The sequence below is a fragment of the Humulus lupulus genome, chromosome 9 (genome assembly GCF_963169125.1).
Source record: "Humulus lupulus chromosome 9, drHumLupu1.1, whole genome shotgun sequence".
Lineage (NCBI taxonomy): Eukaryota > Viridiplantae > Streptophyta > Magnoliopsida > Rosales > Cannabaceae > Humulus > Humulus lupulus.
The window spans coordinates 185,056,055-185,175,719 of NC_084801.1; the positions used below are offsets into that span (position 1 = coordinate 185,056,055).

General features: G+C 34.4%; 9 protein-coding genes, 1 long non-coding RNA gene and 1 pseudogene across 13 annotated transcripts; 6 read left to right on the plus strand and 5 right to left on the minus strand.

The window, feature by feature from the left end:
- The first annotated feature begins 3,919 nt into the window (after window positions 1–3,919).
- On the plus strand, window positions 3,920–9,135 carry LOC133800430 (uncharacterized). Its single transcript, XM_062238388.1, has 3 exons — window positions 3,920–4,115; window positions 4,191–4,352; window positions 9,115–9,135. The coding sequence occupies exons 1-3, from the start codon at window positions 3,939–3,941 to the stop codon at window positions 9,133–9,135; spliced, it is 360 nt and encodes a 119-aa protein (XP_062094372.1). The 5' UTR covers window positions 3,920–3,938.
- An 11,301-nt stretch (window positions 9,136–20,436) lies between these two features.
- On the plus strand, window positions 20,437–24,070 carry LOC133801630 (protein IQ-DOMAIN 9). Its single transcript, XM_062239876.1, has 6 exons — window positions 20,437–20,822; window positions 21,626–21,735; window positions 21,828–21,974; window positions 22,444–22,671; window positions 23,270–23,383; window positions 23,465–24,070. The coding sequence occupies exons 2-6, from the start codon at window positions 21,664–21,666 to the stop codon at window positions 23,801–23,803; spliced, it is 900 nt and encodes a 299-aa protein (XP_062095860.1). The 5' UTR covers window positions 20,437–20,822; window positions 21,626–21,663; the 3' UTR covers window positions 23,804–24,070.
- Window positions 24,071–25,086: 1,016 nt separating this feature from the next.
- On the minus strand, window positions 25,087–26,601 carry LOC133801629 (transcription factor TCP10-like). Its single transcript, XM_062239875.1, has 2 exons — window positions 25,410–26,601; window positions 25,087–25,310 (listed from the first exon to the last, which is right to left on the minus strand). Exons 1-2 carry the CDS (start codon window positions 26,323–26,325, stop codon window positions 25,279–25,281), a joined length of 948 nt encoding a protein of 315 aa, XP_062095859.1. The 5' UTR covers window positions 26,326–26,601; the 3' UTR covers window positions 25,087–25,278.
- A 4,322-nt stretch (window positions 26,602–30,923) lies between these two features.
- LOC133801632 (nudix hydrolase 15, mitochondrial-like) lies at window positions 30,924–32,527 on the plus strand. Its single transcript, XM_062239877.1, has 4 exons — window positions 30,924–31,451; window positions 31,557–31,699; window positions 31,992–32,111; window positions 32,200–32,527. Exons 1-4 carry the CDS (start codon window positions 31,049–31,051, stop codon window positions 32,425–32,427), a joined length of 894 nt encoding a protein of 297 aa, XP_062095861.1. The 5' UTR covers window positions 30,924–31,048; the 3' UTR covers window positions 32,428–32,527.
- A 10,254-nt stretch (window positions 32,528–42,781) lies between these two features.
- On the plus strand, window positions 42,782–44,458 carry LOC133801633 (nudix hydrolase 15, mitochondrial-like). 4 transcript variants are annotated; one of them, XM_062239879.1, is made up of 4 exons: window positions 42,782–43,062; window positions 43,165–43,307; window positions 43,431–43,585; window positions 44,159–44,458. In XM_062239879.1, exons 1-4 carry the CDS (start codon window positions 42,858–42,860, stop codon window positions 44,310–44,312), a joined length of 657 nt encoding a protein of 218 aa, XP_062095863.1. In that variant the 5' UTR covers window positions 42,782–42,857; the 3' UTR covers window positions 44,313–44,458. The 4 variants fall into 4 exon arrangements, with proteins under 4 accessions (XP_062095863.1, XP_062095862.1, XP_062095864.1 ...); XM_062239878.1 differs by having other exon boundaries at window positions 43,431–43,550; window positions 44,012–44,458; XM_062239880.1 differs by having other exon boundaries at window positions 42,783–43,062; window positions 43,991–44,458.
- A 1,097-nt stretch (window positions 44,459–45,555) lies between these two features.
- LOC133800432 (nudix hydrolase 15, mitochondrial-like) lies at window positions 45,556–48,140 on the plus strand (annotated as a pseudogene).
- Window positions 48,141–48,454: 314 nt separating this feature from the next.
- On the plus strand, window positions 48,455–51,857 carry LOC133801635 (nudix hydrolase 15, mitochondrial-like). Its single transcript, XM_062239884.1, has 4 exons — window positions 48,455–48,722; window positions 48,807–48,949; window positions 51,242–51,361; window positions 51,458–51,857. The coding sequence occupies exons 1-4, from the start codon at window positions 48,527–48,529 to the stop codon at window positions 51,677–51,679; spliced, it is 681 nt and encodes a 226-aa protein (XP_062095868.1). The 5' UTR covers window positions 48,455–48,526; the 3' UTR covers window positions 51,680–51,857.
- Window positions 51,858–52,297: 440 nt separating this feature from the next.
- Window positions 52,298–54,338, minus strand: LOC133801634 (magnesium-chelatase subunit ChlI, chloroplastic). The gene is made up of 3 exons (XM_062239883.1): window positions 54,098–54,338; window positions 53,815–53,930; window positions 52,298–53,553 (listed from the first exon to the last, which is right to left on the minus strand). The coding sequence occupies exons 1-3, from the start codon at window positions 54,198–54,200 to the stop codon at window positions 52,501–52,503; spliced, it is 1,272 nt and encodes a 423-aa protein (XP_062095867.1). The 5' UTR covers window positions 54,201–54,338; the 3' UTR covers window positions 52,298–52,500.
- A 4,759-nt stretch (window positions 54,339–59,097) lies between these two features.
- On the minus strand, window positions 59,098–61,290 carry LOC133801636 (taxadien-5-alpha-ol O-acetyltransferase). Its single transcript, XM_062239885.1, has 2 exons — window positions 60,354–61,290; window positions 59,098–59,702 (listed from the first exon to the last, which is right to left on the minus strand). The coding sequence occupies exons 1-2, from the start codon at window positions 61,157–61,159 to the stop codon at window positions 59,165–59,167; spliced, it is 1,344 nt and encodes a 447-aa protein (XP_062095869.1). The 5' UTR covers window positions 61,160–61,290; the 3' UTR covers window positions 59,098–59,164.
- A 24,066-nt stretch (window positions 61,291–85,356) lies between these two features.
- LOC133801637 (GDSL esterase/lipase At5g45920) lies at window positions 85,357–92,013 on the minus strand. Its single transcript, XM_062239886.1, has 5 exons — window positions 91,772–92,013; window positions 91,462–91,683; window positions 87,270–87,337; window positions 86,752–86,916; window positions 85,357–85,650 (listed from the first exon to the last, which is right to left on the minus strand). The coding sequence occupies exons 1-5, from the start codon at window positions 91,868–91,870 to the stop codon at window positions 85,491–85,493; spliced, it is 714 nt and encodes a 237-aa protein (XP_062095870.1). The 5' UTR covers window positions 91,871–92,013; the 3' UTR covers window positions 85,357–85,490.
- Window positions 92,014–107,039: 15,026 nt separating this feature from the next.
- LOC133802648 (uncharacterized) lies at window positions 107,040–109,138 on the minus strand. Its single transcript, XR_009877413.1, has 4 exons — window positions 108,731–109,138; window positions 108,574–108,649; window positions 108,042–108,103; window positions 107,040–107,375 (listed from the first exon to the last, which is right to left on the minus strand). It is a non-coding gene; the product is annotated as an uncharacterized LOC133802648 (long non-coding RNA).
- Between the last annotated feature and the right edge of the window lie 10,527 nt (window positions 109,139–119,665).

Sequence of the window (119,665 nt, forward strand, 5' to 3'; positions counted from 1 at the left end):
TCCACATATTGGCCAATTTTCGGCTACTAAAACCAACATTTATCCAAATTCTCGAACAAATCAGAATTATAACGACAAACTGCACAAGTTCACCAAACAGATTAAATAGAAACTTTCTCTTGAGAAAAACAACCAAATCAATCTGAAAATGTTATTGTTGACGCCGCTTTTCGCCAACAGATAAAAGAAGAGAGCACGCAAACAATTAAAGACAATGGCTAAAACAAACAAACGAATCAGACACGCGGTTTTTACGTGGTTCAGCAGTTAAATCTGCCTAGTCCACGAGTCTCTGTTATTAATCTCAAGATTATCTCTGAACAATCCTTTAGCATGAATTCTCCAGAGTTTTCTCTCAAGAATCAGAAATTCGATCCTTTACAATGGTGCATGCCTTCTCTATTTATAGAGAAGGATGCAGAATACTATCCCACATATTTTGGGTAGTTACTCTTTTGTGAATAAAATAAATGGCTTTAAATGCCTATAATCAGATATAAAAGGAAACGTCCCTGAAGACCAGGAAACGCATAACTGACCAAATAATATCCCACGATTCTTGGGGATTTACATTAATAAATGAGGATCATATCCCATATCTACAACACTTGTAGATATTCAAGGTAGTCATTGCGTATCTCCAAGGCTTCACGTCATTGTGCGAGCCGCTGACACTTCCCGAGCTTACATTTCTTTCGAGATGGCATATCGAGCTCGAGATCCCTGCTCCGAAGTTGCTTCTGAAGATGAGGGGCTCACAGAGCTATCCTTCGAGATCGAGATCATTTCGAGGTCACCATATTCGAGATTTGTACCATACTTTGCAGGCTCCGATTTACAATCGTAGAGCATACCCTTAACCCTCACGAGACCATTTAATGCGAACTCAGCTTTCGAGGTCATATTTGCTACGGCTCGAAATCTGGGTATAACATTTTGCCCCCTCAAAAGTATTTGTTCGAATCCTAAGAGAAGGAGACTTTTGAACTACTCTTTTCGGGAACCATACTGTCACTCTCTTAAAAACGGACACGTGCCAGATGGGTATTGCTCACTTTAGGTACTTGAGTACCTTGGGAACATGCCCACGATCGTTCGTCTGACAGCTTTTCGGCGCTATCTCATCATCGACTCCCCTCCATTCGATCTGATGAGGATTTCAATCAACGTTCCTGATTAATTCAGTTTTCCCACCTATTTATGCAAGACTCCCTCTTCGTCTTCTTCACATTTTCTCATCACAGACCAGAAAAAAGAAACACTCCCTAAACCTCTTACCACAGTTCATGCTCATTGCATGTTTTCCAGGCCGAAGAAACAAAAGAATCCTGGTTTGTACGACTCAGTGAGTTCTTTCCTGCAACCTCTTCTCCACTCGACGATTTCGCTGCACTCCCCATTACTGTGTAAGTACGCCATTTTTGTTGTTCCTTTTATATTGTGCTTGCTGTGTATGTTAGTTTACGTTATTAGCATGATGCGATAGGAGGGTTTGAACCGATAGGTTTTTAGGCTTTCTGGATTTTCACTCTGGAAGTTTGTCTCTGGTTTATATTCAGATTCAATCGTTTGAATGTGGTTTCAACTTTCTGGGTTTTGAAGATTTTAGGCTATGTTTCTTGTACACCAAGTTTTCGGGTAAAAACCCTTATTCTTGACAATTACACGAAACCCGAAAAAGCCCTTTCCTGGCTAACCGCCACCTTTCTTTCCCTTGAACTTCGGGATTTTCAAAAAATCATCCACGTTCTTTTTCTTCCCTGTGGAACACGCGCTCGGGTCTTAATATTTAGTTTCTTGCCCTTAGTTATCCGAGCTTATCTTATCGAGTTCGTGATCCTTGCATGCATGGCCCTCACCATTTTTTCTTTCTCGTTAGATGTCACAGAATCTGGAAAGACGGTGGGGGTCATTACGAGCAATCCCTTACGAGCCCAAATCTCTGAGCCCGGAATCGGTCTTTGTCCGGAACCAGCGTCGGATTAAAGAGTACGAAATCGCACGCGAGCAAGAAGACATCCGAGCCCACTATCGCCGCCAGATTGACGAGGTCATCGAAAAGAAGAGAAGGGTCCTTCGGGAAGCCATCTATCCGGAGCCGAACCCCGGACCTAGGCCAGTTCCCCTTGACCCCGCGTTAAAAGTCACGGTAGCATACTATCCGGGGGAACTTCAGTTTTCCTTAATGGCGGAGCCTTCATCTTCGCAGCCTAGGAGGGAGATGTTTGAAGCCGAGTTCTACCAGAGCTCGGTTACCACCTCCGACCAGATAACTGACATCCTGGCCCTTCGTGGCCTTAGCTCGTTGGACACACTGAACTGCCGAGCTCCGACAAGACATGAACGGAGCTGCTTCGCTCCTGGGGGCCGTGATTCCAGTGTGAAGTACGCGGCCTGGAGCCAGGAACACCTAAAGGCAGGAGCTTTGCTGCCCCTGAAGTCCTTTTTCAGAGATTGCACCGATTTCGTTGGGTTGGCTCCATTCCAACTCAACACCAACTCATACAGGGTGCTGTCTGCCCTGAGGTCCTTATTCCACGAGCTGGGGTGGATAGGACCTTCACCCCAAGAGATTTTATACCTCTTTTGTTTGAAGAGTAATCCCTCCCGAGCTCGGGGAGGAGATGGTTTTTACTACCTTTCGAGCTATCCCAAAGAGACAAAAATCTTTGAAGACCTTCCGAACCATCCCCCTGACTTCAAAAGGGCTTTTTTCTGGACAGACGGTCTGTTCCCGTCTCGACATCGTTCGTTTAGGCGAATTCGTAAGTATTCTCGTTACTTTCTATTTTTGAGCTCGAATCTTTAGTCCTTGTATCCATGTTTAGTTGAAGTGTATCTCGCCTTTCAGCTAACTTTCAGCGTCCCACCCCCGACGAGACAATGAAGGAGCACAGAGGGAGCCTGCTCCGACTCCCTTATGGCAGGAGGTCTCTTTCATTTCTGTTACATGAGGACAAACTTCGAGCTTGTGGCTTGTTGGGACAGGGCCAGTCAACCTCTGACTGGTCCAGTAAAAAATACGAACGCTGGGAGGAAGTGCCTCTGCCCACAGGCATCCTTCCTCCGAGGAGGGAAAGGAAAGCACCTCTCCCAATTCGCTCGAGAAGTCCGCGGTCAGGGAACGAGGCAAATGATGAAGCCTCGGGTTCGGACTCCGATGGAGGTAAAACCCTTCCTACTTCGCGAATGTGGTCTCCCACTTTATTAAAACACAGGCCCAATAGACTAGTCTCGTGCCCACAGGATAGATATCACTTCTATATATGGAGTTGGGTAGATGACTGTGTCCATAGGTTTGATAGTGGGCTCGGGAAATACGACACTATGTATACCACAGACGAGATGTGGAATGGGATAGTTGTGCAGTATGGGACCAATGACTATAGGGACCTTTCGAGGTTATCACCAACTTATAGGGAAGGCCCTCCCCCCGCCTCTTCTGAAGACGGGGGAATTTCATGGTCCCCAAGCTCGATCTCGGGGGAAAGTTCCAGTTAGGTTTTTTCTTTCACCACTCTATATAGTGTTGGAGTAACTTGTATTTCTTTCACTGACTCACTGTGATGACTTGTGCAGGCAACATGGACTCCGACCTCGACGCCCTCATCGACAATGCGGGTGCCAAGAGGAGCAAGCGCCCCAGGGCAAGGGGACTGACAACCAGTCAGCCTGGGAAAAGCTCCAATAGATCCAGGAAAACGCCTCCTCCTCCCCCGCCGGCTTCGAGCTCTGCTGCTGCGTCGACTGGCCAGACTAACGTCCCCACGACGATACCACCCTCGCAGGCCGTCGTCCCTGTGGTGGCGCCGGCCTCGCAGACTGATATCGCTGCCGTGGTTGAATCCCAACCTCCTGTGGCGGGTCAAATGCCTTCTACCCAGCTCGTCAAAAGACCTTCTGCTTCCTGAGCCCAGAAGCTAACTATTTCCACCCATATGGATTCGTATGTGGTGGATAATGCTGCCGGTCCTCACGGGTCTACGCTGATCTCGGATGTAATGTCCCGGATTGGCCAGAGCTACGGCAATTTTGAGGCTCCTCAGTGGCAGTGTCTAACTGGCACTCGGGACCGCACTGTCCTGTACGAGAAGAGTATCGAGCACACTGCCGCGGTAAGTATCCTATATATTCCCTTTGCTTACATTCATGCTGTCTCGAGGCTAATGATGGTTTCTTCCTTTTTTCAGGCTCTTGCTTTCACTGCCCAGCTTAATTACGAGCTGAACAACGAGGTCCATTCGAGCAGGACCCTCGCCCAAGAGGAGAGGGACCTCCACCTTAAAGCGAATGACGACCTGAAGGCAGTGAATACTAAGCTCGAGGCAGTGGTTAAGGAGCGTGAGGAAATGGCCAAGGAGCTCGGAAAGCTGAAAAACGAACTTGAGGAGCAGAAGAAAGACAACATCCAGCTTCGGGAGACCAATAAGAAGCTCGAGGAAGACAAGGCCGTCACCCTCGACCTCATGGAGGATATCAAAACCCGCCTTACTGCTGAGTTCAAAGAAAAGAAGGAAACGGCGGTCGATTCAGCCATGTACCGGATGTGGGCCTATAACGAAGAACTGGACACCAGTTTTTTGGGTCCCCTCGAGGCGTCCTTCCTCGAACGATGGAATGCCCGGCTCGAGAAGGAAGAGGCTGACCAGCTCGAGAAGGATAAAGCTACTCCGAGTACTGTTTCGGAGGGAGCTCAGGAGGATAGTCATGCTATTCGTCCTGAGGGGTCCGGTGCCACTGATGCTGAGAAGGCCAAGGAGACTCCTCTTCTTTGAATCTGACCTCGGGGAGATCAGTTTTCGGGGCTGCGTCCCATTATTTCTGTAATTATTTCAACTTGTGCCCACGGGGCTGATACAATTCCCTTTATTATTCTTTTATATACTTACATTTCTTGGTTCGAAATATTTTGCATATTTTTATAATTAATGGACCGGTTATGTTTATTTATGCATACAAACATAGTTTGGATTTAGGCTCGAAATTCGATGCATTCATGCATAGTTTATTCGATTTATCCGTTTCCAACCTCGTTATGTATCAAGGTCGGACATTACTGTAACCATGAACTGAAAAGTACTTATATGGCATGTAATATGAATGATTTGGTTAATCTTTTTAGTCACTTTTCCTCATCCTTAGTATCTTAGCTCCGAGGTTATGAGTTCGAAACTATTTTAAGATGTTCCAGCCTCGATCTCGACATATTTTGTGACGGGTTTAGGCTCCCATTCATCATTGATCGATAATTTGGCTGGTTTGTTCCAAACCTGTTATGCTTGCACATCTGGTTAATTCCAAACATTTTTGGTTTTTGGTAGCTCGGTAATGTCCGAACTATCTAAGCCCGCGTACTTGGTTATTTCCAAATACTTAATGTTTTTTATAATTCGGTTAAGTCCGAACTATCTAAGCTCGCTCGGTTAAGTCCGAACTATCTAAACTCGCGTATTTGGTTATATCCAAATACTTTTTTGTTTTTGATAACTCGGTTAAGTCCGAACTATCTTAGCTCGCGTATTTGGTTGTATCCAAATACTTTTTGTATTATATATATATTTTTTTTTTTTTAAAGCTAGAGGTATGTATACCAATGTTGCCCCCTTAATATCCTATGAGTGTGACCATAGGTTATTAAATTAAGAGAGATTGCAAAAATAAAAATAAGTTACATGTGAAACAAAGTAGACCCTTTATTTGAAATTCAAAAACAAACTAAGTACAGAAAATCATGGTTACGGGCGACACTTCCTACACTATTGATAATATGGTCTAAGGTGTTCGCCATTCCATGCTCGTGGTATGAGGTTCCCATCTAATCTCGCAAGTTTGTATACGCCAGGGCGGATGACTGATTCTATCTGGTATGGTCCTTCCCAGTTTGGCCCGAGTACTCCTGCTGCTGGATCTCGGGTTGCTAAGAATACTCGTCTCAAAATCAGGTCTCCTACTCCGAACTTTCGACTTCGGACCCTTTTATTGAAATATCTTGTTGTTCGTTGCTGGTAAGCAGCATTTCTCAGCTGAGCCTCCTCCCTTTTTTCTTCGATCAAGTCTAGGGTTTCTTCGAGCTGAGTATGATTGGAACTTTGGTCGTAAATCTGAGTTTGAATTGTCGGAATTTCGACCTCAATGGGCAACATTGCCTCGCAGCCGTATGCTAGAGAAAACGGGGTATGCCCAGTTGATGTCCGAGCTGTAGTTCTATATCCCCAAAGGACTTGGGGTAATTCCTCAGGCCATCGTCCCTTTGCTTCTTCCAACTTTTTCTTCAAGGAACTCTTGAGAGTTTTATTAACGGCTTCGACCTGACCGTTCGCCTGAGGGTGAGCCACTGACGAAAAGCTCTTTATTATACCGTTCTTGTTACAAAAGTTGGAAAATAAGTCGCAATCAAACTGGGTTCCGTTGTCAGACACAATCTTTCTTGGCACTCCATATCGGCATACGATGTTCTTTACCACGAAATCCAGGATCTTCTTCGAAGTTATGGTCGCCAATGGTTCAGCCTCCGTCCATTTTGTGAAGTAATCAACCGCGACCACAGCATACTTTACTCCTCCTTTGCCAGTTGGGAGTGAGCCTATGAGGTCGATGCCCCATACCGCAAAAGGCCATGGGGACGTCAACATGGTTAGTTCGGAAGGTGGAGCTCGGGGTATCGTGGCGAATCTCTGGCACTTGTCGCATTTTTTCACGAACTCGAAAGAATCCGTCTTAATGGTTGGCCAGAAATATCCTTGGCGTATAATTTTCTTGGATAGGCTGTGCCCCCCGGTATGATCTCCGCAAAACCCTTCATGAACTTCTCTAATAATCTTCTTTGCCTCGGGGGGAGTCACGCATCTGAGCAATGGCATGGAATACCCTCTTCTGTATAGCCTTCCATCCAGGATGGTGTAACGAGGAAGTTGATACATTAGTTTCCGAGCCTGACTTCGATCTTTGGGAAGAATTCCATTTTCGAGGTATTCAACGATCGGGCTCATCCAGGTCGGTTCTGTCTCGATCATGCACACATCTTCCTTGTCTGACTCAGTAATGCTGGGTGCTGACAGATGTTCTATGGGTACAACATTCAGCTCCTCATTTTCAGTGGAAGTGGCGAGCCGAGCTAAGGCATCTGCATTTGAGTTTTGTTCTCGGGGAACTTGTTCGATTGCATAAAACTCAAAAAACTCCAATGCGTACTTTGCCTTCTCCAGATAAGCTGCCATTTTTGTGCCACGAGCCTGATATTCTCCCAAGATTTGATTAACTACGAGCTGGGAGTCGCTGTAGCAATGTATAGCTCTGGCCTTGAGTTCCTTTGCTATTCGTAGTCCCGCCAGTAAAGCCTCGTACTCAGCTTCATTATTAGATGCTTTAAAGCCGAATCTTAATGCAGAGTGAAATTTGCTCCCTGCAGGGGTGATCAGAATAACTCCTGCCCCCGCTCCATTTTCATTTGACGACCCGTCGACGTAAAGTTTCCACAACTCGTGGGCCGTGGTTGTTACTTCGTCGTCGGCTGCACCGGTGCACTCTACTATAAAATCTGTCAACGCTTGTGCCTTAATGGTTGTTCTCGGATGGTAGGTGATCTCGAATTGTCCGAGCTCAACAGCCCACTTAAGGAGTCGACCAGATGCCTCTGGTTTGGACAAGACTTGCCTTAATGGTTGATCTGTCAGTACATGGATAGGATGTGCCTGAAAGTAAGGGCGGAGCTTTCGAGATGAGTGGATCAGACTGAGGGCGAGTTTCTCCATCAGTGGATACCTTGACTCTGCCCCCAGTAATCTTTTATTGATGTAGTAGACGGGTTTCTGTATTCTCTCTTCCTCTCGGACGAGCACCGCGCTTATCGCGTGTTCAGTTGTTGAGAGATATAAGAACAGTACTTCTCCCGTCTCAGGTTTCGATAGGATAGGTGGTTCGGCTAAGTGCCTTTTTAGCTCTTGAAAGGCTAGCTCGCACTCGTCTGTCCATTCGAACTTTTTACTTCCTTTCAATAAGTTGAAGAACGGGAGACCGCGGTCCGTTGACTTCGAAATGAACCTGCCCAAAGCTGCCATCCTGCCAGTCAAGCTTTGAACATCTTTATGCTTCCGAGGTGACGGCATATCAATCAGGGCCTTTATTTTATCGGGATTAGCCTCGATTCCACGAGAGTTGACAATGAAACCCAGAAATTTCCCTGAAGACACCCCAAAAGTGCACTTCTGAGGATTCAACTTCATGTTGTACTTTCTGAGCACGCCAAAGCACTCTTCGAGGTCATCAACATGGTTCTTGTTAAGTTGAGACTTTACGAGCATGTCGTCAACATAAACTTCCATGTTGTTCCCTATTTGCTCTGAGAACATCATGTTTACGAGCCGCTGGTACGTTGCTCCGGCATTCTTGAGTCCGAATGGCATGACATTGTAGCAGTAGAGCCCTTTATCCGTAATGAAGCTTGTATGCTCTTGGTCGGGGGCATGCATGGGAATCTGGTTATATCCAGAATAGGCATCCATGAATGACATCAGACCATGCCCCGCCGTGGCATCCACGAGCTGATCAATTCTCGGTAGGGGAAAACAGTCTTTCGGGCAGGCCTTGTTGAGGTCTGAGTAGTTAATGCACGTCCTCCATGTCCCATTGGGTTTCGGGACCAACACTGGATTGGCCACCCAATCAGGGTAAAAAGCGTCCCTTATAAAATTATTTGCTTTCAGCCTGTCCATCTCCTCCTTTAGTGCTTTCTTTCTGTCTTCATCCAGCTGCCTTCGCTTTTGCTGCTTCGGAGGAAAGCTTTTGTCTATATTCAATGCGTGGCTCGCTATATTAGGGCTTATTCCCACCATGTCAGAGTGGGACCACGCGAAGACATCCTGGTTTTTCTTCAGAAAGCAAATTAATTGCTATTTTGATTCGTCTAGGAGGTGTTTCCCGACCTTCACCTTTTTCGAGGGACTAGATTCATCGAGCTGAACCTCTTCGAGCTCCTCCAAAGGTTGGAGGTCAATCTTCTCTTCAATCCTTGGATCGATCTCCTCGTCAATTTTTAGAACTGTCCCGTCTTTATACTGTATGACAACAAGTGCTTGCGCGCTTGTTTGTTTCTTTCCCCTTAAGGAAATGCTGTAGCACTCCCTTCCTGCCAGTTGATCTCGTTTCAATGTTCCGACCCCGCTTGGAGTTGGGAACTTAAGGGCTAGATGCCTTACAGATGAAACTGCCCCCAGCCCGACCAGGGCGGGTCTCCCGAGCAATACATTGTAGGCAGATGGTAACTCTACTACCACGAACTCCATCATCTTGGTCACCGAGACTGGATAGTCTCCCAAGGTCACAGGGAGTTCAATGGACCCCATACAGGCGGTTCCTTCTCCAGAAAAGCCGTACAAAGTGGTTGCACAAGCCCTCAGGTCGCGAAGGGAGAGCCCCATTTTCTCTAGGGTTGCTTTATAAAGAATGTTAACTGAGCTCCCATTGTCTATGAGAACTCGGCGCACTCTTTTGTTGGCAAGATGTAGGGTGATGACGAGTGGATCATGATGAGGGAACTGGACATGAGAGGCATCCTCCTCGGTGAAGGTTATAGGCTGAGTCTCAACCCTTTGGCTTTTTGGTGCCCTTGGTTCGGGTTCATATGGAGACCCGTCCCCTGTTCTCAGCTCATTCACATATCGTTTTTGAGCATTTCTGCCCCCTCCTGCGAGATGAGGACCTCCCGAGATGGTTATTACGTCCTCTCCATCTATCGGTGGAGGCCTATCCTCATCCCGAGATCGGGAGTTATTATTCTGTGTCGCCGGAAGTGCGGCTACTCTCTGGCTGGCAGTAGTCTGTCCAGTATTCTGGTTTTTGACATACTGCCGGAAATAACCTCTCGAGATCAATCCTTCGATCTCGTCCTTCAGCTGTCGGCACTCATCAGTTGTGTGGCCGGTGTCCCTATGAAATCGACAATACTTGCTGGAGTCCCTCTTGGACTTTTGATTCCTCATAGGATCCGGTCGCCTGAAGGGGACCTGGTTTTCATTAGCCAGGTATATGTTTTCCCGGGACTCGTTGAGCTCGGTATGCACTTTATATACGGAGAAATATCTTTCTCCTTTTTTCTTCTTTCCTCCATCAGCCTCGGGATTATTTCCCTCGCTTTTTTTTTTCTCTTGGAAGGATTCTCCGAGGCAGGCTGTGTAACTAGAGGGTCAACCGAGGTTGAGGCGGAGTTAATGTTTATCGTTGTAGTTTCGGTCTGCGAGGTCGCTTTGAGTGTTGACCTCGCTTCCTCTACATTAACAAATTTCTGCGCCCGTCTGTTAAACTCGGTTATCGACCTCACCGGTTTCCCTTGTATGTCATCCCAAAGTGCACTCCCGGGTAAAACACCAGCTCGGATGGCCATCAAGTGCCTGCTGTCATCCACGTCACGAGCTCGGGCGACCTCTAGATTAAATCTTGTCAGGTAGCTCTTTAGTGTTTCGCCTGGTTGTTGTCGGACGTTAGTCAAAGTGGATGCTTCGGGTCTGACTCCCACCATAGCCCGGAACTGCTTCTTGAAGTCTCTAGACAATTGATCCCACGAAGTTATAGAATGTCTCTTGTACTTCTCGAACCAACTCTTGGCAGGCCCGGCCAATGATGTTGGAAACAACATACATCTGAGCTCGTAACCTACGTTACTAGCTCTCATAATAGTGTTGAATGTACTCAGATGGCTGCATGGGTCGGTTTTTCCCTCAAACGCTGGGACGTGAGGAATCCGGAACCCTTGGGGGAACTGAGTGCTAGAAATATTGGGAGCAAACGGCTCGAGCTCCTCATCAGAGTCCTCATATCAACCGTTTCCTCGCTCATTCTTCAAAAGCCTAAAGGCTTTTTCGAGCTGATCGATCCTTTCTTGTACTGGGTCCTTAGGCGGTGTTTGGAATTGATAGTCATTAATCGCGATCCCAGGCTCGCGTCTCCGTGAGGGATCTCTACGCCCATTCAGATGATTCCTAAGATCCGGGTTTGTCTGATCTCCCTTTCCCCTGCTCTGATTCAGGTGATTGCGCAGGTCGGGATGGCTCTTATGATTCCCAGTATTTTTACGACCCCGGTCGTGTTTACTGACAGACCTTGTTTCTCCGGACTCATCGCTAGTGAAACTCATCGATCGGTCATTTCGTGGTGGATCCTTTCTACGTCGCCTCGTCACTGCAGTACGAGATCGGGACGTTTGACTTCTCTCGGATGGCGCGCCTTTCCGCCCCTGGAACGTCTCCCCGTTTCCTTGTCTCTCCCCTGTACGCCCTTGATCCTGATCTCGACCAGGTTGAGCGTTCCTGCGGGGAGGTGAAGGATATCTTACGGGAGACGGAGGAAACCGTATAGGTGACGGTGGTTGCCGTCCTTGCCTCGGCCTGGAAGGTCCAGAATTTGCCCGAGATGGGCCGGTTGCGTTTGGTGCGCTACCAGGAACCTGAGTCCGAGCCTCGACAGGAGCTTGGTTGTTCTCAGTTCCTGTAGGCACTTCCACGGGTGGATTAGGCGGGACCCGAGCTCGGGTACTCCTCTGAGGCCTAGAAGGAGCAGATGGCTCTGTTGGTGCTGGAGGCTGAGCTGGCCTCCTTGTGTTAGCATTTTTTCGTGGACGTCCACGGGGCTTCCGGGGAGGAACGTGCACGTCCCTTGGAGGAGGGGCTCGGTCTTCGCGTGGAGGTGGGGGCTGAGCCACCTGCGCCTCCGCGGCTATCCTAGTCAACTCCTCGTTACGTTTGTTGGCATCTGCCAGCAGTTGTTTCAGCTGCCGATTCTCCAATTCTACAATAGGGACATAACGCTCAGGGTTATTGTAATATCCAACATTTTCATAATACATTTATTTATAATAAATCAGAGTTTTAATACATAAAATGTACAACTTTACAAATTTAAGAAATAGTAATGGAAAAATAGTGTTTAAAATATGATTTTATGTTGTTAATGAGATTAAAGAAAGAGAAACTTGAGTAGTCAAGTATTGGACCCAAATGTCATATAATTTTAATTGGGGATTTTTATAAAATTAAGAAAGTTTTGCTAAAGGACTTATTTGAAAAGAATTTTAGTATTTTGGGTCCAAGTGTAATTTTTAAAAATAAAAAAAAATTAAAAATTAAAAAAATTAAAAAAAAAAAAGAAAAGAAAAGGCTTCAGCCTTTCTTTTTACCCGAGCCCCTCTCTCTCTCTCTCTCTCCTCAGAAACTCTCTCTCTCTCCTCAGAAAACCTCTCTCTCTCTCTCTCTCTCTCCTCTACGTATTACTGTTGCCGACGACGCAGGAGTACTTTCCGGCCACCATTTTTAGCCACGCGCCGGACCGTTGGATTCAGAGGCCTCCGAACTATCGACCCACGCGGGAATCTAGAGCTCACTCGCCGATTAAACGCCTCAACCACTCGATTTAAGTTCGGCCACCCCGCGACTTCAAAGTTGCGATTCGGCCACCTCGGGCATCCGTTTGCCGATCCGTCACCACCATCGTGCTCCTCGTGTTGTGGGCTTCAAAACCCAATAACTTGTTCCTACATCTACCATAGTTGGATGGTGGGCCCACCACGAGCCACCGCGATCCACCGTAGATCGACGGTCGAAACTTAGTGTTCGAGGTTCCGGAGTACGTTTTGAGTCTCAGAAAATCATCGTTTGACTTATTGTGGAACCCGATCATTTTGGTATAATTTCTTTAACCTATATATTGTGATTTAATTGTGATTGATTAGAGTAATTGTTATTATGTGTATTTATAGTATATAATTATATATTATTGATATATGGAATATTTTCTGTAATTTACTGGCTGTCTGGGATTATATATATTTTTGATACAGGTTTTGATTTTGGAATTGTCCACTTTATAGCCGTTGTGCTGTCTAATTTTCTAGAAAATATTAGATATTAAATAAAGTATAAAAATACATATTTAATTGATTTTATATTAATATGGAAATTATTATGATTAAGTAATTTTAATTATTATTGTTATTATTTTGTTAAGTAAATCAAGAATACAGATTCATATATATATATATATGAAAAGTATAATTTATAGTAAACCTATTATCTAACTATTATTATTGTATATTAATATTTGAATATTAAAATAATATCAAATATTAGTTTCTTACAGTTATTGATATTTGTAAGACCAATGAAGTTTGGAGAAAGTATATTTATTATATCACTAGAATTGATATTATGACTAATTAATAATAATATAAATATTTATATTTATATTATTATCATTATATTGATTATTACAACTTTATGTTAAAAATATGATTTCTTTTATAAAATGACTATTTGAATATATACATCCATATACGTATTGCTATTGAAGTATTTTGTTATTAATATCGAAATAAGTTTAATTATAGACGATAATTATTATTTTTGTTGGGATTATTATTATTATTATCATAATGGTACATTATCTTATGAGCAAGGTTTAAAGCATGGTTTTATATGAAGAGTGATTTGCATTACGTTGATAATAATTATCATTATCATTAATATAGTTTCTGGTATTGTTAATATACACTATCAATAGTGTATATTTATGGATTTGATAGAATTTAATAAATTATGTGTCTTGAATAGGATTTGTATGGATTTAATTGATTGACTCTTGGTGAGCCGTTTTAAAATAAGCTAAGGACCTAAGGTAAGTAAATCTCACCTTTTGTGCTTAAGTGTAAGATGCATGACTACATTGATTGTGTACATCTGATGAGTTAAGTATGGTATGATGATGATGCATATGATAAGTATGTGAAAAATTGTTATATGAACACCATAAGGGTGTTGTGTGATATGTAATTGATGAATTCTGTGATATGTGAAAGATGTCTTACTTGGTTAAGAATGATATGAATTATGTGCAAGTATGTGTTTTTATGTTGATGGATATGTGGATTACTCTATGTTCATGATTTGTTATATGTTATGATATATGAAGCGTTTAAGTTTTTAGGCTGGAAACCTTAGACCTGAGCCATAGCTCTACGTTAAGGTATAACAACGCCACCAACCCAAAGCTTCATGTATTATGACTAAAGATGTTTTGAGTTATATGAGATGTGATACAATGCCTTGATTGAATACCATCAACATCAGTCATGAACACGAACATTGGCATTTCAGCATCAGCATGTATGCATGGCATGTACAGTTATGTGATACATTATTATGTGATATAAGACCATGCATATGAATATGAGAAAAGTTATGAAATGTCTTGAAAAGTCTTATGTAAAGTTAAACATTTTAATGACACAAGGCTTAAGCAAAGTGATAATAAGATGTTTAAAAAGGGTGCCACTGTTTTGATGAAGCAATCAAGTAAGTTCAGTAAAGAAGACGGAAGTCTATAAGACTTATAGTGGCTGCCCACTAGTGTGGGCTAGGTCAGAGTTGACCATTCAGATATGTTTGCCATGTTTCCGTCTTTCTCCTCCATATGTGTAATAAGTATGGCAGCTATGGCAACGATGAAATGAGTGTTATGATGAGCCTAGCTGAGATGATGGCTAGCCGGAGGAGAACCCATGGGATTCTATATGATATGTGTAACAAGCCCTGCAGGCATTGGCTGAATCAAACAGTGTGCACAAGTGATATTGGGCCCATAAAAATGTGAAACTAAAAGAAAGAGCATAAAAGTAAAGTTTGAAAGTGCATGAGCAATAAATGAAATGCATAAGTATATAAGTCAGCATATTAGTATGTGTGCACTACAAACTCACGACATTCATGTGTATGTGTATGCATGAGATTTGCTTACTGAGCGTTAGCTCATTATGTTATTTTCCAACATTTTTCCAGGTGTGGCTTTAGCTGTTGAGCAACTTGTGGAGCACGGACTCAGTAGCAATGCAATAATGGTTTAGAGTTTTCATATGGCTGCCTTAAATTTAAAGTATTCATACGTGTAATAATTTCTTCTAATAAGTTTATATAAAAGTTTTAAATTTTTCTGTATTTCTTCGTATCATTTTATTTAATTCTTTTGGTCAAGTGCCTTACATACTCGTAAACCCTAGAATTACGAGTATGTGGCAGACGTACCCTACCTTAGGGACGTTTCAGTTATAGTACATGTCCTCATCCCTTGGTTGTGGAGGTGGTCCCCGGGAATCAGAGGACCCACTCCTTTCATCAGCGTCCGGGTTCTCCATTGGCTGTTTTCCAGGACGCCTTGGGTAATTTTCTTCAGGAGTGTTCTGATTGTTTGTAGCCATGAATCTCTCAGGGATGGATGCTTGAGGCTCTCAACGAAAGCACCAAACTGTTGACGCCGCTTTTCGCCAACAGATAAAAGAAGAGAGCACGCAAACAATTAAAGACAATGGCTAAAACAAACAAACGAATCAGACACGCGGTTTTTACGTGGTTCAGCAGTTAAATCTGCCTAGTCCACGAGTCTCTGTTATTAATCTCAAGATTATCTCTGAACAATCCTTTAGCATGAATTCTCCAGAGTTTTCTCTCAAGAATCAGAAATTCGATCCTTTACAATGGTGCATGCCTTCTCTATTTATAGAGAAGGATGCAGAATACTATCCCACATATTTTGGGTAGTTACTCTTTTGTGAATAAAATAAATGGCTTTAAATGCCTATAATCAGATATAAAAGGAAACGTCCCTGAAGACCAGGAAACGCATAACTGACCAAATAATATCCCACGATTCTTGGGGATTTACATTAATAAATGAGGATCATATCCCATATCTACAACACTTGTAGATATTCAAGGTAGTCATTGCGTATCTCCAAGGCTTCACGTCATTGTGCGAGCCGCTGACACTTCCCAAGCTTACATTTCTTTCGAGATGGCATATCGAGCTCGAGATCCCTGCTCCGAAGTTGCTTCTGAAGATGAGGGGCTCACAGAGCTATCCTTCGAGATCGAGATCATTTCGAGGTCACCATATTCGAGATCTGTACCATACTTTGCAGGCTCCGATTTACAATCGTAGAGCATACCCTTAACCCTCACGAGACCATTTAATGCGAACTCAGCTTTCGAGGTCATATTTGCTACGGCTCGAAATCTGGGTATAACAGTTATCAATAAGCGTATATTTTGTACGCTTATCACTTTTGCCGGCGCATTACGGAAAAGCGCCGGGAAAAGTGACTTTTACCGACGCATTACGGAAAAGCGTCGACAAAATTGACTTTTACCAACGTAAAGAAACGCCGGCAATTACAACACTTTGCTTAAAATACAAATAAATATAGACAATATAGAAGAGAAGATGAATACAAACTCAAAGCAAAATTTACAAATAAAATAACAGGAAAAAGAATGAAAAATTCTCCCACTTACACTACCTTAAGTGTAGAGTATAGATCACTAGACTTGAGCAAAGTTCGAAACCTTTGTCCAAAAGCTTATTTCCCTCCATTCTCTTAGCACTAAGGGACTCTCAAGTATAAGAAATAGCTCTATGAAATTATCAAGTATTTTTTGTTTTCCAGCCAAGTACTAAAATGGATGAAAAACTCATATTCACAAGTGAGCAAAATGGTCTCTATTTTTAAAGTTTTGGTTCACCCTTTACATTTCAAACTCCACAACCAGCCTATTGGTTGTTACCAATTATTAATTGGGTATTTAAGGAATTAAAATGATGAATTGGGAGTTACAATAGGTGTTGAAAACGTACAAAACCTTCTAGAATGCCAAATTGGAATTTTCTAACCAAAGGCCTAGGCCGCAGCCTAGCACAATGTAGGTTGCAGCCTAGAGTGCTAAGCCAAAATCCAATTTGCATTTTTGTCACATAAAACAGCCCAAATTATTCTCATTTGATTTTGTAACTTCCATACGCTTAATGACAGTCAAAATCTCACCTCTAACAACTATCAAGTATAATATATAGATTATGAAATTCAAATTTAAAGATATGTAACTATCATTTACATATTTAGTTTGCCGAATCTTTCGGAACTTACAAGAGTTACAAATCTGTAACCATATTAGCACTCTCCAAATAAATGTTACATTATGATAAAGTATTATTTTGTCACACCTCTAATTATTACATAGTCATTTAATCAACTTATATAATAGATATGTTGTCAGTAGAAACACTAAAACCCTAAAAAAATCCCATAAAATTGTGTTGCATTTGCTGAACAGATTAATCAAGTAACTTGTTACCGATCCAGGATTTGAAAAAAGAAACGTACGATCTAAAAAAAGGAAAAAAATGTTTATAATAAATAAAAAATAATTTTAAACACAATTCATATTACAAAAAAAATTACAAAATAACCAAAGAAAAATTTAATATAAAAAAACAAATAAGCTAAAAAAATAATAATCAAATTACAAACATACATTTCCAAATCAATAATACTTGATTAAGAGTAAAATTATGGCATAAACTAACTTTTATACAAAAATATAGGAAAATAAACCCATAAAAGTGAAAATTCTTAAAAAAAAAAATGTCATAGATTAACTTTTTTTATTTTTAAAAATCATATTTTTGCACACTTCATTAAAAATCTCATATAAAATGTAATTTCCTCATCTATGTTTTATATACTAAAGTCTCACTTCTTCAAGTATGAGGGGGTATTGTCACTTGTTTCACAAGCAATATCATACTATAAATTTGTTAAAAGTATTAATAAAGAAAGCATTCTTATCATATATTGCTTAAGTATCAGCCCAACTATAAGAATCAAATATCAATAATCACAAAGAGGTTACTAAAGAAAATAAATATGTTGCTATATGACATGATATGTAAGTATTGAACATAAATAAATATAATATTATTTTCTGCTTTATTCAATAAATTGATTTATTTCACATTCTATAATTATCAAATAATTAAACTGATCAACATCTTCTAATTCAAACAAACTAATAATGTCACATACATAATCTAATGATATTACATTTTTTCTTCTTATAAGTTTAAAATTCCAACCCAAAATCTAAGAGAAAATCTTTAATTTCGTTTACTCTATCTATTATATTATTTATTTTTGTAGACTATTCTTATTATGGGTATGCATCCTTATCTATTGATATTGATAGTTTGAATCATACAATTCATTACTCACTATTGAGAGACTTTTTTTTTTTGTCTAGATCGATTTGTTCATAGATTAAACAAAAGATGGATGGGAACACAAGAGGGGTCCCTCACTCAATTAATTGTTGGGAAAATTCTCAAAATGTTATCCTAAAAAGAGATCCATTGGTGGGTCCCTTTCTGTTTACAGTACATTTAGAAATACTTCCCAAAAGATTTTAAGAAGTTATAACTCAATTTTTTTATATAGCGATGTACATTGTAGTTATAAATTACTTTTCAAAAGATTTTAATAAAATCTAAATAATTTACTATGTCAAAACAGGGTTTAAACAGTTTGTTGCAATGTTATGAAACAAGATATTAGAACTTCAATCAAGTGTAAAAAAAAATTAAAGTTTACTCTTAAAAAATATACAATCTAGTCTTAATTAACCATTTTATAGTTCTCGAAGATGATTGACTTCTTTCTCCCAAAGAATATTGGCAGTTCAAACAAATAATAAAAAACTCCATAATTATAGTTTTTCCCTTAAATTTAGTAGTTTTTAAATGACAAAAGGGTATAGGAACTAAATTGTAGCATTTAGTAGAAAATGAGACCTACATACTCAAAAATTTAAAAGGGGCATGGTGCAAAATGAAAGTAAGTAAATGTCTATGTTTTTAATTTTGTAGTAAAATAGCCCAATCATCTCATTAATATTACATATTACCAAATATGTCTTTTAACAAATTACTATTTTATTCTAAATATTTTAATATTATGATATATGTATATTAGTTTTTATTATAAAGTTATTTTGATTTTTTTTTTATGGGTTGTTGAATGATATACCATACCACAAAGTATATATACTGAGTTGAAAAATAATATAACATCAAAACATATAAAATTATTACTAAAAAATGTATATACTATGCTAACAAAGTCATATACTACCATTAAAATGTATATACTATGATACAAAATTATATACTACCACTATGTATAATAAAATAGAAACTAAATATCACAAAAAAAATATTATATACCATACGACAAAAAACATATACACTAATTGAAATATAATATACCGACAACCTATAAAAACCTTAAAAAATCAGTATAACTTTAAAATAAAAACTAATTAAACAAAACTAATATACATATACCACTACATTAAAGTCATACAGTCCTAAATAAATAAATAAATTATAAAAAATGACAATTTAGGTAATCAACAATGTAAAATGGTAATTTCTCTATAATTTTAAAAAAAAGGACATTAGCTTCTTGATGCCTTTATTTTAGGTCATTTACTATAATTTCTCAATTTAAAATGGGGACCAAATTGATATAAATTGAGTACCTCTTGTGTTATTTACCCAAATAACTATCTCATTTGTTTTATTGTTTTCAATACGGTGAATTATTTCAAATTTCTTAAAAATTTGCAGCATCTCTTAAATGACTATAATGTACAAAAAGTTGAATTAGAATTTAAATAGACTCATAAGGTTCAAACAGTTTAATTTTACACTCGCATACAAAAAAATAGACATGCGTGTAATAATATGTTCAAACTTTATTTTCGACACTGTAAACTATTCCAAATTTCTTAAAAATTTACAAATTTTTTTAAATAATTACAATGTACACCATAATAAAAAAAAATATTTAAGTACCCAAAAGAGCCACTTGGAATAAAAAAAAAGTGATTGCACCAAATATCTATATGTATATTTATATATGTTTTAAAGAAGGGTAGGTAACTATTTGGTACCATGTGTTTTTGCAAATGATCATTTTTGTACCTTTTGTTTTCAATAATGCTCATATGGTACCCTTTATTTTAAAATCGTACATATTTGGTGACCTAAACTCAAATTTAATTAATAAAATTTTACCAATTTAATCAAACTACTATCAATTATGTAAGTTCCAAATTTAAATTTAATTACTTAATTACATATAACTGATGACAGTTTGATCATATTGACAAAATTTTATTTATCAAATCTGAGTCTAGGGTATCAAATATGTATAATTTTAAAATACAGGGTACCATATAAGCATTATAGAAAATAAAAAATATCAAAATGATATTTTACAAAACCATAGTATATTAGACGAGTAAATTCCCTTTAAAGAATTGAAAAAGGCAGCACATTCCAATCAGACAGTGACATGGTTTGTTCTGGTGTCGCTATAGCAACCATCGTTGAAATCTCAAAACCCTACCAAACTAAACAACTAAGTACTGCACTTCCACAAACCCCACGTACAAGATATCCTATTACAACCTTCCTTCCTATGAGTTGTATCGTTGGGTGAGACTTTGATTGAGCAGAGAGAGAGAGAGAAACAAAAACATATATAATACAAATAATCAAATGTGTGACTTTTTTTTTGTTTTTAATTATATTTATTTATTATTATACACTGTTCCTCCTTGCTGTTGAATTGAATCAATGAATATTTGATATATTTTGTTTGAACATTTTTATTTTCATTTTTTGTTTTGTAGGAGGGAAGAAATGGCTGGTAATGGGCCATAGGCAATCCACATTTCACACCCACCTTTTATTCTCTCTCTCTCTTTTTCTCTTTCTCTCTCTCTTACCTTATGAGCCTTTGCTTCTTCTTTACTCCGATTTACTACATCAATTGCAATTGGGACCAACCCTTTTCATCCCAAAGTCTCTCAACTTCTATTTTGTGAAAAAGTTTGTCTCTGCTTTGACCCTCTTGGGAGATAGCCTCATCTTTGTTATGCCATTCTCTGGTATGTATTTCATTCTTGCCCAGATTCTGTTTTTCCTGTTTATGTGTATCTTTGTTTGATTTATTACTTGTCCAATGTTTTCTTATTTGGGAAGGAGAATCAAAGTGGGATCTTGTTGTTGATTTCTAATTATTTTTTTGATAAATTGGCTGGAAAAGAAAATGCAAAGGACTGTCTGACTCGTATACTTTTCATGTATTGTGTTTTTCTTGTCATTGAATAGGAAAAGTCTTTTGATTATGGAAGAAGAAATGGATTAAAATTTTGCTTGAGTGAATGATTTCTGATATATAGATTTAGGTCCTGGATTGTTGTAAAAGTTTGTGCTTTCTTCACCAGTGGATGTTCTGTGATTGTATACTGTGAAATATTTTTTAATTTGGTAGTGAATAGGCATTGTGACAAGGGTTTAATGGTGTCATTTGTAAAAGTAGCTTTTAAGAAACTAACTTTTCAAAAACAATAATTTGCATTGTTATAACCTCAAGGGTTCAAGGCTTGTTCTTGGCACCCGAAAATTACACTAAGCGACCCTAAAACGACCTCGGGTTCGCAGAAGCGGCCATAAATTTACACAATCGACTCGCTTAGTGTAAAATGAGTGAGATTATTTTGCAAATTTTACACTTTTGTGTTGTTAGTTTGGCAAATTAACTTCCTTTTTAACGAGTAAGTTGGTTTTGTTATCAGTTGGATTGGATTTTGCAGTAAGAAAGAAAATATATTTGAACTTACCAAAGTATAGCATGATTAAAGTTAAGTATTTGGCTTATCTTGATTTTATTTCCACTGCATTACTTCAGGATTATGCTAAGTTGGATAAAGGCATTTACAATCAGAAATGGGTTCTGGAAACTTGTTTAAAACAATTTTTAGATTAAAGAAGTCTAAAAATGGCTCTAAACCAGTGAAGGTAATAGAGCTTTTCTACTTTTTCCTTGGTTATTTTCTCTCTTAAAAAAATAAAAGTGGTACATGAATGAGATTTCTGATGTTTTAATACAGGAGTCCGTAGCTTGTGCCAAACCAAATGGCATAAAAGTGAAGAGTAAATCATATAAGGTGCTCGGTCGTTTCATGAATGGATCCCATAACATGCCAATCGAGGACGTAGCTGCAACTCGGATTCAAACTGCATTTCGTGCATACAAGGTAGGTTTAGGTGCATGTTGTGTTCAAATATGTCTACATTGCAAGATTAACTTTACCAATTGCTGATTATTATTAATTTTCAATATGTATATTTAAAGATACATGTCCTGTGAGGGAGGCTGCTAACATTTCTTATGGAATAGGATGCTTTTTAAATGAATATTATTCTGAGTAGTTGAAAATTACAGATTCTGTCACTCTTAGGGATTTGATTCTTACATTGTTTATGAGAAGTTAGCTGAGTTGGTTTCTCTTCAAGCTGTATGATATTTGATGACTTTTTACTTCCATTTCTAATGGTGAGGAAAGTATACATTTCTGTTCGTTACTTGATAGAGTTCGTAAACATAGATTCTTTATTCTGAAGTGCTTGTTCTAGCATGAAAATCGTTTTGCATTCAGCAGGGGCCTTTCATGTATTCATGTTTCTGCCTTCATGTAGTACAATTTATTGTTTTGTATGTTACAGGCTCGAAAAGCTTTATGCCGCTTAAAAGGGACAATAAGACTACAGACACTTGCCCAAGGTTATCCTATTAAAAAGCAATCCACTACCACTTTGAGTCTTATACATTCATGGTGCAATATACAAACCCAGATTAGAACTCGTCGACTCTGTATGGTAACAGAAGGGCGGGTAAAACAGAAGAAACTAATGAATCAACAAAAACTTGAGGCAAAGCTTCATGACATAGAGGTGAGATCACCTGTTTCCCTTTGTGGGAGCTTTGATACATCAAATATTTCTAGTAGTCAGTCACTTCAACTTGTTTCATTAACTTCTTATGCTCTCTTATATTATATCATCTTTATTTGTAGTTGCAGTAGATTAAAGATATTGTGTTTAGAAATCTATTTCAACTTTGTCATCTATGATTAGGCTTGTTATCATATCTCTTTTGTTTAATCGAAACCAATGTTTGTATAAATGAAAGATTATAAGCAATCAGTGGGAGAAAAAACCACACTAGACAAAGCAAAAGTAACAAACCAAAATCACATTCACATGAGACAATCCCAATCTAGATATCGAATTCTTTGGTGCTAAACAACCGAATAGCCACGTAACGCCTAATTTTGTCCCACAAAACCTGCATGACTACTTTTGTTCTTTCAAAGATTCTCTTGTTCCTTTCTAGCCAAATAGCAACTACTATATCCCACCGCATATCGTCTAGCTGGGTGGGATTGCCTTCTTAGCTTTTCCTGACAGTTTTACATGGCATGATGAGTGTCTTGAACCAATCAAGGGACACTATATTTTCCTCTCTTAAATATTAGTTTGTGGATGTCAGGTGGAATGGTGTGGTGGCTCTGAAACAATGGATGAAATTCTTGGAAGGATATATCACAGGGAAGAAGCAGCAGTTAAACGAGAGCGAGCTATGGCATACGCCTTTTCCCATCAAGTATGTTTATCTCAGTATTTTTCATTACATTACTTGGTCTTTGTATCCACAAGAAACTCAGTAAACAAGCTCTGTTTGCAGTGGAGAGCCAACTGCAGTCAAAGCCAAGGGTTGGGCAGTGATGAACTTGGCAAAGCTAACTGGGGTTGGAGTTGGAAGGAACGATGGATTGCTGCTCGCCCATGGGAAAGCCGGGTTGCACCTCAGTTCATTAGCCCAAAGAAAATTCAGAGCAAGCAGGCCAACAAGATTATCAAAACACCAAAAACTCCAATATCAGTTAAAACCCCTTCTCCAAATGTGAAGGTAAGCACAAAAGCTCGCAGGTTGTCTTTCCCATCTTCTGAGAAACTTGTTGGAAATGAAGAAAGCAATAAAGTGGAAGAGACAAATATAAAGAAAGAAGAGTTGGTATCCTAGCAAACCAAAAGATGGTTTTTATGTTTTATCCCTGATATTGCAGAAAGTGAGAAAATATCCATTTTTTTTTGTTTCCATTAATGTATTTCTATTTTTTGTACATGGAGTGGTGTGGCAGTCATATGCTTTGGCTTGATAAGAACAACATAAAGAAAAGACCTGGATTTGGGATTGACCTGGTCATTTTTCTATTTTCACTTTGTATACCTACAAAACCAATATATTATTTGTAATGTAAATAGAAAATTTATTTGTTGAGGGTGACAACTTGATTGTACTTTGTTTCACACTGTAATTTCTCTATTCCTTTCTTTGAACTATCTCATGTTTCACACTGTAAAATTGAGAATCACATTGTAACTTTCCTTGTACCAAAGAGAAATTCAATATAAAAATGCTCAAAAAAGGTAACATTAACATATGCTCATCATTACTAGTTTGAGTATATACTTTCACACATAGGTGTAGTTATATTTCTTCCCTAAATTACAATGCCCCTCAATTACTTAAGTTAGTATCTATGTTGCCACTGCTCTGACAACAGCATAACATTTTTCTTTAAGGGCCTTCTTTTTCTGGTTTGATGATAGCATAGGTGGTCTGAAATTGACAAAAAATTGTTGAACATCAGCTATCCCATCATTACCTTTGGATGTTTTAGTTAGGGGTGTGCACGGTGTGGTTTGGGCGGTTTGAACACTTTTTAATACACTACGCCACAAGTGCGGTGTAGTAGCTAGAACACACCTTACGGTGTGATTTCGTTGCACCAAACCGACTAAATCAAATCATTTTTTGCAGTGTGGTTTGGGTGGTTTTCTATGGTGTAAGTGTGTTAAAAAATGTGTGAGATAGAGATGGTGATAGGGAGGAGGCGCAAATGAGATGAGAGAGGAAGGAGTTGTTGTGTATGATGTGTTAGAGAATAAAGTTATACCTTAACTTAAGTGGGCTCCTAGTTTCATATTGGGTTACTAAAAAATGGTATACATGTAAAGTTTAATTTTTTTTTAACATATTTGTAAGTATACGGTGCGGTGTGGTGCAAACCAAAATTTCACACCGCCAAACCGTGCACCGCACCGCTCGGTTTAGCTAAGATACAAACCGAATCATTCCACTTTTGACACCGCAGTTTGCCGGTTTAGATGCTGACCCCTAGTTTTAGTACTACTAAAGAACAGAAGGTTTTAAGTGCTCTCCAACTGAATTACTATTTTAATCCTATAAGAGTAGACTTTTTTTTCTTCAATCAAGTGGGAAAGCAGTTCAATTATAAGGGATAAAAGCCAAACAGAAACAATCAAATACAATAGAAGAGTTGATAAAAACAAGGCTGATTTTCTATCCACTTAGAAGAAATTAATTGCAAGGTGATTTTCATCACCAAAATTAGAAAGAAAAAAACAACACTTGGATGGATTACATGTTCTCAGACAGCATTGTGCTTCTGCTCTTCATAATGGCACTTGAAGTTAAATCCCAACAAAACCACCAGAGGAAAGTCCTGCAGTGGAAAACAAGTGGGAATTTGGTGATTGAGTATGGGAGTGACCATTTACAGAAATTGGAGGATTAGCTGAAACATGAACTGAGAACAAATTACTGGACTGAAGGGGTCCCCGCTGAGCAGAAAACTGGTTTTCGCAGAGAAGTGGTTGCTGCTGCAGTATTGCAGGCAATGAGCTGAAGATAAACTCTTCTTCTCCATTGAATGAACAAGAATTCAAATCCATGACAATGGTACTCAAGTCTGATAAATTTGTAGGAGGATTGAGTTCTTCACCAAAATCAATGGGACTCAACTGGTGGAGATCAAAATCTGGGGCCTGTAATTGGCTTGAACATGATGTTGCACCAGCAGCCATTGAGAAAATGACTTCATTGCTCATGGTGATCTCATTCAGAGGCTGCTGAGCTTCCAAATTACAACCTTGGCAGTGCTGAAGCTGACTTATTTTCTTTTGACTCACTCCTTGCTCTGTCTGTGTTACAGAGTTATCAGGATCAGCCAATTCATAGTTTTGGCCAGGCAGGTCCTCAAGGGATGCAATGGCAGCTTTCGCCTTTTCAATAAGCCAATCAACAGCTTTACTTGGTCGATCATAACCAAGCCGATCTTGGACATCATAAAACTGTATAGCAGTGTAAGCTGACAGTCTAACTCGCCGATCTCTTGGACCTCTAGAGGTAGACACCTTGTTGTGGCGCTCCTTTCGCCCTATGAGCCGAGCAACATGGCCGCCATGAGCTTGCACACAAACTCCTGTGCTCTCTCGCCGCCTCTTCGTCTCTCCAACTTTCTTCTTTCCTCCTTTCTTCAATGCCAATCCCAGTGAGTGACAACAACTTTCCATACCAGATTCTGCTCGAACTGTATCATTATAACCATATGTTTTATCACAGAGTGGTACAATAACATGTTCCACCTGTTGATCTATAGTTTTCCCAACTCTTTTCACATACTTCAATTCCCTTTGGTGTAGCATTTGGTTAGGAACACTCTCTAGTAGATAGCTCATGAGGGGATCTAGCTTTTGGTCTTCCTATGGTATATCATGAACTGGTAAGGATCTCCATTTAACTTTCTCCTTAACATGAACATGAAAACTCAGTAAGAGGACAAAATCACAGACGATTTATAATCACCTTTGATGAGAGTTACGCTTCATTTTTCCTGTAAGAGTACAGTCAGTGCAGTTATTTTCCATGTTTCCAAACAGCTAGTGGCACTTGCTTGGATTTACACCTGTTGTGGTACTATTTGCTGTGTAGTTTGGGAGTAACCAAGTTGATATATTTCGAAGTATCAAAAAAAGAAATGGCGTGTTATCGATGTTTGATGTCAAAAGATTCCTCTTACGAAAGGGACTGCTTTCAATTATGTTGGTGAGTTACTTTGATTTTCTCGGAAAGAGGGTCCTGTCGCATGCTCATTATGTTGTCAGCCTCTTCTAAAGCCTCCTGACTTTTGATCAGAGGGATCCAATGTACCCAAAATATGTACTCAAATATTATACACAGTGACATGTAAAATAGTGGGTCTCAATTTTAATAAATATGATTGGCTAGGCTAAACTGACACATCACCGTGCGTAAGTTTGAGTGTATATTTTGGGTGCACATATCATTACTTTTTTTTTTTTTTTTGCCTTAGGCAATTATTTATTTTGAAAAAAAGACTATTGGTTTTGCTTATTTAGACTATGCTTGCTATGAATGATTGAGGTAGCAATGAGGGATAGCATTATACAATTTCGAATGAGAATTGTTGGTGCCCATCACCATAAGAAGGTGGCATATTACTATTAGTGTAATCTAATATCGAGCCCCACTCATTTCAGTTTAATAATATTATGGAGTGTTCCTATCCAATTATATGGTGTCACTTCATGTGGTGTTGGGTACCTTAAGGTGTCAAATAACAACATTCATTTCGAATATGTGTGTCACTATTAGATTTGGAATAAAAAATTAATTAAATGTTATATTTGATATAAGGGTTTATACATTTTTAGACCATGTGTTTTGTTTCATTACCTGTTTGGACCTTGTGTTTTGACAAATTATTTTTTGGTTCCTGTGTTTTGTAAAATTGTTCAAATAAGCTCATAAATCTGATTTTGATGAACACAAAATTGAATCAAAATTGAATATAACAACAAAGTTCTTAGGCAGAATGACTCTATTTTTGTTCTGAGTTGTTAGTTTGATAAATTATTTGTGATTTTAGTTCAAAAAACTTTGATCAAAATCAGGTTTAGGGGTCTATTTAAACTATTTTAGAAAATATATGGTCCAAAAAGTAATTTGTCAAAACTTAGGGTCCAAACAGGTAATGAGACAAAACACAAGGTCTAAAAAAGCATAAACCATTGATATAATGTACAATTAGTATTATTTTCAAATGCATATTCTTGTAATAAAAATCCCTTGGTGTATAGAAAATCAAAATTTCCATACATTAGAACATTTTCATTTCAAGAGCATTGTGCCGAGTGTATACCGATAGGAGTAATGATATGTGCACCCAAAATATACACTCAAACATTACACACAGTGACGTGTCACTGCTTTTTAAAACAGTGAGTCTCAATTTTAATAAATGTGATTGGCTAGACTAAACTACTACATTACTGTATATAATATTTGGGTATATATTTTGGGTGCACGTATCATTATTCTCGAAACTCTACTGATAGTTAGTGATTACTTTGAGGTGAGGCATGAGATAGAAGGATTGAAAAAGGAGAAGGCAGTACATGCTTCAGCAGTTCCCAACTTGGAAGATGGTGCATCATAGCATGTGGTGGGCTCCCACTCAAGCCTTATATTATTGCTCTAATGCAGCTACCACTATCATTTTCACCAACAGGGCTACAACTCTGTATATTTATTCACTGCTTTTTTTTGACCTTAAACTCTGTATATTCACTTCTTTTTATTCAAATTTCAAAAGGGTTGCCATTTTTTTTAATTAATTTCATTTTTAATGGTAAGAATTTGTTTAGAGATCTAAAAGAATCTAGCAGAACTGCTTTTTTTTTTTTTTTTTTTCTGGTAATGATTGGATCACAGCTCTTTTATTGTTAGGAGAATCTTATCAAAATTTGTATAAAATGTCTTTTTAAAAAGATATGATATCACTCGTTCTAGATTTAGTCTATGGTGCAAGAAAACATGATTAAAAAATAATTTGTTGTTTATTTTTCCACCAAAACAAAATATTAGGAAAAAAATTATTTTGATTTTGATTTTGATTTTTTATAATATTTGCCTAAAATATAACAAGAGAAGAAAAGGAGAACATTGGTTTGGATTCTTCCCTTGTCACTTTTATGTTCCGTTTTTATTTTTATTTTATTTTTTATAATATTTGCCTAAAATATAACAAGAGAAGAAAAGGAGAACATTGGTTTGGATTCTTCCCTTGTCACTTTTGTTAAACCATTTCTAAGGTACTAAAGTTTGTATTTTTACAGTGATAGTGAGACATTGATTTTAAGTACTCTACTATTTCTTTTAAAATACATTATTAAAATCTTAATTATTTTATTTTATATTAAAATTTTACATTACACCATATATTAGTTTTTCTATACTTTTCTTTACATCATTAAATTATTACATTTTTCATAAAAGAAAGATGTTTTCTAAATAAAAAAGAGAAAGAGGAAGAGTGGAAAATTATTAAAAAATGTTTAGAGAAGTGAATAGTATGTTATAAAAGTAGAGCACCAATAGTAGCTACTGTAAAAGATGATATATAATAGAGCAGTTAATGGAAGTTATTTTTAGACCAACATCAGCATTTGAATCACAGATCACACACTCGTGCAGCCATGGGTGTTTGGTATGAGGGTTGAGTGTAGTAAAATTAGGGTTAAATAAGTTTAGATTAAGAGAATATGAAATTAAAGTGTTTAAAGTGGTTAAAATTACTATCAAATCAAGCTAAGAAGTTGAACAACTTAGAAACACAAACCCCAAAACTATTGAAATTAAACTTACTAAACATGGGTTAGATATTGCGTTCTTATTCTCGCCAAATCTAACCCCTATGCTAATCACCCCGCCAGTCACTTGAGTTTGAATGGCATTTGAAAACTCATCTAGCTATAACATTTGGTTTTGGTCCAGAATGAAAATTTTAGGTCAAAGGAGAAAGTGTGATTGGGGCACAAGCTAGCATATTCTTATCACTTCTTTGACCATGAAACCAATAGAGAAAAATATGAGATATGGAGATTCAACTATAAAAATAAGTAGTTTTTTGGCAAAATGACCTATTTTTAAAAAAAAATTTGCACTCTAGCCTAGTTTTAATAATTATTTGCAAAATGACCTCTCATAATTTAGACAGCTAGTCGAAAATTTAGATAGTTGGTCGAAAAATTTAAACAGCTGGTCGAAAATTTTAGATAACTGGTCGAATTTTAGACAGAGGTCATTTTGCAAAAAATTATCAAAAGTAGGCGAGAGTGCAAAACCACTTAAAATAAGAAGCTATTTTCACCAATTTCTCTAAAAAATAAGATAGCAAGTAGTTGTATTTATGAGTGTATAATAACAATGAATAATGAAGGTAATAACATTGAGAAGTATATAAACATGTCTCACATACTTTTCATTCGTAGGCACTTATTTGCTCTTTATAATGGGGCACCACTCATTCAACAAGGCAATAAGTAGTCATGGTAAGTTTCATTGCTCTATTTATGAGCAAATTAAAACACATTGTAACAACAAACTCTTTCAATTTGCACTATTCATAAGGATATTTGGCTAAAAAATTCAAGAGAAAGAATAAATGTAAACAAATAATTTTGCTCAACAACATGGCCCGTCACCTTTGGGCGAGCTGGTGGGGGTTTTGGTCATCATAGATAAGGTTGAGGTTGAAAGCCAAAAATTGTATATTATATAAAAATAATACATTATCTCCTTTTATGATAGTGTTGCTGGACGTCTCCTTGCGAGCTGCTCGACACTCATTCCCCAATGTGATGCTGGAATATCTCTAACTCATCATAGTATTTTATAGAGGTGTTCATTGATCAGTTTGTTCGGGTTACAACATATTTTAATCAACCAACGTAAGAATCAGGTTAACTTGTCAAATCTAATCTTAAGTTTTTTTAAAAAAAATAATAATAATCAGATAATTAGATTCAACAAACTATATAGTATATATCTTCCAAACTGTGACATATTATTCTAAATTGAAACTTTAAAACATTATCCTAAGTTTATGGTTAAAAAAATAATATTTAATATTATATATAACATATGTAATAATATACGTAATATATATAGTAATATATGTACGTATAAATGAAAAAAAAAAATCATAATCAATTTATTCTTGGTATTTGAATTTTTGTAGCGTTTTTTAGTTGTATTTTTTTTTTTGGGATAGTTTTTTCGGTTTAGCTTGAATAATTTATTCGAGTTGAGTTGTTTGTAAAAGCTTTTACATAGGATTATATGTGATAATATATCTCAATTATCTCAACAAAAAAATGACATAGTAACATGGCATCATTTGAGAACGGAAGAAGAGACTGTTGTAAATTCAAACTTTTTGCAGGTCAACTTCAACCATATCCAGTCAAAACTCAAACACAAGTTTAATTTTTGTTCCTAACTTTTGTTTCGTTTGTTTAATATATTGATTGATCACATTCATTACTTTTCCTGTTTATACTTCATCAAAATTTAATCTAAATTTATATGGAATAATCAATGCGCCGAATGATTTCAATTCTTGGACGACGATTACCAATTATTTCATCATATTCATTACCATATATATCTATTCTAACTGCACAACCCGCCAAACCAATGGATTCAGTAGCCAACTCCTTCGGAGGTTCTCAGAGCCTCGTGGCCTTGGCCCAACAGCTCCGTCACTACAAGCCACCGCGGATGCCCTTTGATGACGATGCAGAGGAGGCCACCGTCGAAGAAAGTGCCGGAAAGGTCGTATCCCAAGTGGGTGTCGTGGAATCGGCGACCCCAATTAGCCGAGACCCAGAAAGATTCAGACCCAAGAGAGCTGCCGTCTTAATCTGTCTCTTTGAAGGAGAAGCTGGCGATCTGCGAGTGATTCTCACCAAGCGGTCCTCCACTCTGTCTACTCACTCGGGTTGGTGGTGTTTTTCTGATTCTATGTTTGGTTTCTGAGAAAATTGGGGACGAAATGGAATGGGTGTCTGGCCAATTGGGTTTAATGGGGTTTTTTCGTTTGCAGGTGAAATTGCTTTGCCAGGGGGAAAAGCAGAGGAGGGTGACATGGATGATGGTGAAACAGCTACGAGGGAGGCACATGAGGAGATTGGTTTGGATCCTTCTCTAGTCAATGTTGTGACTGTTCTTGAACCATTCCTTTCCAAGGTTTGTTTTTTCTTTTCTGTTTTCGTCTGAGATTATCATTCCCAGAGCAAATTTGAGGAACTGGGCAGTGACCAATGTTGAAGTTTTTTTGCTTGAAACCTTGTATTGAAGCAATGTATGAAGAAGTATACTCAGTGTGATTCTTTAAAGGGTTGATGATCAATCAGATCACACTACACTACTCTCTGAACATGACTCATTTAGGCTCTTTGAACATCAATCTGAGTTGTGATTATTGCTTCATTTTGAGTTGAATGTTAATAATCAATCAGCAATCTCATTCTACTTGCAGCATCTTTTTAGAGTTGTTCCAGTCATTGGCATACTTACAGAGAAGGAATCATTCAAGCCAGCTCCTAATCCTGGTGAAGTAGAAACTGTATTTGATGCCCCATTGGAAATGTTTATCAAGGTTCCCTTTCATTCTATATTTCATTTTGTTAAATCACTTGACTCAAATGGATCCTCAATAGGAACATTCATATTTGTTTTGGTCTCAGGATGAGAACAGAAGAGTAGAAGAAAGAGAGTGGATGGGAAACAAGTACCTTATTCATTTCTTTGATTATGAAACTGAGAATAATAAGAAGTTCATGATCTGGGGTTTGACTGCTGGGATCTTGATTAGGGCAGCATCAGTTGTATACCAAAGGCCACCACCTTTTCCAGAGCAAAATCCAGTTTTCAAAGTTCCTAAAGCTGCAGAAAAAGATACCATATTGCCCTAATTTTAAAAAGAAAAACAATTCATTTGGATTGTAATAATGTGACAATGTGTTACTTAACCTGCTTAGATCTGCAGTTTATATAAATGTTTTCAATTTTCAAGCTTTAACCCTCTCATATTATTATTATTAAGAGAATAAATGTGAAGGGTTTAGAGTTCTTCTATCAAAGGGACTCAAAATATGGGCTTCAGTTATAACATTAAAGATCCATATGTTTGCACCCAATTTTTTATTTTTTTTTTGAAGAATTACACCTAACACTATAAATTTAAAAATAAATTGAAAATTACAGAATTTTGTTAAAATTACAAAAATACAAATAACAGGATGTTACGGTTTTGAAATTGCATGTTACAATCTTCTATTTAATCTGCAAATGTTGTTTACAAAATTATAACATATGGATACATACTTATAAATTTTAATTACAAATTTGTAAACTTTGTTTAAAAAAAATTCTGTATTTACGATTATGCTACTCCGTATTTTTGTAATTTTTTATAGATTTTGTATTTTTAGTATTTTTTTTAAAACCTTAAGTATTTTTGTAAATTTCCCTTTTTATTTTTTTGGTATTCAATATGCTATCAAGTCTGCAATTAGTTTGGTATGTAGTCTTCAATTGGTGCCAACCCACAAATTTAAAACACATTATTAGTTCTTCTTAATTGTTGTTATAAAATTGTTAAAACATTAAAATTTTCACCAATAGTATATAAATGACAATTGACTATGGTGCCTACTTTAAAATGCATGAAAATTTAATGAATGAGCATATCCCTTGTCCTATTATTTTTGCCAAACCCATGAACAAGACAAATCTTCACATTGGTATATGATATTGTCCATTTTGGACCAATACCTTCATGACTTTGCTTTTCAACTCTACCCAAAAAAGGCCTTGTACCAATGGAAATGTGTTCATTATTAAATCTAATTTCTTCTCCACTTTTAAACCCCCTTGAAAAAGGACTACAATATCCTCTCATAATTTGAGCATTTTCCTTGAAGCAAATAGGACCATTCACCTTGCTCCATCAAGTCTACTCATCACCACTGCGTTGAAGCACAAGAGTACCTCAAGAGCTACTCTATTCAGGCCAACAACACTATTTTGTCCAATAGAGTTTAATCGCAAAACCCACAACATGATTATGCTAAGACTCCTTTGTCGGGCATCGAGTTTTTCACCCATATGGCCGAGATTACAACTTGGCTTTGATACCACTGTTAAAGAACCCATGGGCACCACAAATCTTTACATTGGTATGATATTGTTCAATTTAGGCTATGCCCCTCACGGCTTTGTTTTTGGACTTACCTAATAGGCAGGGTCGAGCCTGAGTAGTAGGGGGCCTATACAAAATTTATTATTTTTAAAAAAATTATATATAAAATGATATTTTTCAAAATTTTGGAGGCTTTTGTACATGTAAAAAAAATAGTATTTTCTAAAAAAAAAATGGGTCTCATTATGTGGGGACCCTTGGCACAGACCTAGCCCGCTTGTGCCCAGGCGAGCCTGCTAATAGACCTATATTAATGGAGAGCTTGCTATATATATAAATGAGATATTCACGGTAATAATACCAACACCAAATTTATGCTATAGTTGCACTTAATTACAAATTCTTTTATTCTCGGGATAGTAATACTAAATCTTTGTTAATAGTTGGACTTAAGTAGGATTTATTTAATTTGCATAAAAAAATGTTTTTGTATAGTTGCACTTAAGTACTAATATTTTTAAAATAATTTTTTTTGTTATAAATTAAAATTGATTTTATACATCTTTTCAAAACTATTTAAAGAATATTTGCCGCAATAATACTAAAAATTTGGTATTATTGATGTTAAAAAAACAAAAGAATTGGTACTTAGTGTAGCTATTAACAAAGATTTAGTATTATTGTTATAAAAATAAAAGAAGTAGTATTTTGTGCAAATATTAGCAAAAGTTTGGTATTTTTGCCTCTAATGTAGCTTTATTAATAAAAAATTGAAAAGATAAAAGAAAAGGCTAATTATTCCTATTTTTATATAGCTAAACCTCTGTAAATTAATTGTCACTACTAGGAGAATAGGCTTTTACTTCGGTTCTTTTTCCATATACACTTCGGTTCTCACACCAAATAAAAACCGCAGTGTATCCGAGCGAAGTTAAATGTCTGAAAAAAGTGAAGTAGTAAATTAACTTTTAACTTCGGTTCTTACGTAATAACCGAAGTGAAAAATAGACTTTCTACTTCGGTTTTTACGTAAAAACCGAAGTTAAAAGTATAAATAAATGTCGCGTAGTATTTTAAGAACATTTACTACTTCGGTTCTTTGTAAATAACCGAAGTAATATCTGTATAAACAAAAAAAAAAGATTTACATATAAATTACTACTTCGGTTCTTTGTAAATAACCGAAGTAATATCTGTATAAACAAAAAAAAAAGATTTACATATAAATTACTCAATCCAGATATATTTCTTTCATCCACATATAATTCTTTTAAAAAAAAATTACAATACGTTCAAGATCTCAAAACATTACAGATTTTTAAACATTGTTTTCTTATTGTGAATTAAATAATAATCTGTCTTTTTTTTTTCTAGCTCAAGCTTATAATTCATCCTTCAAAGTTCTTTCATGTCAACATGATCAAGAAAATAAAGTTATTATCATTAATGTGGCTGGCCCATAAAAAGATTACATAGAAAAGACAAAGAGAACCCATGAAGTTCTCGGAAAGACCCTCACTTTAATTCTACTAGAATACAACCAAATTTCTTCTAATATTCTCAATGAAAATTAATGAATGACTTCACAACTAAATGACTCTGTTAAGACCAACTTTTATTATCAAACTCTAACTAAAGACAAAAAAAAATAATTGAACAGATAAAAAGAAATCCTAAAAACAAAATAGTGGTCAAAGAAAGAAAATAGATCAATTTCTTCAAAAAGATAAGAAAACTGATTCAGCTAGAATCAAATAGCTCACATTCTGAGAAAACACTTTATTGCTTGAGTCCCCATCTTCTTTTCTATTTCTTTTTGGTCTGAAATTGTAACGGCAGCTCATGATAATGGTGTGGAAGAGACTCAGACGAGGGAAGCAGTAGGGATGCGACTCTCGTGACGGAGCTTGGCGTCGTGACTCTCCCGACGAAGGAACTTGGCAAGGAGGCGACGGGGATGCATCTTGCGTGATGGCAGCGGCGGCATGTGGCGGAGCTTGGATCTGTGACTAGAAGAGCAGAGAGATTTAGATGAGAAATTGAATTTTTTTTTTTTGATAAACTGGGTTTGCTGTAATAGTGGCGGCTGGGAACACATGAAGGACTACTGTAGGGTTTCTTAATTAATTTGATTATATATACAACTTGGGGAGATAAATAAACGGGCTGGGCCTTTTGCTCAATTAAATTTTCAGCAATTTCATTTTTACTTCGGTTTATATATAAAACCGAAGTAGAAGGGTTTCAAAAAAAGAAAGACTCTTGTTTGTTACTTAATGGTTTTTTACTGCGGTTTTTTCATAAAAACCGAAGTGGAAAACCTTTCGCGGTATACAGTTTTTTATTTCGGTTTTTTTATAAAAACCGAAGTGGAAAGTCTTTCGTGGTTTTTACTTCGTTTTTTTTATAAAAGCGAAGTAATAACTTATTTTTTTTTGAAACGTACTCATTCCCACAAGTGAAGTAAAATTTAGAAGCTTTTACTTCGTTTTTAATTATTGTTTGTGTAAAAAACGAAGTAGAAGCTTATATTTCTTGTAGTGTGTATTTAGAAAACTCTATATAAATTAATACCGAGAAAAAGCATTATTTAATAGTAAATAAATATTAATGAAGTTAAGAAAGCTTTTTTTTTTATGAAAAATTTGGCATAAGTGGGAAAAAGCTCAGGAAAGGAAAAAGAGTGTCAAGGAAATATCATTGATAACAGACATCAGCCTGAATAATAGTATCAATACAATGAGGATGACCAGACGTAGGAACGTTTCTGTTTTTTGCACCTAGAAAAATTATAATCCAATATATTATAATACTTTCTTCTACAAATCATTACACTTACATATAATATATTTTTTTTATTCTCTATTCATATATTTATAGTGTTATATTTTAATAATTTTTTATTGGTATGTATATTTTGTATATGAAATATAAATATTAAAATTTTTACTCTAGTCAAATAAATTTTTTTTGGGTCTGCCACTAAGTAAATATTCTTATTTTAACAAATATTATATAGGAATATTTACACATCAGGTTAGTTTTCAAATTTTATTTATAAAAATTATCTAGAAAATTTTATTTACAAATATATCCTACCACGTCATCAAAATATATTTAAATGCAAAATAATAATTTCTGAAACTGAAGAAGGGAAATTTTATTATCTTAACACAAAAAAAGAGACACCAATCTCCTTACCTAGATTTTTATGCTTTTTTCGGTTTTTAAAAATAATATTTTGGTTGCTTACGATATCGATAAGATACCAATTAGTCACTTTTTCATAAAAAGTTTCATCTTAAGATCATATTATTTCATATACATTTTGGTTACTTCCAAAACCTATTTGTAAAAAATTAGTTATCTTAAGATACCAATTAGTTGCCTTTAAAAACATGGCTTCATTTTTAAGTTATATTATTATGCCTTATTATTTAAGATACTTTTATATTATCAAATTAGTTATCTTTGTTAGAATGTGGAAAGTTGTATAGAAGTAGAATGATGTGAATTGTAAGAAGTATGTGGTTCCATCTCAAAACCAATTGGTGATGAGTGGAGTAACTCATACTCTTATAAATTGTTGAATATACTCACACACTTTCCATGTGAGATATTTTCTCTAACAATCTTAACATGTTGATTAGTTACCTTTAAAACCATGACTTCATTTTTATGTTATATTATGATGTCTTATTACTTAAAAGACCAAAATATGTATTGTTAATTATTTTTCGAAATTAACTTCTTAGTTTCTTTTTTGTTTGGCTAATAAAAAAAAAACTATTATTACTCACATGTAAATTACATAAGTGATCAAAAAGTGTATTAAACAGTTTCATTTAAAAGTTACCATATAGTATACTAAAGTAAATTTTGTTAATAAGTTATATGATAACCCATTTGTTTCTTATGTAAGCTTGAAGGTAACCGAAAAATATCTTAAATAATAAGACAACAAAATATAACCTAAAAATGACTAATTTGTACCTTAAGATAACAAATTTTCTATGAATAAGTTTTGGAGATAACCAAAATCTATATAAACTAATATAGTTTTAAAATGAAACTTTTTTTTACAAACTATAAGAAAAACGAAAAACGAAAAATCAAGAATTTTGTGATTTTTTTAATTTTAGGTATATAATTTTTAAAATTTTATATTTTTATATCATTTTTGCAAATAAAATTTGCTGAGGTATTTTTATTAGTTATTTTGAATTTTGCGTGTATATATATGAAAAAAAACCCAAATTATATATGTATATTTTTTATTAATAACCTTGGCCAATACAATGAATATTTTGTACAAAATTACTTTATATTCATATTTTGAAAAAGACATTGCGAAATAAAAATTGTCAACAAAAATAAAACTCTCTAACGTGTATATTATAAATTTATGTACTACTTTTATTATTAATTAATTAATTTCTTTTCGAATTAGTGAAGTTAATGATTTATTAATAATTTAGCCTCATCATATGTACAATAATGTCCAAAAAAAAAAAAACCCTTCAACACATATTGGATTGAAACCAAACCGTTAAAGTTTAACAGAAAGACATAACGAGATTTAGAAACTAACGCCTTTTATTAACAGATTTTGGTCAACGCCCACCCTTCCATTGCATGTGCAACTTTTGTTGTTTGTCAGCTTTTTGCCAAGTGGCACTACTAAATGAGTTGAATCGAAGACTTCGATGAGCAACGTTGCTAGCATTAGAGATGCTCTTGGAGCACTCACTTCTCTTCTTTATTCTTTAAAGGGTGGTAACTATTTTGTACTTTTACAAAGTATCATTTTAGTATTATCTGTTTTCAATAATATTTATATGTTATTCTGAATTTTAAAATTGTACATATTTGGTACCTTAAACTCAAATTTAATTAATAAAATTTTACCAATTTAATCAAACTGCTGTCAATTATGTAAGTTCCAAATTTAAATTTAATTACTTAATTACATATAACTAATGACAGTTTGATTATATTGACAAAATTTTATCTATCAAATCTGAGTCTAGGTTATCAAATATGTATAATTTTAAAATATAGGGTACCATATGAGCATTATTGAAAACAAAAGGTACCAAAATGATACTTTGCAAAAACATAGGGTACTAAATGAGTAAATTCCCTTCTTTAAACGGTTTATATATTTTTGGACCCTGTGTTTTGTCTCATTAACTGTTTGGATCCTATGTTTCGACAAATTACTTTTGGACCCTATGTTTTGTAAAGTGGTTAAAATATAACCCTGAACTCAATTTTGATAAAAAAAAAATTGAATATAACAACACATTTTTTAAGCAGAATAATTTTTTTTTTTTCTGAATTATTAGTTTGGTAAATTATTTGTGATTTTAGTTGAGAAAACATTGACCAAAATCAGGTTTAGGGTTCTATTTTAACTGTTGACTGTGTTTTTAGCCAACGACGTGAGAACGTCAAAAACGATGAACCTTCAAGAGAAGTTAAACGACACAGACAGTTTAATCCAGGAAAGTAAATTACACAAGAGATTTTATAGTGGTTCAACCCCGATCAGTCGATAATAGCCTAATCCACTTAGAGATTTTATTATTTTGTCCACACTCAAGATCAGATGAACCAGTGTCCACTAAGTTTCTTCAGTGTAAATAGGAATACAAAAAGGGTTTCTCTCTCAAGAAAAACGTACTTTCTCTCTCTAGAACTCAAACCAAATCTTAAATTACTAAAAAGTCATTTTCTGATCTCATTAACCCTCTATTTATAGGTTTGGGATCCTAAACTGATATCCCTCTAGAATCGGGATATTCTTTTATTTATATTATATTTAAATTACACAAAATATTCAAAATACAACAGATTCCTCAATTTGAGTGAAGAATGAGAGATTCCCGCGGTGCCCAGACCGATTCTTGCTGAAGTCGTTTCTGGGAATTTGACGTAGTCTGGTTCATTTGTTTGATGAATATCGTCTTCTGGTTGGACATATGCATGCTGGACACATGCATACGAACCATACTCCTTACTCTCCTCGGACCAAGATCCGAACACATGCATTGGGGCTCCTCGGACTAGGGTCCGAGCCACTCCTTCCTTGGCCCTCCTCGGACTAGGGTCCGAGCCAACCACCTGGCTTCTCCTCGGACTAGAGTCCGAGCCAACAATTTGGCCTATCCTCGGACCAAGGTCCGAGCCACACCTTGGCTCTCCTCGGACCAAGGTCCGAGCCACACTTGCATGAGACTTCTCCTCGGATCATGGTCCGACCCAATGACTTGTGGCCTCTCCTCGGACTAGGGACCGAGCCAATGACTTGGGCATCACCTCGGACTAGGGTCCGAGCCAATGACTTGGCTTCTCCTCGGACTAGAGTCCGAGCCAACTATTTGAGGCATCTTCTCGGACTAAGGTCCGAGCCAACCATATAGGGCATCACCTCGGACTAGGGTCCGAGCCAAGCACTTGGGATGCCATCCTTGGACCAGGGTCCGAGCCAAGCACTTGGGCTCCTCAAACTAGGGTCCGAGCCAAACACTTGGGCTCCTCGAACTAGGGTCCGAGCCAAACACTCGGGTGCATTTGGCTTGGTTATGACATCTCTCAAGCAGTCCAAACTCTCCACTGATGCATTGGGCTACTGCTAAGCCAGATCACCCAACTAATCCATGCCACATGTCAATTTTATTGCAACATCATCATTTTCAAATTTTAGGATAACATTAAAAATTTTACAAAACATAGGGTCCAAAGAGTAATTTGTCAAAATATAGGATCCAAACAGATAATGAGACAAAATATCAGGTCAAGAAATGTAAAAGCCCTTCTTTAAAATACATTTTCAAAATCCCACTTTTTCTATTTTACATCAATGTTTTACAAAACATCATACACCAATTTCTCTATTCATTTCTTTATATCATTTAAATATTTTATTTTATTTATTTCAACTATTTTCTCTAATATTCAATAATAGCACCAAATGATGGAGAAAAATTGGAACGAAAAGGAGGAAAAAGAAAAGAGAAAGAAATTATTAAAATATGTTTTGATGCATCTACAGTATTCTATAAATGTAGAGGAGTTACAGTACTTTCCTGTAAATGATACAGAGGATAGAGGAGATGTTGGAGCACTCTTTTACCATATATTTTTTATATTTTACAGATTTTGATAGTTTACAGCTACTGCTTTGACTGCTCTTAAAGACTATTCTCTACTTAGAGCATATGCAACCCAACTGCAATCTCTCCTCTATTTAGCCGTGGATGAACAGTGCCACGGCATATATGCCGTGCACTGTTCACACGGCATATTTTTTTTTATAAAGATAAATATATGAGTATTATTTGGATCTATATTTTATGTTGGGTTTTTTAAATTATAAATACACATATAATTTAATTTTTTAAATAAAATTTCAAATATTTCATAATTAATTTTTTATATAATTTATTTTAATTTGTGTGAAAATTCTTACTCTACACTATAAGAAAATAAAATTTAATTAATATTTCAAAGGTGTGTTATGTTTTAGAGTTAATTGAATGTATTTTATTTTAGTAGTGTAATATTTAAATAGGAAAATATAATGTGTTATTATAATTTTCAAGTTTTAATATTTATGAAATATGTTTCATGAAATTAATAATGATATTTTTACTTAATTGATTAATTAAATAAATAAACTATAAAATAATATAATAATAAAAAGAATATTCTATTTTATTAAAAAGTAATATAATAATAAATAATATATTTTTTGGTGTAACTTTTGGTGTTGTGGTTGGAATGGAAAAAAAATATGGTGCTAAGATTCTTTAATTTTGGTGTTGGTGCAACACCATAATAAGGTAATGGGTTGGAGATGCCCTTAGCTGTGGCTTTTTTTTTAATTTTGTAGAGACTTAAATATGTATGCATATAAATATATTAGACAATTTTATGGTAGGAGCACCTAGAGAAATTATAACTATTTTTTTATATGATAATATATATTGTAGTTATGGCAAGCATCTTATCAGTTTTTGAGAAATTCGAATAATTTACGGTGCCGAAAACAAAATTCAAAATAGTCAAATGCACGCATATTAGAAAAATAGACACGAGTGCAACAGACTACTTGAACCCTACAGATATGAGTGTTTTTATTTTTTTACTAGAAAAATTATAACTCAATTTTTTTATATAACGGTGTACATGATACTTATAGCATCTATCCTACCATTTTTCGAAAAAATTCAAATAATTTAGGGTGCCGAAATGAGGCTTTAAACAGTCTATTTTACACGCATATAAAAAAATATTAGGCACATGTGCAATTCACTATTTGAACCCTCATTTCGACACTATAAATTATTCCAATTTTTTTTAAAACTGGTGGAATATCTGCTATTACTACAATGTACATCATCATATTAAAAAAAAATTAAAGTTACAATTTCTTCATGTGTCAAAACAAAAAATCTCCCCCCCTACCAAAGAATTATCCTCTCTATATATTATGAGTAATGATATATGCACCAAAATATTACACCGACTGAAATAGCAATTTCTTTATATATATATATAGGGAGCGACTACAACGCATCCTCTTTTTTTGCAACACAGGTGCATCCTTTTTCTATTTCGGTACCTGAATAGTTATATAATCCCCAAATTTTTTATATGATGGTGTACATTATAGTTATCTAGAACATCCTGCAAATTTTCAAGAAATTCTGAATAAATTATGGTACCGAAACATGATCTAAACTGTCTGTTGCACGCATGCCTATTTTTTTGTGTAAGCGTGTAAAATTTGACCGTTTGAACTCTGTTTTCGGCTTGGTAAACTATTAAGAATTTCTTGAAAATTTGCAGGATATTCTAAATACCTACAATGTACACCGTCATATAAAAAAATTTGGGATTATTTCTATCCAGGTGCCAAAAATAGAAAAATAATGTACCGATATTGTAAAAAAAAATACATTATAGTCGTTCCTATATATATCCAATAATATATACACCAAAATATTACACTTAACTCACGTGTCAGTTTCATTTCATCAATCAAATTTATTTTAACCGGTACCACATCTCATTATTCATGTATTATTAGTATCTGACTTTCTTTCCATAGATTAACAAATAAAACAAAATAATTATAATTGAGGATCAAGTGGTTCCGTGCATATCTACAAACAAACCCATCAAAAACTTCTAATGGGCTCCAATGATGATGCAACATGGGCAGGCTCACGGCGGCTGAAGACATTGGCCAACCACTTCAGCAACCAAAAACAGCCACAGGCGGCGGCGGCTGGTTTTGCCAAAAGAGCTGCAGTTCTCGTATGCCTTTTCCCAGGTGACGATGGCAATCTCCGAGTTATTCTCACCAAGCGAGCCTCGACTCTCTCCTCTTACTCAGGTAGGTTTTGGTACCAACTCCCTAATCGGTTGTGATTGTCGTCTTCTTTCACTTATAATTGGTTTTTGAAAAATGCTAGCCTTATTTTTTTGGTTGTTTCAGGCGAAGTTTCTCTCCCCGGAGGGAAAATGGATGAAGGTGATGCTGATTGTGTCGACACAGCCTTGAGGGAGGCTAAGGAGGAAATTGGCTTGGACCCTTCTCAAGTTCTTGTAGTTACAACTTTAGACCCCTTTATAGCTAAGGTTAGTTTAGTTAGATCGGTTATGTACTATGATTCTCATTTGTCCTTAAAAAAAATGTATGAATAATCTGAAAAATACTCGAATGAAAGCTTTTGATCACAATTTCTTGGTCTGTATTTGCAGGGCGATGTGTTAGTGGTTCCTGTGATTGGCTTGCTGCGTGACAAGAGAGCATTCAATCCAATTCCAAATACGGCAGAAGTGGAAGCAGTATTTGATGCACCTTTAGACTTGTTTCTCAAGGTCATATATCCATATATCGGCCAATTCTTAAAAAGGTTAGGCACGGAAATCAATTTTAACCCTAATTTTTTTCTACGACGATATTCAATGTAGACAATAGCATGCCTTATGTAAAATTTCGAAAAAAAAATCAGATAATTTACTGTATCGGTTTAAATAATCAATTACACGCGTACTTTTTTTTATATGCGTAGAAAAATAAATTGTTTGAACTCTGTTTTCCTTACAGTGAATTATTGGTATTTTTTCGAAACTTTGCAGGAGGCATATTATGACTACAATGAACACCGTAATATAAAAAACTGAGATGAAAACTGATTTGCGTGTCTAAAACAAGACTATATTTTGCCGTTGTCTTACCTTAGAATTTTCATTTAAATATATAAAGCTAGTTTCACTTGTTATTATTTGTTTACTCGAGCCTTAAAGATACTTTGTAGTGCTCACCAATCAAATTACAGGACGAGAATAGAAGAGCAGAGGAGAAAGAGTGGAAAGGAGAAGAGTTCATATGCAATTTTTTCGACTATGAATGTCACAACAAGAAATATGTGATTTGGGCTTTAACTGCTGTGATTTTGATTACATCTGCTTCGCTTGTGTACCAGAGGCCACCAGACTTTTCTGAGCGAAGACCCAAAATTTGGAGCAGTGACGCTGTTAAGCTTAGCCAAACGGGGCCATAACTCATTATTCTTGAAGCCTTTAATTCGTATTACGCTGTTCATAAAACCGCCCATACTACATCACACCGCATCGTAATTTGTGATTTATAACCCTTCGCGGTGCGTTTGCAGTTTGTATTTTTATCAAACCGCGCGGTGCCGTTTGCGGTTTTAGGTTTTAAATTTTATAAATGCTGTTCAAATCACATTGCACCGCATCATTATATATATTAACTTTTTATATTTTTTTTTTTCAATTTTACTACATTTAAAGTTAATACATCAATATTTATATAGTATAATATAATATACACAATATCTAGAAGAAAAAAAATAATGTTTATGCTAACACATATTTTACTTCAATCTGAAGATATTCCTCCTTAATTAAAATAACATTTATTTTTATATTACATTTTTTATTTATTATTAGTTTGTTATATTTTTATTGTTTTGCTTAAAGTTTATTAGCTTGTTGTACATTTAATTATTTTGTTAAACACTATGGTTATGAGATTTATTATGAATCTTTCTTAATTATAATATTTACTTGTTAAATTATTTGGCAATAAGTATAAACCGTTCACACCGCACCGCACCACACCACATTTTTGCAGTACGGTTTATGCGGTTTAAGGTCCATGCGGTACAGATTGCGGTTTGAAAAATTATTCAAACCACATATGCGGTGCGATCCAAAAAATTAGAGAAAAACCGCATCACCCGCACCACGAACACCCCTACGTATTAGTGGCATATCTATATTAGTATGGAGTAATATTCTCTAGGCCTTGACATCTCAAAATAAGGTGTTGAGCTTAGCCAAACAGGGCCATAACCCATTGTTCTTGAAGCCTTTAATTCGCTAAATTTTTTTGGTTGTTAAAATAGACTTTGGCATTTGGGGTCTTGATTTTATTATCAAATTGCTTCAATTTTAAGCCAACTATAGGCTCTGTATTTAGATACCCTTTTATTTATTTAAATATTTATTTAATGTGAAAAATGATGTGAGATAAAGTAACAATTTTTTCTTGTTCTAAAATTGCTGTCTTAATGTGTAATGTGGAATTAAAGAAGGTTGGAGGTCTTTATATCTTAATGTGTAATTAAAGAAGCTTGAACTTTTTCTCTTGCTTGTAATTGGATTTTTGCTTATCAATTTAGTTGTTTTTATGTTTTCACCTCCACCTAATATTAGACCAATAAATTTTTCATGAAAAGAGAGAATTAGTTTTCAATTATTATTGGTTTAAATGCACAACGATCACTAACTTTGATATTGACTAACACAATACAAAACCCAAATTTAGACTCTCTTAACAAACTAAATACAAGAAATGGGTTCCAAATTTGATGCATGGGCAGGGTTAGAAAGGCTTCAAACCTTAGCTCAACATTTTCGTTCCAACACACCGTCTCAACTACCCCATTCCCCCAAGAAAGCGGCGGTTCTAGTATGTATTTTTCAAGGGGACGATGGCGATCTGCGAGTCATTTTGACCAAACGATCATCGAACCTCTCGACTCACTCAGGTACGTAAGGTAAGGTAACGTAGAAGAAGCATATCATCTTCTTCTTCAATTTGAGTTGTATCAATATTTTTATGGCTATGGATTTAGGGGACGTTGCGCTGCCCGGTGGGAAAGTCGACGAAGGGGATGCCGATGATGTGGAGACCGCCTTGCGTGAAGCTCGTGAGGAGATTGGCTTAGACCCTTCTCTTGTCAATGTCGTCACTGTTCTTGATCCCTTTTTCACTAAGGTAATTCTTTTTGTTGTATTTTTTGAATTTATGATCTTTTGTCTGAGACAAATTTAGTGAGAAAAGGAAAAAAAAAGACTAAACAAGCAATCAAAAAGAAAATTATTTGAATGGTTTTCTTAACCTATTTTATACCTAATATTATAATGAGAAGATTAAAAGTCTGATTGGTTCGCAATTGAAAAACTTCATTTTCAAAAACATGTTTCTGAAATAAAAATTTGAATTTATAGTCTAAAAGCATATTTTGAAAATGTGATTGGTTCATTATCTAAAAACTGAATATGTGATTGGTAAGAAATCTGAAAATTAAAAAAATGATATATTTGTAGGATTTAAGGATATAATAATTTGGAATAAGAGAAAACATGATCTTCTTGTTTTTGATTTTATAACATAAAATTAGAATACTGATTTGAATTTTATTTTTAAAATCATCTTACCATTTAGTTATTCTTGTAAGTCCCACTATTTTCAAGTTTTAAAAATAATAAAATAAGATTCAAATACTATACCAACCAGAGACTTAATGTCCATAGTGAATAGTGTTGGGATGTAAGTTTCTATTTCATACTAATTTTGCTAATGAGCTATAGGTAATTTTTAAAATTAAAATTCACCTATTCTATTTTACATACCAATTTTTACTTTATATCATACACAAATTACCTACTTTTTCCTTATATTTTTAAACAATAAATGTATTTATTTTAAATTTAAATTTATTTATTCTTCATATTATTTAAATATTATATATAGGAAAAAGTAACTATAAAGGAGTTCCTACATAGGCAATAATTAGTATACTAAAATGGAATCAAATAGCATTCTGCATGTGTTTACGTGCGTGAAACAAATTATTAGAATTATGTATAATATATTATTCAAAGTTTTTTTACGAAAACTAGTAGAAGATTTGATAAAACGACAATATGCAATGTCATATAAAAATTAAGATTATAACTTATTTGGAATGAATGGAGTAATTGCTCCTACCTAATCATTATCATCGCTAACTAAGTTCTTATAAACTCGAAAGAAATGCTTTTAATCTTAATTTTAAACTAAGTATGTCAGCTAAACACCAATACAATCTCAATTTTATATATTGTGAAAAAGTAGAATGGTTTGCCAGTAGTTCCTGTGATTGGAGTACTTTCAGACAAGAAAGCATTCACTCCAGCCCCAAATGCCGGAGAAGTAGAAGCAATATTTGATGCTCCCTTGGAAATGTTTCTCAAGGTTTCACTCCTATCCTATCTAGTTCATCTGTTCCAGTTCATCATATGATTAATTTTATCTAAAAAATTCCTTCTTCACAACTTGATTTTGTGAATCGGGATCGAACACAGGACGAAAATCGAAAAGCAGATGGAAGGGACACAAGTACTTGTTACATTACTTTGATTTTGAAGCAGAAAGCAACAAGTTTGCCATATGGGCTTTAACGGCTGGAATTTTGATTGAAACAGCCTCACTTGTGTACCAGAGGCCACCTGCATTTCTTGAGCAGAGGCCTAAATTCTGGAGTGGCTCCATGCCTTAGACTCAAACAACACCCTAATGTTAATCTTTCTCATGTAACCATATATTTAAACCCTTTCTTCATTCAAGTGTTTAATCTTAATTATTCAATGTATGGATGAATAATAAGTAATAAAAACTCAAGTCAAACCGTTATTAGTGTTTGATATACTTGTATGGTTCAAAGTACTCGCATGTCATAAACTCAAACTTTACTTAAAATATAAAGCTCCATATAGAGAAATTTCTCAATGACAAGTAAACCTGAGTCAATTGACCCCACCACTTCATTTGCATATAATTTATTATTCAAATAATGTTTTTCTCCCATGTAATAATCTCAAATTTGAAACAAACCATCTAGCTGACATACTTTTGAGCAATGCTTTCAACGACATTCAATAAAGTACAAGAAAACAAGACCTTTTAACAAACATGTATAGTGCAGAACCAAATATGACCTCTACCAAGTACTTCTACAGAATCATAGTTCATAATTCTAAGAGACAAGCTACAAACCTGTTCCACAGTGTTGATTTCAGTAGCAACATTGGTAACTGCCTCATGGAACTGAGACCTTCCCTTCTTTCCATGAATCCCAATTCCTCCATACAACCATTTCACATAGCTCTGCCCTGTAAAAGCCACAAATTCAAAGAAAAAAAACACCATATTTGAACAAAAACTCAAAACTAGTGAACCGTGTCTAGTAAAATACTCACCCAAACAAGAAATTAGACGAAACCCAGAAAATAAAAGGATTAAAGAATGAGGTCCATAGGTTGATTTGTTGAGAAATGTACCTGGGTTGAAGGAGAAAGAGGGAATGGAGGTCTTCGAGGAGGGAGAAGCCAAGATAGCTGACAATGAAGGACCACCTTTTATTAAAAAAAAATTAAATAAAAGACAAGGCTTTTAATTATTCTTTGTTTAAAAGCACAAAACGATCACTAACTTTGCTATTGACTAACACAACACAAAACCCAAATCACCTCCAAATTAAGACTCTCTCGACAAAGAAATGGGCTCCAAATTTGATGTATGGGCGGGATCAGAAAGGCTCCAAACCTTAGCAAAACATTTCCGTTCCGACACACCGTCTCAACTAGCCAATTCCCCCAAGAAAGCAGCGGTTCTGGTTTGTATTTTTGAAGGCGACGGCGGCGATCTGCGAGTCATTTTGACCAAACGATCATCGAACCTCTCGACTCACTCAGGTAAGTAAAGTAATGTAAGGCAAGCATCATCATCATCTTCTTCGATCCGAATCGTATCAATATTTTTATTGGCTATGGATTTAGGGGAAGTTGCGCTGCCCGGCGGGAAAGCCGACGAAGGGGATGCCGACGATGTGGAGACCGCCTTGCGTGAAGCTCGTGAGGAGATTGGGTTGGACCCTTCTCTTGTCAATGTCGTCACTGTTCTTGATCCCTTTTTCACTAAGGTAATTATTCTTTTTTTTTTTTTTTAATTTATGATATTTTTTTCTAAGACAAATTTAGAAAGAAAAAAAAAAGAAATAAAAAAACTTAACAAACAATTAAAAGAAAATTATTTAAATGGTTTTCTTAACCATGATTTAGTGTCTTACTTTATAATGATTTTTTTAACTTAAAATTGATTTATTTTTCATAATATTTAAATATTATATATAGGAATAGATTGTTTTATAATTTTTTTTTATATATTTTTTTTATGAAGGTATATATTATATCTATTTATTTTTTATTTTTTTATATTTTATTAATTATCTATTTTTAAATTAGATTTTTGAAAATAAAATTATAAAAAATAAAATAAGTCATTATCTAAAAATAAATCAGTAATTTAACTATTATAATCTTATAAATATTAAAATAATTGGACAAAAATATTAATAAAATCATTTAAGAATGACTCAAGACTATACTTAATGAGAAAAGAAGGAAGACAAAAAATTATAATAGAAATTTATATGTATAGTTAAGTATATATAAATAGGTTAGATGTGTTATAATAATACTATGTTATAATAATATTAATATATCAAAGGTTGAGAATTGAGAATTGAGACTTGATGATGTGTTGACTTAGAGAGAGAAAATCAGCAAAAGAAAAACAAGTTTCAAAAATAGAAAAGGGAATTTGACTATTGATGTATTAAATAGGGTACCATAACAAAAATATTCTATTCACTATATACATGTCCATTTAATCCTAGTATTTTTCTTAGTTCCAAAAATACCCTTGTCATTTGTTTCCCACTTTCTTTTTCTACTCTCTCGGACCCTCTTTATTCTCTCCCTCACTCTCTCGATCCCGCAACCAAAATCCCTAAAATCCTTCACTTTCCTTTCGCATTCACTGTCAAATATGTGGGCATTGTCTTCCATGACCACGACCGCATATTAGTAGCAAGAAATCTCAACCGAAGTAGGCAGATAGGCGAGAAAATCCAAGAGATCGACCAAACAACCCCAAAATAGAAAAATGTGAGGGATTTACTTGTTTATTCTACAATAAATTGTTTAGGTATGATTTATTTGTTAATTTTTTGTTCATAGGATAGATTGGGGTTGGGGAATGAAGAAATCTTGGTTTTTTTCGAGATTTTTATTCACCTTGATAGAAATTGATAGACATCGATAGTATATGTTAGATTATGGGCTTGATTGTGCCTCGATAGAATTAGGCATACTCTGATTTTTTGCATTTGCCTCGATGGAGTTAGATATATTCTGATTTTGCATTGCCTCGATAGCCCATGCAAAATCATAAAATACCTAATTCTATCGAGGTCTATCGAGGCAATGCAAAATCTGAATATATCTAACTCTATCGAGACCTATCGAGGCAGATGCAAAAAATCAAAGTATGACTAATTCTATCGAGGTCTGTCGAGGTTTATCGAAGCCTATCAAGGCACAATCAAACCTAGAACCTAACATATACTATCCATGACTATCGAGGCCTATCGATTTCTATCGATGTGAATAAAAATCCCAACAAAAAAAACTCAGATTTCTTCATTCCCTAGCCCCAATCTATCTTATGAACAAAAAATTAAAAAATAAACCAGGCCCAGACAATTTATTGTAGAATAAACAAGTAAATCCCTCACATTTTTCTATTTTTGGGTTGTTTCGTCGATTTCTTGGGTTTTCTCGCCTACCCGCCTACTCTGGTCGAGATTTCTTGCCACTGATGTGTGGTATTGGTTGTGGAAGATAATGCCAACAGATTCGACAATGAATGCGAAAAGAGAGTCGGAGATTTTTGGGATTTTTGTTTCGCGACCGAGAGAGTGAGGGAGACAATAAAGAGAGTCTGAGAGAGAAAGTGGAGATTTTTGGGATTTTTGTTTCGGGACCGAGAGAGTGAGGGAGAGAATAAAGAGAGTCCGAGAGAGAAAGTGGGAAACAAATGACAAGGGTATTTTTAGAACTAAGGAAAATACTAAGATCAAATGGACATGTATATAGTGGGTAGAGTATTTTTGTTATAGTACCCTATTTAATGTATCAATAGTCAAATTTCCCAAAAGAAATTAGGATAGTAAGAAAACGTCATTTATTCGTTTTTAGTTCTGTAGGCAAAAGTTAGAATTTGTATTTGAATTTTATTTTCAAAAATGACTTACCAATCATGAATTATTGTAGGTTCCACATTTTTTTAGTTTTGGAAAAACATAAAATTGTATTTAGATAGGATACCAATCAGACCCTTATGTTTTCATTTATTTATTGTGAAAAAATAGAATGGTTTGCCAGTAGTTCCTGTGATTGGAGTACTCTCAGACAAGAAAGCATTCACTCCAGCCCTAAATGCAGCAGAAGTAGAAGCAATATTTGATGCTCCCTTGGAAATGTTTCTTAAGGTTTCACTCCTATTCTATCCAGTTCATCATATGATTAATTTTATCTAAAAAACTCCTTCTTCACAACTTGATTTTGTGAATCTGGATCGAACACAGGACGAAAATCGAAAAGCAGAGGAGAAGGAATGGAAGGGACACAAGTACTTGTTACATTACTTTGATTTTGAAGCAGAAAGCAACAAGTTTGTCATATGGGCTTTAACTGCTGGAATTTTGATTGAAACAGCCTCACTTGTGTACCAGAGGCCACCTGCATTTCTTGAGCAGAGACCTAAATTCTGGAGTGGCTGTGCTGACAAACAAACTGCCATGCCTTAGACTCGAAAACGACCCTTTCTTCATTCAAGGGGCCGTTTCGTATAAAGAGTTCAAAATTATTTGATTTATGAGAATGTTAAGGAGGAGAATATGATTCTCTTGGAAACTAGTAAACTCTATTTGGTTGTGCATGAAAATATTTTGTTAGATTCCCCTAATTAAATTATCTTCTACATTATTTTTGAAAAACTAATTTAAAATTTTAATAAAAAGAAAAATAATATAATATATCATAATATATATTAAATTTAATTAAATATTTTAAATTAATTATATTTGTAACCCATTTGTATTATGATTAATGAGAATGTTTGAAATATGCCTTTTTGGAAGGATATAAGATTACCCTCTCCTAGAATAATCTCATTTCCATTGTCTTATAATTCTAGGGATTAAAAAAAGAAACACCTCATACCAAACACAGAATCTTGAAGAAATATACAAATAGCCCCCAAATGTTTAATTTTTATTAATCAAAGTAAGATGTCTTAAAATATAAAGTTCTATATAGAGAAATTTCATACAATAAATAGAAAATATAAATGAATTCATCTCTATCTGAGTAATATAGAAGATCTCACTAACCTTTGGCATTTAGATAGCTGATGGAGCAAGAGAGCCAGCAAATTGGTTGCTCAATTGATTTTCAAATTTCTCAGTTCTATAGACCATAAGAATTCAGAAATTACATAAAGATTCTGCGTATATGTCACACTCTTGAATTGTACTAAAAGCATAACGTTAATGTCCTAGAAAATGCAAGGTAAATGACAACTTCATTCTGTTCAAACAAAACCACAGGAGAAAGGCCTTGACCTTCCTCAGTTGAAAACCTCATAAAATTTCTCAATGACAAGTAAACCTGAGTCAATTGACTCCAAGGGGTCCTTCCGAAGACGATGTCTTAAGCAGTTAGGGATGACAGTAGCAATATCCTCTGTTGTCACTTTATCTCTTCCCTTCAAAGCAGCCAAAGCTTTTGCAGCCCTGTTTGTTACAATGTCTCCTCTCAATCCATCAACATTCAGCTCTGAACAAACCTTTGAAATCTTCACCTTGAGTTCATGGTCGATCTGAACCGAAGACAGAGTACTTCTAGCTGCAGTAATCTGCTCTTGCAGCTTTTCTTGCTCATCGTCATATGATTTGCGGAATTCGTTGGGATTTTTATCAAACCGGGATCTCTCCTCGACAATCTTCACTCTGAGCTCTGCATCCCTTACAGTACCCACTTGTGCATGCATTCCAAATCGATCCAACAGCTGTGGCCTGAGCTCCCCTTCTTCTGGATTGCCCGAGCCAATCAAAATAAACCGAGCAGGATGTGAAATTGAAATACCTTCTCTCTCCACAGTGTTCCAACCAGAAGCAGCAGAATCCAATAAAACATCAACCAAGTGATCATCCAAAAGATTAACTTCATCTACATATAGAATTCCTCTGTTGGCCTTTGCAAGAAGGCCAGGCTCAAAGGCTTTGATACCCTCAGTTAGAGCTTTCTCAATGTCAATTGTCCCACAGACCCTATCTTCTGTAGCACCCAAAGGTAAATCAACCATGTTGATTTTAGTCAAGACAACAGAAAGTTGGTCCCCTTTCAAGACACTCTCTCTGACTTCTACACCCATAGACTCTGGATCTTCAGGATCCGAGTTGTAAGGGTCCCCAGAAACTACCTTAATTTCGGGAAGTAAATCAACCAAAGACCTTACAGTTGTGGATTTTCCAGTTCCTCTATCACCCATGATCATGACACCCCCAATCTTGGGATCAATCACATTTAGGAGAAGACAAAGTTTCATCTCATCTTGTCCGACTATAGCTGCAAACGGGTAAACCGGCCTCTGACTATTCTTAGCATTAAGCTTCTGGTCCTGAAAAATCATCAATCAACTTCACGACTTTATTTGCATATAATTTATTATTCAAATAATGTTTTTCTCCCATGTAGCAATCTCAAATTTGAAACAAACCATCTAGCTGACATACTTTTGAGTAATGCTTTCAACGACATTCAATAAAGTACAAGAAAACAAGACCTTTTAACAAACATGTATAATGCAGAACCAAATTTCACCTCTACCAAGTACTTCTACAGAATCATAGTTCAAAATTCTAAGAGACAAGCTACAAACCTGTTCCACAGTGTTGATTTCAGTAGCAACATTGGTAACTGCCACATGGAACTGAGACCTTCCCTTCTTTCCATGAATCCCAATTCCTCCATACAATCGTTTCACATAGCTCTGCCCTGTAAAAGCCACAAATTCAAAGAAAAAAACACCATATTTGAACAAAAACTCAAAAATAGTGAACCGTGTCTGGTAAAATACTCACCCAAACAAGAAATTAGACGAAACCCAGAAAATAAAAGAATTAAAGAACGAGGTCCATAGGTTAATTTGTTGAGAAATGTACCTGGGTTGAAGGAGAAAGAGGGAATGGAGGTCCTCGGGGAGGGAGAAGATAGGAAGCGAGAAGCCAAGATTGCTGACGATGAAGTTCCAAGTACGGATGCCATTTTCAGAAGGTTTGATAGAGTGGAATGGAGTAGCTGTGGAGCCTGTGGGTTTCTTGACCTTCAACAGCTTGTTGACATTGATTTCTATTGGCTCTCGACGCTGCGATCCTAAGGATAAGAAGATAGATTACAGTAAGAGTATCGCTACTAGTATGCTTTGTCTTTTCTTTTCTCCCGTTCATTCTTTTTTTTTATTATTATTATTATTAATAAATTATAAAATATTTAAATTTAGAAATTAGTGAGAATGACTTTTTTTTTTCTTTTTTTTTTTTTTTTTTTAAGTAATTTTGCCCTTGGGTTATTATTTGATAATTATTTTTTGATCATTTATTTAAATTTTTTACTAACTATCTAAATTATCACAGACAATTTTGCAATGAATAATTAAAATTATCACAGACAATTCTACAATGAATAATTAAAATTAAGCTAGAGTACAAAATAACTTTAAAAAATAGATCATTTTGAACCCTATTTAAAAATAAGAAAAATATTTTTTTACTCCATTTTAATTTTTAATTTTTTTTTTTTTTGGCTTGGAAGTGTGATTTTATTTATTTTTAATGAAATTATTAACTTCATGAACTAGGAAATATTAGCGAATAACAATGGAAACAATTCAGAGGGAACATTGTCCTCTCTAATAATACGGTCCGAAAGATAACAACATGCTCTAGCAAGACAATAAAAAACTTTGTTGGCAGACTCTTTAACGAAATATAAAGAAATATCACTTAAGCTATATAACAATAGAATGATATGTGCACCCAAAATATACACTCAAACATTACACACGGTGATGTGGCAGTTTAGTCTAGCCAATCACATTTATTAAAATTGGGACTCATTGTTTTAAAATGCAGTAACACGCCACTGTGTGTAATGTTTGGGTGCATATTTGAGTGCACATATCATTACTCATAACAATAACTTGCAATTATTAATAACTAGCCGGAAGGAAGAAACCATCTATAGAGCACTTTGGATTGCCTTCACCACCACTAAGCAATCCATTTTCTACTGTGATAGATGACCAAGACTTGTCTTTAATCTAACTTAAGGCTCATTTTACACCAAGAGCGTTTGCAATTTCTGGTTTGGTCCATTCTTCCTTAGTGAAAGCTTTTGCAGCCAACAACTTGCCTTCACAATTTCGTGCATCCCAACATTAGCCAAACCTCTATTCACTGACAAAGGTGACAGCATCAACAATTATCTTAATCGTGTTCATCGTTGACTTGGTCCAATGCTCTAACCCATCCATAGGCGATTACATATCCCATAACAGTACCATACATTGCTTCTAAGCGCTAATCCATTGATTAAGACTAACTTTCTTAAAATGATCACATTATCGGTAGTAGAGACTCGTTGTTGCCATACAAGCTCATTGCACGCATGTTGGGAAAACTTATACAGGATCTTTATTTATTTTCATGTATATCTAATATTAAACAAATTAATACGAGATAGCCTAAAAACATGTTTCTAAAATTGAATTCAAGGAGAAACAATTAATAGAATACTTACAGTATACGCAACAGAATTAAAGAGTCATTCCTTCAGTTTCTCTAACTCTTGTATCCTCTATGTTGCAGAGTATTATCAAGAAACTGAATCGATCTTCTATTTTCTTCACAATCTTCCAATGTATCCTTAGAATCACCTAGACTAGTGTGGGCAATTCTTAACACATGAGACAGATATAGAGAGAATAAGAGAAAATAACAAAGAGGCTTAGAAAATGACTTGTGTTTAGAGAGAATCTAAAACTATCAGAAAACCATTGATTAAACTTGTGTTATGACTTCTCTCTAAGCACTCCTTTTATAGACTCAATTAGATCATTTAATTTAATTAAAAAATAAATAAAATAATAGTCATTTTAAAGCCCTAGGTCGAAATTATCATGGGTTTTAGGCTTGTGAAATTTCCATTTGATTATAAGCCCATTGAACTTAAAATCAAGGTCTGTATTATTTTCTATTGATATAATTAATTAAATCATTTATCAAATTAATTATTTATAATTTGAACCTTTGATTTAAATTTATTTATTAATTTAGATACCAATTTATCTTAATTAATAAATCTGCCATAATTTTCTTTTCTTCTCAAAATTACACAACTCTGTGAAACTATCCAAAATTGACCTAGTCAACTTAGATAATTCTAATTGATAATTAAATCAATTAATTGAGACTATCTAGATGGTTTTATCCAAGGTACAATGGGGACCATAGGCCTATGAAATCAAGCTCCAATAAGTTATCATAATTCTAACAAATAAATTTACAAACTTATTAATTCTGCGTGACTGCACTATAGACTCAGAATTGCACTCTTGAATTCATGGAACGCTCTATAACAAATATAGATACGCTATTAATTATCCATTGTTACAACCACAATTGTCACTCAATCCTCTATAGACGGTCTACAACAAGATAGGACTAAAATACAGTTTTTTCCTCATTGTATTTTATCCTTAAAATACTTAATTCCTTGTAAATGATACTTAATTCCTATTAATTATCCATTGTTACAACCACAATTGTCACTCAATCCTCTATAGACGGTCTACAACGAGATAGGACTAAAATACAGTTTTTTCCTCATTGTATTTTATCCTTAAAATACTTAATTCCTTGTAAATGATATTTCATTAAACTAATTTAATTACTGAAATGAGATCTCTATCATTTAACACACTGAACCAAACTAAAAGGAAACCATCATTTCACTTATTCATCAGAAGCTATAGATGTTCATATCTATGATTAACACTCTCACTCCATTATACTACCGAGTTCCCAAGATGTAAGTATGGGCTAGTCCGTAGGGTAAGCTGGTAACGAATAAGTCAAATAACTCAAATAATACAATCAGTTAGAATACTAACCACTCAGAATTGAGATTAAATTGACCTATGGTCAACTATATGATATGACTATAATAGATAATAACGGTATGTTTACTTATCTCATCAACTGTCAATATCGGTCCAGTCCGACGTAACAAATACATCCAATCTTATCTACTTTGCTAATGTTCTGGAAAGAACATAACACCATAATGTGTAAGTAGATCATATCGTAGACTGGCAAGTCAATGTTAATCCTGTGCACTAACTAATAGGACTAACTTATTTTGAACATATAATCATATTTATATTCCACTGTGATTACGTCGCTATAAATAAGATTAGTTATATGCTCGGGACTTAATAGAAGTTTATAGAAAACAAATAATCATGAAAATAAACACATGTGAGCAAAGTGATTGACCAAGTCAAAAAATAATTTCTATTCTTTTATTGATAATAAAATGAGATTACAAAGAATTTGGGTTTTAATTAGGGCATAAAACCCCAACAATGCCTTCCATAACGACCAACATACCATCCCTGCTTCTTCTAACACTCCTTTAGATCCCCTCCTAAATATCTCACTTAGCCAATCTCCAAATTCCATATTACTAGTTTGTATCACACTAATTTTAGCTCTTAGCCAATAACTTTTTACAAAATTACAAGTAACCAAACTATGGAGAATTGTCTCTGCATCTGCACTGCAAAAAGGACACTACACTTCAACATTCACATGCTTCATCCCTAACTGAGAACGAGTTGGAAGACACCCATCTTGAGATTCCACAATTTTCTCCAAAAGCTTGAGTTAGCATCTGAATTCCAACTTCCATTAAATTCTTGCAGCAGCAGGTAAGCACTCTTGACAAAGTAACAACCCAATCTCACTCTTCGTAGGTACTCAAATGAATGCTTAGGATAAGCTTACTGTCCCTGAAATCAAACACATTGGTTACCAGCTCAAAATCCCACTCCTTGAGTCTGATCTTTATGAGGTTACAAACATGAGCATTAGTAGGGCTCAGATGAATTATAACAACCATTGGATTTTGTTCATCAGGAAGCCATGGTTAATTTAACACCTTCACATCAGTACCCGAACCAATACTCCTCATACTACCAACTTTCACCAGACTTTGAGCTTCCAATAAACTCTGCCAAATAAAGCTAGGGTTATTTTCCAAACTAGTTATGAATAAGGACCCCTTCATATGGTACCTTGCTTTAAAAATCTTCCCCACCAAGTAGTCCTCCTTAACCAACAACCTCCACCCTTGCTTGCCCAACAACGCCATATTAAAATCCCTCAAGTTCCTGAACCCCATCCTGTCCCCCAACTTGTGAGATATGTATAAAAAAAATTAAGAGTAATGATATGTGCACACACTTTTTACACCAAAACATTACAAATACGCATATGACATGACATATTTTTCTAACTAATCACATTGATTTAAGATAGATTTAAGATAGGTCCTGCTAAATTAAAAAGCATTGGTACATAGATGTTTAGTGTTTTGGTGTAAAAAGTGGGTACATATCATACTATTTATTTTTCAAAATTTTCAAAATAATTTTTTTATTTTGCAAAACATATTAAAATTAGTCCTTTTAAGTCAATTTTGTTTTATAAGATCCTTTTGTTCTTGTTTTATATTAATTATTATATTATAGTTTTTGTTTAAGAAGAAGAAGAAGAAAATAGTTCAGATTTATTTGCTTTTGTTAATGATCCTTATATGAAAAATTACTTGGTATTGTTACAAGGGTTCTCTAACAAATTTTTAGAAAATTTCGAATAATTTAGGATGCCGAAATCAAAATTCAAATAGCTTATTATGCGCGCGTATAAACATTGAAACAAGCACGCGTGCAAAATCCTGTTTGAATCTTGATTTCAACATCCTAAATTATTCAAAATTTTGTGGGAGGTCCTCTGTAACTACATTATATATCATCATGTAAAAAGATTAGAGTTTTAACTTATTTATGTATCGAAAATACTTATAAAATGGTTTCTAGAAATAAAACCAAAAGAGCTTTCTTAATCAATCTTTATTTATCACAAGCATATTCTATATTCTTTGACATATTACTTACACAACCCGAATTCTCCATTTCGAAACTTGTCCATCTCAACCTTAAATGCAGGCATGGCAGTCTCTCTTAAAGCCACCGAAACCTTGAAACCATCCTTGTTTCCAACACTGGCCGAAGAGTAAGGCAAGAAATAGCAAGGCTCGAGACCCCCAAGAAGGTGCGTGGAGAGGGGCAACACAGTCACAGGACCACCCCAACCAAAATCGACAGTAGAGTGTCCCAAGTGTCTCCAGTCTGTGAACCCACTCACCTCTTTCCCAGCCGTAATGCCTTCACCACAATGCAAGCCTTGGAAATCGATGAAGGAGCGTACGTACTCGTCACTAGCGTTTCTTTTGCTCTTCTTGATCAACTCCGCCGTTTCCCAAATGGGCTTCTCCACTAAATCCTTGGCTCTCATCTTGGCGTACATTGGAGCACAACCATTGCCCCAATAGCCGACCGGTAATGGCGGCTTCACTAGCTTTCTTATGTTGAGTGAGTATGCATACTTTACTATCTCATTACTTGGGATCGCTGAAGCTTTGACTCTATTTTATGGATAATGGAAAATTGATAAGTCAGAAACAAAATTATTTTCTATACTTGTACAACATTTAAAATTTTACAAAGTGAAATAATAAAATCGTCTATTAAAATTAAAATTAATTTATAAAAGGATTGATATTGTTTTGAACTTTGTGGTTTGTTCAATTATTTGTATAGACCTTCTTGCATAAACCATCTGTTTTGATAAATTATTTTTTTGTCACTTTGTTTTGTAAAACGTTTGATCAAAATATTTTGATTTAAAATTACAAATAATTAATCAAATTAATAATTCAGAACAAAATTAAAATCATTGCTTAATAACACAACATTGTTGTTATATTCAAAAAAATATCTTATTAAAATCAAGTTTATGTGTCTATTTTAATCATTTTATAAAATACAGAATCTAAAACATAATTTATTAAAATACAAAATGAACGAGAGAACACACCTAGACAATAAAAAATCAAAACCCTTTATAAAATGGTTAGTTTATTTGTAAGTGTTAAATGTTTGTCTCAAAAGTTCTAACATTTCTCATTATTCAATGCATTACAAGTCAACTTGTAACTAAACAAAAATATTACTTTTAAGTTAAATTAAGCCTTTGAAGAAAAAATATAAATATTTGGATTAATTGATCGACTTACTTGGCTCGCCAAATGAAAGCTCCGAGAGCTTCGAACGTGGTAAAGTTCAACCCGGACCGGTTTAAGATCTCGCTCTTGAACCGATCCAGACACTCGTCTTTCACATCAAAGCATTCCCTCACAACCGGACCAATCGATTGCTCGTAAGCCGAGAACCCACTGTTCAAGCTCAAGAACTCCCGGATCGGAGCCTCGACACGTGGCGGATCGCGGGGACCCAGCAAACTTTCCCGGTCCCACACCGGCGTAATCGACGCCCGAGTTGCGCCCCGCGCGAACTCGGCCGCCACATTGAAGAACTGAGTTGCGCCGAGTCCGTCGGCGAGCGAGTGGTGAAGTGCTGTACCGAGAGTGAACCCGCCGCAATCAAACATCGTGATCTGGAGCATACACGGTTGGGCCAGTCCCTCGTCCGGACCTGGGTTGGGCACCAACTGTTCGACGAATTGCGTATCCGGGTCATCGAGGTAATTCACCGAATCAAGGGTGCAACCTACTTTGGCTAGAACAAGCGGGACGCCTTGACCTTTCGAACACAACAGCTCGAGCCGCCGGTCCGGGAGAGATCGGAGGGTGCCGGCGAGGGGGTAGTAGTGAAGCAGAGCGGAGGAGAGGGCCGAAGATATGACGTGGGATGGGTTTGAGGAGGGAGCAGATGGGTTGGTGCTAACGTAGGCCCGGAGGTAACGGAAGGTGACTCGGAGATTTGGGTCGTTGTCGATGTGGGACAGAGAGAGAACGTGGTCGTCGGAGAATGGTGGATTGGCTGGGACGATTAACGTTGTTTCGGAGATTTGAACTTGCATTTTGGGCGTGTGTTTTTGGTTTGGTACTGAGTAGTGTACAAGAGTGTGTTTAAAGGATCTAACTCAAATAGTAAATAATATCAGTTCAGTTCAGTTGTTGCCATTTGTGTTTTTTTTTTGTTCGATGGGGTTGGTGAGTGTGCATGAAATGGGTTTAGGACTTGGGATGTTATGACCAAATTACCCTTTGGAGGTCAAATTAGGAGTAGGTTTATGAGTAGTTGGTATTGGGGCATATGGGTCTATCTGCTCTTTTTTCGAATGAATGGTGTCTGTGGTCGTGGTTGTGGGATCGCCACGTCTGTTGTCGATGACTACATTTGTGTCCCATAGTGTTCCACAAGTATGTTATTATTATTAGAAAAAAATGGTGAAAATAGCCCATTTTTTCTTCAAAATAACCTAGGTAAAATTTGATCAGTTTTTAAAATTTTTTGATTAGTTGTTTAAAATTTTTTATTGGTTGTTTGAATTTTTCGATTACTTATCTAAATTTTTTATTAATTGTCTAAATTAAAAAATATCTTTTTACAAAAAAATTATTAAAACTAAATTAAAATGTAAAATAACTTTAAAAAATATATCATTTTGCCAAAAGAATCTTCTTCTTCTTCTTCTTCTTATTATTATTATTATTATTATTATTATTATTATTATTATTATTATTATTATTCCTCCTCTAAAGAATGCTATATAAGTTAGTCATGTTTAATTTTTCATCAACTAGGCAAAAGGCATGAACCTAGCATGATAACTACCTTCTCAATTTTTATTATCAAATTCTGATTGTAGTGGACAAAATCTGTATACTTGATAAATAATAGTCCAACAACCAGTCAGTCAGCCCAATAAGCTATCTAACTAGCCAATAAGGCCCAAGCCCATGTAAAATAGGCTCGCATATACAAAATACCCGAAACCATACCCGGACCCAAATTCGGATACACTCAGTCAGCCAGGGACCTTGAAACAGTCAAGGCTCCCATCACGTTCGCCAAGAATCTCGGAACGAAACCACTTGGAGCGAGTCAAACGAATCAGAAAGACGGAGGAGGACGGAACAAGAAGGAGGACAATAAATAAGACCATCAGAGGTTGAGAAAAGGCATAAAATAATCACTGAACTTTCTTTACTCTCTAATTGAAACGAAGGCTACTCTATTTCTGAGCAATCCAGTCAAGCAAGACTAATTAGTCAGTCTGATTGGACCTGACCTAGTCGCTTGACCCCTCCGTCATCGCCACCGTCACTCTGACCATTTTACGACTCCTCCATCCATCATTATTTCGATTTTTTATATCTTAATTTTATTGCTTTCTATTAGCTCTCATTACAACCCGGCTGACTTGAGTGTCGGAGTCCCTTTGGCTGACACCCCACCGGTGCTCCCAATTGAACTATCATCTCTCTTCTCTTTGTTCTTGACAGGTTACTGGTGCCCATCTAATCAATTGTAGGAAATCACCTCTACACTGATTATTTTAAATATAACTTCCATTAATTCAATATTTATACATATAACCTCCAATTATTAGAAAAAGAATAGAGATTATACAATTTTGGATCATGTGTTTTGTCTCATTACCTGTTTGGACTCTGTATTTTGATAAATTATTTTTTGGAGCTTGTGTTTTGTAAAGTGATTCAAATAGACCTCTAAATTCGATTTTGATTAAAGTTTTTTGAATTAAAATGAGATATTTGCGACAAAATTCCCTAATCTTTTCAAGTTGACTCATCTATGTATCTAGAAACAATATACGAACAATCAAACCATTGATTAGTTCTAAAATAACATTTAATTATCAAAGGTTGCTACAAACTATGAGAGATCGACCCGATCAAACCAGTTTAACTGCAAATAGTTAAGAAAACACTATTAGTAAGTTTGTAAGTTAATCTCAAAACAATCCGAAAGAAATCAAACCGTTGATTATGTTTTCCATACTCAAAACATATAAAACAATGCAAGTGAACAAAAAAAAAAGTCTGCAAGTTTTAAAAAAATCGATTATTTCAAACTAAAAAAGTTTTGCCGGCACAAAACATTACTTTTCCCGGCGAGGATCCGACATTTCTCGAGGGATGATGAAGACTTTTCCTGGTGATATACACAAACGCGCCCCCAAAAGTCTACTCAAATTCCAAAACGAATTCCACCAACCCTTTGCTGGCACATTTGGTGAACAGCGTCGATAAAACATTATTTTTGCCATCGACTAAACCCACTAGTATAAGTTGAGCTTTGCTGGCAGAAAAATGGAACTCGCCAGGAAAACTCACATTTCTTGTAGTGTATGTTTTAATCATATGATAATAATAAGGATAAATACCATTTTGGACCCTATGTTTTGTAAAAGTTACCGATCGACCACTGTGTTTTGTTAAATGACAATTCGGGCTCTGCTTTTTGCAAAATGGAACAAAGGAGTACCTTATGATGGACCCAAAACGGGTATGTTTAAAAATTTATATATCGCAAGCGCACGAATCGTCCATATAGAATAGTGATCGTAAGCAAGGATGTCGAACCCAAAAGAGTTGTCTAAAATCGAAAATGAAACTATTTTAAATCAAAAGTAATAAATTCTAACCTAGTTCCAAAGATTGATAAGTTTTAATATTATGAACATAAAATAAAAGATTGAAAAATAAAGCTATTTAAGATAATGAAAATAAACCAATAATGAGTTGAAAATAAGTGTTAAAAGAAAAGATTATTAAGATATTAGAATCCACAAAATGTAAGTTTAATAATATTTATTAGTATATTGATTCCCAAGTGTTAGTGATAGTTAAAATAATTTAAACTATCCTTTTTCAAAAAGATTTATAATTTTAAACACAAATTTCTTATAAAAAGATAGGATTTTTCTTCACTTTTCAAAATTATAATTTCAAAGCATTTAGTGTAAATCAATCTAATGAAATAACAAATAAATCAATGAACATTATTTATAAGGCAAAACATAATATTTTTGTTCTAAGCATGGATGTGTACAATTTAATGACACATCTTACACAAAGAATATTATGTTTAAGCACTAATGAAGAACAAAGTGTAAATATATTCTAACAATCTAAAATACAAGATATTTAAGATGAAAGAAATATATGTAGAAGAAAAATTCATAAACTTTGTTGTATTACAATGGAAATCAACATACAGCATAAATATTATCTAGTTACAAGTTGCTTCATCATGATCTTAATAATCTTATGAAAAAGATTAGAAGCACATAACTAGAGTAGAAATTACAAAATAAAAGACATACATACTTGCAAAATGCTCTTGAAAAACCCAAATGGAAGAGAGAATGGTAGAGAGAAAATGAGAGAAAAAGATGGTAACCAAAATATTAAGCACCCAAAAAATGGTCTTCAAAACCCTTATTTATAGCCAAAATGACATTATTAAAATAATCAATTTAAATTAAGTAAATTGATTAAAATAATAATAATATGGTAAATAGGGGTAAATTGTAGGAGTGATGATGATTTTGGGGTAAAAAATGGCATTTTGAGCCTAGGGGACAATTGGTACACTTAGGCATTTTTAGGCTAAAAAAAATGACAAAATGCAACATTTAGGCTGCAGGTGGCAGGCGGCCTTGTGGGCTGAGGACAAGCTGGGCTAGGCTGGTGGCAGGTGGCCCAAAAGCTTGTCCGTATGGCTTCTAGGTGACTTGCTGCTTGCTGCTTTGGAGGTAGATTGAAGGCAGGCGCTGGGAGGCTTGACAAGCGAGAGGAGCAAGAGCAGGGGACATTGGGCCAGCCATGCGGTTTGGAGGGAATGGGCCTGAATGGGGCAGAGGCCCGTGATGTTATATGTGGAGAAATGCTTGGAATGAAGGCTGGAGGGATGTGGCGTGGCAGGCGCTGAGTCTCGGCTGCAGGGAGTGCACAGTGACGTGGCTGGGCGTTAGTGTATATAAGCTGAAGGTGGAAGTGCACAGGAGGCTGGGCTGGGGACAGGCGGGCTGGGCCAAGATGGTGAGGCTGAGTAAATGGCCAGGCAAGGAGATGGAAGAGGCAGTGGGCCTGGCGGGCTGAATGGAGCAAATGGTCTTGTGCCAATTTTTCTAATTCCTTTTCACAAAAGCCACTCTTCTATCTTCCTTTTTCCCAAAACTATAATATAATTCCTACAAGATAAAAATAAATTAAATAACAATCAAATATTTTCAAATATAAATAAATCATATTAATTATTTTAAAAATATTGATTATAACTTAATTTAATATAGCATTTAAGTTCACAAGAATTACATTTTTACTTCTAACTTAACAATACAAATTTCAAATAATTAAATTACAACATATTATAATAAAATATCTATAAAAACATATAAAAATCTATAAAACTACACTAAGACTAATAAATTAAAAATTACATAAAAACTTAATAAGTTAATTAAAAACTCAAGAACTAAGCAACAATTAGCATATAAAATATGGTAAAATAACTCTATTTTGTAGAGTTATCACCTTATACCTAATTTTGGTAAAAAAAAATCAATTATAAAATCAATTATTGGGTCGTTAGTGATGCAATGGGTTCAAACAAGCAAGGAAAGTGGTCGAAGAGCTGAGAATGAACGATTATATTTGAAATTTTTTTGACCAAAATTGGGTATAAGGTAATATTTTGTAAAACATAGAGTCTGAATTGTCATTTAACAAAACAAAGGGTCCGATCGGTAACTTTTACAAAATACAGGGTCCAAAATAGTATTTACCCTAATAATAATAATGGTATATTTGTGTAGAGGATACTTCCTTTACATTGTCCAAAGTGGAGAGTCGTGTTAATAATTTCACTAATACTTTGTTTAAATTGGTATAAAGCTAAACTATAATATAGAGAGCCTAATTGTAATTGTACGCCCTAAATATCCACGGGCTATTAACGAGCTGAGAAATGACATAATTATATCAGCCACGTAGATGTCACGTACCCGGAGCTGCTGTCATCAGGTCCTACCTCTTTAGGTCGAGATAACCAAAGGCTTAATGAGGTAGCTAAGGAGTCGGGTCCGAAGTATGGACACCACGAGCTAAGAATACAACAAGCTCGAGGCACGAGCTTGAGTTGGCACCTCTAACCCCTTATAAAGTCAACCACGCAATGTAAACGTGCATATATCAGACATCACGTGTCTGGCATATCCCTAAATTCTCGGATACGCAGCATAAACGTGCGCGTTCAGGCACCCACGACTAGGTTGGGCAGTGCGACCCATTACCCCCCTTACCTATTGATTAGACCACACTTCATTTGTCAGGTTTTAGGAATTAATCATGAATGTCATAGAAGTGACATGATGGGTAAGAAGGTCACAGAATGACCCCCCTTGCCGACCCCCCTTGCCAACCCCCAGGTGCCCTCTCCCTATAAATATGGAGACCCTGGGAGTTGCAAAGAGTTGGATTCTATTGTGTAAAGAAATACCCTGTAAAGAATATCATAGAGATAGCAATAATATTGGCTGGTGGACTAGAAGGATTTTAACATTTGAACCACCTAAAAAAGTATTTGTGTCATCATTTTATTTTAAGATCATTCATCTATTACGGTTCATTACTTAGCACTGATCCCACTCTTTATTCTGTTAATTATTTGTTGGCGAAGAACCGCGTTAACAGTAATTATCCCTAATAATTAAGTTATTTTCTTTACAAATAAATACTTCATATTGTAATCACAAATGATGTTGTTATGATTTCCCTAAATATCGTCCATCCATTTTTTTTTTATATTTCATCTGGTTTAGTTATGTTTCATAATTCTAGTTTCCGAAAAACTCGGTAAACAATAATATATAAAAAAAGAAAGGATTTAAAATATGCAAGCAATATTTTTACGTGGTTGGGGTGTTAATGAGTCTTAGTCCATAAGTCAATTGTATTTGAGCTTAGAGAGCTTTTAGCAATGGAGTTTTCTGCAAGTTTAAGCAGAGTAATTGCTTACAAAAATTTGGGATCCCCCTTACCGTGCACAACTAGTCCTATATATAGGTTGTTGGATGCAATGGGCTTAGGTCGGACTAATCTGGGCCTAATAGGGATGTAATCACGGTTTGCTCGCTAATGGAGGCTTAATACAAAGGATTTCGCTAAACAATACACAGTAATCACGGCCCATTGGTCCGGTTTGGGCGTAACCAAGCTTTACAGCTGATAACAGTACGTAGTCTCAGACTGGTCTGCGTGGGCTTCTAAGGAGATCCTGGGGACAGAATCTATCAGAGTAGTGGCAGTACTGTTTCCCAATAACGGCATACATTCCGTATGTAACCTCTTCTGCAGGTTAGTTGAGGAGACCAAATTATGTGGTTCTTGAGAATGTGTCTGCGTCAGGGAAGGTCAATCTTGCCCTATCCAGACGTTTGGTCCGGGTTCCTTTACTAACGTCTCGGTCCATTCACTGGGACCCTGGTTCGTTTACCAGGGTTCGGGTTCATTCTTGATAAGGTTGTACTCCTAGACTGTCGAGCGTGCCACGTATACTCGCATCCCGGAGGATACAGATGGGTTGGGACCGGGAAGATGAGTTGGGCCCGCATCTTGGTCTCGGTTCCCTCGCTATGGTGGTGCCCATCGAACAATGATGGACTTATTGACGATTGGGCCGCTAGGACTTTCCTCTTCCCCGTTCATTGGGCTTAGGATGGGCCTTTGATCTCTTTGGGAGAGCTCACAGACCCATTGTGTCATGCCATGTGTCCGGGAAAACAGGGATAACAATTATTATAATGATATTTTGTAATATTTAAATTTATATTAATATAAGTACTAAATATCTAGTCTTGTATTAAATATTATTATAATAATATTTGAATTCATATTAATATAATTAGTAAAAAAATAGGACTATATATTATTATCATAATAATATTTTATAACATTTAAATTTTTATTAATATAATTATTAAAATTCTTATCTTGCATTATATATATATTTTTTAGAAATTGTATTATATATTATTATAATAATGATAATTTACCACATTTGAATTTAAATTATATTGATATAATTAATAAATATCTATTTTTAGTTAGTTTTAAAAATATATATTGTTAAATATTTAGAATATTCCGTTAAAATTAACAAAACAAACGGTTAAAACAAATAAAATTCTATTATCTACACATTTTTTATATATAAGAGATATAAATGTTATCCATTTTTCTATAGAATATATATATATATAAATATAATTATATATAAGGAGGCACATGTAGTGCTCTTATCAATGCAATGTTATTTTTAAAGTAATTTTAGCTAACGATATTATATAAATTACTCCAAAATATAAGAAACGACACCATTGTAAGGTCAACACTACATCGAAAATCTATATAAATATAGGACAACTCTTCTATAAGGATTTCATTTTAAGCTCTATCGGTAGGGTTATCAGTGTTCTCGACCTGTGAACAGTTTTCGGCTCGATTTTTTTATGACTGTATATACTGTAGCTATTTAGAGTATCCAACAAATTTTCAGAAAATTCTGAATAGTTTACAGTACCGAAAATTATGTTCAACCATGTTGCTTCCACGCACATAAAAAAATTAGTTACACGTGCAACAACATATTTGAACCCAGTTTTCGGTACTGTAAACTATTTGGAATTTTCTGAAAATTTGCAAGATGCTCTAAATAGCTACAATATACACTGTCATAAAAAAGAATCGTGCCGAAAACTGTTCACGGGTCGAGAACACTAAGAGCCCTACCAGTAAGGCTTAAAGTGAAGCGCCTATAAGAGAATTCCCCTATAAATATATATATAGGCGAATTCTTTAGTCCCTCACAGGACTGAGTCCTTCAGTTTGGGGCCTATTTTTTTGCCGAGTGTCAAATTTTTATAGGAGTTTGTCTCTTTTTCACATTTGTTTTTGACTTGCAATGACCGGTTGTGTGAACCGGTTGGAAAGTTGCTGGTGATGTGGGTATAAAAAGTAGGGGCAAAAAAATAATTCATTGTCAAAAAATATGTACAGTTGGGGACTTGTTCGTAAACTTAATATGAATTTGAGAGATATTTACGATTTTGGTAACGTATGCATTGTGCTTCCGCCAAGTGATTTATATGTTATGTTGAGTGAGACGCAACAATAACCACGTAAGTAAAACTGATATATATTTTGTAGTTGTTTTATAAGATTTTTTAAAGTTTTTTCCTGGAGATGTTTCATTTATTCCACAACAATCCTAACTCTCCCCCCATCAATCATAAATATATATGCATATATATATATATATATACATATATCATTTTCAACAATATATCGAAAAATTTAAACATCATTCATAAAAACAAATTATAAAAATGCACACAAAACCTTATTTTGAACTAACCCAAGGCCACCATCACATGCGAAGAGCTCTATTAGCCACTGTTAGCGAAGAACTCGACCCACTGTAATGGAGAAGTTGAGCCACCGTTTCTAGCCTCGTGTCTGTGCTCTACGCCTTGTCGCCGCCAACCCAGGAGAATGAAAGAGATGGAGATATTTTACAACTAGTAGAAATGACTGATTCATGGAGTATATCCAAAAGAAGAATCAACATATATCTAATGCCCAACCAAAAATACACAAACAAATAATAGATATAATAGGAAAGGGAGATTCGGAGTTAGAGTCGACTTGGCAATTGGGTGGAGTAGAAAATCGACTGGGTCCACTGAGTTAGAGTTGCATTCTTGAGGTTACAACAGCCATGCCGACAAGGATTGGGATGGGAAGACAAATATGGTCTTTTGAAGTGAGAAGGAAATGCATGCACAAATGATGGACGTGAGGGAAGAAGAGAGACGAAGGATTGTTTTTTTTTTTTTAAGCAATTGATTGATAAAGAGTAATAGACCCCACCGAAAAAAATTCTAACCAGTTACAGGTTTTTAAGGGTAGTGTGGTATTTTAACAAATTTTTACAAAATAAATTGATCTGATGGCTGACAATCTTTATAGTTAAATCTAATGGTTAAAAATCTATAATGGATTTAGTCTATCCAAAGCAAGTGAGGGACTAAAGAATTGCCCATATATATATATAAATATATATATTTATATTTCTAACACAATTTTGATGTTAGTTTTGAAGGCCATATAATATTAGAAATATAGTAGGAAAAATATGAAGGTTGACACTCCCATTAACATATCAAATAAGACAGAAATAGATGTTATAAAACTATTATTTAAATATTAATTTACAAGACACTTTAAAATATCCAACCCGAATTTAGAATCGGCCGACACAAACTTATTATAATTTAATAAATAATATTGGTCATCATACATAATAGGTTCATCATTGGTCCAATTTAAATTCAACCAAGTGTGCAGCATTGCTAAAATGTCTTATATAAAACACTATTATTAAGAAGGAAAGAAAGTTAAGTTATAAAACACTTTTTGTTTCACCGTCAAGTCTGCCATCATGATGTGAAATTTACTTATAATAATTTAGGTATTTTTGCTGTAGATATCTTTTAAATTTGATATTTTTGTCACAAATATCTCTTAAATTAGATACTTTCGCCGCAAATATCCATTTAGTTGAGCACTTTCGCCTACGTCTCACAATCGAACTTAACGGTAGGAATTGATAGTTGTACTAATAAATTGTACCAAAACATGGACGGAAGATACTTTCGCCACTAAAAAAATAACTTTGATACTTAAGTGCTACAAACATAATAAATTGACTATAAGTTTGAACATAATAAGTTTATCATGGTCCAATTTTACATTCAACCAAGTGTGCAGTGCTGCCAAAATGTCTTATAAAACACTGGTATTAAGAAGGAAAGAAAGTTAAGCTATAAAACAATGTTTGTTTCACCGTTAAGTCTGCTACCACGGCGTGAAATCTATTTATAATTTGGGCACTTTTGCTGTAGATATCTCTTAAATTTGATATTTTCGCCACAAATATATTTTAAATTGAGTACTTTCACTGCAAATATTCATTTAATTGAACACTTTCGCCTACGTGTCACAATCGAACTTAACGGTGAGAATTGACAGTTATATACTAAATTGCACCAAAACATGAACGGAATGTACTTTCGTCGCTAAAAAAATAACTTTGATACTTAAGTGCTAAAAACATAATAAATTGAGTACTTTCACCCACTACAAAAAATCTTAGTTTTAGTCACTTGTGACTAAAAAAAATCATCTTAATTATGTCATCACTAAAAAGTCCGCGGTTAAAAGTATTAGTCACAAAAATCACAATTTGTTGTCACTAAATGTATTTTTAGTCACAAAAATCTTTATCACTAAAAATAATAGGTTGTGACTAAAACTACATTAGTGACAACTTGTGATTAAGTATGACTTTTTAGTAACAAATAACTTTTTGTTGTTACTAAAAGTGACATTTAGTCGCACAAAATATCTATTGTGATTAAAAACTTGTCACTGAAAATTACCTTTTTTTTTTTTTTTTTTAAGTACTTCAAATATCCCTTTAATAAAAATATTTGTTCTTATACATAATAAGTTCATCATGGGTCCAATTTTAAATTCAACCAAGTGTGCAGTGTTGCTAAAAATGTCTTATAAAACACTGTTATTAAGAAGGAAAGAAAGGTAAGATATATGTTATTACCAATAATATAATTGATACACACAAAATGTATTCCTCACATTACACTCAATGATATACAATACATTATTTGTAAGGTATGAGAACCACAAACAATAGTTAAAAAGTATTAGCATATCACTTAGTGTAAGATCCAATATGACTTGGGTATAGCTAGTCAGTTGTTAAGAAAATGATGATGTGGGTCAGGTCCTCCGGGGCTCACTCTTGCCGGAAGTTTGCCGGAACCATCTCCAGCTTCGGCAGCCAATTGCTTGAACGCTTCGACCAATTGGCTCAAGTTTCTCCTCTCGACCATCAATGCTGCTGGTTTCAAAGACCTACCTTCGATAGTCGTCAATAAGAGAAAAATCATTAGGAAGATCATAGTTGAGCAAGCCATACGTACCAAGTTATTAGCCATATTAATCTTCGGTTGATGAGCTAGGTATTACAGTTATATTATATATCCACTACTACTCTGTCTGTGCAAGTTCGTATCAAGAGCTAGGGTTCTATTTATATACTTTCAGATTCACTTTATGCTTATCCAAAAAAATTTAAAAGAGATGCAATAATGACGATGGTCCATGTCAAATAAGCATAATCCATATGTATTTGTTAAATTACGTTCGGTTCTATCAATTAATTAATGTTACAAGGATCTTAATCAATTAGATGCTTAGTTCATAGATATTTTAAATTAAGGGTAGAGACTTATTCAGTATATTGTGTTTTATTGAAATGCAGACTTAGTATATTTCCTATATTTTTAATAAGAGTGTTGCTATTATTTGATACTTTGAGGTACCTAACATTACTTGAGGTGACACTCTATGGTTGGTTAGCGATACTCCATAATACTTATTAAATTCAAATGTGTGGGACCCGATATTAAGTTACATTAATAGCGGTATGTCACTTCTTTGTGATGTTGGGCACATCTGGTGCCCCTTAGCAATTCTCTTTTAATAATGTCTATTTGGTACATTGTAATTTGAAATGATACATATTTAGTACCTTATGTCCAAATTTTATCAATATTATCATCAGTTATATGTAATTAAATAATTAAATTTAAAATTTGAAAACCATATAAATAATTGAGAACAGTTTAGTCATATTGATCAAATTTGGGTCTAAGATATGATAGTCAGTATCCTGTGATCCGTAGTGGGAAAGACCGGGTAAAGCTGTGCAATCCCACACCGTCTGGGGAAGGTCAAGTGTGATGATTCTAAGACTTTGTAGGTATATGACTACACAGTTGAAAATGGCTTAAATGGATTGATGGGTACTACCTATGCCAACAAGATGCATCTTCTTTTCGGTAGCCCATCACTTGAAAACTCCAAAGTTAAGCGTGCTTGACCTAGAGCAATCTCAAAATGGGTGACCTCCTGGGAAGTTTTCCCAGGAAGCGTGCGAGTGAGGACAAAGTACGCTGGAAAGACTCGTGTTAATTTGTAGGGCCAGTCGTCATTTCAGGAAGCAGCCATAGTGACGTGGGGCGTTATATAAAATACTAAATATGTACGATTTAGCATTATTAAAACATAGTACCAAACAAGTGTTTACTCTTAAAATAATAACTATAAATAAACCTAGTCGAAAGTTTGAACTAATAAATTAGGCTAGGTTTGGACATAAAGGATGGGGTTGAATCTATAATAAGGATATTTAAAACTAAACAAAAATTAAAAAGTAAAGCTATAATAAAATATAAGAACCAACGTGGTTTGGGCATCTTATGATGATGTAAAAGGTCGGCACACTTTTGGTGACACCATAGCATATTTCAACATGATTATAAATGTAGAAATACGTGGATAATATACAAAGTGACGATTTTTCAAGTAGGATAACCACCAAAACTGACATTTGATACGACCTCATAATACGACCTTTGGTAGATAATATACAATAATGGAAAATTTGTATTCGTTTGCAAAACCATGCTTAGGTTAAAAAACACAAAAAATAGAGAGACTTTTTACTTTAATTAAAGTGTGTGATCATATATAGTGGATTACACCATGGATTTAGACGTCTTATATGGATAAGAGCCCTTCTAAGTTTCAAACGTCACCTTTGTTTTGCCATAATATTTAGCTTTGTGGATAAGGACAAGATTGCCACCTCCACACCAATAGATAAAAGCTCTAATAATCTTGTAGTATATATATGACAAAAAACAAGTACCAATGGAACTCTTTCTAGTTGTGTTGTGTGCATGTTCTTGTGCGTGATTTTAGGGCATACAAAATATAATGAAAATGACCCTTACTCGAACCAAAGGGATAGTCAGCTTCAACAAAGGGCATGGGTACTTTCAAAAAGAGTGCTCGATCGGCATGCATGATGAAATATTTATTTGGTATCTTGTGTTTTATCGAAATACAAATTTGGTGCTTTATGTTTTTAATAATGCTTATATGATATTGTATAATTTAAAATTGTACATATTTGGTACCCTAAACTTAAATTTGATTAATAATATTTGATCAATATGACCAGACTGCCCTTAATTTTATGAGTTTCAAATTCAAATTAATTACTAAATTATATATAACTGGGAAGAGTTTGGTTATATTGATCAAATTTGAGCTCATGGTACCAAATTTGTACCATTTCAAATTACAGGTACTAAAAAAACATTATTGATAACTCAGGGTACTAATTCTGTATTTCGATAAAATATAGAATACGAAATGAGTATTTACCCTTAATTAATTCAAGAGAATATTTTATGAGAACAATCAAAATTAAGGATGCAATAAAGGCTGATTGGTCAATGTGTATAAGTTTGAAAAACTCGAGGATCTTAATTTAAATATCTAGTTTTCTCATGTTGTGTATTTTGAATTTATGATGGTTGTAACATAGAAATATCCCTTTGATTATTGGATATTATGTCAAGCTCCATATGTGTATAAGTGGAGGTGGTGACATTGTAAAAGGGATGGGACAAACTTTGCATGCAAAAACACTTCAAATTTCGTATCACAATAAAAAAAAAACTCACCGAGATATAGGTTATCTCTTTTGGGCTGAGCAGCGTAAACATTCGTGTTCTTAAGCATTTGATACCTTAAGGCTTAAACGCAGATCATAATTGTTATAAAATTGTTGTTTACATTTTGGAGTGTCAATATTTTGACATTACAAAGACAGTATCAGACCATTCGAGTTTCCCAAAATTGAGTTTTTCCATTTGAAAAATAAAAAAATAAATACCACTACAAAAAAGGTTTTTTAAGGCACTCTTTGCAGCCATAAAAGCTACCGCACTTAAAGTTTTGGGGTTATTAGGGCAAGGGTGCTCATTGTGTGTCGAATATATTGGCGCATTGCAACCACCTTATTAGATAACACAATGAGTACCCTTAAAAATTATATTTTTGATTTTATTATAAAAAAAAATTCATATTTGTTTTTCATTGAATTGTGATTTATATAATATACCATATTTTTTGTATATATACAAATTCTTTTGTCGAAATAACAAGTTATAATGACTAGTTGTATTTCCTCCAAATTCTTGGTTTGACCTAGGCATTTGTCGTGCTTGAGCTTGACTTGGGTCCTGGTAACTTCTTGAGGGGAGCCCAAGCTCCATGCTCATCCCCTACGTGTATTCAATTAACATCTTTTTTTCTTTTGATGTTTTTTGGGTACAACAAATATATTATTTAGGTATGGAGAAACTAATGTATTGGCTCACTGTCTTGTAAAATATGCTTATCAACTTTCTCGAAAGAGGGTGTTTCCTTTGGTGTTTCTCCAACTCTCTTAGTTGAGATACCGATTTCTTTGTAAGGTGTCAGAGCTTGGTTTTTCTTTGTTTTCAATTTTTTCCTTAAAAAAAAATCAATGATAACGTTTCTTTTACAAATCCAATAAAATATCCCACTTTATTTTAGATCTTCTATTTTTTTTCCTAGAGTTTTTTTCGTCTCTATGTCCCTAACCAATCCAATTATAAAATTATTAGGAAACGATTATGTATCCTCATTATATCGCTAAAGCCATTACTTAAATAAAGCACACTATATCATAGCTTATTATAAACCATAATTAAATTATAACTTCAGTTGAGGTTGTTGATAATGACTCTAATTCCCACGTATTGTTCTGTTTTGCCACAAGAAAAGTTAAAAAAAGGTCAAATAGTTATTGGTCAACCAACTATGATTAAAGCCTTGGTCTATACTGTAACTTGGGTGTGGTTACTTTCTAGTCTCATTCTTTCTTTTGTTAGCCTTGGGGCTATATATTTTATTTGAATCTTTATTGCTCTGTCCACTTGAGATTACATTTGAGAGAGTGAGATATTGTAAGAGAGAAAAACAGAGAGAGCCAGAGAAAAACTTTCTCTCTAGTCACTATTACAAAAGCATTCTTTTAGAATAATTTGTTTAGGACACTCGTCTAGATGTAAACCTTAAAAATAACTCTTGAATTTTTTAGGGCTCGCAAGCCCTTAAAGAATTTTTTTTTAGGAAACTATGTGTGTCCTAAAAGTTTGAATTTTTTTTAACAAACATCTCATGGACTTTTTAAGACACTCATTGCGAGTTCTTAAATAATTTTTTTAGGATACGCAGTGCAAGTGATCGCCAAAAAGTAACACGCAAGTATACGCGGTCTAATCAAGTAATATATGATAAGTCAAGAGTCGATCCCACGAAGACTGATATTAATTACCAATAACTAACCTCTAGTTCTAATTGATTTGAATAATAATTTCAGATTGATAATTAAAATAATTATTACTAAAAATTAAGAAAACTACTAAACACTTAAAGAAATGCAGAAATGAAATTTGATTTAATTCGAATAGATGCAAAAGTTAGGGCTTTAGTTTCATCAACTTTCCACTTATGATTTCTAACCAATTCTCAAGATTTCTTAATTCTAATGTGGTAGCATATTACAATTATATATTATAGTATTGTTAGGATCTATAATTCTCTACAATATACTATTTCCTACATCTCTTTGGTAAATCAATATATTGCAGGCTTTAAGCACATAATCCCTAAACTACACAATTCATAAAAGTACTTTCGTCTAATATAAAATTGCGATTATTTACCTATAGCATAATTATCCTTCTCTTTTCAGAGTATAGGTTAAAATCATATAAACATGTAAATGATGATCAAACATTCACAAACATTAAGAATAAGATAAATAATCCACAGTAGATGAAAGAAATTCAGGAAAATTTCATTAAGAGATCAAAAGTTTCAAGAAGAATCCACTAAAACCCTAATAACAAGATTAGTTCAAAGCAGACATAATGAAATCAATCAAATTAAATATAAACATAAACATCAGTAGAGAGATTACAGAAGAAAATAAGAAATCAAACTCTAGGTCTTCAATGTTCTCCTCTGCTTCTAATGACTTCTCTCCTCTTCTAATAATGAATAGAATGTCCTAATTAACTCTCAAAATGTAATTAAAAAGATCCCTAAAATATCTAACAATTATGCCACTTCTGTAGGTCAAGTTCAGCCATACGCGCCGCGGCCCTAGCATCCAAGCGCCGCGGCGCGCCTCAATACTCCAGCGCATCCCCCTCTCTGACTTTAGTGAGCACCGCGGCCCTTCAAAATTCCAGAATTAAGGCCCTCTCTGTTTCTCCCTTGCGCCGCAGCTCTCCATTCAAGCGCCGCGTCCCCTCAAATTCTTCCAAAATCTTGATTCCAAACTCCGAATCTACCAATTATATCCACAAATGAGTCTTCAACTTTTAGCACAAATTTCCCAATTTCAGCTGATTTTTCAGTCATTTCCCAAACTTCACGTTTTCTTCTCCTATTTCCTGCAAACATACCAAAACAAGTATAATACCGCATAACACTCCACCAAACTTACTCAAACTTACCCTAAACACATGTTAAAACTATGCTAAAAACAAACTCATCAGCAAGTTCTAAAAACTTGTATGTGTCCTAAAAATTTAAATTTTAAAAATCACAAATTCCCTCCAATCCCTCAAATCACTCAATAATATAAAAAAAAAACACAAAAATCATTCAAATCTCTATCTCTCTCTCCTCGGTTCTCTCTCTCTCTCCCGAAGCTCTTTCTCTCTCTCTAGCTCGTCTCTGCCAAGGCCAAATGGCCGTCTTGCTGTCACTGCCCATTGCCACACACCACCCCACTCGATGCGTTGATCGCCAAAAAGTAACACGCAAGTATACACGGTCCAATCAAGTAATATATGATAAGTAAAGTGTCGATCCCACGAATACTGCTATTAATTACCAATAATTAACCTCTAATCCTAATTGATTTAAATAATAATTTCAGATTTATAAATAAGATAATTATTACTAAAAATTAAGAAAACTATTAAGCTCTTAAAGAAATGCAGAGATGAAATTTGATTTGATTCAATGGATGTAAAAGTTAGGGCTTTAGTTTCATCAACCATCCACTTACGATTTCTTATCAATTTTCCAATATTTCTTAATTCTATTGTGGTAGCAGATTACAATTATATTTTATAGTCTTGTTAGGATCTATAATTCTCTACAATATATTATTTCCTACGTTTCCGTGGTAAATCAATATATTGCAGGCTTTAAATACCTAATCCCTAAACTACACAATTCATAGAAGTACTTTTGTCTAATATAAAATTATGATTATTTACCTATAGCATAATTATCCTTCTCTTTTCAAAGTATATGTTAAAATCATATAAACATGTAAATGATGATCAAGCATTCACAAGCATTAAGCATAAGATAAATAATCCACAGCAGAAGAAAGAAATTCAGGTTAATTTCATTAAGAAATCAAAAGTTTCAAGAAGAATCCACTAATACCCTAATAACAAGATTAGTTCAAAGCCAACATGATGAAATCAATCAAATTAAATATAAACATAAACTCTAGAAAAGAGATTACAGAAGAAATTAAGAAATCAAACTCTAGGTCTTCAATGTTCTCCTCTGCCTCTAATAACTTCTACACACCTCTAATAATGAATAGAATACCCTAATTAACTCTTAAAACATATTTTAAAAAAAACCCTAAAATATCTAACAATTCTGCCCCTTCTGCAAGCCACGTACAGACACATGCGTCGCGGCCCTAGCATTCAAGCGTCGCGACGCGCCTCTTTGGATTTGCGCAACCTCCTCTCTGTTTTCAGCGAGCGCCGCGGCCCTTCCTACATCCGTCGCGGCCCTTCAAAATTCCAGAAAATGGCCCTCTCTGCTTTCTCCTTGCGTCACAGCTCTTCTTTCAAGCGCCGCAGCCCCTCTAATTTTTCCAAAAACTTATTCCCGAACTCCAAAACGAACAATTATCTCCGCAAATGAAGCTTCAACTTTCTTCTTGTCAACTTTTAGCATAAATTTCCCAAGTTAAGCTAATTTTCCAGTCATTTCCCAAACTTCACGTTTCCTTCTCCTATTTCCTGCAAACATACCAAAACAAGCATAATACTGCATAACACTCCACCAAAATGACTCAAACTTACCCTAAACAGATGTTAAAAACTATGCTAAAAACATACTCATCACACGTCGCCCCTCGAAACCCCCAACCCCCGGAGCTCAGCCCCTCACTAGCAGCCTAAGGCCCTCAAAGGGCTTGTCGAAGTTTCTGCGATTTTGGGTTTTCCCAAACTTTTCGGCCACCTCGAGCCACCACGAGATGAACCACCACCACCATCATATTCCTTACATCTTGGGCTTCAAAACCCACTAAAGAATCAAACTTAATGGCCACCGTGGAGTGGTGGCGCCGCCACTTACTCCAGCCTCTTTTAAGGCGCGCTTCAATTCTTTTAGGGCTCGAGCATTCGTTGCGATTCCTAAAAAATCTCAGTTTTTAACGCAAGTCCTAAAAACTTTCTTAGGGCTCGCTAAAAATCTTTTTTTGTAGTAATGTCTTACTGGGTGTACTTTCTTGTAAGCTTTTTTGTACAAATTATGTTGCTGCCTAGGAAGGTGATTAAAGAGATTGAAGCTATATGCCGAGCATACTTGTGGACAGGTAAACAAGTGATGGTTGGAGCAGGGCAAATACCTTGGGATAGCTTGTGCAAGCCTAAAGTAGCAGGAGGTATAGGTATCAAAAAAATCTCTGAATGGAACAAAGCTGCTATGTTTAAATATGTATGGGCAGTGGCAGCAAAAGAAGACAATTTGTGGGTTAGATGGGTGCATAGTGTGTACATAAAAGGTAGAGTATGGTGGGATTACATTGCACCAGCTAATAGCAGCTGGTATTGGAGGAAGGTTGTAGCTGTTAAAGAACAAATGAAGCCTCTTGTCGATACAGTTTTGTTTACTAACAGGAAGTATAAGATAGCAGAGGGATACAGACTTCTTAATCCAGTACATGATAGGGTTAATTGGAGCATGGAGGTTTGGGGGAGATTGAATACCCCAAAGCACAGTTTCATGTTATGGTTAGCTATCCAAGACAGATTGAAGACTAAAGCAAGATTACATAGTTTCAAAATTCTTTCGGAAGCTAAATGTCAGTTTTGCAAAATGGCAGATGAAACAACTACTCATCTTTTCTTTGACTGCCCATATTCTAGTGAGTGCCTTCAACAGGTTAAGAACTGGGTCTGCTGGAGCATAACTGGGAGCCAACTAACTGGTATTGTGAGGGTGATTGGCAGAATGAAGGCAACAAGGCTAAGGAAAATGGTCCTTTCAGCAATCATGGCTGCACTGGTGTACCATTTATGGAGGGCAAGAAATGAAAGTATTTGGTTATCCTCCCTTGATAATCCAACAAGTATTGTACAGAAGACTAAAGCAACTAGTAAGATTAGAATCCAAAGTGTATGGCCAAAGAAAGTATCTGCTAAAGATCTTGAATGGTATACTGTATTATAAATAGAATATAACCATTGTACAGCTAAAAGAAGTATGTTTGGGCCTTAATGGCTGCCATTTGTTTGTAAATTGGTTTTGAAAGTATTGAAATACACTGCTGAGTTACCAAAAAAAAAAAAAAAACTGTAACTGTAACTGTAAAAGAGGTTGAAGAAGAGACTTTCTGAGTGTCTCTTGTGGTTGTAATCATCTATTCAATAGTGGATTTGACTAAGGCCTGTGTTGCCTTGTCTTGGATGTAGGGTTAGCTAATTTTTGGCTAATTCTGAACCAAGTAATCTTATGTTTTTGTGGTTTTTGTTTTATTTCCTCTTAAAGATATGTTCATTGTTTTGGTCAGCTATTTTTTTTGTGTATTCCTAATTAGGTGATTAGTTCACAACATAAGTAAATTATAAAATCATTTCATAAATAATAACATGCTTTTTCAGACAAAATTACAATATATGAATTTGATTTGGCAAAAAAATAAACAATCCCTTGATTCTGAAGACCCAAATTTCCTTGTAGGAAATTAAAATATCACTTTTTAAATAATTATTTAATAAATAAATAATTCAAATTCTTAACAAGTAAAATTTGAATTCAACAAACTAGGTTGTCACATGTGTCGTGTGACTCGACGTGTGGTACACATGTGGCTCTCCAATTTTAGCTCATTTATTTATTTAATAAGACAAAATATTTATGAATTAAAATAATATAATATTGCATAAATATTCGTAAAATCAACTTTATCTTATAGTTTAAACAATATATTATCGTATAATAAAAAAATATTTTTCTCTCTCATTATTAATTAACCTATAGTTAATTAATATTTAATACAACTAATATATATAATTTTAAAATAAAACATATTATAATATTACTCATAATAATCACATATATTACATCTTAATTAATTCCTTGACAACTAAGTACTTTTCTCTTTTTAATTTGTCAATTATTTACATATCATTAATAGTGAGTATAGAGGTGACTTGATGACCATTGACCTATAATACTAAGATCCAATAAACTAGATTATTAATTAAACTCTTTAATTAAATAATCTTATTTATTAATATTATTATTACTCGACTATAAATATAGAATTGTACTCTAAGTAATTATAGAATTATATTTACAGAATTATCTCGATTTGTCCATTGATATAACCACTTCATGCAGGTCTGTTGATAACTCTACAAAATAGAGTTATTTTACCACTTTTTATGTGCTAATTGTTGCTTAATTCTTGAGTTTTTAATTAATTTATAAAGTTTTTAAATAATTTTGAATTTATTAGTCTTATCATGATTTTATATATTTTTGTGTGTTTTTATAGTTATTTTGTTGTAAAATGTTGTAAGTAATTATTTACATTATTGTTGTTTTGTTTGAGGTAAAAAAAATGTTGTGTTATTGAAATTAAATGTTAAATATAAATTAAGTTATAATTAATATTTTCAAAGAATTAAATTGATTTATTTTATAGTTGAAAATATTTTATTATGATTTATTTATATTTATTTTGTAGGGAATTTATGGCATCTTTGCTCTTGAAAAGAAAGAAAAATGAAGGAAATGCAGCATTTTCAAGGAAAGAAAGGAAAAAAAAATGGCATTTTTGAGATTGGAAAGAAGCAGCCAGGCCCAAGCCTCCCTGGCCCACTACGCGGCCCAACAGGCCCCTTCCCAGCTGCCTCCTTTGGCCCGCCAGCTTCCCTGCTGCACCCAGCACGCCAGCAATTCTCTCTAGCCGAAGTCAACCCAACGCCTGCCTCCGACTAAAACCTCTAGCCTTCAGCTACTCCACCAAACTCCTACACTCACCCAGTCGAGCAACAGCCATCAACCTTCAGCCGTGGGCCTCTCAGTGCCTGGCCCAGCCTCCCAAGCCCAATTCGCCCAGCAAGCCCACGCCCAAAAGCTCCACCCAACTGCCATTTCCCCTTGAGCCCAACAAAAACTCATTTGTCCCATTGTCCCCTATGTCTAAAAATGTCATTTTTTTACCCACTTTCTTACATTTTTCACCACAAAATCATCATTACACTCTATAATTTACCTCTATTTGTCATATTATTATTAATTTAATCAATTTAATTTACTTAAATCGATTATTTTAATACTTTCATTTTGGCTATAAATAGATAATTTTCAAGACCATTTGAGGTGCTTGATTTTGGGGGAGGTTACACTACACAAGTTTCTACACTTTCAAACTTCTCTATTCTCTTCATATTCTTCTTCTTTTTGGTTAATTTTCTATGTATTTTTAGAGGAACAATTTAAGGGTTTTCCTCCAAATTTTCCTAAGTTATGTTTGTAATTTTTTTGTTTGTATTTACTATTCTAGTTATGAGTTTCTAATCTTTTTAAGATTATTAAGGTGATGATGAAATAATATGTAACTAGATAGTATTTATGTTGTGTGTTGATTAGAGCTGTAAATACGGGTCGGGCTTTCTAGCACGGCACGAAACCGGAACGAGCCCGGGAGGCACGAGCACGATACGACACGAAAAAATATGGGCCTGGGCCAGGCACGACACGAATTGAAAATTGGCACGGCACGGCACGACAAGCCCGAAAGCACGAACAAACTAGCCCGAAAGCATGACACGATAAAAAGCCCGATATTTTGACATTAATAATCATAATAAATTTTTATTTGTCAATTATTAATAAATTAAAATGATAATAGAAGTCTTATTTTTCTCAATGTTTATATTTTTATTATTATATTGATTTATTTTAAGATTTGTGAGTTAATTTTTTTAGCATTTATTAGTAGGTATTAAAATTCTAATAATTATCTTTGATATAATTTTGTGTAAAATATTGTTAAAAAATATATAAAATTATCTAAAATTATAATTTAAACAAAAAAATATATTTGGTTTGGTGGTAAGTCCATTGATGGTTAAAGAGGAGGTGGAGGGTTCAATTTTCCATCCTCACATTTTTTGGCAATAATAAGGTGGGCCCAAATTTGGGACCGAATATAGAAAGTGGGCCGGCCCGAATAAGGAAAGTGGGTCGGCCTAACTTGGGCCCGACACGGCATGAGCACGAGCACGGCATGACATGGGCCGTGTTGGGCCTACTCTTTCAAAAATGGGCCGACCCGGCCCAACACGAATTGAATACGGGCCGGGCCCGAATTTATTGGAGGCACGAAAATGTGGGCCAGGCCGGGCCGGGCCGGCCCACATTTACAGCTCTAGTGTTGATTTCCCATTTTGTCCAATAAAGTTTATGGATTTTTTTCTTCAGATATCTTCTTTCATCTTAAATATCGTGTATTTTTTATTGTTAGCACATATTTACACTTTGTTCTTCATTAGTGCAAAACATAATATTCTTTGTGTAAGATGTGTCATTAAATTATACACATCCAATGTTTAGAACAAAAATATTATGTTTTGCCTTATAAATAATGTTCATTGATTTATTTGTTATTTCATTAGATTGATTTACATTAAATACTTTGAAATTATACTTTTTGAACAGTGAAGAAAAATCCTATCTTTTTAGAAGTAATTTGTACTCAAAATTATAAATATATTTTGAAAATGATAGTTTGATTTATTTTAACTATCACTAAAACTTGGAAATCAATGTACTTATAAATATTATTGAACTTATATTTTGTGGATTCCATTATCTTAATAATCTTTCTTTTACCATCTTGATTTCTATTATTAATTTATGTTATATATTGTCTTTAATATCTTTATTATTATCTTTTATTTTATTTTTATTGTTACAAATTCTCATCAATCTTTGGAGCTAGATTAAAATTTATTAGTTTTGGTTTTAAATAGTTTTCTTTTTTTTATTTTAGACAACTCATTTGGGTTCGACATCCTTGCTTACAGGATCACTATTCTATATGAACAATTCATGCGATTACAACATAAATATTTAAAACATACCCATTTTAGGTCAATCATCTGTCCTCCAATATATTGATTTACTAATTAGAGTTTGTCAAAATTACCATTTTACCCTTCTAATTACATTTTGTTCCTCAAGTACAATCAATTCAATAGTGAACAATTACTTTATGATCATATTATAAATTTGAGCTCAATAACCATTCACTTCTAGAATTAACCTTAAAATTAACCTTAAGATAACGAAATAAAAAATAATTGACAATTTCTTTTTCTTTAATGAAAAATACAAAAAGAACATTTTGTTCTCAAATTATTTTTTTTTTTAAAAATATTCTCTTCAAGCAATTCCAAACACCCCTAATTATTCTGTGAGATTGATGGATGCAGAACCTTTTCTTTAATGCAAATAATTTATCCACTTACATTCAATCTAATATTGCAAATTCATTATTCAAAATCTATCTATTCTAAAAATAGACTATGTGAAGAAATTTTTTTGCAAAAGACAACACAATATAAAGAAAATATACATTTAACTTTTTTTATTAAATAAGAGTCCTCGCAACAAGTTTGTTTGATAGCTTCTTTTTCTTCCCAAAACAAAACTTTATTAGTTAAATGTATATTAGTGACTTTTGGGTGGAGTGAATATATATAAAATGTGTTCTTTTAAATTAATAAAAGAGAAAAAGAAAATACAAAAAAAAAAAAAAAGGATGTCAGCAAAATTTAAGGCAAGGATAAAACAATTGAAGTAAATTAAACAGTTTCTGATTTAGAACACTAGATCAAAGTTTATAACCAAGATTTACTTGAAATGTAGAAAGTTGGCCAATTTATACCCATATGTAATTTTGTAACTATATATTTGTAATCAAAAAGCTAAATATTAACCCACAAAATGAGAAATCCATGCACCCATATATTGAATATGCATGTGGATACAATATATTTACTGCTGAAATGACTTGAGGGGGTCATTAGGGTCAATTTCAGATATAATTGGGAGATCAATTTTTAAGGTTTCTAGGCTGAGACCTTCCTCCATTAGCTTCCTCACCACTTCATCAAACACAATCCTGTTTCCACTGGGAGTCAGATGCAAACCATCTCTGCATTTAAATACAACTGATATTTCATCATTTCATTTCAAAATTATAATAATCTCACTCATGTATAATATAACTATGCATACACAATGGTTTTTTATTATTGTATTTACAAGAGAATATGTATATTTATAAGATATTTCTCCTATGGACTTCACTTTAAACCTTACCGGTAGAGTCCTCAGTGTTTTTGACCCGTGAACAGTTTTTAGCGCGATTTTTTTTTATGAGCGTGTATATTGTTACTATTTAAAGCATTTTGCAAATTTTCAGAAAATTTCGAATAATTTATAGTACCGAAAACTAAGTTCAAATATGTTGTTGTATGAGTAACTAATTTATTTTCTGGGTGTGGAAAGCAACATGATTGAACCTAGCTTTCAGTATTGTAAACTATTCGAAATTTTCTGAAAATTTGTAAGATGCTCTAAACAACTACAATATACACGGTCATAAAAAAAAATCGTGCCGAAAGCTGTTCACGGGTCGAGAACATTGAAGAGCTCCACCAGTAGAGCTTAAAGTGAAGTCTCTATATGAAAATTGTCCTATATTTATATGTATGTATAGATCTTTCTATTCTATGTAATAGTCATCAAGGCAACTTTAAATTGGCATACATGCATATGTTTCCTCAGTATTAGAAAGCTAACTAATGAGACTGAAGCTATTGTGTGCAGTCATAGTGAAGTTCAATAAACACAAATTTAGAATGAGATTCTTCATAGGGAATTAAGTTCATAGTTAGGGTGGTAGGGTGGTTTTTACTCTAGCTTTGTTTCATCACGGTGTTCATTATAGTTATAAGAAACCTTCTGCAAGTTTTCGAGAAATTCCAAATAATTTACAATATCGAAAATAGAGGTCAAACAACTGTTAAAAAAAAACAAACACGTATGCAATAAGCTGTTTGAACTCTGTTTTCGACAATATAAATCATTCAAAATTTCTTACAAAATTGCATAAAGTTCACCATAACTATAATAAATAACATCATATAAAAAGTGTATTGTATCGGTAGGTAGGGTTAAAATAACTACCCTACCGCAGACACTCCATACTTTATAACATAAAAAATAATAAGAAGAAGAAAGAAGAAGACACCTTAGACAAGATTTTTGCCAATGAGGAAAGTGCTGCATTGTAGTCCAGAGATCTATCACTGAGATCCCACACTCTCCAGCTGCAGCAACACATGCCTTGGCATACGCCCCAGCAGCTTCGTTTGTCCTTTCAGGCTCATTCGTCACATTTTCCACATAAGGATACCTGCATATTATTTCATTGGACCTTCAATATAATTTTTAAATTAAAATTATATACGTGGCACCGACGTGATACTGCCACATCAGATGTCCGTCAGCTACATAAAACAGAAAGTAACAGAAGTCCCACAACTCAGTAACAGAAATAATTTAAGAGAAATTTTTATCAACGTGAACAATTCAAAAGACACAATTGGTAATAATTTGAGGCCAAAATTTATATTTATTCATAAAAAAATATATAATACTATAGAAAATAGAAATATTATAATTGGCACTGTATATAACTTTGAATTATAAAAACTAGAAGAGTGATTATGGAGACCCATCGCTTTTGAAAAAATAAATAAAAAATACCTCAAACGCCCTTCTTCATCAATTGGAGGAGGAGTAATGAGTAGAATACGAGTTGTAGGCCAATGCTTCTGCAAATATTAATTAAAATATGCTATTATATATATATATATATATATAATAAAACTGAGCCCAAATACCAAACCTCTAATGTAACACTATATAAACTATGATTTCTGCTCTTTGACCAAAACTTTAGAGAGGTGATCAACTTTTCTTTCTTTGATTCTGTACCAAATCTTGCTTTTCATACATATAATATAATATCTATATATATATATATATATAACAATGTAAGTGAGAGTATCATTTGAAGTCAATTAGTCGTTCCTATTGTTGCCATGATCAAAAAGTTTCCTAGACAAATAGTTATGTCCACAAAATGACAATTTGATGTTCACTTCAATCAATTTCTTCATTAATTACATTACAAAATTGTTGTTAATTATAAAATTATTTTATTAATAACTTGATCAAACATTTCCCAAGAGTCCATCACAGTAACTGAGCCACCTTCTTATTAGCAAGTTCATGAATTCACACAACTCATTTAAAAGTTAATGAACAGTTCAGTGATCAATAATGACATGTTGAATATATTGATGCATATATTCGGATCTGTTTCATTTGAAACCTTTTTTTCAATTAAAAAAATTACCTTAACTTGTTATTTGAAAATTTTAAAGCTATTGTCACGGCCGACCAACACTATTATATGGTGTTGTAGTATCGTTATTGATGCAATTCATTATAAGGTGTCACTTAATGTAGTGTTTGACATCTTATAGTGCCTAACAACAATGCTCTAAAGGTGTATGTGGGAGTAAAAAAGGGTCCAAATCTCCATAGTAAAAAAAATAGATTGTCATTAATGGCAGATAATTGTAGAACAATTAAAAAAAGATAATAGTAAATTAAAGAGGCTTATAATTCATTATGATGATGAGATAATGCATGAGTGAGTGTGAGTTATTGTAAAAATCAGAAAAATGAAACCATGTGCATTGGCATTTATAGATCTTTAAAGAGTTGTAGAAAAATGATGAGAAATGAACAGAGCCATACATAAGCTCCATTGCAGGCTCAATTTATCTCAAGATAAACTACTAGAAACTCTTCTTATCAATACTCAGTTATATATGGCCAATTTTGTCTCACTCCTATAGTATATACTTGCTTCTAAAATCAAATCATGTCAGTCCAAAAATATGAATAATATAAATATATCCTATTCCACATATACTTCATCCATAGAGCATCTACAATAAGAGCAATACTAAAAATGACTTAAGATGTCCTATCATAATTTTTTTAATAAACTTAACCAATCATAAAAAAGAATATAAAATTAAAAAAACAAACATGAAAACAACGTTGTTACTGCTGAGCAACTTGCTAATTTCTTTTTAAAACAATCTCCTCCACCTCATCTACTTACCACTCCACTGACTAGCAATCCTCTAAGCAACTCTCATTGGAAGATGTAGAACAGAAAAAGCAATATCTCGACAGCAGAGCCACAAATCCCCACACAGGCCGCAGCCTTTGTTTCCATGCATGCATATTGCATTATATATATGAGAATTTTTGTGTAGCGATTTCCTTTAAACTCAACCGGTGTAACTCTCAGTGTTATCGACTTTTGAACAATTTTCGGAATAATTTTTTTCATGATTGTGTATATTGTAGTTATTTAAAACATCGACGCGGTTTTCAAAATTTTTTGAATAATTTACAATACTAAAAACTAAGTTTAAATGTGTTATTGCCCGCGTGACTAATTTTTTTTTATGTGAAAAACATGTTTGAACTTGATTTCTTGTAATGTAAACTATATGAATTTTTCTGAAAATTTACAAGATGCTATAAATAACTATAATATACATGGTAAAAAAAAAATCGTGCCAAAAAATATTTATGAATCGAGAACACTGAAAAACCCTGCCTGTAAGACTTAAAATAAAATTCCATATATATATATAAATATATATGAGTTCTAAAAATGATGAATAATAAAAGCTTTCGTAGCTTTTTTATGTAATAATAATAATTAAAAAATACATTGTGATGCAAAAATGTTAATATCTATTGAAAGTAAAAATTATATTATTGTCAAAAAGTCGCACCTAGAATAGGCATCAAAATCATTTTTGGACCACAACGTGCAAGGATAAAAATTTATAGAAGAACCCTAATCTTGTGGTCCATGCACTTTTAAAAATTCCCCAATCCCAATCATGGGAAAAATATATTTATTTATATGGAGATTTTTAGGTAAGGCATCATTATTGTCCCTACCGGTACGGACAAATTTAGTTTCGGTATGTAGAGAGTTTATAATCTAATATTTTGTAAATAACGATGTGCTTTATAATTATAGTATGCATTTTACCAGTTTTAAATATTTTTCTAATAATTTAAGACGTCGAAAACATAAAATAGTGAGTTGCAAGCATATAAAAAAACAAGCACATGTACAATTGATTGATTAAACTTTGTTTTCGATATTTTCCGAAAACTTAAAAAATGTATGTTATAACTACAATTTACACTGTCGTGTATAAAAAAAATTAGGTTATAATTTTTCTACAGCCCAAAAATAGATCTACTCCTAGATGGAAACAAAAATGATAACCCTCCTAAAAATTTCCCAATATTTATAGTACCAATGGCTTCTTTTATGATATGAAACTCACAAATATTTACACCAATACAACCGTGTGTTTGAATTTAAAGTCATATATACCATCATTTAAGAATTCTATGTTTATCCATTGATGATCAATACAACAGGATCGTGTGTATGGCACAGATTTTGCCTTATATTTTAGTGTACATACAATAATGATGTATGAATATGAACAATGATAGTTCTCAAAATACACATGCACATATGAAGTTGCCATCACCACCAAGTAGATATATAACATAACAAACAAGTAGAGCCAAACAAAAATCCTAATAGCCACAACTAATTGTGTGATCACAAACCAAAGATATACTCGAACACATTTTCATCATGGCCATTATTATTATTATGTATCAACTTCATGGGTCCCATGTTCCATTTTCAATCACAAATTATATGGAATAACAACAATATATCTTCATATGTGTTAGAAGGGAAAAAACACTATCATATATATAGTGCCCTCTTCCTATGTGTCAAAAAGAAAAGACCATAGAAAAAGACACGACGAGTTGGAGCACACCCCACGGTTTGATTAATTTAGAGCAATTAAAGAACCTATTCTTTTTTCTTCCCTAGTAACATTTATATTATCACAATTAACAAGAGTCGGTTGGATCCATTCATAAATAATAATAATAATAATAATAATAATAATAATAATATTAACAACAATAATAATAAACTAAACTTGTGTTTGGTAGGAACGAGAATAAAAGTGTCTGTTACTCCACTCATTATAGATTGCTTGCATTTTGAGATAGAACTCCATCCTTCTTACCGTATACTCTATTCTATCTTTTGAAATGAAAGAACTTATACTCTCCGTTCTAATTTATTTACGAGTAATGATACGTGCACCCATCCATTCTAATTTATTTGAGTAATAATGATATACATGCACCTTAATCATATACTCAAATATTAAGTAATTGATGTAAAATCACATTTATTTGAACTTCTAGACCAGTACTACATCAGTATGCATAATGTATAACGATGGGATGTATATTTTGAGAGTACATATCATTACTCGTTATTTATTTATTCCTAAAAACTCATGCAATAGTTTAACAAATAAATAGCAATTAATTATAAATCTCCTCTTTTACCAACTCTCCATCATCTCTATATTCCCACCACTCTACCAAACATATAGCAAGAGAGCATGACATTGACAACAACAACAATGGGGCCTATATAGCTAAGCTAAGCTAGCTCATTGTTTATCCTAGGCCCTATCATATTGTTTACCTACCACTCTCCTGACCCCACTCGGCTCAATCAACCCCCAAACATTTTGACTCATATTTCTTCACATTATTAACTCTTCAACCTCCACCACACCAAATGAAATATGAACCAAGTCAATACTCCTATTATTCAATCTCAGCAGTGCTTTTATTAAAAGTAAATAAACCCCTTTTTCTTTTTTGGTTTAAACTTTCATTTCTAATCAAAATAAGGATTGCTTCAATGGTTGATTTGGTTGTTGTTATTAGTTACCTTGAGGAAGAAGACAATGGAGTGAAGGTTTCGCTTGTACTCGTCAAGAGGCACGTGTTGAAAAGCAGAGCATCGGCCTGGAAGACATGCGTCGTTTGCGCCGAAGAACACAGTCACGGCCAGTGGAGCTTCGCCGTGATCAGCCGCCGGAAAAACCTTCTCTATAACCTTCAGAGCCCACCTCGTGTTGTACCCGCTGTACCCTCTTAGAACCACATCAACCTAATAATAAGATCGATCAACCACAACCAAAACCAAAATCCCAGGAAAATACAATGATCAATATATGTATATGTATGTGTATACGTACTGTGCGAGAGAAATGGTGAGCCAGAGAAGCACCCCAGCCACCATCGCCGAAGGACTCTTCCGTGATAGAATCACCGAACAGATAAATCTTTGGTCTCATGATGATCTTGGCAACCGTTGATATGTATGGATTATTCCTATATTATATTTATGAAGTGAATCACTACTCAAGCTTCACGTGGCATGAGAACAAGCACAGCCTGCAAGAACTTGAGAGTATAGTGAATTGTGATACTTCTTTCCCTTCTCTCCCTCTATATATATATATAATAATATCTATAAAGCTGTTACCCTTTTAAATGCACTCTCATCCTAATTAATTGCATCAAAAAAGGACTGGCTCTTTACTTTATTATTAAATGAAGACTAATTTAAAATTATTGCATATAAAATAAGAGAATTGGTAAGGGATCTGTCTTATCAAACTAATATTAGGGCTCTGCAACAAATTTTACAACCCGCTCAACTTGAAAAATCCGCCCAAACCAACCCAAAAAAATCGCCAAAAAACGCAACCCGAATAAATCGACCAAAATTTAAACCGCCCAATTATTACATTGGGCGGATTGAAAATATAATCCAACCCGCCCAATTAAGCATTTATTATCAATTTGTTATTTTTAATATATTCAAATAAATATATAAATTAATTAAGTTTTGTTTTAATTTTTTTACTATAATTTAAAATATTGTTTTAAGCTTAAAAAGACAAACTTCACACTATTAGTACTAGTATTTAAAAGAAAAAATTTTCAAAAATGTAAAAAAAAAAAATACCACTTTTGTTTGGGCGGGTTGACCCGCCCAACCCGCCAAAAAAAAATACAATTTCGGTTTGGGCGGGTTAACCCGACCAACCCGCCCAAATTATTGGACGGGTTAAAAAAAAAATTTCTTAATTGGGCAAGTTACGGGTCACTTTTGCTAACCCGATTATGACATTGGACGGGTAAAAATGTCTTGTAACCCGACCAACCCGCCCAATGCGCAGCCCTAACTAATATCGTATTTTTCGTATTTGAATTTAATAAATATAATAGGATATTGATAACTAATTATAAGATATTATTTTATTTAGTGTTGGACACCTTAAATTACCAAATAACAATACTCATAAAATAAAAGATAATTCTTTGGTAGGGGCTTATGGGCATTTTCTATTTCTGCATATAAGGAAAAATTATAACATATTTTTTTATGACAATGTATATTATAGTTAGAACAGACATCTCATCAATTTTTGAGAAATTTTAAATAATTTACTGTGCCCAAATCAGAGTTCAAACGGTCAATTTCACACATGACTAATTTTTTTAATATCCGTGGAAAACAGACTGTTTGAACTCTGATTTGGGCACGGTAAATTATTCAGAATTTCTCAAAAATTTGTGGGATGTCTACTATAACTATAATATACAACTTATAAAAAAATTATAATTTTTCCAAATACCAAAAATAGAAAATGATCCTACATTAGGGACAGAAATTATCCTAAAATAAAAAGAATAATAAATCAATTGTTTGCCTAGCTAGTAATTCTAATAAAAATATTGGGAAATTTTATAGTAGGAGTGTCAATTTAGCTCCTACCAGTAGTGACATATCTGTTTTTTCACACGTAGAGAAATTATAACTCAATTTTTTTATATGATGGTGTACATTGTAGTTATAACAAGCATCCTACCATTTTTTCAGAAAACTCCGAATAATTTACGATGCTCAAAATATGGTTTAAACAGTCAATTACACACGTGTTTTTTTTATATACGAGTACGTGCAACTAACTATTTTAAACTTTATAGTTTTCGGTATAATAAGGTATTTAGAATATTTTAAAAATCAGTGAAATGACTACTATGACTACAATATACACTTTCGTATAAAAATTTATATTATAATTTTTTGACTTACCAAAAACAAAAATACCCTTTTGAACTAAATTGACACTTCTATTATGGACTTTTCCAATACCAAAATGAGATGAGAGAATGGATCTAGGAGATTGGAGTGGGGATTTGGTTGGGGATGACACAACCTAGCTACTTGACTTTACATTAAATTCTTTGTATGTCTCAGCCTCCGTCACTCTGATCTATTGGGGCTCCGCCGCAGAGGGAAGCAAGGCCTTCATCATCGATTGAGGCGCCGCCCTTTTTTCTCATTTAATCATATCGTTCGAGAGAGCCTTTATAACACCACAGACCATTCAATTTTTGTGGGCCAGTGTTGTAATTTCTGCTCATTTATTTTTTATTTTCATTTGGGAAGAAAGAAAAAATAATCATCATCATTACACAAAAATAACATTTGTATTTGTACTGCTATTATCTTCTTCTTCTTTTTTTTCCTTTCACAAATAAGAAAAGAATAGACTAGTTGCATTTTTTTTTCACAACCTCATTTTGTCACAAGGATATATTTTGGTGATTTTTTGAGTCAAAATAAAATAAAAAATCGAGGAGAATTTATTGATTAGTGAATGTTATTGAAGTGTGAAAATGAGTTAAAATAAAATTAATTAATCATTAGTAGAATTATCCATGTTTTTGTAAATTGTTTAATATTTACTGTTATCCACATTTCCAGTCATGGGCCCGGGGCGATAGTCCAGGCCCATAGTTTGGGCATTCGGATATTGGCTCAGCCAGGCCCGCTTGGTACAGGAGTAATCAAGGGCTACGGCCAAAGAGTAGTTCCGGATCCGGATGGTATCCGGAAAGGTGATCCAGGATAATCGCCTAGGAGATGTATGGTCAGCTGGGATTACGGTCGGAGTGGATGCAAAGACGATCCCGTTGCCTGGTAAACGGTCCGGGTCCCTGGTAAACGAAGAGGGACCAAGGTAAACAAACCCGGGCTATGCCCTCCAGGTTGGCAGGAAAAGGGATCCGTGACCCTGAAGCCGCCCCATGACATGTGGGGGGTTGTCACTTTTCACCTACTGACAAGTCCGCCTCGGGGTCGTGCGCCGCCATTTCAGACCTGTGTTGTCACTACTCCGACTGATCTTGTCCTCTGGGTCTGCCTCGTAACTCGAAATGTGCAGACTGAAAGCCCCCAATTTTTCGAGTGATAGATATGCTTTGGATTGCCCCCGTGGGCTCTGGTTAATATTCGTCTTTTATGTTTTTACCCTTGGTATTGGGCTTCCTATAGAGAGGCCAATAATATTTGTATCTTTATTGGGCCTGGGTCAGCCCGGCCCAAGTCCAGTATTCCTGTGAGCCTATAAATACATGTGACAGAGCACTGGGGGGATCGGTGGCTTGTACATAATTTTGCTGCAAAAACTGGCAGAAAACTCCATTGTAAAAAGCTCTCTAAGCTCTAATACAACTGACTCATGGACTAAGGCTCATTAACGCCCCAACCACGTAAAAATCTTGTTTGCATTTTCAAAATCCTTTCTTTTTAAGCTTTCTTATATTTCATAATTATAGTTACCGAAAAATACGGTAAACATTTACATTTATTTGCAATTATCAAGTCTTGGGCTAATTAGGGTGTTCTAGCTAGGTTTTTTTTTATTTTTTTTCTTGTAAAGATGATTCGTGAAGATTCATATCTGTCTAAACAAACTGATACTTTATTCAAACAATTTTTACTATGAGAAAAAACACTTTTAGTAACGGCTAAAAAATATCACTGTAGAGTTTTGGCGTTGATTGCCCAATTGCCACCAAATCCGTCGACGCCTTAAAGAGTTTTGGTGGCAGCTAATAACCGACACCAAAAGGGTATAGATTTCAGCTATTAGTCGACATCATTCACACCCTTAAAGGTGTTAGTTTTTGGTCGAGGCCAATAAAAATATTTTTAGTGTTGCTTGGTGGCCAACGCCAAAATTCAAAACATGGAGATTTTAAAAAGTCATTTTTTCAATCGTAATCTAAAATTTTCATTATTTTTTAGTGACAGTCAACACATTTGACGAACACCAACAAGTGATGCAAAAAGCACTTTTTGTAGTAATATTTTTCCACTATGCATATTAATAAAGTTAAGTTGTTAATAAATACTTGGTAAATCTTAATAAAATGGAACTTTCAATTAAAATTAATGATTATAATACGATAAAACATCTCCACACGTGCCACAGACACGTACCTCGGCTAGTAAGTTATAACAATATGAAGGAAAAATGCACTTCTCTACAATGGCGGGACTTGCCTATGTGGACAGGAAGGCCAAGCAAAAGGATTTTAAATATTAAATTAGAAAGATAATTTTTAAATATTTTTTTTAATGTAAAGTTAAATATTTTTAAAAAAATTGGGGGATTATTACTTGTGCAATTGCATGCAAGCCCTTATGTTCTATGCACAATCCCAATTGGTTTAATGTTGAATTTCTTGATCAATAGCAACAAAAGGTTATTTGGTTGATGATTAGTGGATTTCTTAAGAATCTGGTCATCTTTATTATGATTATTTTTTACAATTAGTAGATTTTTTGGTGACAAAATAATCCAAAGTATTCTTTCCAAATTGCCTTTACTAGTTGGGAAAAAAAAAACCTATAAGATATCCAATAGTTTGATCGATGAATGTGGGGTTCAATTTCCTTTTTGTTTCTAAGAATATTATAAATCTAAAGTCTCTTTTTCGATTTCTTTCCAAATTTTTTTCATTGATGTATCCCAATATTGCATAAATGATCATTTTATGTGTTTTGCACGCCAATAGCGCCTTTTTTTAATTATTCTTTTCATTTAAAGATAGTGTGATTATATTTGTATCTCAAATTTGATTAAGATACCTTATTTATTAAAAATTAATATATAATATTTAGTTTTATCAACTTATGCTCATATTTTTCTATTTTTTTTCCTTTTCATATTCTAAACAATATATATTTTAAATATTTAAATAAAATAAAAATTTAAACAAACATATATAAAAAAAATTGTCAAAAAGTAAGTTTTTTCCTAAAAAAATCATAAAACAAGATTATTTTTTTTTTAAATTAACAAAAAAAAAATTTTAGAATTTCAAAAAAAAAATATTGAGAAAAATGTTGAAAATAATTTTAAAAAATTAAATGAGGTGTCTATATATTTTTTTGGGGTGCAATACATATTTTGTAAAAAAAAAACATTATATATATTCCCCATTTATCTATTTAATTAGGCATTTTCGCTTATGTGTCATAATCGAACTTAACGGTGAGAATTGACGGTTGTACTAAACTGTATCAAAATATGGACGGAAGGTATTTTCGCCGCTAAAATAATAATTTGAGTACTTAAGTACTACAAACGTAATAAATTAGATACTTCTGCAAATATTCCTAAAAAAACATCTAAAGAAAGTTGTTATGCATGTAGAGCGACAGTGTATATATATTGATCGTAAGCAAATAGAATATTTTTTCCTTTTGAAATTTATATATTGTCAATTGCCAGTGGCCCTATATATACTTAAACTTTTATCTTTAAAATATATTTTAACATTGCAACAAGATTTTGTGGATTTCGTTTTCAAGGCAATTTACAAGTTGGTAGTTACATGGAAGAAACCCCACTTGGTTTTAAATATGTAATATGATGAATGATTATTTATTAAAATCTTGAAAGCAACTTGCAAAGCAAATCTTCCCATCTATCTATAAAATTTAGTTTAATTGTATAGTTTTATTTATGTAGCTTTTGTATGGTCGAGATTTGCTCGAGAGGACCAATATTGATTTGGTAGAAAGTAGAGAAAGGGACCTATAAAAATATACTCCATACGCTTAATGCTTAATGAGTGTCTATTACCACTAAGTCTATAAAGAAATAAATAAATAATGCTAAAGTGGCACTAATATCATCTTAGACCATTTTGAATGGGATATGTAAATAGTGTATTATATTTGGCACAAAAAGTTAATATATTATATATTTAACATAATTTTTAGCATTATGTTCCAATGAACAATTGTAAAAATTGTTGTAAAATTTAATATTTCATTAATGTTAATTTGATATTTATTGAAAATATACAAAAAGTAATCATTTTTCTTTATATTTTATTATTGATGATATACGATAATAATAAAATAATAATGTAAAAATATAGCATTCAATGTAAATAGATAAAAATAATATAAATGACATAAAAGTAAATAAAAAATGTAGTATTTATGGTGATGCAAAATATGCACCATGCTATTGTTACACTCAAATTTCAAGGATGGATAAATGAGCCTCGAAATGTAGACTCGAAAAGCGTAAGCTTGAAAATAATAAACATTGGTTGAACACTTGTAAAAAATAGGCATGATTCCTAATCTGTTGTCATTGGCGATCGAGCACAAGTTAAAAGGCTCGAGCTTAAGTTCCAAGCTCGAAAGAAAGAATATTCTCTGAAGCGTGTGGATATTATTCGAACCTTAGTTGGAAGCTCGAAGGCATTGGTCTCTAAAGATCGAGTTCGATGAAACCACTAGGTGAGGAGGAGGCTGACTGGGATAACAAGCTCAAAATCATGTCGATCTCAAAAAGCACGTTAACCTTGCATTCAAGATCAACAACACATTTTGCACACAGCAGCTGTTAGGAAATCCCTATTCCTTAGGGATTTGCTCTTATTTGATATTAAATTCCAATTATCATGGGATATTATGAAATTAATGTATTTATTTACATTTATTTGAAATTTGAATAATTGATTGTAACTTTCAGTGGAAGATATTCTCCTAACCAGGTCTATAAATAACCTGATATTTTTCATTTGTATTCACACACAAAATTGTACTGAGAATACTATGTTGAATTGTTCTGAAAGAATATCAAAATCAATAATATTGACTTGTGGACTAGGCAGATTTTAATTGCTGAACCACGTAAAAGTTCTTTCATTCTTTTTAAAATATTGTTTAGTACTGCTCAAATTTAAGTTGATGAAAAACAACGTCAACGATTATATTGTATGCCAAATTTGGTCCAATTTTTAGCACATGCTAAATTTGTCACAATTTTTGGTACACTATTGGAGCAAGATTTTTAGTAAAGTGAGCCATATTTTAGCATTGTATCACAAATTTGCTACTCCATTAGAGATGCTCTTATATGATATATTTTAATATCGAGCCCTTATATATTTTAATTTAAAATAAATTATATGATACCTAATACTAAAATGCTTCAATTAACATAAAATAATGTTGGGTACCACCATGGACTTTTACAATGCTTGTATATGAAACAAAAATTTGTAAGTTGTTTTAATTAGTTTCCAATCCCCACAATGCAAAAAGTTTGGCACGCGTTAATCTCTGTTTTGGCGAAATTAAATGTAATATAATATATATTATACTAAAAAAAATATTAAAATAAAAGGCCTAGAGTGTGTATTCAAGTCGTAAACTAAATTAATAAAAATTACAATGCATTAATACGAATCTGACCCGAGCTAGAATCGGCCAATATTAAATCCCCAGCATTTAAGCCATGACGTGTAGGGAAAAAGATATGATCCCATATTTAAAGAAAATCAATTATTTGCTTTTTGACCATCACATATATATAAAATATATATTTATAGAAAAATTCTAAAGGTGGGTCTCTTTACCTGGTAGGTATTCGATAAGATATTTCTGGAATTGGAATGTATAAAAATTATAATTCAAAATTTTTTATATTATAATATGTTGGAACTTTATTTTGTGAATTGTTAAAAATTGAAAAAAAATAGTTGTGTGTGATATGTGAAAAGTCTCACATGGAATTGAAACACTCTTTAAGGAGTGTATATAAGTTGCAAATGTTATGTCTTGGGGTGTGCCTCAAGGGGTACCCAGTTTTGTGCGCATGGGTGATGACTCATACACTTGACCACCACGCGCGCCACCGTCAACCAAGCTAAGCTTGGTGGGTGGTGTGGTGTCGTATTTTTAATTTTTTCAACAAAGGTAACTAAACGTTTATTGTTTTATTAATTAAATTAATCTTAAAACGTTTTTAGCCGTTTTATGGGGTCTCTTCTGTGTATAAGTTAGATCAAACATTTTTTGAAAAGAGAAGTCTATTTTCTTCTTGGTTCTACGAATTTTCTCAGAGCATTTTTATAAGGGTGTACAAAAACGATCTTCTCGGTGCAGTGAGGAATCGTACAGAGGCTGTTTTATCCTGGGGACAGCGTGGTTGATAGACTGCCGTGCACACTTAGGGCAGAGCTGCAAAACGTCTTAAAGAGAGCGACATTGCCCGCGACTCAGCCAGAAAAATTGATCGGTAATTTCGTTCTATTTTTATTCTCTATTGAGGTTTATCATGATATATATTGTAGTTATAGCACGCACCCCATTAATTTTTAAAAAAATTCTAAATATTTTACAAAGCCGAAAACTAGAGTTGAAAATGGTTAGTTGCACGCGTATAAAAAAACATGTATCCAATTCGACTGTTTGAATATTGTTTTGGGCATTGTAAATTATTAGGAATAACCTGAAACTAGCGGGATATCTGCTATAACTACAATGTACAACGTCATATAAAATAATTTGGGTTATAATTTCTCTACATGCTGGAAACAAAAACACCCCCATTAGGGGCTAAAATGACATTCATACTATAGAATTTCTCTATATTTATATATATAATAGTAAATTGCGGTTAAAATACTCAACGTTGCACTTTTATACTCAATATTTTTTTTCGACAATAAATATACTCAATTTCTTCAAAATGTTGCACTTTTATACACAAACGTTTTTTTGGCAATAAATATGCTCAGTATTTTTAAAATGTTGCACTTTTATACCTATTTTCTTTTATTATTTTGATAAATAATAGGAAAGTGAAAGAAAAATATATGGTTTTAATCATATTTTAAATTTTAAATTATGTTCTTCCTTATTCTTTCTCAAAACAATAAAAATAACTATTTAAGATTTTAAAATTAATCAAAATAATTAAAACTTATACTTTTCCTTCACTTTTTAAAAAGAATTACATTTTAAATTGATGAAAAAATATTTTTTTAATTATTTTAAATCATTTTTATTAATTTTTAATTTAAAATAGTTATTTTGAGGAATAATAAGAAATATAAATAATTTAAAATTTTAAAAATAATTAAAAACATATATTTTCCCTTAACTTTCTTATTATTTCTAAAAATAATAATAATAAAAGGTATAAAAATACAACATTTTTAAAACATTAAGTATATTTAGCGCCAAAAAAATTGGGTATAAAATTGTAATATTTTGAAGATATTGAGTATATTTATTGCCGAAAAAAAAATTGGGTATAAAAATACAACATTTTAAAAATATTGAGTATTTTAGCTACAATTTACTCTATTAAAAATTAATATTAAAATATGCACCAAACAATGTGACATTATTTTTTAAAACAAAGTTTCAGTTTCAATAAATATGATTGGTTAACCTAAATCATCTCAATTTGCATTATATATATAAAGAATATGCATCTTGTTTTCGGTAGCCCATCACTTGAGAACTCCAAAGTTAAGTGTGCTTGATCTGGAGTAGTCTCATGATGGGTGACCTCCTAGGAAGTTTTCCTACGAAGCGTGCAAGTGAGGACAAAGCACGCTGGAAAGACTCGTGTTGATTTGCAGGGTCAGTCGTCATTCCAAGAAGCATCCATAGTGACGTGGGGCGTTACAAATGGTATCAGAGTCTTGACCCAGCCGGAAGTGTGGCCGACGAGGACGTCAGACCCCTAAGGGAAGGTGATTGCGACAATCAGAATCTCGTGATCTGCAGGGGGAAAGACCGGGTAAAAGCTATGTAATCCCACATCGCTTGGGGAAGGTCAAGTGTGATATTACAAGACTGTGTAGGTATGAGACTACACAATTGAAGATGGCTTAAATGGATTGATGGATATTACCTATGCCAACAAGAAGAATCTTCTTTTCGGTAGCTCATCACTTGAGAACTCCACAGTTAAGCGTGTTTGACCTAGAGTAGTCTCATGATGGGTGACCTCTTGGAAGTTTTCTTAGGAAGCGTGCGAGTGAGGACAAAGCACGTTGGAAAGACTCGTGTTGGTTTGCAGGGCCAATCGTCATTCCAAGAAGCATCCATAGTGACATGGGGCGTTACAACACACACTCAATTTGCACACACTTTTTACACACAAAGATGTATGTTTAATTTCAACCATAGATATTTTTAAGTGGGGGTCACATCACTTTTAATTGTGTGGTTAAGATTAAATACACATCATTGTGTGTAAAAAGTGTGTGCAATTTGAGTTTGCCCCTGTCGTTACTCTTTTGGAGAAGCTAGTATTCCTAGTTTGTTTAAAATGAAATGTATATATATATATACATATAATGTTACTTAATTCCAAAAATTGTGACAGTCAGAATCTCGTGATCCATAAGGGGAAAGACCTGGTAAGCTGTGCAATCCCACACCGCCTGGGGAAGGTCAAGTGTGATGATTCTAAGACTGTGTAGGTATGGGACTGCACAATTGAAGATGGCTTAAATGGATTGATGGGTACTATCTATATCAGGAAGATGCATCTTCTTTTTGGTAGCCCATCACTTGAGATATCCAAAGTTAAGTGTGCTTGGCCTGGAGTAATCTAGGGATGGGTGATCTCCTGGGAAGTTTTCCCAGGAAGTGTGCGAGTGAGGACAAAGCACGCTGGAAAGACTTGTGTTGGTTTGTAGGGCCAGTCGTCATTCCAGAAAGCAGCCATAGTGATGTGGGGCGTCACAAAAATACCTTAGAAAAATTTAACCACAAAAATACCATGCCACGTTAGCATGGTATACCAAAATTTTAAACAAATAGGGAATTTCCACTTCTCGAATTTCTTCATTTTTCTAGGTTGTAAAAAGTTACATTTTTGTTGCTTACAATACAAATAAGATATTGATTTGTTACTTTTCTTATTTAAAAAAAAAACTTTATTTTTAGATCATAATATTTGAGAAACTTTTTGTTACCTCTAAAACTTATTTATAAACATTTTAATATACCAATTACTTATTTTTAGGTTTTATCATGGTATCCTATTATGTAAGATACATTTTGGTAACCTTCAAGCACATTTAAGAAATTAATGAGTTGTCATATAGTATAACAAGTTACTATACTTAGTAAATGCTTCTATTTAGTATACTACATAGTAACTTTTTAAAATATATATAATACACGTTTTAGTCACCATATTTTTCACATGTGAATTATTGAGGTATTCGGATTAACCAAGCAAAAAAGAAACTTACAAGTTACTTTAATCATAGCAAAATAATGCACATTTTTAGCTACTTACAGTGTCAAGAAAATATTGATTGGTTAATTTTTAGGTTATATTATGGTATCATATTATTTAAGTTGCATTTTAGTAACTTTCAAACTTATTTTATAAACTAATGAGTTGCCATATAGTATAACAAGTTACCATATTTAGTAAATGCTTCTATTTAGTTTACTACATAGTAACTTTTAAATATATATATATATATTACACATTTTAGTCACCGTGTTTTTTACATGTGAATTATTGAGGTATTCTAATTAACCAAGCAAAAAGAAACTTACAAGTTACTTTAAAATCATAGCAAAATAATGCACATTTTTAGTTAATTACAATGTCAAGAAAATATCGATTGGTTACTTTTTAATAAAAAGCTTAATTTTTAGACCATATTAATTCATATACATTTTGGTTATCTCCAAATCTTAAGATACTGATAAGTAATTTTTAGATTATTTATGGTATCTTATTAATTAAGATATATTTTGGTAACATTCAAGCATGTTGTACAAACTAATTAGTTAACATATAATATATCAAGTTGCCATATTTACTAAATGGTTCTATTTAGTGTACTACATAGTAATTTTAAAAAAAACTGCTATACAAGTTTAGCCACTCATGTTGTTTACATGTGAATTATAAAGGTATACTAATTAGCCAAGCAAAAAAAAACTTACAAATTACTTTAAAATCATAGCAAATAATGGCCTTTTTTGGGACTCTTTGATTTAACTTTTACTTAAATAAATTAAAAACCAGCTACACAGTTACTTTTTATTCATGATAGATATTATCAACCAAAAATAAGCTTAGAGATAATTAAGTAAAATAAAGTATTTTGTAGAAAGGTAAATAATCAGTATCTGATTGGTATCGTAAGCAACCAAATAGTTGTTTTTGATTTTGGTGACAACGAGAAAACATATGCTTCCCATATATCAAAATTACCACCTTGAAAAATAGGTTGTAATGGTACCACTCTTGAGCTCAAACGACCAGCGGTGTGGTGGGAATTTTATTTTAAAGTTCTTGAGCAGAGAGAGGAAAATAAGTAATATAATGTTATATTGTTCACAAAAAATGGTAGGAACAATAATATTTTTGGAATTAAGATGGGTCAAGGCATTTTTGGAATTAAGATGATAAAAAATGTACCAAAAGTAAATTTCTTTTCAAATACTTTTTTTGAGAAGCTATTTTCTAAATTGGAATAATTTTTATTATTCTTAATTTACTCATAAAAGATATTATTATTATTATTATTATTATTATTATTATTATTATTATTTAAACACTTTATAGATAAAATTTTCATTAAAAAAAGATCTTTATATAATAGTTATCCAAATAGAAAAAAATAAGTCAAAGCTTTTACTTATGTTAAAAGCATAAGTTTTGTCAAACAAGACCATTATTTGATTGTTTCGCTAAAAAAAAAGTTTGAGCATAATCAAAATTTGGCATTGTTGCCCACGAAGGAGGTTCAAAGTAAGAAAAAGTTATTTCGAAACAATTTAGCGAAAAAGGTAAGTGATTTTTATTTTTGATTTTAATATTGTGTTGTTATTTATCTATTGGGCCCGATCTTCGCCCAAAAGTATCATAAAAGCCAAAGACGGATCAATAAATGCTCTATTCAACTTTGTTATTTGTCGTGTTTAGCAGGGTGACGTGGACCAATCATGATAAGCTCTTCTTTACACTTAAACCGCCATATTTTTCTAAAAATAGCACCTCGTCGGACCTAAAAATGAACCTTTGATTCTTTGTTCACATTCATACTTTACTTGTGAGATTTTGAGAGGTTCATTACTGACTTGAGCGACAGAGTGTCTTTTTCTAGGTACCCCCAAGATGTTTCTCTTCTCAACTTCTCCAAGATTTGGCAGACATCTCCAAGTGCTTTTATCAAAACCAATCTAGTGCAATCAATCCATAACCCTAATCCTGACGAAACCTGGATTGATTGTGCTTATGATTTATTTTTTTTTGGATTTAACAGTCTTTGTGGAACTCGTAATATTTTTTGGGGTCGCATCTAATTCGAATACTCTTGATGGGTTTTGGTTTACCAAACAAGTTCAAGTCCTCAATGGTTGCATAAATATAGTCGATTAGAGCATTCATGTAACAACCCAAAATCACTAATATGCCTTAAGGGCCTTGATTAGTGTGTCGGGAGGGCATAATTGGCTTATGTGTGAATTTATTAACTTAATGCATGATTATATGATAAGCATGCTAGTAAGGTTATATGAATATAAATGTGATTATATGCTTTAATTGTGAGAACCACATTATTATGTGGGTAAATCTGCAGCATGCGACTTGAGGCGATCCTAGGGAGCTAGCTAACGGGAAAGTCACAACAGGACTTAGTACTTGACTTCGGGTAAGTCAAGGGGCATTTTAAGTGTTGGATGGTTATTTAGGTTATTGGGATATGGAAATAAATAATTTGAGATATCTTTGAGGTTAGGAAGTCTAGGTGCGAATACTTATGGAATTTTACCATTTTGCCCTCGGGGACGTTTCCGGTACCCCGAGCCTTGGGATTAACTTAATTATCTAAGGATAGACTAAGTAAAAAGACTCAGAACACAGTAGAACATAGGGAACCAACCCTCCCTCTTTCTCCCTTTCTCTCTTAAAGGAAAACTACTAGAACTTGAGGATTTTAGCTGGGAAATTCAGTGGATTGGGCTGGAGTTTGGAAGGATTAGTCTAGTGTTCAGCTAGGGACTCAGTCAAGAACTAAGGTAAGATATAAGCTTGAAGCATGGTGATTAAAATTCTATGTTATAGCTGAGTTTTGAAGTGTTTATGAACTTTGGTGTTGAAGGGCAGAATTGAGGCTTGAAAGCTTGGGTTTTAGCTCAGAAATTGTTAAGGAAGTTGGTTCATCAAATAAGGTAAGCTTCAATTCATAATTTAGAGTTTAAATTCTGAGTTTGCATGATTGGTTTTGATGTTTTTTAGTATGTGAGTTTCAGAGATTATAGTGAGTTTTTAATGAGTTTCTAGACTAGGTTTCAGCTGGGTTGTGTTGTTGGAATCATGTGAGAAGTTTTGGGATAATTGAGTTGTGGAATTGGGGTAGTTTTGGATGATTTTGAGTGAGGTTTAGGAGTTAAAAATGGTGGGTTTTCTGGGTTCGAAGGGGTCGGGCCGCGGCATAGTTTTTGGTGAGCTGCGGCCTTCTGAAGCTGAAGTGTGCTGAGGGAGGAGGGCGGGCCGCGGCATGGTTTGAGTAGGGCCGTGGCCCGTGTCTGGTTCTGAGCCTAGATGGGCTCTGTTTGGGGGCTATGTTGTGGCATGGATGGCTTGTGCCACGACCTTTAAGGGATTTTAGGACTTTAAGCATGGGAATTTTACCTAGGGTGCTCGGGATTGAATCTACTACCGTGTTTGGTGGAATTCAATGTGCCGGAGACAAGAACTTTATCTAGAAGCCCTTTCACAACTATTGATGGTAACCCTTATCCTGGTTGTGACTAGGTACTAAACTAGGGCTCGGGGATCGGATCGTGCTCAAGAGGCATCGCTCGTAGTCAGTACATTTGGGAACTAAAGGTAAGAAAACTGCACCCGGTTGTGGATTTATCATGGGACTAATGGTTCCCTATTTTGTATGCTTTGAAAGGATGGTATTATGCCATGTAAACAGTAAACCAACGGCCTAAGAGTGCCAAAGTTTACACTAGAGCACAGGGCGTGGCTTGGCCACTGGTAGCTGAGGACAGCTTATTATGCATTAAGCTCGGTTTAAGCGGGCCGGAGTCAGTGGGATAAATAGAGAGTGCGACCTAAGGCGTCGACCCTGATTAGTATGTGATTTGTTTGTTATTATTGATTGGTGGATTATTATGCTATATAGCTGAGTGATGATTAGCTGATTCTCTGGTTGAATCTTCATGCTTTGTGATTACTATGGTATGTTAAGTGTATGAACATGCTTAAAGGGTTATCCAAATGTTATTATTGCTTGTTATGTAATATGATATGTTTTCTTGCTGGGCCTTGGCTCACGTGTAACACCCTCACTTATTTTAGTTAAAACCATATCTGAGGTGTTACGTTTTAAAACTATATCATAATTTCTTATTGCGGAAGTCTGGACATTTTTTTTTTTTTTAAACTTGAAAACTTATTTCACATTATTTATATTAAACATAAAGTGTGTCTCAAACATATTATACATAAATATTAAATAACCCAATTTGTTTTCAAAACATAACTTCACACTTTATTACAAATATCACATTGATAAACTGAAATAACCCACAAAAAGGTCGATATGTTCATATGTACAAATCAGGGTCAGGACCATGCTTCAGTTCTCCTCATGTCATTCACACATTTCTTTCTCTACCTGCAACACAGGACAACTGTGAGCCTAAAGCTCAGTAAGCAAAGTAATGCATGCAATGCTAATGATTACCCAATATTATGGACATACATAACTTCTTTTTAAATTTTGGGCCCCTTAATATTGTGCACACTGTTTGAATTGGTCAATGCCTGCAGGGCTTGTTACACATATAATATAAAATCTCATAGGTTCTCCTCCGGCTAGCCATCACCACAGTAGGGCACATTAAAAACCTTATTCCATCGTTGCCCCGTCGGGCTCAAGAGTTAAGGCGGCCACACACTATGGTGTCAATACATATAACAATAACTCATATGGAGGAGAAATAAAAACGGAAATATGGCAAACAATATAATTGGTTCACTAAAACCTAGCCCAAATTATTGGGTAGCCACTATAAGCCTACTATAGGCCTCCGTTTACACTTATCAATACTTTCATTTGCCTTTTCAAAACAGTGGCACTGAACTTAAACTTCTTATTACAAATTTATTTTATGTTGCACAAAACTTGCAAAGGCATCATATGATTAATCATCATAATATCATGCATGGTCTTATGATGAAGTGTCAATGTATGTTAATACCACTTACTCACAAATATTCATATAATGCATACTTTCACATAACATGTAATTCTTGTGTTGCAGTTGAGTACTTTACTTACCTTCTGTCCAAAATATAATTCACCGTGTAACAAGTGGTGTCTTAGGTATTGATGTGCTTATCCTGACAATGGCATGGATTTCTCATCATAATGATGGCAGTAATACATTGAACTCTCATTTAAAAATACCCATAAAACATCATATCAAATTTCATACCCAAAACATGCCTAAAATGCCTTAAACCACCTAGATCGAGCATTAGATTTATCTTAGACATTTGGAGAAATTTTGACAGAGTTTCCCCTTAATTTTAGCTATCCTCAAATATCAAAATCAACCAATAATCAACATCAAATAACCTGCCATAACCATATATATCCCAAATACCAACATAATTCATCATAAAGTTATCATATACCGATTTTGATAAAAGTCTAATTTCCTAGATCATCACCTAAATTAAATGAGTCTCCGCATCTATTCAAACATTTATAAACATATATACTCTCTTATAAACTCAATCAAGTAACCAAAAATCAGCTTGTACTCCAAGAACCCCAAAAACCTCATAAAACACAAAATTTCACTTACCGAGCAACTTTTCGGCGAAAACAATCTCTTCAAGCTTTTCTAAACCTCAAACCACTTGGAAACCACCAAGAAATATCTTAACAAGAGATAAAACACCATAGATAAGCTCTCAGAAAAATTCAAAAACATAGTTTAACTTCGAAGTACAAGAACTTACCATAAAAAGGCTAGAACTAAGCTTAATCCACTTCTTTGGCTTTGATTTCACTTGGATCTCCTTAGAATTTCTTCAAACCAGCCAAGAAATTGTTTTTGGTTTTCTTTTCTCTTTGTTTTTCAGAGTAATGGTCGTGCAAAGTGATAAGGTTGATGAAAATTCTTTATTTTCAATGATTTAGCCTTATTGTATCAAAATTTGACACATTTCATCTCATCATTTCACCTTTTGACTTATGAAAACCTTATCACTTCAATAATTTCGACTTAATCATCTGCTAGGCCTATTATCCTTATGTGTAAAGCACTCACACCAAACCTTAGGTCCATATGACTTCATACCCAATAGTTATGCTTACCCGATCGAGCGTAGCGCACTTATGCTAAGCTCGTTTTGACTTTGCATCAATACCACTGATTATGTATACCTCCCATCAAGAATTGATCTAATGGTTATTGACTTTTGAACGCTGTTCCTTTTTGGGATCCCATGTGTAAAAATGTTTAGTTATATGAAATGTTCCCTTTTGAGACCAAAACCTTTTAACCCTAGTTCATTAGTGGTTTCTGTATCACTTTTTTTACTAAATGACTTGATTAGCAAGTCCTGCACCTTTATAAGTACACAGTGTAGCGGTCTTGGCTATCCAGGGAGTTACAATTCAACTAAGTTTAGTTGGTATAACGAGCTAGTAGGACATGATTCATCTCTAGATCTTCAACTCCCTGCTTCCAGGACTCTTAGGTCGAGTCTCCTCATTCTTTCTTTTATTGTCTCCCTTGGCTTCAATGTTTTATGTGATAAGATGGATGGTTTCACATTTATGGTTTCCAATACAATTACTGAGTTTTTTATTCCCTATAATATCTCTTTGCCATCTTGTAGAAGTGACCAAGTGTTCTGCGCTCTTCGCGTTCTAGGTTTTTCCACATATCATTTTGGGAAAAGACTTTGCCAATAAGCAAAGCACAGACTGATTCCTTTGGAGTATATGTGACTTTTGCAACTCCATGGGAAAATCGCTCTAGGTATGATGTTAGTGTCTCCCCTAGTCTCTGTCTTATGTTGCCTAGGTGGCTAACTAGGATAGAGAATTCTCTTGTGGCTTTATATTTTCGGATAAACTTGGATGTGAACTGCCCCATGAAATTATGGACTTAGGAGGAAGTTTTCTATACCACCTTTTTGTAGCTCCAGTGACTATAACTGCTAAGCAGTGACACTTGGCAAGGTTATTAACTTTCTGCTAGTCTATTAACTCGTTGAATGTGTCTATGTACTTTTAAGGGTCAAAATTCCTTTCATATGAGTCTATGTGAGGAATTTTGAGATCTAGCTGCTTGTGAGCCTTCAGGCTGGTTATTTTGATTCTTCTTGGGTGGAATTTCTTTTTGTTGGTTCTCTCCTATTGGTACTCCTTGTTGACCTTTACACTCACTATATCAGGATGTTGTGGGATTGTATTGAGGGTCTGGTTCATTCCTCCCACAACTTCGTTAAATTGTGTCTCAGTCACTGACACATTTTCTAAGGCTTCAGCCACACCTTCAATAGTTGGAGGAGTTGTATGGTTGGATCCTGCACGACGAGTGGTAGCACGCCATTTTTCCATGGTTGATGTGGTTTTGGACGTGTCTTTGAGAATAAGAATAAGTCTAGTGTTCATCTATGGTGTAATGTAACGACCCACTTATCTAGACTACTTGGACCATTAACGAATCTATACATAAAACTTACATTTTTGCGGAAATACCATAATTATATTGAAAACTTATGGAAACAAAGGTTACTTTCATAAAATAAGTAGGATATGGGTACCCATTGTCTTTAAAACAAAAATAACTTAAAAACTAAAAAGAGTTACATAGAAAATGCGGAAAATACATTTAAAACCATAAAAACATAAACATGACTACATCCTCGAATCGAATAACGCTCGGCTCCTTGACTCCATTCACCATCGATACACATCCTCTAAGCGTCACGAATCTTTCCACCTCTAAAGCTTATTTCCTGCACATAAACAGAAAGGAATGAGCCTAATGCCCAGCAAGGAAAATCTAACACATAGTCATATACATAAACATAATTTCATAATAACGTAAAGACATATCATAACACATAATTCACTTATTATAATGGCCATTATTACTTGGGGTCCCATAGACTAAACAAGCTTATGCCCATGAGATTAGTGGGGTCCTACCAGCTAAATAGGCTTATGCCCACAATCTTTTTGGGGTCTTGTTAGTCAAATAGGGCATATGCCCAAGCCTACAACATACACATGCACAACATATTCATAACATACTCATATCATATCATAAAACATATAGATAACATAAGCACATAACATGTTGATTCTAGCCTATTTTCCTTACCAAAGTTACCGGGATTATGGACTGAGTTGGGACTTTTGGAACACTCCTAAAACCATAAGAAAGAGTGAGTCTAAGAAAGGAGATGAAATGAAAGAGAATAGGAAGACTAAACCATAGAAAACATACTTACCGACTTATATGCTTAAAAGCTTGGATTCCCTAACCAAAATAAGAATAAGGTTAGGGGACTGAGTAGAAGGTTTTGAGAAAGGAAATAACATAAAAATACAGAAAAGAACTAGAGTTTTGGGTTTACCTCAAAGATTGCAAGATCAATCTAACATCCACCGAAATACTATAGCACTCACTTCCCAAAGTGTTTGATAAGCTTATGATGTTTAAGCTTATAGTTTTTCCCCAAACCAAGTGTTTACACTCTCACACTCACTTAACACTAGCAGCCTCTGAACTTAGAGCAAATGGTGAATAATGGCTGGGTACTAGGTCCTATTTATAGAGTTTGGGAATGAAAATATCTTGATTTTACTTGAATAAAAATAATGGCTTTTTAGGTGAAAATCATTTGAATAATCGTTCAGCAGAGGCTGAAGACTCGTTCAGAAGATGCTGGACTGTTGAAGGAGTTTGAATGGCTGAAGGGAAAGGAATTCAAAAGTATTTGAATTCATGCTGGTGGAGGCGATATATCGCCCCCTGTAGGCGATATATCGCCTGGGCCAGTATGCCCGAGGCGACCGTGCATCGTTTCGTGTTTTCCGTATCTACGTGCTGCGACATATCGCCCCCTATAGCTGCGATATATCGGCACACGCTGAATATTTAAACACGAAATTACACATTTTTAGCTAAGTTTGAATGGAGTAAACAACCTTGACTAAGCCTTCAACGTACTAAAAGCTGCTGACTGACCCTATAACATTCAAACTTTACTCCTTATTATATTTAATCCTCAAAAATCTTTAATCCTTAATCACCATTCATAACATGTGCTTAAAATCCTATTGGTTGATATCTAAACCTTATAGTATAAAATATATAATCCTTAATATCAGTCACATTAATCAAACCTTAGGTTAACTTAATATTCTTAAACTATAGATTAAACTTAGAAAATCTATAAGTACTACTATGAGTGTCCAAATAATTCCCGGTCTGAACCAAAAATCCACAGTAACAATGATAATACTAAACATACTATCATACTATTATCTATCTTAGCTAAGTAAAGTTCTTGGACTCTACATGTAACGTCCCAAATTACCTAATAAGGCCTAGAGCCTTGATTAGGGGGCCAGGATGGCAAATTATGGAAATTATGTGATTATGTGATATATATATATGTGTGTTATTATATGATTATGTGAGTTATATTATAATATGACTTGGTATGCATGTTTGAGTGTATTAAATATGCATGTTGACCCATTTCTGACTAATAGGGCAATTTTTGTAATTTGGCCTATTATGTGTATATTTGGCATATATGTGATATATGTGTGAGACCACATTATTATGTGGATATATTTGAGTTACTCGGCACGAGACAATCCTATAGAGCAAGCTAGTGGGAAAGTCATAACGGGACCAATACTTGACTCGGTGAGAGTCAATGGGTATATTGGGTATTTAGTACATTACCAGGATCGGGTAATGGAGAAATTATTTGAGGATATTAGAAGTAATTGGAATTGTGCGACGTTAATTAGGATTAACAGGATAAGTGACAAATGACAAAACTGCCCTTGAAGGGGAAGAGTGTTTTGACCCTAGGGGCATAGTGGTCATTTTGAGCCAAAATATAGTAACTTAGTCACCTTTTCCCTCTACTGAAGTAATCACAAAATAGGGCAGCTTTCTTTTCTCTCTCTCTCTCTCAATTATTCTCTTCCTTTCTCTCTAAGGTTGGTGTTTGAGTTTTGAGAAAGAACTAAGAGAATTCAAGCTTGAAATTGGTGTGGTTGAAGTTCTTGAGGCTAGAAGGTTTGAATTCACAACTGATGAAGGCTTCAAACTCTGTTCTTGATTGAGTTCTGTTTTAGTTTTTGTGTTCTTGAGCTTTGAGGCTCAAGGTCTTGGATTTGAGTTTTGGCGGGAGTTTTAAGTGTGTTAAGCTTGGGTTATGTTGCTGGTAACGTGTTGATAATGTTTGGGGGTTTGAATTATGGTTTTGATTATTGGTTGGGATGATTTTGGTAAGGTTTTGGCTGAGAAAAAATAGAGATTTTTGAGTTCGCGAGGTCATGCTGCGACCTTGTTCTTGGGTGCCGCGACCTGTGTGAACGCAGGGCACTTAGGCGGTTCTGACTGGGAGGCATGTCGCGGCCCGTGTCCTGAAATTCAGACAGGGGAGTTTGTAGAGTCCAAGAACTTTACTTAGCTAGTTAGATAGTAGTATAATAGTAATAGTAGTATTATTGTTATGACTGTGGATTTTTGGTTCAGACCGGGATTTAATTGGGCACTCGTATTAACACTTGTAGATTTTCTAAGTTTAACCTATAGTTTAAGTATATTAATTTTAACCTAAGGTTTGATTAATATGACTGATATTGAGGGTAATATTTATTATATTATAAGGTTTAAATAGACCCAATAAGATAGTAGCACTTGTCATGTGTGTGTTTAATGATGATTAAGTATTTTTTAGGAATAAACTTATTAAGAGTAATATTTGAATATCCTAGGGTCTTTCAGCAGCTTTGAAAATGTTAGAGGACTTAGTCAAGGCTGTTTACTCAATTCAAATTAGGCTGAAAACGTGCAATTTTGTGATTAAATATTCAGCGTATGCCGATATATCGCAGCTATAGGGGGTGATATATCGCAGTACGGGGATACGAAAAACACGAAACTTCGCACGATCACCTCAGGCATGCTAGCCCAGGCGATATATCGCCTACAAGGGGCGATATATCTGTAGAGTCCAAGAACTTTACTTAGCTAAGATAGATAGTAGTATTATAGTATTTATAGCATTATCTTTGTAACTGTGGATTTTTGGTTCAGACCGGGAATTATTTGGACACTCATAGTAGTACTTATAGATTTTCTAAGTTTAACCTATAGTTTAAGAATATTAAGTATAACCTAAGGTTTGATTATATAGCTGATATTAAGAATAATATTTATTATACTATAAGGTTTAGATATCAACCAATAGGATTTTAAGCACATGTTATGAATGGGTGATTAAGGATTAAGTATTTTGAGGATTAAATTTAATAAGGAGTAAAGTTTGAATGCTTTAAGGTCAGTCAGCAGCTTTGAATACGTTGAGGGCTTAGTCAAGGCTGTTTACTCCATTCAAACTTAGCTAAAAATGTGTAATTTCGTGTTTAAATATTCAGCGTGTGCCGATATATCGCAGCTATAGGGGGCGATATATCGCAGCACGTAGATACGGAAAACACGAAACGATGCATGGTCGCCTCGGGCATACTGGCCCAGGCGATATATCGCCTACAGGGGGCGATATATCGCCTCCCTCAGCATAATTCAAATGTTTTTGAATTCTTTTTCCTTTCAGCCATTCAACTTCTTCATAAGTCCAACATCTTTTGAACGAGTCTTCAACCTCTGCTGAACGATTATTCAAATATTTTCACCTAAAAAGCTATTATTTTTATTCAAGTAAAATCAAGATCTTTTCATTCCTAAACTCTATAAATAGGACCTAGTACCCAGCCATTATTCATCTTTTGCTCTAAGTTCAGAGGCTGCATGTGCTAAGTGAGTGTGAGAGTATAAACACCTGGGTTTGGGAATCATAAGCTTGATCATTATAAGCTTATCAAACACTTTGGGAAGTAAGGTTTTAGAGTATTTCGGTTTTGAGGTGTAGATTGGTCTTACAAGTCTTTGAGGTAAACCAAAACTCTAGTTCATTTGTTTTATGTTATTTTCTTTCTCATAGTCTTCTACTCAGTCTCCTAACCTCATTCTTATTTTGGTTAGGGAATCTAAGTTCTTGAGCACATAAGTTTTGGTAAGTATGTTTCTCAAAGGTTTAGTCTTTCCATTCCTTTCATTTCTTCTTCTTCAAATCTACTCACTCTTTCTCATAATGGTTATTAAGAGTGTTCCAAAGTCCCAACGCTGTCCACATATCCCAGTAACTTTGGTAAGGAAAATAGGATAGAATCTATATGTTTTATGCTTATGTTATCTTATGTGTTATGTTATGAAATATGTTATGAAATGTGTATGTTTGTAGGCTTGGGCATATGACCCATATGACTAACAAGACCTCAAAAAGATTATGGGCATATGACCTACTTAGCTAGTAGGACCCCACTAATCTCATGGGCATATGACTTGTTTAGTCTATGGGACCCCAAGTAATAATGGCCGTTATAATAAGTGTATGTAATAAGTGTTATGATATGTCTTTATGATTATTATGAAATTTATGTTTATGACTATATGTTAGATTTTCCTTGCTGGGCATTAGGCTCATTCCTTTTTGTTTTATGTGCAAGAAAATAGCTTTAGAGGCAGTAAGATTCGTGGACGCTTAGAGAATGTGTATCGATGGTGAATGGAGTCAAGGAGCCGAGCGTTATTCGATTCGAGGATGTAGTTTCGTTTTATGTCTTTTTACATGTATTTTCCGCACTATTTATGTGATGTCTTTTTATTTTTAAATTATGTTTTGTTTTTAAGACAATGGGATCCCATATCCTACTTATTTTATGAAAGTAACTCTATTTCTACAAGCCTCCAATAAAGTATGGTATTTTCGGAAAAATGTAAGTTTTATGTATAGTTTCGTTAATGGTCCAAAAGTCTAGAGTAGTGGGTCATTACAATATCGGCCCCTTCAGTGTACTTTTGAATATTTTTGAAAACGTTCCCATTTAAATCTTTAACCTCTTGATAAGTCCAGCATCTTTCTGAACGAGTCTTCAGCCTCTGCTGAACGATAATTCAAATATTTTTTACTTAAAAAGCCATTATTTTTATTCAAGTTAAATGAAGATCTTTTCTTCCTTGAACTCTTTAAATAGGACCTAGTACCCAGCCATTTATTCATTCATTAAGCTAAGTTCAGAGGCTGCAAGTTGCTAGGTTATTATTGAGAGTGTAAACACTTGGGTTGGGGATTATAAGCTTAATCATTATAAGCTTACCAAACACTTGGGAAGTAAGGATTATAGCACATTTCGGTTCGAGGTTTAGATCGGTCATAAAGTCTTCAAGGTATTCCAAAACTCTAGTCCATTTCTGTTTTGTTTTCCTTAAAATTCTTATAGTTTTCTACTCAACATCCTAACTCTATTCTTTATTCTTGGTTAGGAAATCTAAGATCTTGCACATAAGTTTTTGGTAAGTATATTCTTGATGGTATAGTTCATCTATTCTTTTCATCTCATTCTCTTAAGTATACGCACCCTTCCATTTATAGTTTTTAGGAGTGTTCCAAAGTCCCAAATCTGTTCTCATATCCCGGTACTTTTGGTAAGGAAAATAGGATAGGATTTATGTGTTATGTTATATGATTTTATATGTTAAGATAAATGTTATCTTATGATTATGTGTTATGTAATATGCTATGTTAAGTATGTTTGTAGACTTGGGCATATGACCTGTACAACTAACAAGCCCCAATAAATTATGGGCATATGACTTGCTTAGCTAGCAAGCCCCGCTAATCTAATGGGCATATGACTTGTTTAGTTTATGGGACCCCAAGTAATAATGGCCATTATAGTATATGTGATATATGTTATGATACGTTTTAGTATATATGAATATGATGTATATGATTTATGTGTTAGATTTTCCTTGCTAGGCATTAGGCTCACTCCTTTTTGTTTATATATGCAGGAAAATAGCTTTAGTGGCGGGAAAGGTTCTTGGAAGCTTGGGGATGTGTGTTGAGGCAGAATGGAGTCAATGGACCGAGAGTTCGATCGAGGATGAAGTTTTTTTTTTAAATTTTATATGTATCTTTCCGCACTTTATTATGTAATCCATGTTATTTAAAACTATGTTATGTTTTTCTTTTAACAACAATGGGATCCCATATCCTATTTATGAATTTTATATAGTTTTAAGCCTTTAACAAAAATATGTTATTTCCAATGTATGTTTTCGTAAGTTTTATTAAAAGAATTAGTGTCTATGTATAGTTGTCGTTAATGGTCCAAAGTCTAGAATAGTTGGGTCATTACAGTTGGTATCAGAGAAACGGTTCATTCGCATGAAGTTCTCCTCGATACACACACTTAAAGCTCCGAATTTGACCACCAAGTAAGTATTTAAGTTATAGTTATTATGCTTATATGTATAGCTAATGATTTTAGCATTTATGTTTTCAGTTAAGTATGAACGGAGCATTAACCTATGAGGATATCCGAGCCATTAAGGCTTTAAAGAGAATAAGAGAACCAAGAAACACCATAGGAACACTAGAGAGAATCACTTGGAGACTGCTTTTGTTCCACAGAGAAATAGGTCACCTTCAAGAGTCTAAGCAAATCATGATGAGAGCAACGGAGCAGTATGTTTTAATAATTAGACTATTTAGAGATTTTCATCCCATAATTGAAGCCTTAGAGGAAATATGGGAAACAATGGATGATGAGGATGAACTACCAGCAGCAATGCGATATTACTTCCTCCTAATTAGGTTCACCTCAAAATCAGAATTTCAGTTTACAAATGAGCAAAAACATAGGATTTTTACGAACCTTCCTCGGGGACATTTTGAGGCACATGATAATGAAGATTATGAAGAACTAGATGATGATATGTTAGATGAAGGATCGGATGTAGAAGATCCGAATTTTTAGAATAGTTATTTTTATTATTTGTTTTATTTATTGTTTTATGGTTGTAATAAGTGAAAACTTTTTCCAAATTAATATCATGTTATTTTGTTATCATGTATGAGTTTGATTTTTCTTTTTTTTTTTGCAATCATAATAGATAATAAATAAAATAAATAATGACTAAGTTCGGTGAGGGTGGATACAAATCAATGGACCAAGTTTCTATATTGAGAGTTAGGGGGCCATAGTAGTGGGAACGATTTTACTGATTCCAGCCCTCCCTCAATATGGTTAACTTTGGAACAAAGATGAGTTTCGAGCCTGAGAATTAAGTCATATAGGATGATTAGAAACAGACTTAGAAAATAAAGATGGCTTGTTTTTCTAAGTATAGAAACCCACTCTAATAATATAGAAGACTTATATAATTTTTCATAAGATGTCATAATTAATAGGTCTGAGATATGTTTGTTTTAGAATAAGTTTTTGCCTTAGAGCCTACTAGGTAAAGTTCTAACATGTTTCTTTCAACTATTAGAACTTTGCTACGATGTCGCTCCGAAGATCTGCACGCACCAACGGAAACGCCTCCAACGTTGTTCCAGCAAACAATGAAGCCCCTCCAGTTCGCAGAAGGGGAGTGCGTGCCACTGCCAACCGCAACGCGTCGGCACCGCCAGCTGACAACACTACGGAGATCACCAGACTGCGACAAAAAGTCGAGGAACTTTTGCAACAGCAACGACAATAGGCTCAGCCCCAGACTCAGCCTCCACCTCAGCCTCAGCAAATGGCCTCAGCACCCCAACAAGTTGGTCCATATGGGGGATGGCCAGTGGAAAACTACGCGCCGTATCCAGTACAACACTTGGAGCCAGTTTATGAGAGGTTCCGCAAGCAGCACGCTCCAAACTTCGAAGGGACTACGGACCCCTTTGAGGCAGAAGAGTGGCTAAGGAATGTGGAGCCAATTCTGACGCACATGAATCTCAATAATGCAGACCGTATATCCTGCGTCTCGTCATTGCTCAAGAAGGATGCCAGGATATGGTGGGACTTGGTCCAGCAATCGCATGACATTGCCACCATGACATGGACTCGATTTGTGGAGCTGTTCCACAAGAAGTACTACAATTCGGCTGTACTCGCTTCAAGAGTTGAGGAGTTCGCCAACTTAAAGCAAGGAAATTTATCAGTGGTAGAGTATGCTAGTCAGTTCGACCACCTAGCAGAGTTCGCATCTGAGATGGTTCCAACTGATTTTCTGAGGGTGAACAAGTTCGTTAGAGGACTTCGACCGAAGATCGAAATGGGGGTTAAGCTAGCAAACCCGGGGAATACTACATATGCCGACGTTCTAGAGACGGCAATAGAAGTAAAGAGGTTGCAGGCTAATGTAAGTAAAGAGGAAGTCAGTAAGCCTGAACCTAGACAGTAGGGTCAACCTCAGACCAGTCAGAACAACAACAACCATAATAACAACCATCAGTCCGACAACAACGGTAACAGTCAGAAAAGACGGCATCCTGATAACAGGCAATTCGACAGCGATAAGAGGGCACGAACAAATAATGGGGGAAATAGGCCGGGTTATGTGGAATACCCGTCATGTGCTAAGTGTCAGAAGAAACATCCTGGAGAATGCCGCGCAAACACCAAGGAATGTTTTAACTGTGGTTAGGAAGGACACCGAAAAAGAGATTGTCCTCAGCGCAAGCCAGAAGGGAAGAAAGACGATAAGATGGTTCCTGCTAGGGTTTTTACCTTAACCCAAGGAGAGGCTGATGCTAGCAATAAGGTGGTCACAGGTCAGGTTTCTA

Coding starts and splice junctions, on each gene's coding strand:
- LOC133800430 (XM_062238388.1), top strand. CDS start 3,939: ATGGATTCGTATGTGGTGGATAATGCTGCCGGTCCTCACGGGTCTACG. Junction 4,116..4,190: donor GTATCGAGCACACTGCCGCG/GTAAGTATCCTA, acceptor TCCTTTTTTCAG/GCTCTTGCTTTCACTGCCCA. Junction 4,353..9,114: donor TTAAGGAGCGTGAGGAAATG/GCCAAGGAGCTC, acceptor GAAATGCTGTAG/CACTCCCTTCCTGCCAGTTG.
- LOC133801630 (XM_062239876.1), top strand. CDS start 21,664: ATGGGTTCTGGAAACTTGTTTAAAACAATTTTTAGATTAAAGAAGTCT. Junction 21,736..21,827: donor ATGGCTCTAAACCAGTGAAG/GTAATAGAGCTT, acceptor GTTTTAATACAG/GAGTCCGTAGCTTGTGCCAA. Junction 23,384..23,464: donor CATACGCCTTTTCCCATCAA/GTATGTTTATCT, acceptor CTCTGTTTGCAG/TGGAGAGCCAACTGCAGTCA.
- LOC133801629 (XM_062239875.1), bottom strand. CDS start 26,325: ATGAGCTATCTACTAGAGAGTGTTCCTAACCAAATGCTACACCAAAGG. Junction 25,311..25,409: donor GCGGGGACCCCTTCAGTCCA/GTAATTTGTTCT, acceptor TTTCCACTGCAG/GACTTTCCTCTGGTGGTTTT.
- LOC133801632 (XM_062239877.1), top strand. CDS start 31,049: ATGCGCCGAATGATTTCAATTCTTGGACGACGATTACCAATTATTTCA. Junction 31,452..31,556: donor CACTCTGTCTACTCACTCGG/GTTGGTGGTGTT, acceptor TTTCGTTTGCAG/GTGAAATTGCTTTGCCAGGG. Junction 32,112..32,199: donor CATTGGAAATGTTTATCAAG/GTTCCCTTTCAT, acceptor TTTTGGTCTCAG/GATGAGAACAGAAGAGTAGA.
- LOC133801633 (XM_062239878.1), top strand. CDS start 42,858: ATGGGCTCCAATGATGATGCAACATGGGCAGGCTCACGGCGGCTGAAG. Junction 43,063..43,164: donor GACTCTCTCCTCTTACTCAG/GTAGGTTTTGGT, acceptor TGGTTGTTTCAG/GCGAAGTTTCTCTCCCCGGA. Junction 43,551..44,011: donor CTTTAGACTTGTTTCTCAAG/GTCATATATCCA, acceptor ATCAAATTACAG/GACGAGAATAGAAGAGCAGA.
- LOC133801635 (XM_062239884.1), top strand. CDS start 48,527: ATGGGCTCCAAATTTGATGTATGGGCGGGATCAGAAAGGCTCCAAACC. Junction 48,723..48,806: donor GAACCTCTCGACTCACTCAG/GTAAGTAAAGTA, acceptor CTATGGATTTAG/GGGAAGTTGCGCTGCCCGGC. Junction 48,950..51,241: donor TTGATCCCTTTTTCACTAAG/GTAATTATTCTT, acceptor GTGAAAAAATAG/AATGGTTTGCCAGTAGTTCC.
- LOC133801634 (XM_062239883.1), bottom strand. CDS start 54,200: ATGGCATCCGTACTTGGAACTTCATCGTCAGCAATCTTGGCTTCTCGC. Junction 53,931..54,097: donor CTCTTTCTCCTTCAACCCAG/GTACATTTCTCA, acceptor TGGCTTTTACAG/GGCAGAGCTATGTGAAACGA. Junction 53,554..53,814: donor AAATCAACACTGTGGAACAG/GTTTGTAGCTTG, acceptor ATGATTTTTCAG/GACCAGAAGCTTAATGCTAA.
- LOC133801636 (XM_062239885.1), bottom strand. CDS start 61,159: ATGCAAGTTCAAATCTCCGAAACAACGTTAATCGTCCCAGCCAATCCA. Junction 59,703..60,353: donor GCTTTCATTTGGCGAGCCAA/GTAAGTCGATCA, acceptor TCCATAAAATAG/AGTCAAAGCTTCAGCGATCC.
- LOC133801637 (XM_062239886.1), bottom strand. CDS start 91,870: ATGAGACCAAAGATTTATCTGTTCGGTGATTCTATCACGGAAGAGTCC. Junction 91,684..91,771: donor CTCACCATTTCTCTCGCACA/GTACGTATACAC, acceptor TCTTATTATTAG/GTTGATGTGGTTCTAAGAGG. Junction 86,917..87,269: donor GATGAAGAAGGGCGTTTGAG/GTATTTTTTATT, acceptor AATAATATGCAG/GTATCCTTATGTGGAAAATG.